General features: G+C 38.0%; 7 protein-coding genes and 2 long non-coding RNA genes across 16 annotated transcripts; 4 read left to right on the forward strand and 5 right to left on the reverse strand.

Annotated features, from left to right (window-relative positions):
- Positions 1-3,995: 3,995 nt before the first annotated feature.
- On the forward strand, positions 3,996-56,140 carry LOC116311885 (T-cell surface glycoprotein CD4-like). Of its 3 annotated transcripts, none has more exons than XM_039620612.1 (6): positions 3,996-4,063; positions 4,199-4,537; positions 4,629-4,850; positions 5,471-5,599; positions 54,844-54,908; positions 55,492-56,140. In XM_039620612.1, the coding sequence occupies exons 1-6, from the start codon at positions 4,021-4,023 to the stop codon at positions 55,615-55,617; spliced, it is 924 nt and encodes a 307-aa protein (XP_039476546.1). In that variant the 5' UTR covers positions 3,996-4,020; the 3' UTR covers positions 55,618-56,140. The 3 variants fall into 3 exon arrangements, 1 of the variants encoding a protein (XP_039476546.1); XR_005615083.1 differs by lacking the exons at positions 3,996-4,063; positions 4,199-4,537; positions 4,629-4,850; positions 5,471-5,599 and adding exons at positions 52,018-52,079; positions 52,192-52,530; positions 52,627-52,965; positions 53,318-53,427 and having other exon boundaries at positions 55,492-55,551; XR_005615082.1 differs by lacking the exons at positions 3,996-4,063; positions 4,199-4,537; positions 4,629-4,850; positions 5,471-5,599 and adding exons at positions 52,106-52,530; positions 52,627-52,965; positions 53,318-53,427 and having other exon boundaries at positions 55,492-55,551.
- A 14,292-nt stretch (positions 56,141-70,432) lies between these two features.
- LOC116333502 lies at positions 70,433-75,107 on the forward strand. The gene is made up of 6 exons (XM_039620618.1): positions 70,433-70,602; positions 70,763-71,107; positions 71,205-71,543; positions 72,964-73,074; positions 74,184-74,257; positions 74,737-75,107. Exons 1-6 carry the CDS (start codon positions 70,560-70,562, stop codon positions 74,848-74,850), a joined length of 1,026 nt encoding a protein of 341 aa, XP_039476552.1. The 5' UTR covers positions 70,433-70,559; the 3' UTR covers positions 74,851-75,107.
- Positions 75,108-75,219: 112 nt separating this feature from the next.
- On the reverse strand, positions 75,220-77,426 carry LOC116311888. Of its 3 annotated transcripts, none has more exons than XM_039620640.1 (6): positions 77,370-77,426; positions 77,085-77,213; positions 76,455-76,805; positions 76,253-76,369; positions 75,963-76,012; positions 75,220-75,861 (listed from the first exon to the last, which is right to left on the reverse strand). In XM_039620640.1, the coding sequence occupies exons 1-6, from the start codon at positions 77,410-77,412 to the stop codon at positions 75,760-75,762; spliced, it is 792 nt and encodes a 263-aa protein (XP_039476574.1). In that variant the 5' UTR covers positions 77,413-77,426; the 3' UTR covers positions 75,220-75,759. The 3 variants fall into 3 exon arrangements, with proteins under 3 accessions (XP_039476574.1, XP_039476572.1, XP_031584971.2); XM_039620638.1 differs by having other exon boundaries at positions 76,272-76,369; positions 76,890-77,213; XM_031729111.2 differs by having other exon boundaries at positions 76,890-77,213.
- A 12,133-nt stretch (positions 77,427-89,559) lies between these two features.
- Positions 89,560-91,385, reverse strand: LOC120443032 (signal-regulatory protein beta-2-like). Its single transcript, XM_039620628.1, has 6 exons — positions 91,312-91,385; positions 90,840-91,154; positions 90,397-90,756; positions 90,182-90,298; positions 89,837-89,886; positions 89,560-89,734 (listed from the first exon to the last, which is right to left on the reverse strand). Exons 1-6 carry the CDS (start codon positions 91,352-91,354, stop codon positions 89,630-89,632), a joined length of 990 nt encoding a protein of 329 aa, XP_039476562.1. The 5' UTR covers positions 91,355-91,385; the 3' UTR covers positions 89,560-89,629.
- An 11,487-nt stretch (positions 91,386-102,872) lies between these two features.
- Positions 102,873-106,971, forward strand: LOC120443038. 3 transcript variants are annotated; one of them, XM_039620645.1, is made up of 15 exons: positions 102,873-103,230; positions 103,397-103,536; positions 103,749-103,974; positions 104,087-104,162; positions 104,285-104,565; positions 104,648-104,683; positions 104,790-104,863; positions 104,963-105,040; positions 105,309-105,514; positions 105,596-105,695; positions 105,794-105,956; positions 106,058-106,164; positions 106,239-106,383; positions 106,521-106,646; positions 106,831-106,971. In XM_039620645.1, the coding sequence occupies exons 1-15, from the start codon at positions 103,183-103,185 to the stop codon at positions 106,900-106,902; spliced, it is 1,878 nt and encodes a 625-aa protein (XP_039476579.1). In that variant the 5' UTR covers positions 102,873-103,182; the 3' UTR covers positions 106,903-106,971. The 3 variants fall into 3 exon arrangements, with proteins under 3 accessions (XP_039476579.1, XP_039476584.1, XP_039476587.1); XM_039620653.1 differs by having other exon boundaries at positions 102,874-103,230; positions 103,473-103,536; XM_039620650.1 differs by lacking the exon at positions 103,397-103,536.
- On the reverse strand, positions 106,777-112,304 carry LOC120443043. 2 transcript variants are annotated; one of them, XM_039620663.1, is made up of 7 exons: positions 111,920-112,304; positions 111,377-111,422; positions 110,932-111,023; positions 110,740-110,850; positions 110,349-110,621; positions 110,057-110,072; positions 107,357-107,588 (listed from the first exon to the last, which is right to left on the reverse strand). In XM_039620663.1, exons 1-7 carry the CDS (start codon positions 112,219-112,221, stop codon positions 107,391-107,393), a joined length of 1,038 nt encoding a protein of 345 aa, XP_039476597.1. In that variant the 5' UTR covers positions 112,222-112,304; the 3' UTR covers positions 107,357-107,390. The 2 variants fall into 2 exon arrangements, with proteins under 2 accessions (XP_039476601.1, XP_039476597.1); XM_039620667.1 differs by lacking the exons at positions 107,357-107,588; positions 110,057-110,072 and adding an exon at positions 106,777-106,929.
- Positions 112,305-113,340: 1,036 nt separating this feature from the next.
- On the reverse strand, positions 113,341-121,188 carry LOC116311889 (the record flags this gene model as incomplete). Its single annotated transcript, XM_039598108.1, has 9 exons — positions 120,992-121,188; positions 120,555-120,914; positions 120,262-120,390; positions 120,134-120,177; positions 119,927-120,025; positions 119,804-119,807; positions 114,108-114,431; positions 113,672-114,022; positions 113,341-113,489 (listed from the first exon to the last, which is right to left on the reverse strand). Coding segments are annotated over exons 1-9 (1,527 nt in total), but the record flags the coding sequence as incomplete, so codon positions are not given.
- A 19,013-nt stretch (positions 121,189-140,201) lies between these two features.
- Positions 140,202-141,071, forward strand: LOC120432919. The gene is made up of 3 exons (XR_005608197.1): positions 140,202-140,242; positions 140,460-140,563; positions 140,957-141,071. It is a non-coding gene; the product is annotated as an uncharacterized LOC120432919 (long non-coding RNA).
- Positions 141,072-141,896: 825 nt separating this feature from the next.
- On the reverse strand, positions 141,897-144,131 carry LOC120432922. The gene is made up of 4 exons (XR_005608199.1): positions 144,075-144,131; positions 143,448-143,640; positions 143,251-143,363; positions 141,897-141,935 (listed from the first exon to the last, which is right to left on the reverse strand). It is a non-coding gene; the product is annotated as an uncharacterized LOC120432922 (long non-coding RNA).
- Between the last annotated feature and the right edge of the window lie 48 nt (positions 144,132-144,179).

Raw genomic sequence — 144,179 nt, forward strand, 5'->3', positions numbered from 1 at the left:
ATCTATCTATCTATCTATCTATCTATCTATATATATATATATATATATATATATATATATATATATATATATATATATATATATATATATATATATATATATATATATATATATATATATATATATATACAGTATGTATATATATCTATCTATCTATCTATCTATCTATCTATCTATCTATATATATATATATATATATATATATATATATACAGTATGTATATATATCTATCTATCTATCTATCTATATATATATATATATATATATAGATATATACAGTATGTATATATATATATCTATATAGATATATAGATATATGTATATATAGCAGCTGGATAGCGTAGTGGTTAGACTACATGCCTTTGGAACAAGAAGTCAGTCATCAGTGGGCAAGAGACGAAAACAGGGCGTTGTTGGAATGCTACTACATAAGTAACCCTGGCGGAAGGGGTTACATTAATAGGAGCACTAGGTGCGGTGACTCCCAAGCTAGGCAAGTGGCTCCAGTAGATCCCGGGAACAACATCGGAGATCTCTGACCCTCAAGCTCCCAGGCCTCTGGTAGAGGACCCGAGCTTGAAGGATAAACCGCCCGCAGGGGCGAGCTGGGTGTACATATATATATATATATATACTGATACTGTGCTGCCAGTACATATATATATGTATATATATATATATATATATCCATCCATTCGCTTCCGCTTATCCTTTCCAGGGTCGCTGGGGGTGCTGGAGCCTATCCCAGCTGTCATAGGGCGAGAGGCGGGTACACCCTGGACAGGTCGCCAGTCTGTCGTGAGGGCCAACACACAGGGACAGACAACCATTCACGCCACATTCACTCACACATTCACACCTAGTGACACATATATATATATATATATATATATATATATATATATATATGTTTTAAAAGTTGTAGTTGTATATTTTAAAGGTTATTTTTGTACAAATCTAGATTAATCATAGCAAAATGAGGCCACATTCAGGAAGGAAGGTCTAAAAACTATTGACAGCTTCAGCTAAAAATAATCTGCGGCAGCTTGTTTTGAACTAGTTACACGTCCTGTTGATGCCCAAATGCATATGCATTCTGAGCAAACAGGGTTGGTAGGGCGTTGAAAGCAGAAAAGTAGCCAGCCATAGCTTGCATCTTGCATGTGGCTTACATGTGGCTTTGCTTGTTCTTTCACAAGCACTGATACTGGGACATACCACAATACTGGAAAGTGAAAAAGCACAAGACTTTTGCTGATTCAGTCAAACTATTTGCCTCGTCACTGTTAGCTTGTAAAGGTCAGTGTTTCCACCTATAAACATACATAAGGTCTCAGAAGTTTTGGAGAATCTTGATTAAGCAATGAAAAAACAAACAAACAAAAAGAAAACACATGGAACAATAAGTGAATAAGCCCCAGGATTCAGTGATTTCCTTTATCTGTGCAAGAAGTTTTGTACTCCCAGAATTTCCCCTGTAAGGGTGTTAGCATGTATATGTGTAACTGCCTATTCCCCCCCTCCCGGTTTGGCATGTGAGTAACGGTGTTACATATCAATATACTAAAATATATTTTACTTTATTTTCTTTTTTCATTTTTATTATGTCCTCGTTAAACACTTTGGTCAGCACTTGCAGTTTTCAAATTGCTTTATAAATAAGGTGGTTGGCAGGATGACTGACTTACAAAATGATCAGTTTGTATAATTATAACTTTTACAAAATGATTTCAATATTTCTGGGGTTTCCACACTTTAATACAAGTATACCATTGCACCTGATTGCCACTGACTGCACACATGCTTACCTGCAGAAAAGTTCTTGACATGTCTCCATGTCTAGTCATTTGTGGCTTCCCTTCATGTCCTATCCACAGTATGTGCACCAGCTCAGACACAACCAGTAGTCTGTTATCCAGAGCACATCATATACGAAGCTGTAATTCACCACAGGGTTGATAAGAACTTTCTAAACTACAATAAAATCTCTTTATATAATTTAAATAATGAATGAACAACCATTTTGGGTTCTGTGGGTTGTCTATTGGGTTATGTGTGGGTTTGTTCCAATGCAGGATGCTTGAGTTTGAAGGCCAGATCAACATCTTGCACTTTGTATTGTGTTTCCTGAACCGTTTTTGTCGCATAGTGGGACTCCTCCAGATTCTCATGTTCCTACTTCCTGATATTTAGATTTAGACTCATTTCCAAGAGAAGTACCAAGGACTCTGAGAAGAGCTCAAGAAGATGTGGAGCGTGAAGATAACAGTGGTCTCAGTGGTAATCAGAGCACTAGGTGCAGTGACTCCCAAGCTAGGCCAGTGGCTCCAGCAGATCCCAGCAACAACATTGTAGATCTCTATCCAGAAGAGCGCAGTACTAGGAACAGCTAAGATACTGCGCAGGACCCTCAAGCTCCCAGGCCTCTGGTAGAGGACCTGAGCTTGAAGGACAAACCGCCTGAAGGGGCAACAGGGGATTTTTTTCTTCAAATACTAGGCTGCATACAGCATGCAGTGAACCAGTGTGCTTCTGTTTTGATGTCTTTTGAATTTTTCCTTCATCGTTTCACACCTCTGTGAAGAGTTTCATCTTCCCTGTCCTTTGAATGTAAAGTGAATGATTTATATGATTTTGTATTTAATCAGCATGTCAACAGTTTGCAAATTATACAAAAACCACATCAACAAAACAGACAGACAAACAGACAGACAGGACACCACAATAAAGACTCTTGTTCAGTATTTTTCAGTTCATTGCATGTTTGATTATGAATAGGTGTCTGCTAAGCTCTGATAAACAGAAAACTAATTCAGTGCATCGACACTGGCAGCACAGTATCAGTGCAGCCAGTAAAGGTGTAGTTGTAGAAACCAAAACTACTTTGTTGGCTTAGGCAACAGAAAAACTTGGTTATGGTTGAAAATGATCTTGGTTTATCTACTCAGATATGAAACAAATTATGTAACATGGAATTAACATTTTGTGTGCAGGGAGATAAAGTGTGTGGCAATGCTGGTTTCACTTAATGTTATGTAAGTTATGGAAAATGTGATTTATTTTTTAGGGTACAATAACTTGAAAAAGAAATAACATAAATAACAGATAATTAAAAAAATTGATGGATGGATCGATTTGTAGCACACTAAGCTGCACACAGTATACACTTCCTGCAGTCAGCTTTAATCAAAACAATGGGTGTACGTCTGTGGTGGCCTCTTTTCATATTTTCCCTCATTATTTCTCACCTCGCAGAGAATTACTCAATAAGCATCTTCTTCTACTGTAAGTACCTGCCTACAATATCATGTCATGACAAAGAAAAAAAAAAAAAAAACCTGTTTGTTGGTCATTCATGTTTCAAAGTGTCAGATTAATTTTTGGCACTTACATTTTTTTCAAACGGTTGGTAAAACCTTTAGTTTTTAAACTCTATTTTTTGTGTAAACAGAAAATAGAGTTCAGAACAAAGTTTACGTTATCACTGGCAAAATCACAACACACTTATTTAAGCAATTGTGAAAGTATTCAGCCACTGTTAAAAGTTGTATTATCACTCTGTAAAAGTAGAGCTAACAGGTGATCCATGTCAGCTTTGTCTATCATCCTTTATTTTTAACAGACTGACAAGGACCTAAATTAACTTCACTAATTTTTTTAATATTTACATTTACAAAACAATTAAATGTAACAATTTGAAGCTCAAAGGTCGATAAAGACTAGCAGATCAAGTAGAGTATAATAAAATTATGAAATTACATTACAATTCTCAAAAAAGCAAACGTGTAACACAACATAACTTATGTTAGCAAAAGCAGTGTTTTTTTGTTCTGTCACCAGCTTGCAATAATATGTTTGCTTCTATATATGTAAATGGTTTGCAAATCTTTACAGGAAGTGCGTTTTGTCCTTCAGCCAATCACTGTGATTTCCACTTTGTAAACCTTAATCAGCTCATGACTAAATCTTCCTTTGAGTGGAAAGATATTAGTTATGAAAGAGAAGGCTGAGTTACCACAATGGTTGGAAGACTGGTTTCTTTGATGCTTCTAAGTACACTGTGTAAGTTTATCGTTGTAAACAATGTAAAACAAAATATATGAGGTTTGGTAATATTTGGCATTACATGATGAATATACTTTTTGAATGTTTTTTTCTGTTGTGTTCTAACTATTACTGTTTGTCTCTTTTCTTCAGCTTTGATTGAAATGAATGAGGCTCCTCAGCAGATCTCTTTAACTGTGGCTAAACCCGGAGATAATGTGACACTGACATGTGCGCTCTCTGGAAGTGATCAAGGGTTGTTTTACTGGTATAAGCTGAATTTTGGATATATGGTTCAAACAGTTGCTGAAGGAAGTTTTGACAAAATATTATTTCAAATTAACAACTCAAGATTCAGTGCCACACAAATGGGTAATGTGCTTTCTCTTATCATAAGAAATGTAAGCAAAAAAGATGAAGCAATGTACTTCTGTCAAGCAGGATCATCATTCAGTATGACATTTAAAAATGGCACAATTTTGGCAGTGAAAGGTATGTTAATTTCATTGTTTATATCATATCTGTGGCTAAACCCAAACAATTATAGTTCATGCTATTTTCTGTCTCTATGTGATTCCCACAGATCCTAAAACGCAAAATGCATTTGTAACCATGAAACAAACTCCAGAAGTGGGGCCAGTCCATCTGGGTAATGCAGTGACTATGCAGTGTTCGCTCCACTCCAAGAACAAAACTGAGACAGATCAGTGTCCATATGGTGAAACATCTGATAGTGGGACGTACTACTGTACTGTGGTAACATGTGGACAAATCCTGTTTGATGAAGGAGCTAAAGTGGAGACCAGTATGTTTGTAAAGTCTTATTTACGTCTTTAGTTATTTTGCTTGTTATTGCTGTCTTGGTTTCCAGGAATATATACTAGAGGGCTTCGCATGGTAGTTTGAGCCCTCTAAAATTGATGTGAGTTAGATGTGTGAGATAATTAGGTGATCATTGTGTTGATATGCAATATGATGTATCATTAGCTGCTGACAGCTCAAAATACTTTATATAAACGTTATAATGTTCTTATGTCTCACAGTCCACAGTGGTTGGAAATCTATAAACAAGATTTGCAGTTTAAAGCTTACAAGACTTATTGTAAGCTTTACAATGAAGCTGCTACTTTTGCTTTTTGTTCTTTCTCTCTGCATAAAAAATCATAAATGTATGAACTAACTTTTATGACAATTTATTACTGAGACACTGCACATCTTGGAAGTGGCTGCAGTCCTGAATGTTTTTTGTTTTTAGCTTTTTCTAAAAAAACGTCTTACTTCTGAAACTCAAAATTCATGCAGTGAATGAAAACTATTTATATGAAACTTTAATACTGTGACCGCGGTCACAGTGAGATATGTACATTATTATGCCATTACATAATTAGGATGTTAATTGTCTGCTGTGATGTTTTCTTATTCCAGAGGAGTTCCCGCTCGTTACTGTGCTTGGCGTACTGCTGGCCTGCTCTGTGTTTGTGAATTTTGCACTGATTCTCACCAAAAAGACAAAGGAAAGAAAAAAGAAAAAACAACCTCGTGAGCACTGCAAAGGTAAGTTAATCACATTTAATATAACGTAGCGTGCGTATATATGTATATGTATATGTATATCTATATATATCTCTCTCTATATATAGATATATATATATATATATATATATATATATATATATCTATACACATATATATGTATATATATGTACACAATGCTGGAAAAATTCCCAGGCAACTGACTTATTTTCGTTGCTCAAGAGTTGGGAGTTCGCCTTGTAATCGGAAGGTTGCCGGTTCGAGCCCCGGCTTGGACAGTCTCGGTCGTTGTGTCCTTGGGCAAGACACTTCACCCGTTGCCTACTGGTGGTGGTCAGAGGGCTCGGTGGCGCCAGTGTCCGGCAACCTCGCCTCTGTCAGTGCGCCCCAGGGTGGCTGTGGCTACAATGTAGCTTGCCATCACCAGTGTGTGAATGGGTGGATGACTGGATATGTAAAGCGCTTTGGGGTCCTTAGGGACTATTAAAAAGCGCTATATAAATACAGGCCATTTACTATTTACTGAACTGTAACCTCAGTTTGAAGTTCTTAGCTGACAGGAGTCGTACCCGGTGTGGTTGATATATGTGAAAAGGTTCCATTAGCTATTTATTTATGTATTTATAGTGTAGCCAAAGGGCAAAAGTTAAAAAGTCAATAAAATGCATGACCAATGAGATTAAAACATGTTAAAATATTAAAAGCTAATACTAATATCAATCATTATTTATACAAGAAACTATCTTGTAGGTTTCTTATGACATTTATAACTAGTAGTAGTGACGAAGTCCTTTTCTATCCTGATTGTTATTTGTACAGCTCAGAGCTTTTCATTTAATTTGTTGTTTTTATTTATTATGATATACACTTTTAATTAAGTCAGGGCATTTGTTTTTCTACCCTTTTAGTGCTATTTTTCTCAAAACTTTAAATAAATAATTCTCAATTGTGGCTCATGACTTGTCCCATATATATGTTCAACCTTTAAATTAAGCTCTTAAACAACTCTATTATAACTTTAAAATCATCAAATTGATATTTATTTGAACTTTTGCATTAATAAAATTTATGCAAATTTAAATTGTGCTCACCACAGCCATGAAAGTCATGAAATATTTTATTGGTTCTGATTAGAGAGGCCTTTCAGCTCACAGAACATCACCAGAGCAAAAGAAAGACTACAATCACCAGTTGCAGTATGTGACAAAGTTGGAGTCTGCTGAACTAAAAGATAAGAATTTAACAACAGCAGTCCGCGAAAGCAACCTGATGAGCCTACCTGTGGGGGAATGTAAGGGAAAGTCATGACTATAGTAAATCCACTGCACTGTTCTCTCAGATGAATGAAAAAAAGCTCAGTCTGTCTGACGATGTATTTATTGATAATTTGCATCTTTGAATATTTTTATAATTTATTGTATTTTACTGTATAAATACATTTGCCAGTTAAGTTGATTGTACACCAGATTGGCAGAGGATAGTTAACTTCTTCAGTTTTGGAAAAAGGGCCAACGATTATTTTAAAGCAATCAGTCATGTTTAACAAAATTAGTGAATTTTCAACATATTTCAGCACTTTCTGTGTGATATTTCTGTTCGGCTCTACTCAGTAGAGTGAACTGTCAAACTTCACAACTGCCAGAAATTTGAATTTTAAATTAATTCCTCGTGGTTCATGCAAGTTTTCTATAAAGCCATCTTTTTCTAAAACTATTATCAACATTTCCAGTACAATAGTGTATATAAGTGAACACAAACAAAAACTATTCCTACTTTACTAAAATTCAAATAGTTACTCAATAGATGAAGTCACAATTGTAGATAGTTAAACAGAAGTTGTTTCAAACGGATTTCATGAACATAAAAATGACTCCACCAGACTCAAGCAGCTGTTCCAGTAGTCAGATTTTAATCAATCAAAGTGGTAAAACAGGAGGTTAATGGTTTGAATTTGCAGGTGCTAAAATGTGCTTCTATCATCATGTATATAACTGAAGCTGCTGTGAGAGTAAATGGAGGCTCTGTACAGCATTACTATAGCTTTAAACAGTTTATTCTGGATTCTGACCTGACAAGGTGAAAAATAATTTTTTTTCACTGCTAATATCTTCTTTAATGAACAGGAAAAGTAGAAGTGTTTACTGATGTTGAACAGGAAAAATCATCTGGGGATCAAATGAGCAATGAGGTAAACACACACACACCATCTATAGCTATCCAAATATCCATATAATATCTATCTAATAATGAAATATAGGACTAGACTTTGATCATAATATTGGATAGGCACTGCACTTGATAGGTACTATCATTGACAAATTAAATACTGAATTTTTAAGGTTGAAACACACAGAACGAGTCAGATAAACATTCTGTAAAAGAAACAGGAAGCAGTTGGATGTTGTGAGATACAAGAAAGTGCAGACAGCAAAGGTAAAAAAAATATTTTTGATCTGAAGCTGAGGTGTCAAATGACAGTCTAGTAATGAATCACATCTGACATCCCACCAACAAGTCCTTTAAAGTGAACGATGACATTTTGGTTAGGTCACACTTTACTGTAATATGTCTACTTTAGATATGTGTTTTTATGATCGTAACTAGCAAATATGAAACACCTGCAGTTACCATTGCACGGAAACATGAAGTCATCTCATGTCAAATAAGCCTATCGTTTGAAGAGAAACAAACAGACAAGGCTTTGTGTTGTTCTCTGTGTTGTTTGTGTTTATGTGTCCTATGTGTTTAAAAATATTTTCAAATGTTTGTTCATTTCTGTTGATAATTTACAGGAGGGTGAAGAAGTAGGACTAAACTATGTGGCTCTGGATTTCCCCTCAAGAAGATCTTCAAGATGGAAGAGTAAGAAGGAGTCACCAGAGTGCACCATATACTCTGGCATCAGAGAGGGCCAGTAAAAGGCTGTCCCCATGAAAAATGCAGATTCCTCTGGCGTATAGTTGTGACCAAAAAGAAAATTACAATGAGGAGGGATTGTTTTCTTTTCTTCTGTTTCTTTTTTTTTTTTGGTTTGCTGAGAGAGGCTCTTTTTATTACCTTTATGAAGATTTTTTGCCAGGATTCCTGTTTTTGATTAAGGAGGTGGAGTAGTTAATATATATGCTGTGTATGTTTATTGCAAGGCTACGGAGCCCCACAAGGGACATGGGAGAAAAAAATTGCAGATGAACTTTTGCGAGATCTTGCAAAAATAGGCAGCATGCTTCAGAGGCCGCTAGCTCGAAGCTGACCGGGTGGTTGAGGCACGATGTGCTGGGAGTGCAGTATTCTCGCTGGCTCTTGTGGGTCTCAACAACCCAGTCAGCTTCAAACTGGTGGGTAACAAACGTCTCCTAAAACGTGAGAGCACTTTTGCAAATATTTGATGTGTTGATAAACTGAGCAGATATTTGAAGTTTACACAGCTACATTCTCGCCTGAAAAGATCTTAAAAGTTTATTTTGTGACCCAGAAAGCGTAATATTAAAACTAAGTAATATTGCTGCCGCAATTGTTGGAAACTGGAGTTGGCTGGGCCCGCGCTATTAAATTTGGGATAGGTTGGGACACAAAGGACGCATTTGGAGCAGCCTTCGAATTGGGACAGCCTTCGTCGTCTGGCTTGTCAGCTTCGAGCTGGTGGCCTCCGGAGGATGCGGCCTATTTTGCGACATCTCGCAAAAGTTCATCTTCATTTTTTTTTTCTCCCATGTCCCTTGCGGGGCTCCGTACAAGGCAGATTGGTAGCTGTGCAAAAAGATATACATTTTTTTAAGTAAAAGTCTTATGGGCAACAATTTATTTGCTGCTTATGTTCTTGTAACTTTTTAGTTTTTATATTCAAAGTTAAATAGCATCTTGCCTATCTGCCCACTGTAGTATCTGGGAATACTTTTATAAAAGATACTGGAAATAAACAATACTATTGCATCCATTGTTGGGGTTGTTATTCAAAAAAGTACCTCATTAACATACTAGTTTTTTTTTCTTAAAAGTGTAGAATGTACTCCACACACACAGATTATGCTCAGAGCTTCAACAACACTCCTCTCTCTTCTCCCGCCTCACTAAAAAGGGAAGAAAAGACCGTCATCAGTCCAAACGCCACCAGCCGTGTTCTCACCTGCCTCCCTGGCACCGCCCTATTGAGCTCACTGCACCATTCCTCCCCTGCAGCTGAGCCAGGGACCATGCCTCTGGCACAAAAAGTAATCCAGTAGTTAGATGTTCACACCATGAAACTGAAAGGTATGGTCACATAAATATTATTATTAACTACATAAACCACAAACTAAAGAACCACACACTGAAACAAATCTGTACTGTAATGAGGACTTGCATATTGATTTATTGATTGATGAAGCCTTTATTTGTCACTTGCAGTTGCCTGCAGCGAAATTGGACCTCTGCTAACCATACATACATTACACAAACATCACATTGGGGAGACAGGTCAGAACAGGGAGTGTAAAGAGAAACAATGAAATGTACAACACAATACGGCATTGGAAGAGAAAAAAGAGAACTCTGTTTAGGCTGAGCTAGAGGTAGGGGATGAGAATGAAAACAGAAAAGAAAAACTCTTCAGCACAAAAGCACATAAATCTTCACATCGTAACACCATGGAAACACATGACAAGGAACAGGGGTGGGTGAGTAGGGTTGGAGTAAGCCAATTTAGAAAGCAGCATCGGTTCGCGGCATCTCTGTGCAGTCCAGCTGATCCGCCGTCTGCATCGGATGGGGGACAAGCATCGGGGGGGAGCATGTGTCAGTGTACATGCGTATGTGTACGTGTGTGTGTGCATCCTGTGTTCAACTTAAGACAGTGTCCTGTCACCCAGTTAAGCAACAGTCCTTCAGCCAATGCAGGTGTCCTTGAAGGATTTTCTTTCTTTCTCTCTGCCTGGCTTGTGGCTAACCGAAGAACCCTTGTAATGCATTTCACTAGCTGGGCCCACATCCTCATTTTAGGTTTGACAGCGTTTTAGTAGATAAAAGCGAATGCTTTGACATGAATTGAGCTGCAGTTTGGGGAAGCCCTCGAAGGGGACTGGCGATGGCTCCCGGGCCTGGCAGATCCCCATGCACTAAATAGAAATGAAGAAGTTAAAGAACTGAGAACAAGGAGGGAGGGATGGTGGGGCACGTAAACGAGAATGAACAGCTTGCAGAACTGGGGGAACCTATGTAGATGACAACCGGAAGGAGCGTGTTTGGAGGCGTGGTCCTGCTCCTGAAATTCCGATACATAATCTCCAAGTGATGAGCTAATTCTAACTGCAAGACGATTACTGAATTCAGTAGATTAACTTGTTTCATTACTCAATTGCTGAAAACAATGATTTTATGACAATTGAACCCTACTCACTTGAGCTGGTTAGACAGTGGAAATCTTTATGATGATTTATGTGTCACCTAAGGGTGTTCAGCTTGTAGTTGGAGGTGAATGTGTCTTGTGAATATGTCCTTGTTTCCATTCTGTGAAATAAATGCACAAGGTCTAATATGACTGCGTCATTATACTGTTCTCAGCTGAGGCTATCAACTAACTATAAATACACCCAAATGTGTATTTCCTAAGCCTAAAAGAAGGACAAATGACAGAAACTGCATACATTACAGAAAACAGAATTTGTAACAGGATGTAAGGTTTGTTTTAAATTCAGGCCATGTTCAACACTGTCATTAGCATCAGTATTTTACTCCTCAACATTTACCACAGGTGGCCAAGTCCAAGTATCAGAGCAGCTGACATTCTTAGAGAGGCAATAAAAACATATTTTCTTGAGCTACTGCTCATTTCCTTTTCTTTACTAAGAAAATGGGAAAAAGGTGTGGTGATTTACTAAAATGTGGAAACATACAGAAACAAGCATACAGTATATAAGGGAAAGGGATTCTTCAACACAAAACAGCACAAAGTCAAGATTTCTTGTAATTTTTCAACTTGTCTTTCTCTGTCAAGATGATCCCATTCTGTTTCAACACTCTGGAGGCCAGTCTTATGACTAATAGTGTTGAACATGCTACCTTCACTGTTCATCTGGTATAGACAAGTCTTTTTTTAGGCCTGACATTACTTTGTTCTCCACTAGTCCAGTTTGCTGGGTTTTTTTAAAAAAAAAAAGAAAAAAGAAAGAAGATTTACTTAAAATGTTCTTAAAAAAACAAACAAACTCAAAGCGCTTTATACACCATGCCTTGCTCACCATTCATACTCATTCACACTCTGCTGGATGCATCATAGGGCAACTTGAGGTTAGTACTGTAGCTGTGTCCCAAAACGTAGGCTGCATCCTCCGGAGGCCGCATTTGAAGGCCGATTACGTCACAGCCAGGCGACGAAGGCTGTCCCAATTCGATGACTCCTTCAAATGCGGCTGACAAATGCGTCCTTCATTTCCCCGAATTTGAAGGATGAGTCGGGTGTGTCCTTCGTGGCCCACCATATCCCACAATTCAGAGCGTGGCCCAGCCAATTCCAGTTTCCAACAATGGTGGCCGCTACATTTCGAGAGGCATCAGATGAGTTGTTGTGAACTAGATTCATATCCTGTTGATGCCCACATACATATGCATTCTGAGTTAACAGGCTTGTTGGGGTGTGGGAAACACTGAAGTAGCCAGTTACAGCTTGCATCTTGCACTCCACTTGTGGCTTTGTTTGTTTTTCACAAGCACTGATACTGGCATTAGTTTTATGTTTACTTTCTATATCGTGCAATAACAAATATCTCATTAATTGTGCATTATTCTCTTAATTATAACAACAACAAAAACAAGAACAACAATGATAATAATAATAATAATAACTATTATTATTATTGTTATTATAAAATCATAAATCTAAAATACATTTAGAAAGAGGACACCACATACTCTAACTTATATCTTGTGTAAAAGAGTCAGAAAGCATAATTTCATTGGTTATTTTATTTTAATGTATGCAGTCTAGTCACTTTGATGAGTGATAAAACGCTACGTCCAGATGAACAGAGTCGACTTTTGGAAATGTACTTAACTGGATGATTGACAATGCATCAAAAGATGCAGTGTAGTCTACTTCAGATATAGTTATGAAACATATAGGCAATGTCTTATGTCAGTTCCTGAAATCAGAGGATTACAAGCCTACTCTGAAATGGTAAGGCCCACCAAGTGTGCTTACAGTGCAATGTTGTAGGCGTGTGAACAGGGTTGATTTCACCTGCATTTCATGTAGATTATGGAAAATGTATTTTAGGGTGCAATATTTGGCTAAATATAGAGTTGTATCATACTCAGCTGCATAAAACATGCAGTCAGTTTTTATCAGGAGTATCAGTAAACCACTGTGCTTCTGTTTTAACGTCTTTTGATTTTTTTCCCCTAATCATTTCTCACTTCCATGAAGCATTTCATTTTCTCTGTCTGTTGGATATAAATTGATTGAATTCTAAAATGACAATTTTGTATTTAGTCAACATGTCAACAATTTACAAATTACATAAAACAAAATCAGGGTAATAGCTTACAAAAGAAAGACAAATAAGAACAAACTCATCGTACAGACAAAAAGTTACAGATACAATATGGAAAGTGTGCCAGAGATAACAGACTTCAAGTCTATTTTGCAAATGAACTGAATGAAAAGCAAACTACTTTGATACTAAATCAAACACTCATCAGTCTAGAAGCAAAAGCACAAACAGATCGATAGACAAACAAAGAATACCACAATAAAACCCATGTCTCAGTTCACATATTTTCTGAAATACTTTCATATTCATTTAATTCAGTTTGATTGTGAGTAGGTGTCTGTTAGCTGTAGCCACCAAAACTATTCAGTTGGCTTGGGCACCAAAACTACCTGTTTAGGGTTAGAAGAATCATAGATCATAGTTTGTCTCCTCAGAGGAGGCTCAAGAAACATAGTTAGGCATCAACATTCATCTAAATGATATACATTTAGATTAAAGGTCATTTGAAGTGCAATGGAATATAAAGTACATGAAACCAGGCCACCAGAGAAACAAACAAACCAAAAACGATCAGATAAACTTTGCTTACACTCATTTTGATCTCATTGGAAACAAAAGTGTAAAGCAGATTTGTTGTACTGCATTGCTTTGTGAGAGGAAGGCTGATTTTTTCTATTACACAGAGAAAACCCGGGCTTTACTGTCAGAATTACACAATTTCAGCTATACATAGAAAAAAAATCTATAAATAAAATCAACTAAATACAAAGTTAATCCTCAGTTGGGAAACAAACTGTGTAACAAGGATTAAACATTTTGTTTGCAGGGATATAAAGTGTATTGCGGCTATGTGTGTCATAAACTGTGCGTGGAGCAGGCAGGATTGGCCCTAAATGCAGACTCATCAGGCAGGACTTAACACAAATACACAGCTTTATTGCTGGAATGAAAAGGAAATACAAACCAACTAAACTGGAAGATAATGAAACCTAAACTAAACCTAAAGGAAGATCATGACACAGGACCAAGGGAAACACTGAAATAAATAAATTTATTTCATAAACACACAGATGAATAACGAGGGAAGTGAAAACACACGGGGAACACCATACCTTCACAATAAAACAGGAAACATGACACAGGAGTGGAGGGGAGGCAGACAAACTGGGAGCGAGGGAACATGAAGGAGCACAAGGGAGAGAGAGACATGACAGACTGGGGAAACATGGATAAACATGACAAGCAGGGGGAAACAGAATGAAAAACGAAGGGGGAAAAAAAGACAAGAACTCACACCAAATATATAAACACAGACTTGCAGAGGACAAAGACACACAAGAGAATCTAATGTGAGGAACTTTGGAGTCATTTTTGACCAGGAGATGTCCTTCAACGCACATATTAAACAAATATGTAAGACTGCTTTCTAGGGCTGTGCGATATGACCAAAATCTCATATCCCGATATTAAGACATCTATCGTCCGATAACGATATAAATCACAAAAATGTAACATTTTCTGTAAATTCTGTGAATGTCGGGCAGCTCGACTTGCGTGAAGTGTTTCCAGCTGGGCGTCGCGTACCTGGAGTCGAGTGTTTTAACTGATGCATGAAACGATACATTTTTAGACATAGGTTGCCGCCGTTTTCTTTGTGAGTATTTATTACACAGCGTGCTGCGGGGAAAAGCCTGTTCTAATGTTTGAGTCTGAGGTTTATTTTTTAGCACCTGACGGCTCTTTTTTGCTTGTCATCCATAAATACTCTGCATCTTTCATGTGATTCAGTTTATTTTGAAAAGTCTCAACAGGATCTTGAGCTTTATTGTGAAAGGTTTATGTGGAAAATAAACAAGCGGACACGAGGTGGTTTTACCGTCGTTGTTGCTAACGACAACGCATAAAAACAAGCGCTTGTCCGTCTGTAGTGTGGTTATATTAAATATAAGAGAAAGAGAGAACTTTAGAAATTAATATAGCCACTACAGTGACCATCAAAATAATGAAAAATATTGCCGTAAACAGTTTATTTTGCGACACCACAAGTAAATAAACGATAGCGTAAAATGAAACGATAGAGCGTTTTTCTATCGTCATCCGATATATATCGTTATATCGAACAGCCCTACTGCTTTCTTCCATTTGCGCAACATCTCTAAAATTAGAAATATCCTGTCTCAGAGTGATGCTGAAAAACTAGTTCATGCATTTATTACTTCCAGGCTGGACTACTGTAATTCATTATTATCAGGAAGTCCTAAAAACTCGCTGAAAAGTCTTCAGCTGATCCAAAATGCTGCAGCAAGGGTACTGACAGGGACTAGAAAGAGAGAGCATATTTTTCCTGTTTTGGCTTCCCTTCATTGGCTTCCTGTTAAATCCAGAATTGAATTCAAAATCCTGCTCCTCACATACAAGGTCTTAAATAATCAGGCCCCATCTTATCTTAATGACCTTGTGGTACCATATCACCCTATTAGAGCACTTCGCTCTCGCTCTGCAGGCCTACTTGTTGTTCCTAGAGTATTTAAAAGTAGAATGGGAGGGAGAGCCTTCAGTTTTCAGGCCCCTCTTCTGTGGAACCAGCTTCCAGTTTGGATTCGGGAGACAGACACTATCTCTACTTTCAAGATTAGGCTTAAAACTTTCCTTTTGCTAAAGCATATAGTTAGGGCTGGACCAGGTGACCCTGAATCCTCCCTTAGTTATGCTGCAATAGACGTAGGCTGCTGGGGATTCCCATGATGCATTGAGTTTTTCCTTTCCAGTCACCTTTCTCACTCACTATGTGTTAATAGACCTCTCTGCATCGAATCATATCTGTTATTAATCTCTGTCTCTCTTCCACAGCATGTCTTTATCCTGTTTTCCTTCTTTCACCCCAACCGGTCGCAGCAGATGGCCGCCCCTCCTGAGCCTAGTTCTGCCGGAGGTTTCTTCCTGTTAAAGGGAGTTTTTCCTTCCCACTGTCGCCAAAGTGCTTGCTCATAGGGGGTCATATGATTGTTGGGTTTTTCTCTGTATGTATTATTGTGCGATCTCCAGTACAATATAAAGCGCCTTGAGGCGACTTCTGTTGTGATTTGGCGCTATATAAATAAAATTGAATTGAATTGAATTGAATAATCCTTTGTGCGTCACAGAACAACTAAATGAAGTCTAAGGAGCTTAGAAAGAAAAGTGTCTGGACTTCTTTAAGTTGATTGAAGACAATTCACCTCTTATCCAACGTTGAAATGTCTTCAAGCAACTTAAAGAAGTCCAGACGCTTTTCTTTCTAAGCTCCTTAGACTACGATGACATGGATGACTGAGAACCTTCACAGACTCTAACTAATAAACTTTAGCAGAAACCATAATACAAAATGACATGAAAATACAAGAACACAAAACACTGGCTCAAATGACCCAGGACCATGACAATGTGAATGGGGCTGGTTTTACTTGAATGTCTTATAAAGTATGGAAATTATGATGTGCATTTTAGGGTTCAATAACTAGAAAAATATATAGCACCAATTAAAAGAAATCTGATTTGTCATTAAGAAAAGTGGCCTTGACCACAAAGACAAATTATAGGCCTATCTCTGAATTACCTTTAATGGCAAAAATTTTAGAAAAAGTAGTTCATCAGCAATTACAGGCCTATTTAAATGCTAATCGCAGTAGCGACATATTTCAGTCTGGGATTAAACCATGTCATAGTACTGAAACGGCTCTGCTGAGAGTTTTTAATGACCTTCTTTTAATTGCGGATTCAGGGCGCCCTGTGATCTTGGTTTTACAGGATTTGTCTTCAGCCTTTGATGTGGTGGACCACAGCATTCTGCTAACAAGACTAGAATATTTAGTAGGCATTAAAGGGAACGCCCTTGAATGGTTTAAATTGTATCTTTTGGAAAGGTCCTTTTCTGTTACCTTTTCATTGTGGTGTGCCCCAGGGGTCTGTTCTTGGCCCTATGTTGTTCTAATTGTACATGCTACCCTTGGGCTCTATATTTGACAACATTTCTTTTCATTTTTATGCTGATGGTATTCAAATCTATTTTTCTCTGACTGACGATACCCCATCTTCACTACAATGCTTTCTTGATTGTGTGAGGGAGGTCAAAGGCGGCCTACATGGATGAAGTGAAGAATCTGGCATCATGGTGCCAGGACAACCATCTCCAGCTGAACGTTGGCAAGACCAAGGAGCTGGTGGTGGACTTCAGAAGGAGTCAGCACAGAGACTACAAGCCTATTATCATCATGGCGCTCCGGTGGAGAGGGTGCAGTCCTTCAAGTATCTCGGTGTCAAGATCTCCTCAGACCTGACATGGTCTGCACACATTCTGACCAAATGTGTGTGTGACAAAGTGGGTGAGAACACCGTTTGTCTATATTCTTAGTTAACATTCTTGTTTTGATTTAACCATATTTCACATGTAATCTGCAATAGGCAAACATCTACTATCCCGGGTTTGTTTATGTTTTACACTTTTACAGATTATATAATATAACATCTTGGTTTATGTCAATTCCTACAAGTTTGTTAAGTTAACATGTTATTTACTTCAACTGTTAATTTGTATTGTTTAGAACTTACCTTACCTACCTGTCTTCTAGCAACAAAAGGAGGAAATGTAGTTTTACTTCCTGCTTTATACCTTCTGGGTTCATCTGAGGTCACAGGAAGAGACCAAGTGCAGGAGGGGAAGAACTCTTGTAATTTAATAAACTTGATTTTAGAGGGTTTAGGAAGAAATAGATTTATTGTTGTAATATGTATTGATTACACCATAGAGTTTATGTTGCCAGTAAAGAGTAGTAGAGGTTTGAATATAATTATGTTCATCTTACCTACCTACGGAATGGAATAGTCCAGAGGAGAAATTGTTTGGTTAAGTGGACTATTTAAACAGAAGAACTCAGGTGTATGAGAAGAAAGGTTCAGGTCAGTGTAGCTGTGTGCAGTTTGACCTTAATTTCCGTTGATTTAAGTTCAGTTATGTTTATTTGAACGGAGTTAATTTGGAGTTGAGTTTCTTATTTGTTTCTTTGTAAATATTGTTTGGGTCACACAATGGTGAATAAATCGCTTGCTACACTGGACAGCATCAGTCTCCTGCACTTCTTTGACCGCTTAAGTCAAGTCCTACCACATTTGGTGGCAGCAGCAGTGGGTTTCCAGGCCAATTAAGGAGTGGAGAAGATGTCTACCCGAGCAAAGAGAGGGCTTGTTCCAGAATGTGAAGCAGATGATTTACAAGATTGCAGCGACCAACAAGAGGCAATAAGTGGCCATATTGCTGGACAAGAAAATGTGGCTGAATTGTCCAAACTTTTGCAAACTCTGATGCAACAGCAGGCTGAACGAGATGCTAAACTGGAGCAAGAGCACAAGCGCCAGGAGGAAAGATGGAGGCAAATCCGGCATCAGTTTGCCCAGCTTCAACAGCAGGTGCAGCATGGCAATCAAGAGCACCAGTTACTTGAAGTACAAGCATCTACATCGGCTTCTTCGAGAGCACCTACTCCAGAACCATCTCCCAGCACACAAGAATCAAATAGGCTTGACTTGGAGCCAGTACATCAACCCAGTGAAGCACAGCTTTCAACACTGGTGAGACAATCAGGCTGGAAGGGGCCAAAAATGCAACCTTACAATGAAGGTGAGGACATTGAACATTATTTAATCACCTTTGAAAGAATTGCTCATGCTTGCCAGTGGCCACAAAATGAGTGGGCTCTTCACCTAGCACCACTGCTAGCTGGTAAAGCACGTTCCGCTTATGCAGCCATGGATATTGATGACACGATGGACTATGCAAAAGTAAAGTGTGCTGTCTTGCAGAAATATGAAAGTGTTGACACATATCGAATGAGGTTTTGTTCTAGTACCTTTGGAGCAGAGGAAACACCAAGGGAGCTGCAGGTCCGTCTAAAGGAGTTGTACATCAAGTGGATGAATCCTGAAACAAAGACAAAGGATCAAATCAGAGACGCCATCATCATGGAACAGTTTCTCAAGGTTCTGAATCCTGATCTTCGGATGTGGGTTAAGGAACGTAACCCAAAGACTTCCAAGGAAGCAGCAGAACTGGCTGAAGCTTTCTTAGCAGCTCGTCGACCATCAAAAGATTTCACACAAGCTAAGTCAAATTCCAACATGCCATTGAGCAAGTTAGGTGGTGGCCCTGACTTGAAAGTTAAGCACACAAGACAGAACTGGTATAACTCAGATCCTGCCAGATCTGAGACAAAGAATAAAACCAATAAAGCATGTCATTTGTGTGGTCAACTAGGTCATCTTAGAGCTCAGTGTACAAAGATGTCTGTTAGTAAAAATTACATGTGTTCTACTAGACAAACTGAAGTCAGTGAGAATCACAAAAATGAATTTGAATGCCAGCAACATGAGCCATCAATTGGGGTATTTGTTGCAGACAAACCCTGTGTAGCTCTGTTAGATTCAGGAAGTAATCGCTCTCTGGTTAGACAAGACAGTCTTCCTAGGGATGTGATCTTTTCAGGAGCAACAGTGGATGTATGCTGTATTCATGGTGATAAGGTATCGTACCCAGTTGCTGAAGTTGCAATTGAAGTAGAAGGCCAGTGTTACTCTCTTTCAGTGGGAGTGCTGCAAACTTTGCCTTATCAAGTGGTGTTGGGCCGTGATCTCCCAATACTCACAGAGCTAATAACCAAGCATTCCTGTCAGGCTGAAGCCGTTGAAAGTTTGTTAGCGGTCACAAGGTCAAAAGCTAAGGAGCAGCAGGTTAATGCTTCGGGTTGGGATGAATTGCCTTTTCGCAAATGAGGTTGCACCATTGGACGAGTCTAGCACTGTTCTAAACCAAAAAGAGCAAGAGACAGAGGAGACATGAAAAGGTGAAGGAACAAGAGTAGCTGAACACATTTTAGATCCTTTAAAGACTGAGTCTCTCCCCAGTGCTAGTCAGGTTGCTAGGCTTCAGAAAGAGGATCTAACACTTAAACCATTGTTCTCTAAATGTGTTCTAGAGTCAACTAACGTTGAGGGAAGGCAGGAAGTGTTTGTGGTTAAGGGAGATTTGTTGTATCGCCGTAGCAAGATTGGTGACCCCCCAGAGTTTGAGATCTACCATTTTGAAAATGAGTCATTCCATTCCCTGGGCAGGACATTTGGGACAATCTAAAACATTTTCTAGAATGATTCCCAGATTTTACTGGCCCCAACAGTTCAGTGATACGGTACAATACTGTAAAGCTTGCCCACAGTGCCAGTTAACAGCTCCAGGCAGGAAAGCAGATAGAGCTCCGCTTATCAGTATGCCTATCATTGATACACCCTTTTCACGCATTGCCATGGACATTGTTGGCCCACTAGAACAGAGTAAAGCAGGTCATAAGTACATACTTGTAGTTTGTGACTATGCCACAAAATATCCTGAAGCCTTCCCCCTGAAGAAAATAAAGGCTCGTCAGATTGTTAACTGCCTGATTCAGTTGTTTTCCAGAGTAGGTATCCCAAAAGAAATCATCACAGATCAGGGTACCAATTTCACTTCCAAGATGCTCAAAGAAGTATACAGTTTGTTAGGGATCCAGGGTGTCAAGACCAGTCCCTATCACCCACAGACCGATGGCCTTGTGGAGCGATTTAACAAGACCTTAAAATCAATGCTCAGGAAGTTTGTGAATGAAACAGGGTCAGATTGGGACCAATGGCTCCCACTTTTGTTATTTGCCTACCGAGAGGTTCCACAAAGTTCTACTGGGTTTTCACCATTCCAGCTACTTTATGGGCATCCTGTCAGAGGTCCAATGGATGTTCTGAAAGAAGCTTGGGAGAGTTCGATGTCAGAGCAGAGGTTTAGTGAACTCTCATATGTCCTCAAAATGAGAGCCAAGCTGGAACATTTCCAAGAACTTGCTAATAACAATCTGGCCCATGCGCAACAGCAGCAGAAACAAAGATATGATAAAGTGTCAAGAAGAAGAGTCTTCCGTGAGGGACAGAAAGTTCTTCTACTGTTGCCAACTTCTGAGAGCAGTCTTCTTGCAAAGTGGCAGGGGCCATATGAAATCACAAAGAAGACAGGCCCTGTCACATATGAGCTTCATCTACCAGACCGTCGAGAGAATCATCAAGTGTTCCACGTCAATCTTTTGAAAGAGTGGACTGCCCAGCCACAGGACTCAACATCCATGTGGGCATGTACAGTTGTGGATGAGGAAGAGCCTCAGGAGCAGTACTTCCCTTCTTCAGCTGTCAAAACTGTGTTTCCAGATTTACACCATTTGCCTTTGGAAAGACATCAGGAGGTGCAATCGCTTATGACCAAAGAACTCTTCAGTCTAAAGCCAGGTCGTACACACCTCATTGAACACAAAATCACTTTGCATTCTCCAGACCAACAGCCAATTAGAGATACCACTTGTCGTATCCCAGCTAAGCTATTGCCTGAGTTGAAAAGTGAGCTGGAGGAGATGCTGGTCTGTAGGAATCATTGAGCCATCGCACAGTGAGTGGTGTAGCCCTGTTGTGCTTGTACCAAAGAAAGATGATCCTAAGCTTAGATTTTGTGTAAACTTCTCTAAGTTAAATTCTGTGTCTGCTTTTGATCCTTATCCAATGCCGAGGGTTGATGAACTAATTGATCGTTTGGGAAATGCTAAATTTCTGACTACCCTTGACCTCTGTAAAGGTTATTGGCAGGTTCCCTTGACAGACTCATCTAAGGACTTAACAACATTCAGAGTGCCAAGTGGACTGTTTAGATTCACAGTGATGCCCTTTGGTTTGCATGGAGTGCCAGCTACATTCCAGAGGTTGGTGGATCGAGTGTTGAGGGGTGCAGAACAATATGCAGCTGCATACACTGATGACATTGTTGTTTTCAGTGGTACATGGGAAGATCATCTGAAACATCTTGCTGATGTGTTTCAACGTATCACAAATGCTGGCCTTGTCATAAACGCCAAGAAATGTCACATTGCTAAGCCCGAGGTGCAGTACCTGGGTTATGTAATAGGGGGTGGAGGCATTCGCCCTCAGGTGGGAAAGGTGGATGCAGTTGCTGCAGCACCCTTGCCAAACACAAAGAAAAGGTTGAGATCATTTTTGGGATTAGTGGGTTGGTACCGTCGACTAATTCCAAATTTTTCATCAAGAGCGGCTTTATTGACTGACATGACAAGAAAATCTAGTCCTACAAAGATCAGGTGGACGAAAGATGCTGAGAATGCATTTAATGATTTGAAAGACTGTTTATGTCAGAAACCTGTTTTGCAGTGTCCAGATTTTAACCTTCCCTTTACAGTACAAACAGATGCTTCTGAGGTGGGTCTGGGAGCTGTTTTACTGCAAGGAGAGGAAGGTCAGCAGTTGCCTGTCCAGTACATTAGTCGAAAACTTTTTCCAAGAGAAATGAGCTTCCAATCTGCCCTTCTTCATAAACTACAACTCGTCCAAAATGCAGTGGCACGCTTTTTAACTGGTACTAGAAGGTTTGATTCTATTACCCCGTAAATAATATTGCGCCTTGCTATTTAACTGAACCTCTCAGCCTGTATACTCCTAGGAGAGCACTTCGATCATTGAGTTAAATGCTCTTAGTGCAACATAGGTCCCGGCTGAAAACCAGAGGTAATTGTGCCTTAGCCATTGCTGCACCTAACCTCTGAAACAGTCTTCCAGCTGATATTCGCGCATCGGAATCTGTTCAATCTTTTAAAACAAGACTGAAAACTTATTTATTTGATTTTACATTTTCGATTCGTTAGTGATTTATCGGATGTACACTATGTACTTTTATTGCATTTATATGTAATTTTAACCTATTGTTTTACTGGGTTTTTCCAGTTGATATTTCTGTGTTGATTTTACCCAACGTTTACACTAAGAGTGAAATATTTCTTTTAACATATTGCTCCCAGGTTAATTAGTGCTTTGTTTTGTCTGGAAATGTATTTGTATTCTACTATCATAACCATATGTAGTTAATTTTATTTCATATTTTACTATTGAGAAGCACTTTGGTGTACCTCTGGTCTTTAAATGTGCTATATGAATAAAGTATTGATTGTAGGACACTAAGCTGCACACAGCATACACTTCCTGCATTCAGTTTTTATCAGAACAATCAGCAGCATGTCTGTTGTGGCCTCTTTTCATATGTTCCCTCATTATTTCTCATCTCACAGAGAGTTAATCAAAAAACTGCATCTTCTTCTGTATCTTCTTCTGCTGTTTGTACTTGGCTTCAATGTCATGACACGAAAAAAAACAAACAAACAACCAAAAACATTCCTTTTTGGTCACTTATGTTTGAGAGTGAGGGTAAATTTTGTCACTTTTTGGTTTTAAACAACAGTGAATTTGGTTTGAGTCTAGATGAGTGACTTTGACCAGAAGATGGCCAGTGTAAACAGAAAATATATTTAGAGTGTTCTTTCATTGCAAGCAAAATCACAACATGCTTCTTTTAGTGATTGTGAAGTATTCAAGTCACTCATAAATGTTTTTTTTTACTCTGTAAAAGTACAGCTAACAAGTGATGCATGTCGGTCTTGTGCATGATTATGTAATTTTTTTAACTGGTGGACAAAGACCTAATTTTAACTTCACTCATTTTCTTTTCATATTTAAATTTACAAAACAATCAAATGCAATAAATGGAAGCTAAAAGGTAGATAGAAATGAGCAGATCAAATTGTAGAATTGCATTACATTTTGCAATGAAATGTAGCTGAGCAACATAACAACATAGTTATTTTAGTAAATTAATGCTAGTAAAAGCCATGTGCTGAGAAATGTTCTTTGCTCTATCACCAGCTTTTAGTATTAAAAAAGTGTTTCTATAATGATATGAGCTAATTATTGGTTTACCTTAATGATACAAGATTAATAATAACAACAACAGCTAATGACTATTTGACTTTTTCCTTTTTGAGTTGTGCTAACCATAAAGCATATTAAGCATCATGTGCTTAAAATGACAAATTGGACATTAGAAACGAACAAAATTTGTTTTCAAATGTAAAGTTAGTTGTATTTATGTGTAATTGTCTACCTGTATTTCCATGCTTATATTAGGTTTTTGTTCCTGCAAAATCATCAATAGAAACTGATGTTTAGCATCTAGATTCACTGTAAATGGTTTGGTAAATTTTACAGGAAGTGCTTTTTCTTTTCTTCAGCCAATCGCTACAGTGTCGACTTTGTAAACCTCTGTCAGCTTGCCAGAAAATCTTCTTTTGAGTGGGAAGACATCAGTTGTGCAAGAGAAGGCTGAGGTATCACAATGATCGGAAGATTGATTTCTTTGATTCTTCTAAGTACATTGTGTGAGTTTACTTCTTCTACACTGTCAGATGTATCACTTTAAACAATATAAAACAAAATATATGAGGCTTTGTAATATTCTACATTACACTACAAAAAGGTTTTTCTCTTGTGTTGTAACTTTTACTGTTTGTCTCTTTTCCTTAGCTGTGACTGAAATGAACGAGGTTCCTCAGCAGATCTCTTTAACTGTGGTTAAACTTGGAGATAATGTGACTCTGACATGTGCACTGTCTGGAAGTGATACAAAGTTGTTTTACTGGTTTAAGCTGAATTTTGGATATATGATTCAAACAGTTACTAGTGGAACTTCAGTAACTGTTTCCCTCAATGGACAATTACACAACTCAAGATTCAGTGCCACAAAAGTGGGTAATGTGCTTTCTCTTACCATAAGAAATGTAAGCAAAGAAGATGAAGCAACATACTTCTGTCAAGCAGGATCATCACACAATATTAGCTTTACTAATGGCACAATTGTGGCAGTGAATGGTAAAGCATATTCATTTGACCGTTTATATCATAACTGTGTCTAAACCCAAACAATTACAATTAATACCATTAAATGTCTTTTTGTGAATCACACAGAACCTAAAACCCCACAGAAATCTATCACCGTGAAACAAACTCCAGATGTGGAATCAGTCCATCTGAGTGAGCCAAAGACTCTACAATGTTCCCTCTTGTCTAAGGACAAAAATGGCAAACATCAGTCCCCAAATGAAGAACAAGTGCACTGGTTTAAAGGTGTAGCAGAATCCCATCCTGGCATCATTTACCACGGTAGTATCAAAAATAAAGAGGATGGGAGATGTGACTACAGTTTGTCCAAAACTATAACAAATTCACCTGATGCTTGGATGGACTACTGTGCTCTGGTCACATGTGGAGAGATCCTGTTTGGTAAAAGAACTAAAGTGGAGATAGGTATGTTTTTAAAATATTATTAACATCTTTATTTATAATTTATAATTCCCGTGAGTTTGTTCATGAATGAACAAGAGATAATCTCAGGCCTCTAAAATGAATTTGAGTTAGATTGACTAGATGCACTAACAGCTCAAAATACTTTAACATAAGATAACCTGATACTGAGTGGGTTATATAGCCAGGTTCATAATAAACTCACTTTAAGGTTAACATACCTTGCCAACCCATTAATCTTATTTCATTCTTGTGTGTAAAGAATAAAAAGTGCATTTGAGGTTGCTGAGAATAAATGTTGTCTGCACCCATTTTGCCATTAACGCAGTTTTTAAAAATTACATATCACAAGTTCAATGGTAAACTATTGCTGGATGCATAAAAAATGATAAACATCTATTTTAATTTATGATAATTTATCATTAAAGTACCATATAATTAGGAAATTAAGTCAAGTAGCTGCAGTCTTAGATGCTTTGTTTTTAGCTTTTCCTGACACAAGACTTAGCTTCTTAAATACAGAGATGTTAAGTGTCTGCTGCGATGTTTTCTCATTCCAGAGTTCCCAGTCGTTACTGTGCTTGGGGCACTGTTGACCTGCTCTGTGCTTGTGAATTTTGCCATATTCACAAGGTTAATTCTGTCTGGTGAAAATCAGTGCAAAGGTAATTCACACACACACACTTGAACATATATTTATTTAGCAAAGGCATTCACTTAATACTGAAAACATTCCCCGGCAATTTACTTATTTTACTATTTACTGAGCCGTAATGTCAGTTTCCTGTTCTTAGCTGACAGGAGTGGTACCCAGTATACAGTATAAATACATTTTTATGTACTTATAAAAAAAAAAAGCTATACCCATATAAACAAATATGCCATGTAGGAGAGAAAAAGGTTTGGACACAGCTTTTCATTTAATGGTTGTTATTTATTTTTATGACTATTTACTTTGTAGATTCTCACTGAAGGCATCAAAACTATAAATAACTATGAATCAACATGGAATTATATAGTAAACAAAAAATAATAGTGTGAAATAAGTCAAAACATGTTTTATATTTTAGATTCTTCCAAATAGCCGCCCTTTGCTTTGAGTACTGCTTTGGACACTCTTTGCATTCTTTCAGTGAGCTTTGTGAGGTAGTTACTTGAAATGGTTTTCTAACAGTCTTGAAGGAGTTCCCAGACATGCTGTTTTTAATTTTGAATAAATCCCCAACAATGACAAAGCAGCCCTCACAACATCACACCTCCTCTTCCATGCTTCATGGTGGAAGCCATGCATGTAGAGACTCTCCGTTCACCTTTTCTGCACTGCACAAAGACACAGCAGGTGGAACCAGATCTCAAATTTGGAATCATCAGGCCAAAGCACAGATTTTCCACTTGTCTAATGTCCATTCCCTGTGTTTCTTGGCCCAAACAAATCTCTCCGCTTGTTGCCTTTCCTTAGAAGTGGTTTGTTAGCAGCTATTTGACCATAAAGGCCTGATTCGCACACTCTTGGTCTGGGGCAGTCCTCATGAGCCAATTTCGTCATAGCGTTTGATGGTTTTTGCGACTGCATTTGAGGAGACATTTAAAGTTTTAGCAGTTTTCTAGACTGACTGACCTTCAGTTCCTAAAGTAATGATGGACTGTTGTTTCTCTTTTTTTCCCCCATATTTAACACATATGTCCGGAGTTTTGGGGTCAAATTTGTTTAATAATGTTGGGGTGATATATGTTCTCATTAGCCATTTATACTGAATTAGTTTAAATTGGGTGTTCAGGGCTCTAGACTAACTTTTTGCCATGGGCGCACCGGTACGCCTAACTTTAAAAATTTAGGCGTACCGGCACAAAAGTTAGGTGCACTCAAATTTTTCAACCGCATCGCTTAACACCGCAGTTTTACATGTGCACTTTCTTTGGGGGGAAGTCCATACAGATAATATTCATTTCTAAATTATTAACTAACAATCTTGTGCTTAAATTGCTTTGTCAATATTGTAGAAAATGTTAAACTTAATCATCATCTTGGCTCCTCTGACGACCTGTTTGCTGCTGCCTGCTGCTGAAAGGCAGTGGGGAGAGGGGACACTTGGGCAGTGCATTTATTGCAGCATATAATGTGTTTCCTGGATACACTGTGCTTTTTCAGCATTCAAAGATTGATGGCACCGTGTCAGAGCACTGGCTATGAATTTCAGACGGATCAGTCCTTAACTTAACACAAAAGTTATCAATAGTTCTTTTCATCTTTTCTTATTACCCACAGCTACATCCACTTCTGTCAGGCCTAGGCTGCTCACTAGGGCTGGGTATCATCACTGATTTCTATAATCCATTCGATTCCGGTTCTCAAAGTCCTGATTCGATTCAATTTAGCCTCAGACAGTCAGAAATATTATAATTCTGATCATTTATCAGTACTGATACATGTGAGACTTCATCAGAATTGTGAACATCACAGCAGATGCCTTTGTGTGAAAGTAACTGAGAATAAAACACAGAAAAACATGAAGGAGATTTTTCTGGTCTGGCGTTTTATAGCAGATAACCTTAAAAATATTCTGCAATTTTGCATAATTTTAAGAAGTTTAAATTGCTTCAGTATTGAACAGCAGAAATTAGGCTTTCTTGTCCGAGGTCATTTAAGTGAAAACAAAGAAAAAGAAAAGAAGAAGAAAAGAAAAAGACAGCAGCCGACAGCGCTGTAAACAACGGTAGACTGGTGGGTAATAAGTGAATGGAAAACAGAGATTTGAGACGGGAAACTGTTCTTGAAGTACAGAGAGAGAGAGAGAGAGAGGGGGAGCTGTGCATGAAGTGTGATTTTTATCGTGGTGGAAGCAAAACAGCAAAAGTCAGAGGGAATTCATGACGACATTGATCAAATGTGAAGCGTAGTTTGCTGCTTCTTTTGCTGCTGGCTCGGCGAATTTTGGTTGGAGAGACAAAACCTGCAGCTCAGAATCAGCGCAAAAAAGACGGAAACACAGCGCGGACCCGACGCATCAGAATCGCTAAGCTCCGACAGCGTGTTCGAGCCGTGGGGTGAGAAAGCCGAGAAAGACAAAGCTGATTCTGATGCGTTGGGTCCGCTCTGTGTTTACGTCTTTGTGTGGAATCCGTTAATGAATTGATATCGCTTTATTCAAGCTACTCACCTCCCTCTTCCACCTGCACTTTCAACTGGACCACGGCCAATCAGAGAGGTCCCGCCCCTGACTATCTCTGATTGGTTTAGTCCACGATAGGGGCATAATGTGGGTCTGTTGTTGAGAGTTGCAGAGATTTTTTTTTTTTTTTGTTACCCGAAAATATTTGGTCGCACCGGTGCGACCAAATATTTTTTTTTAGTCGCACCACAGAAAAATTTGGTCGCATTTGCGACCAAATTGGTCGCACTCTAGAGCCCTGGTGTTTATAGATTGTGTTTGGGCTTTCAAGCAGGCTTTTTGCCATTCCTCTGTAGTTATTCTACACATTAAGTCTTGACACCATGCGAGTCTTTCTTTTTCTGAGGATGTTTGAGAGCCATCTCTGAGGTTGCTGTAAAATGGGATATTAAAGCCTTCTTCAGCTGATGATTTATTGCTATGTCCTCTAATGAGTTTAAAGTGGGCAGTCTTAGGGATTTTTAAGTTTTTGAAATGAAGCTTCTGATTTGAAGAAATTTGAAGAAATGTTTGGTTGGAATGCCAAATTTCTGTGTCAAGCCATTAAAACACAATAGGGTGTCCTTGTCAAATAGGTCTGCAACTTTGCACAGACATACACATTTTAAAACCCTAATCTTTCCAACAGGGTTTAAAGGCCCTATTGCCCCAGATAGGTGAGAATTGGGATAGTGCTGGTGTTTCATTTTTAAACTTGAGTGCATCGAACCAGACACGGATGGTATTTTTAACAAAGAGGTTCGATGTATCTTTCATCAGATCTTTATACTTTGCAGAGTACAGGTAAGTGCTGAGCGGTAAGGAGGTAGTGCTTGTCCTTTCTAAATTTACCCAGGGTAAGGTTGTCGTTGAAAACCAGCATGAGGCTGCAGAAAGCTGGGCAGCCCAGTAGTACCATTTGAGGTTTGGAACACACAAACCTCCCCTGTCATACGGGAGATATAGTAGCGAAAAGGCGCAGTCTGGCTCGTCTATTATTCCAGATTAATTTAATGAATATTGTTTTTGCCTTTGTGAAGAAGTCATCTGGAGGGCTGAGAGGAATGACTTGGAAGAGATATAGAAATTTTGGGAGAATGTTCATCTTGAGAATATTTACGCGTCCAATCAGAGAGATTGGCAGCATAGACCATCTATTGATTAAGTCAACAACAGAGTTGATTGTTGGAGAGTAATCTGCATGTACCAAATCATTGATTTTTGGAGTGATTTTTATACCTAGATAGGTAAGACTGTCTCTGGCAACTTGAAACATTGTTTGAATAGGTGGTTTAATTCTTTCAGAATGTTTAAAGAAGAGGATGGCCGACTTGGATTCATTAATTTTATAACCGGAGATGTTGCCAAAGGAGTTAATTGTTTTGAGTAGCTGGGGAATTGAGCTCTTTAATTTGGACAGCATTAAGATAATGTCGTCCGTGAATAATCCAATTTTGGACTCAATATTATTTGTTCTGATGCCAGAGATATTTTGGTTGCTCCTTATCGCAATAGCCAATGGTTCAATTGCTAGGATGAAGAGAAGAGGCAAAAGAGGACAGCCTTGGCGTGTACCTCTACCTAGATGGAATGGTCTAGATATGATGTTGCTAGTTCTAACTGAGGCTATAGGTTTATTATATAATATTTTGACCCAGGTCATGAAGTAACTGCCAAAGCCAAACTGAGACAGTACCTTATAGAGATAGTTATGTTCGACCCTATCGAAAGCTTTTTCTGCATCCAAGGAGAGCAGAGCCATGTCTGGATGTTCTGAATTTAAGTAAAATACATTCAATACTCTGCGAATACCATGCTGCGCTTGCCGGCCTTTTACAAAACCATTCTGGTCAGTATCAGCAAGAAGATGAAGGTACCGTTCGAGTCTATTTGCCAGTACTTTACTTATTATCTTGGCGTCAGAGTTTATTAATGAGATTGGTCTATAAGGTTCACATCTTGTAGGCGGTTTCCCAGGCTTAGGGAATACCGATGGACTGTTGTTTCTCTTTACTTAGCTCATTGGTTTTCACCATAATATGAATTCTAACAGCTGTCAAATACGGCTGTGTACCAACCTGACTTCTGCACAACACAATTGATGGTCCCATCCCCATTAAGAAGGGAAGTAATTAGGGTGGATGAGGTTCGCCCTGAGTTCCATGAAAGCTTTGGATGTTGTAGAGCTCTTTTGGTTGACACGCCTCTACAATGTTGTGTGGATATCAGGGGTGGTACTTCTGATGCCTCCTGGGCGCCTCCTGGGTAAGGTGTTCCGGGCAAGGAGCAGACCCAGGACATGCTGGAGAGATTATATCTCTCAGCTGACCTTCGAACGCCTGGGTGTTCCCCCTGACAAACTGGAGAAGGTGGCTGGGGAGAGGGAGGTCTGGGCTTCTCTGCTTAAGCTGCTGCCCCTACGACTCAGCTTCAGATAAGTGGAAGAAGATGGATGGATGGAAGTTTTTTACTTCTGGAAAAAAGACCAATGATATTTTAAACCAATGAGTCATGTTAAACAAAATGTGTGGTTTTTCAGCATATTTCTGTATGATGTTTCAGTTCGACTCTATTGTGTGGGGTGAAAAAGTTAAAATTCACCACTGTCAGAAATTTAAATTTTAAATCAATTCCTAGCAGTTCATGGAAATTTTCCGGACTAATTTTCTTTTTCTAAAACTATTGTTAGCATTTTCACCACAATTCTGCATAGAAATAAACAAAAACAAAAATTGGCAGTGGGAAATGCTCAAACAATTGGTTCTTGATTTTGACGTGACAAGCACTTAAAATAATCCTTAAAAAAACATTTTCAATGTCTTCTTTCTATGAATAGGAAAAGCACCAGTCTTTAATGATGTTGGACAAGAAAGATCATCTGCCAACCAAATAAGCGATGAGGTACACACACACACACACACACACACACACGCACACACACACACACACACAGAGTCCTATAGCAATCTATCTATAATGAAATGCATGACTTGACTTTGATCATAATATTGGATAGGTTGAAACACACAGAACGAGGAACCTAAAGATTTCATACAAGAAATAGAAAGCAGTTTGATGTTGTGAAATACAAGGGCAAAAAAAGATAGAAAAACTAGGTTTGATCTGAAAAGTAGGTGTCAAATGATGGTCTAGTAATCAATCACATCTGACATCCCACCTAGAAGTCCTTTAAAGTAAACAATGACATGTTTACTTTAGTGTAATATCTGTACTTGAGATATACGTTTTCATGATCGCAACTAGAGAATGGTTATGAAACAGCTGCAGTGACCATTGCATGGAAACATGAAGTCATGTCAAACAAGACTGTTACCTAAAGACAAACAATAAAAATAAAAAAAATGTCTGTGCATTGTTCTCTGTGTTATTTGTGTTTATGTGTTCTGAGTGTTTAAAAATATTTTCAAAAGTTTGTTAATTTCTTTTAATAATTTACAGGAGGGTGAAGAAGTAGAATTAAACTACGTGGCTCTGGATTTCCCCTCAAGAAAATCTTCAAGATGGAAGAGTAAGGAGTCACCAGAGTGCACCATATACTCTGGCATCAGAGAAGGCCTGTAAAAGGCTGTCCCCATTAAAAAGGCAGAGTGGGGTTTTTTTTCGTTGTGTTATTGCCGTAAGTCAAATTATTTTAATTGCCTTTATGAAGATTTTTTGCCAAGATTCTTGTTCATGTACTCTAGACTGATTAAATAGGTAGAGTTGTTACCATATATATGCAATGTATGTTTATTGTGTGGCAGACTGGTAGCTGTGCAAAAAGATGTTTTTTAGTCTTTATATAGCATGTTTGTACTTTATGGTCTTGTAACCTCTTACTCTTTTGCTTGTTATACCTAAAGCTAAATAGCATCATGCTTATCTGCTCACTGTGGAAATACATTTATAAAAAATAATAGAAATAAAACATATTGATTGTATCCACCATTGGGTTTGTTATTCAAAAAAGTGATGCATTACACATTACTGGTTATTTTTCTTAAACGTAATGTAGTATATTACTTATTTACAACTTGAAACTGAATGGCATGGTCAGATAAATACAAAATATTTAACTACATAAAAAAGGTTTTGATGCATGCTCAATTATTCAGGTAAGTAAATCTCCAAAAGTTGATTCTGTTTATCTGGACGTAGCGTTTTCAGTGGAAGAAACGTTTCATCACTCATCCAAGTGACTTATTCAGTCTCAGCTGACTGCAGGTTTCCCCAATCTTATAAACAGCACGTTTGCATAATGACTGAAACCAGCCCACTGAAGGAACAATGGGCTGGGAGGTCAGTTGCTTCATCAGAATTATGCAAATTCTCATGACCATTCATCAACAGCCACTGATCAAAGACCACTGATTAATGGCCATGAGTACTATTCTGCACAGACATTTTTATTTTTTATTTTTAGTACTATTCTGCCCTTTCACTTAACTAGGCAGATAGATAACCATCATCTCATGTAGAAAAAAACACAGTGTTGTTCCTTTCTGGCAGATTTATTCAATTGGATGCATAGCATGGCTTTTTGAAATACATGAAAGGATGAATGGCAAAACTGTAAACAAAACACAAAATATCCCGTGTGAGCAGGATATTTTTTACAACCAGAAGATGATATGACCCGTTACTATGCAAAGCAAAGCAGAACTAAACAAGCTAACAAAGTTAACATTTGCAGTTAGATAGTGCTACTTAGCGTCTAGCCTAATATCAAATGAAGCACATCATTAGGTGAATTCACTTGCTCAAACTATCACAAGCAACTCACAGCAGTTAGTGCCAAACACACACTGGTAAAACACAACATTACTGCCAATTTACAGACTGTGATGGCTTAAGAGGTAGCATAGGCAGGTACAGGAGTAGCTAACTGTCCTTCTCCCGTTAGACAGGAAGTAGTGAGAGATAGCCCTTTTCGAAGGATGTCAAAATAAAATGAACAGTGGCCCAGAAACAAATAAAGATTGCATGAACTCATATAACACCACATAACATGTGGGGCGACTCTTAAGGAGCCAGAACAAGTACCATTCACAGAGAGCTGGGGAATGGCTGCAATCACAGCATTGTAAGATGGTGAAAGATGTACCCTTAGACCCCCTCCTTGATTCAGAGATGGTCTTTCCCTTTTCACGTAAATGGCCTCCTTGACTCCGCGCTCCTCCCTGTCCAGGATGTGTACATCCTCATCACTGAAAGAGTGTCCACTGGCCTGTAGGTGTAAATAGACTGCAGAGTCCTGGCCTGATGAGGTAGCTCTTCTGTGTTGTGCCATCTGCTTCGCCAGAGGTTGTTTGGTTTCCCCGATGTATAAATCCTGGCAATCCTCCTGGCACTTAACAGCGTACACTATGTTACTCTGTTTATGTTGGGGGACACGATCCTTGGGGTGGACCAATTTTTGGCGCAGTGTCTTTTGGCGTTTAAAAGCCACAGAGACGCGGTGTTTAGAAAAAATGTGTTTCAACTGTTCCGATACTCCTGACCCATACGGGATCACTACAGGTTTTTGCTTTGTCAGCAGTTGTCCTTCTCTCTTGAATCGGCTGGAACTTTCTTTTGGCACCTTCCCAGCTTTGACAAAAGTCCAGCTGGGATAACCACATTTACTCAGGGGCTTCTTGATTTGATGTTCTTCTGCTTCCCTGTCCGCTGTGTCTGTGGGGATGGTGTTCGCTCTGTGTTGTAATGTCAACTCTCTGTGAATTGTACTCATGGCCATTGATCAGTGGTTGTTGATCAATGTTCATGAGAGTTTGCATAATTATGATGAAGGAACTGACCTCCCAACCCATTGTTCCTTCAGTGGGCTGGTTTCAGTCTGTATGCAAATGTGCTGTTTATAAGACAGTGACCTGCAGTCAGCTGAGACTGAAGAAGTCACTTGGATGAGTGACGAAACGTTTCTCCCACTGAAAACCCTACGTCCAGATGAACAGAATCAACTTTTGGGGATACATAAAAAAGGTCAAATTTGATCTTGAAAAAAAATGTCAAAACATCATATTGTGTAATATCTCATATCAAAAGGCATGGAAAGAACTGTACAACACACTTTTTTATTTATCAATACCTAACAATCTCACAATGATGCCAAAAAGTTTAACATAATCACACACTTCTTGAATAGATCTTAAATTGAGAGATTAAGCTAAGATGGGGCCTGATCAACTTTCTTTGTTAGGAGCAGGATTTTAAATTCTATTCAGGATTAGTTATAGCACTTTCAGAAAGTGTGTGCTTTGGTGTTTGAAAGCCACAGACGTGGTGTTTTGAGAAAATGCGTCTCAGCTGTTCCGTTATGGCTGGATATCGTCACTGATTTCTATAACTGACTTGATTCTGATTCACAAGGTCTAGATTCGATTTATCAAATTTTTACTCAGACAGTCAGAAACAATATAATTCTGATAATTTATCAGTACATATCTATATTTTTAACTCCCTTAAAATATTCTGCAGTAGATCAAAAACTGAAAAAAAAAAAAACATTAATCAGAATATGAACATTGATGCTGATGAAGTGAAGCAGAGCAAATTTCCAGACTTTTATTCGAGACACAGCTAAGCATTTTGCAATTTGGCATATGTTGTAAAAGTTTAAATTTCTTCTATATTGAAAAGCAGAAACTAGGCTTTCTTGACACAACGGTAGACTGGTGTGTAATAAACAAGCAAATGACGCTATAGATAGATGGAAAAATCTGGATAGATCTATCTATCTACCTACCAAACAGGCTAGGACTGCTCCTGCCTCCCTTTGTTTATGTGTGTGTCTCTTGCCCCTCTGTATGTCTTGTCTCCATATTTGTATTCTCTCTGTGTACCTTTCTCTCTCCCTCTGCCCTTTTAGCAGTGTCTCTGTGATTCATCTTTTGACTCCGTTTACCCCTGAGGCGTCAAGTCTATGTGTCACAGCGTCTCTGTGTTTCCTGTTTTATTTTGACAGTCTTGTGTTCCGTGTTAAATGTGTTTGCTTTTTCTTCCCTTGGTCTCCTCACCCTTAATTTGTCCCAGCTATTTCCATATGTGTTTCCACTTTTCTGATCACCTCCTTTCTGTGAGTTTTCCCCTGATGTGTCTGTGTTCTTCCCGTGCTCCTCCTGAGATTCCTTGTTTCCACGGTTTTCTAGTGATCTGGGTTTTGTGTATATTTATTAGTTCTTCCCAGTTTAGGTGTTTCTCAGTTTAGTTTTGTTATCTTGGCTTTTTCCAGTTTGTAAATTTCCCTTAATAAACGGCATGCCCTCAGTTAATCTCACTTTGTCTCCTGTGGTCTGTGCTTGTTTTCTCACATAAAAAGTAAAACAAATGAGCTGCCTCCACAAATCATGACACTTTCCCTTTATTTTCAGTGTTGCCTCTTTCTAATGATACAGTCAGAATTCTATGTCTGCTTTAACAATTCTCACGTTATCTTTAGAATAGTGATAAACAGAATTCTCACTGTGACCTCAGAATTCTGATTTTCTTGTCAGAATTCTCACCTTGTTCTCATTCTATTCAAGGCTTTACCTCAGAAGTTTCACTTTTTTGGTGGTATTTTGCATTTAGAATTCTGTCTGTCTCATCAGAATACTGATGAGGTAATAATGAGAGGACCATAATCTCTGATAAGGAAATGTTTCAAGTTCCTGAGATATGACAGAATGTATTAAAAGTCAGGGACCAAAATGGCCACAGTGCACATGGAAAGGACTAGCTGGGGCCCGGTAGCTAATCACGTTGGCTCAGTTCAACTTTAACAAAGATGTATTCAGTAAAAGACTAGCCATGGCGTATATTAGCAGGGGAGAATTTCATTAGTTACAAGATAAGATTTGAGTGTTTGTCATCACTTGTAGAATATGTTGGGCCAACATATTCTCCTATAAGACAACAGCAAATGAACATAACCAATATTCCTTTTATGGATCCACTTTAATTTTTACAGTAGTGTTTTTAGTCCTATTAATTGTGAAAAAATTCAGCAATGTGTTTGTGCAATCCAAATGAGATGTCAATTTTTTAGTTTCTGTGTGGGGTGCTAACATTTCGAACCCACAGTCTAGGTTTTTTTTGTTTTAACACTAGCAGATATCAGAAATAGTGTGCATACAATTCACTTCTGAAATAAAAGTTGGTCTATGAGAATTTTCTTTTAGCAATGTGGTTTCCTTTATTGTTTCTAAAAAGAAAGAAATGTGATTGCGCTATCCTCCACATTGTGGTATTTTCTTACAATAATCTGGGTTAAAAGCCTCTCTTTTAAAAAGAAGTTTTTTGCTTATCAAAGTCAAGAGTCTAAGGACCTCAAGGCCGTTTGTGGTAAGTTTACATTGCCATCACTCACTTGGTTTAACTTAAATTGTGTGTAGAAATCAAAGGTTGTACAGTTTAACCATCTGTGTGGTTGTTAGGTTTGAATATTGTTTTTTAGTCCCCCACACTCACCTTATAGGAAACCAGACAACATTCATCTTGGTTTCTAATACTTGACATGTCTTTTTTCTTAGCTCCTCAGTCACACAAGTTAAATATCTGGTGGTCTGAAACCTCATTCAGAGAAAGTGACAGTAAGATTAAATCACTCAAATCTAAATATAACATATTTAACCTCATGAATCATAAAAACTTTCCCTCAACAGAATTATTTTTAACTTTGAAAGAGTTGTAGTTGTGTGCCTAAAGAGTTGTTTTTGTACAATGTTATATTAATTGAAACAAAATGAGGCCATATTCAGGAAGGAAGGTCTAAAAACTATCGACAGCTTCAGCTAAAAATAGCCTGTGGCAAGTTCTTGTGAACTAGATTCATGTCCTGTTGATGCCCAGATACATATGCATTCTGAGTGAATAGGCTTATTGGGGTGTGGGAAGCACAGAAGTAGCCAGTCACAGCTTGCATCTTGCAGTTCATATGTGGCTTTGCTTGTTTTTTCACAAACACTGATACCGACATATACCGCAATACTTGAAAATGAAAAAGTACAGGACTCTTGCTGATTCAGTCAAACTATTTTTACACAGCTGCCTGTGCACCACCAATGTGTAATAGCTTATAATGATCACTGCTTCCACACATAAACATACATAAAGTCTTAGTAGGTCAGGTCATGATCAGATTGCACTGTTACAATATTTATTAAATGTTTTCAATATTTCTGGGCTTTTTATGTATCATTTTTTTAAAAACACACTTTAATACTAGAATACTTTGGCACCTGCATGCCAATAATTGGACACAGGATTACATGCAGGAAAGATTTTGGCATGTCTCCATGTCCCTTGTGCTGCCTGCAAAGTATTATCGCCATCTCGCATAAGAAGCAGATCGCATTCTCCTGGCTACCAGGATCTTCGGCATCTGGACGATAGTTCCCGACTCACCGATGGTATCTCCCGCGCCCCCACCAATTCTCCCAGGAACCTCCGATTCATCGATGGTGGCTGGGATAGCGGCACCGCAGTGTTTTTACCATCAGCATGACAGCGCCGTGGTGCCTTTGCAGTTTTAAGACCCAGGGAAATGAACCCACCGGCGCTCTGTAGTGGCCGTGACCGCTGGCGATAAGGAAAGGCTGCTCTTCATGGAGGACTCACGCTCGGGGAGATGTTTTCTGGTCTACTCCGGCTCCCAGAAGAGCCTTGGGAACTCTTGTGTCGTATTTGCATACCTCCCCAATGTTATTTAATCTTTAAAAAAAAATTGGAGATTTCCCATGTACCACCAAAGAGAGCCCAAGTACTACTAGTGGTACGCGTACCACCGTTTGAGAAAGACTGGATTAGATTATATAAAACTTTATTAAACCTTCCTCCAGGGTTTTCTTTTTTTCTTTTTTCTTTTTTTTTTTCCGCCTGTCCCGTTTTGTTCTTTTGCCATCAGAATTATTGTCTAAAGGCAAAGAAAGATGCCCAACGGATTTACTTTACCAAGTGGACCGTCCCAGCCTTGCCGTATTGGTCTATTTGATTCACCTTTGTTTTTATTGTTTATTCTATTTTATGCGGGTCCCCCCGCAGAGGGAGGAAGGTGGTTGGGGTCGCGAGATCCCCCCGAGGGGATGGGAGAGAGATAGAGGGAGGAGGGAAGAGGCGGGAGTCACGAAATCCCCCCTCGGGGAGGGGATGGGAGGAGAGGAATATGCGGGGTTGCAAAATCCCCCCAAGGGGATGGGAGACAGAGAAGAGAGAGAGAGAGAGAGAGAGAGATAGGCGGAGGGGGTCGAGAAACACGCCGGCGAAAGAAAGCACAGCGTGTCGTGCGCCGAGATGATAAGAGCGTGGATGGCGTGTACTAAGCGTGTCGGGGTTTGGCTACAGAGGCGGTGTCCCAGCGCGCGCCGTACAACAACAACAAGGTGCCACCAAGAAAGAAGAAGACAAAGACAATGTCACGCACTAGACTGTGGGAGCCAAAGAGCACTAAGGTCGGTACTGGTGGATCGCTTTCGCCGGCGGTGTCATCGTCGTCCTCCTCCTCCTGCTCACCATCACCATCACCGTCACCATCGCGTTTGGCGTACGCGGGGTTGGCTCCAGTCGCTTCGTTGTTGCAACCATCCACGTTTCGCTATCGAGGGCTAGGGGTCGAGGAAGACCAAGAACAACAACACCAACAACAACAAGAGGAGAACTCGGAGGAGGAGGAGGAGCAGGAGGAACAGACCGAGGAAGAAGAGCAAGAGGCCGAGGGGGATAACGACTCGACAGCCCGAACGCTCGCAGACGAGGAGCGCTACTCGGAGAATCAGGAGGACGACAACGACGAGGTGGCGGACCATGGGTATGTGGCCGCAGAGAATCACGGCTACGAAATGCCGTTGCAACTTTGCCAGGACAGCGGCTCGCAAGGGTTGAACCGCCGAGAGTAAGAGGAAGAAGCAGGCGCTGAACTGGGACGGGGGGGCTTCGGAGCTTTGGCAAGAGGACGCCGGTCGTGCTGCAGGTGGCGTTGATGATCTTGGGCTCGATAGCGGGCATGGCGATGTCAGTGAAACTCACGACGCAGATGTAGCCGATGATTATGACGACAATGATGATGAAGAAGAAGACGAAGACTATGAAGACAAAGACTATGAAGAAGAAGAGGAAGAGGAAGAAGAAGAAGGAGAGGAAGAAGACGACGACGACGACAACGACGACAACGATGACCTCGACCCACAAGGACGAGGCCCCACTGAAGAGGCTGTGGCGGCGGCGCGCGACCAGGCCTCCTCATTTATGGCCTACTTCCCGCCAGAGATAGAGGACTCGGTGATTGCCATGACCAACCTGGAAGCGGACAGGTGCAGGCCCGCCATCGACGGATGGAAGCCCATGGGCCGCGTCGAGTTCCGAGCCTACGTGGGGCTGCTCGTGCTCGCCGGCATGTACAGGTCCCGGGGAGAGGCCTGCGAGAGCCTGTGGGACACCGAGAGTGGCAGGTCCGTGTTCAGAGCCACGGTGCTGCTCAAGACCTTTCGAGCCGACTCGAGCGCGCTGTGGTTCGACGACAAAGAGACCAGACGAGCCAGGCGAGGCGAGGGTGGCCACGACAAACTGCCCCCCATCAGAGCCGTGTGGGACGAGTGGTGCGCGAGGTTGCCTGCCATGTACCGACCGGGACCGGAGGTCAGCGTCGACGAGAGACTGGTGCCATTCAGAGGTACGTAGTCTGCAACGTGTGTGTTATGTGCGTGCATGACTGTGGGATGAGAGGAGGAAGAGGAGGAACGACAACAACGCTAGCTTTGGTGTATTGTTGTTGGGTTCTGCGTTTGTGCTTTCGCATGACTTTATCTTCCATGCTTGCACATGTGCTCTCTGTCAAACTCACATCTCTTCGTCCGTTTCTGCCCCAGTCTCTCCCACTTTCCCACACCTCTCTATCTATCTCCCTCTATGTCTCTCTCTCGCCATCAGGAAGGTGTCCGTTCAGACAGTACATGCCCAGCAAACCGGCCAGGTACGGGATCAAGATATCGGTGGCTTGCGACGTGCGTTCCAGCTACGCGTGGAAGATCTACACCGGCCAGCCCGACAAGTGCGGCCCTCCCGAAAAGCACCTGGCCACTCGAGTGGTCATGGACCTCATGGCAGGGGCGGATCTAGAGAAATTTTCTTAGGGTGGCATGAGGGTGGCAAAGAAATCAAATGGGGTGGCAAAATCAAAGCCTTTTTTTTTTCAAACACATATGCAGGTGGTTACATATGGTTAAAATGATTCAAATGCAGTAAGTATACATGTTTTTCTTATAAATAGTCTATAACTTAATTATTGTCTGTAGCCCACATAATTACACACTTTAGTTACATAAAACATGTGAATTTTGATCTTATGTACTGTATAGCCTGTATAATAAATAAATATGTAGCCCAATAAGTATAAAATCCAGAAAGCTACACAACATGGAGCAGTTCATTTATAAACACAAGTCTAACTTAAGTTTCACACTGTTTTTTCTTAGAAAACAATCACATTGTTACATGCTTAAATTACAGAAAACGTCAGAAACCTGCGCTGTCATGAACAAAAATTTAAACCTAATATTTTATGATTTGTTGGATTAACCCTCCGAGGGCCAAGATATAACCGGCCATTTTTGACTCCTTTTGAGTTTACATTTGTATTTCACCCTCAAATTGTTTCATTTTATTTTTTCCCCTTGCCTTGTTTGGGATCATTCGTTTCAGCTCAACTGAATGTAGTTGTTTTTTACTGACATACAGCATTAGCATTACTGATCTGAAATCACACAAAGAACTTAAAATCCTAGTAGTTTTTTTTTACTGTAAAAAAAACGCTAAAAAAAAAAAAAACTAAAATGAGAGAACAATCAGGTGTTGCCATAAGATGCCCCACAAATTAGGTGTGCCAGTAAAAACATTGTTGGTCCACCAAAAGACAGAGGAGAACACCATAATAAACCTGCAGGCCTGACAACAGGAGGTGTATCACTCCGCTGGTTATCTACTTCGTGACAGTGTTTATATTGCAAATGTGCCTTTGTGACATTCATTAGTGCCCTCACTGACACACAAAACAAAACAACGACTACACAACAGAACAACTACACGAGACAACACAACACACTAACTATACACTCCACACTAAACGTCACAAATCTCCCACATCTAAAAACTCGCGCTCTCTCTCTCTCTCTCAGTCGCTCTGTCTCGCTGCCGTCACTCCCAAAACTTTTCCTAAACAACCAAATCCCACGTGTCAACTTTTTTTTTTAATTGGTCGACATGCTACATTTTTCCACCAATAGGAAAGAGGTGGCTTTTTCTTTCTTTACTGTTTTCACGCTGTCCTTAGAAAACGCTTAAAAAGAAAACACACACACACACAAAACAAAAAACAAAAACGTGATGACAGTATTTAGAAAAAAGCATGGCTTATATATATTATCATAACTGTGGATTTACTGGTCTGTAATTAAAATTTAGAACTTTCAATAATGGCTGAAATAGAGACTCGGCGTGGCTGCAGCTTGTTGCTGCGTCAGCTTAAATCTATCATGTGATTTGGAGATGCAGCGTGTCCGTGGACCACAGAGGGTTAATAACACTCACCTTCATTCCATTTCCAGAGCGTAACATCCACCCACCTGTGTAAAATCCGAAATTCCCATGGTGTTGTTCAAAATGTGCTCTGGCACAATCATAAGCATCGCTTGCTACTGAAAACAAGAAAAAAGCCGGTCAGGGCTATGGGCTGAACCATTTGTTAATGGTGGAGGGGGGGAACACTATGCAATATATTCAGTTTGAGCATTTATATTCACTGTTGACTGTAACTATATACGCTCAAACTGTTAATGCTATCTTATTTTAATAAACAACACTGTCATATGCAAAACTGGGGTGGCACTTGGGGTGGCAAGGGATCATTTTAGGGTGGCACTTGCCACCCCATGCCACCCTTCTAGATCCGCCCCTGCCTCACGGAGGGATTGAAGCTGGGACGCAACGTCACCTGCGACAACTTTTTCACCTCGCGCGAGCTCGCCGACAGGCTCTTTCGTGAAAGAGGCCACACCGTGCTGGGCACTCTGCGATCAAACAGACCCAAGGTCCCCAGAGAGCTGCACTGCATCAAGGGCAGGGCCGTGGGCTCCATCGAATCCGTAGTACTTGGCGGCTCCGCGGGACCAAGAAGAGGAGGAGGACGAGGAGGTGGCGGAAGAGGGCCCGACATGATCATCCTCTCCTACGTGGCCAAAAAGAACAAGAACGTGCTGCTCCTCACCACCGCTCCTCGTTACCATCACCACCGCTCCGGCCCCGAGCCCCGGCCTAGCCGCCGCAGTAGCGACGGCGGCAGCAGTGGAAAACCTCCCTTGGTACTGCATTACAACCGCACCAAGGGAGGCGTCGAAAACCTGGACAAGGTCGTGAGCACGTACAGCTGCAGGAGAAAGACCTGCAGATGGCCCGTGGTGGCCCTTTTCCACAACATGGTCGACATCGCGGCCTACAACGCGTTCGTGCTCTGGAGGGAAATTCACCCCGACTGGATGGCGGGCAAGCTCGACAAACGAAGGCTCTTCCTCGAGCGACTGGGCAAAGCGCTCGCGCGCCCCATGCTCGAAGCCAGGGCGTTAGCGCGAGGAGGAGGAGGCCGAGTCGCGGCCCGAGGTACTACTACCACTGAGGCCGATGATGCTGATGCTGATGCAGATGCTCGTACTACTCGTACCACCAACGTTACGCCACGCGACTCCTCTCCGGTCAAGAGGCGAAGGTGCCGCGCCGCTTCCCGCACCACTGCTTCCCAGACGCCACCGACATCGTAGTAGCACAAGCGCCCCTTGGGGGTCCGAACGACCCCCCACCCTATCATCGTCATAACACATATGCCCCTCGGGGGTCACTACGAGCCCCACCCTATCACCGTCATAACACATATGCCCCTCGGGGTTCACTATGAACCCCCCCATCACCACCATCATCATCATCAACATCATCATCAACATCATAATAACACACACGCCCCTCGGGGGGTCACCACGACCCACGCCCCGAGAACAGGCAGGCGCACAAGGGTTAAACAGAAGTGTGAGATGGTCAAGAATTTACGCCAGCGTCCGCTTATATTGTAGATAGCAAGGAGCAGACGGCTGAGTTTCACTCCACCAAGAGAGTTCGTGATGTAATTCTGAAGGCTCGACAGTTCAGTTTCACAGTTGCCCGAAAATCTCCTGAAGCAACCATTCTCCCGAATTTTCCACCCAGACAACAAAATTAAAAACCCATATCCCAGATTGGCCCAGCCGATTCCAGTTTCCAACAATGGCTACTACTACTGCAGCTACCTAGTTTTAATATTACTCTTAAAACTAGGGGGAGGGGGAAGGAGAGAAAGGAGGGAAAAAAAAAATAAAAAAAAATTGTCACTGTAAATGAGATATATACTTTGTTGCCTGATTTGGGAAGAAGAAATAGGGAAGGGAAAAAAACAAAAAAAACCAAAAAAAAAAAACCAACTTCACATCTCTGTAATGAGATCAACAACGTTCCATGATAGATAAAATTTATTTTCTTTGGCCGAAGCAAGTATTCAGTGCATGTGTTTTCTAAAACATATGCGTTACACAGCATTTGTTTCCTGAACTGAACAGCCAGGCTGTGGTTTTTTTTTTCTTCTTCTTTTTTTTTTTTTTTTGCAGGGTGTTTGTTTCTAGGATATAAAGCTTTGTTAAACAATGCAAACAGTTATTTCCATTCCACATTTTTGTGACAAAATGAATATTGTTGGATGAAACTATGCCTTTAATGTAAATCCCAGCTTGATATGTCTGAAATGTATAGCGTGGCAATGTAAATAAACTTGAAAAAAAAAAAATTACTCTTATTACTTTTTCTGGGTCACAAAAAAAACATATTTTCAGGCGATAATGTAGCTGTGTAAACTTCATATATCTGAGCCTGGGAAAATAGCAAACTCCCAGCACATCGTTTTCAAACCCCCGCGGTCTTTCGCTACTCAGGTTAAACATGATATACAAGTCACTTAAATAACTTAAAAATGTTATTGTTTGGCCTTTTTCGGTGTTTTATTTGTTCGTGAGTAAATCGGTTTGGCTGAGATTAAAGTTATTAGTTTAGATTAAATAAAACTTTATCAATCCCTCAGGAGGATTCCTCCGGGGTTTTCACACAGCTGAATAAACTTTAACCAGAAAACTGATTAAACAGAAGTGCGAGATGGTCAAAAATTTATGCCAGCATCTGGTTATATTTTAGATAGCAAGGAGCAGACGGGAGAGTTTCACTCCACCGAGAGAGCTCGTGGCGTAATTCTGAAAGCTAGACTGTCCAATTTCACAGTCACTCATTTCCGGCCTACCTGGCTTTCGGAGGACCCGTGCAACTTAGACCGCGAAAACCGGGTCTTCAGGTGGATGCAGCCTCTGAATTTGGGCAGCCTCGCTGTTTCCGGCCGAACAATAATAACAGTGACATTTAAATTATTTTATCCGATAAATAAATACTGTAAAATTCAAGTTTTTTGTATATATATGTATATGTACACCACCCCCCAACAACCGCTTTGAACGTCTACCCTAATTCTGAGGTCTCAAGTTTGGCAAGTATGCCTCAGTCGGGTGGGAGAGGTATGTGACAGAGGCCCTTTCTCAATTCTCAAGTACGCCAGTCCGTACTCGCCGAGAACGCGAGCACGGACTCGCGATTTGTAAAATTGGAACACCAGCATACTTCATGATGTCACAGGTCCGGAGCTTTTACTGCCATCCCCTCTTAATTTAACTGTGATTAATATGTTATGAAGCTTAACTTTAATCTCAGCCAAACTGATTTACTCAGGAACAAATAAAACACTGAAATAAACCAAACATGAACATTTAAATATGATCTAAGTTACTTATATATCATGTTTAACCTCAGTAGCGAAATCTCTATTAATAAAAATAGTGTACATGTATATCTTAATAAAAACAAACAGGTGATGTTAGATGTTAGAACGCTTTTATTTTTATTTTAGTGGACACTCAAAAATTACAATAGACAGCTGCTGGGATTTGGAAGAGAACTGAACAAATATTTAAAATATAATCTGATCATTTTGAAGCAGCCTTCAGAATCTCCATGTATTAACATGCTGTTTTCGTTCCCGGTGAAAATGTTTCCTCCTGATTTGAAATATATCTCAGCCAAATCGATTTACTCAGGAACAAATAAAACACTGAAATAAACCAGACATTAACATTTCGAAGTTATCTAAGAGACTTCTATATCATGCTTAACCTGAGTAGCGAAAAGACCGCGGGGGGGGCGGTTGAACACGATGCGCCGGGAGTCCGCTGTTCTCGCCGGCTCTAGTGATCCTCGACCTCCTGGTCTGCTATGGAGCTGGTGGGTAACAGGCATCTCTGAAAACGTCGGAGCACATTTGCAAATATATGATATCTTGATAAATCGAGCAGATATTTGAAGCTTACACAGCTACATTCTCGCTTGAAAATAACTTAAAAGTTTATTTTGTGACCCAGAAAGAGTAATATTTAAAAGTTTTTAGCCGCGCTCCTCCGCCATTGCCGCTTTTGGGTTTTGGACGAAATGCATTCTGGGATATTTAGCTGTACGAATTACACACAAGTCACCACCGATGCATGATCGATAAAACGGGCAGAGGCAGAACACATCCGGGAATTTTTCATGTTCTCGGCTTGATGTGTACCTTGAATTGGAACCGTACTTGGTCTCCAACTGATGACGTATCACGAGTACACAAGAACGCAAATACACACAAGTACAGGCCCAGAGTGTGGTCTGTGGTTCCACTGCGCAGGAGGAGTGATGGAGGTACTATTTTTAATGTTGCTCTTAATGATCTGCTACTGAGTATTATTCACAAGTTTGTGCTCACTTGTTTGCGCTGAATGTAGTAACTTGATATAATGTTTTTTAATGTTTATGTTATTACTGTTTTATTTTTATTTTTAACTTTTGCTGCCCTATTGGCCAGGCCTCTCTTGGAAATAAGATTTTTTTTATTATTCTTTATTTATCCAGGTGAAAAGTCTCATTGAAATTTAAAAGTAATACTATGGTTGATGAGTATATATGTATTTAAAGAAGAACTACAGTTTTGTGTGTAAATGGAATTAATTCATATCATTGATGCCTGATGGAAATTCTCTTCAAGATCTATACATTATACATTAGTTTTATGTTTATTTTCTACATCAACAACTATACCTTTAATTGTTCTTTATTCTCTTTGTTATTATCATTATTGTTTATATTATTTTTTTACTATCATTATTATTATCCTCATATATTTAGAAAGTGGATACCACATCCTCATATTTATCTTGTAAAAAATAAGAACTAACTCATCTTACAGACAAAAATACCTAAGTTACAACAGAGGTCTTGAAAATATGGAAAGTGTACCAGAGATAAAAGGCTCTGCAGGCAACTTTGAGTCATGAACATTCATCCAAATTACATACATTTTGATGAAAAGTCATTTCAAGAGCAATGGAATATAAATCACTATTTCATGTTTTACATGAAACAAGGCCACCAGAGAAATAAAAGTATATAAAAAAAAGTATGAGTTAATTATTGGTTTACCTTAATTATACAAGATTACTAAAAAAACAACTACAGCTAAAGGCTATTTGACTTTTTTTATATACTGATGGAGTTGTGCGAAACATGAACCATATTTAGCATCATGTGCTTAAAATGACAAATTTGACATTACAAATAAGCTAAAATTGTTTGATGACCCTACTCCCTTCAAACAGCGCCCAAGACCAATCCATCCTCAAGATCTGGATGCTGTGCGCCAACACCTGAAGGAGCTGGTTGACTCTGGGGTCATCAGAGAGTCAGACTCACCCTTTGCGTCACCCATTGTCGTGGTGCGAAAGAAGAATGGGAGTGTGCGGCTCTGCATTGATTACCGGAAACTAAATCTGCAGACCATCAAAGATGCATATGCATTGCCAAAGTTGGAGGATACCTTTACAGCTCTCTCTGGATCAGAATGGTTTTCAGTCCTTGACCTTAAATCTGGTTATTATCAGATTGAAATGGAAGAGGCAGATAAGAGCAAAACAGCATTCGTATGTCCACTTGGATTCTATGAGTTCAACAGAATGCCCCAGGGAGTCACAAACGCACCCAGTACCTTCCAACGACTAATGGAAAAGTGCGTGGGAGAAATGAACTTGAAAGAAGTCTTGGTCTTCATTGACGACTTGATTATTTTTGCACCAACACTTGAAGAGCATGAGAGGAGACTACTGAAAGTCCTACACCGTCTGAAGGAATTTGGACTCAAGCTCTCAGTTGAAAAGTGCATGTTCTTCCAGAAATCCGTAAAATACCTGGGGCATGTTGTGTCAAAAGACGGTGTGCAGACAGATCCAGATAAAATCGAGACCCTTAAGTCCTGGCCGGTTCCGAAGACTCTTAAAGAACTCCGCTCTTTCCTGGGTTTCGCAGGATATTACCGCAGGTTCATCCAAGGCTACTCCAACATCGTCAAACCTTTGCATGACCTTACTGCTGGATATCCTCCATCACAGCGGAAACTCAGAGCCACCATCAAGCGAGACCAATATTTGGATCCTAAGGAACCACTTGCCAGTCGCTGGACTCCTGCATGTCAACAAGCCTTTGACACCATTATCAAAAAACTCACCACAACACCAGTACTTGCTTTCGCCGATCCCCAGAAGCCTTACCTTCTCCATACAGATGCCAGTTCTGCTGGGCTAGGAGCTATTCTGTACCAGGAGCAACAAGGACAAAACCAGGTGATTGCCTACGCAAGTCGCGGTCTGTCAAGGTGTGAGTCAAAATATCCAGCTCACAAACTGGAATTTCTGGCTCTCAAGTGGGCTGTTACGGAGAAGTTTCACGACTATCTCTATGGCACCAACTTCACTGTCATTACTGACAGCAACCCACTCACCTACCTACTTACCTCTGCTAAATTAGATGCCACCAGTTACCGTTGGCTCTCTGCTCTTTCCACTTTTCATTTAAAATCATGTACAGATCTGGTAAGCAAAATCTAGATGCTGATGCTCTCTCTCCCGCCACATGGAGAACTCACCAATGACCAAATGTCCCAAAAGAGAGGGAGAGAATTCTTCGATTTGCCCAACACCATCTGGATCAGTCTACCTCAATTTCCATCGATCAGCACACGGTCAAAGCCATTTGTGACCGTCAGCTTGTTTATAGCATGGCTGAAGAGACGTCCACCACCGCACTCATCCAGTCACTAACTGCCCATACCGACAGTTTGCCTGACAGCTTCGTCAACGACACCCAGTTTGCATCTCCTGTTGTTTCTCAGCTGACAACCGCTGAAATCGCTGAGAGACAGAGGGAAGACCAGACCCTGAGGCATGTCATATTGCTGCTAGAGACTGGGGAAAGTCCACCTCCCATCTTGCGGGATGAACTCCCAGAACTGCCCCTTCTACTCCGAGACCAACATCGCATGGAGCTCCAAAATGGCATTCTCGTGAGAAGGAGGCAAGTTGGGGACCAGCTCTATTACCAGCTAGTGTTACCTGAGAAATTCCGGGCTGAAGTACTGTCAGAACTGCATGACAAGATGGGTCATTTGGGCATCGAACGTACTCTTGACCTCGTGACGTCGAAGATTCTACTGGCGAAAATGGCCAATGATATGTGGAATAAAGTGAAGACATGTGAGATGCACCAAACGGAAAGCCTTACCTGAAAGAGCAGCACCCTGGTGAGCATTAGAACTTATCGACCTCTGGAACTGGTTTGCATGGACTTTTTATCACTGGAACCTGACAGGAGCAGAACCAAAGACATCCTTGTAATAACAGATCACTTTACCAAGCACGCTGTCGCTGTCCCCACTCCAAACCAAAAAGCAAAGACCGTCGCCAAATGTCTCTGGGACAATTTCCTGGTTCATTATGGTATCCCAGAAAAGCTCCATAGTGATCAAGGACCAGATTTTGAGTCACGCACAATAAAGGAACTGTGCAAAATGGCTGGGATTCACAAAATCAGAACTACACCATACCATCCACGGGTAATCCAGTCGAGCGCTTTAACAGAACACTCCTGAATATGCTCGGAACACTCACCACTGAAGAGAAAACTCACTGGAAAGATTTTGTTAAGCCCTGGTCCACGCATACAACTGCACCGGAGTGATGTTACTGGCTACTCACCCTATGAGCTCATGTTTGGTCGACAACCTCGCCTCCCGATTGACTTGGTCTTTGGACTGCCTGTGGACGACAATCAACCCACTCATTCACAGTATGTCCAGAACCTAAAGTCAAATCTAGAAAAGAGCTACAAAATTGCCATTGGAAATGCGGAGAAGCTCATGGAAGAAACAAGAGCCGTTTCGACCAACATATCACCCCTCTGAACTGGACGTTGGTGACAGGGTGCTGGTGCGTAACGTGAAACTCCGAGGCAAACACAAAATCGCAGACAAATGGGAACCAGACATCTATGTGGTGGTAAAAGAGCAGACAATATTCCAGTGTACACTCTCCGACCAGAGAACAAACCCAAACCGATTCAGTACTCTGCACAGAGATCTCCTCCTGCCATGTGGATTCTTGCGGATTCCACTGAAACCAACCGAACAACTGTAAAACCAACCAGGAAGCGGTCACTCAACCTTTCTGATGAGGACTGTGCACAACCTCAGTCAGGAGATGAGGATGACATAATATCGCATCTATGGTATGATCCTGTCTCAGAGCCTTTGCAATTCACCACTGTCCACAATCTGCCAGAACCTTCATCCACCGTTCCAGCCACTGAAACTTTACCACCTGATATGCCATTCTGTGAACCTGCTACGCTCCCGTTGCCTCCTCTTGAGCCAGCAGAGAGCGAAACCCCTGACTCAGAAACCCCTGTCGAGGAGGAAGCTCCTGATCCTGTGGAATCAGAGGACAGTCTGTCCCCTGCTGAACATACCAATGATGAATTGCCGACTGAGCCCAGTATGTCCTCTGCTGCTGATCTACCGTCTAGCTCTGACACCTCCAGCTCTGAACTAGAACCTGTGAGGACATCAACTCGGACCAGGAAACCACCAGACCGGTTACAGTACTCTAAGCTTGGTCAGCCCATCTTGAAGAGCATTCAGGCACTTGTCCATGGCTTAACCACCGCCTTCACTCATGCACTGGAGGATGAAGAGGACCATCTACTTACTGTCACTGAGCAACGTGTCATCCGGAACCAGCCACCATGTACGGGGACGTACATGAGATCGAGGGGGGAACCTGTAACCCATGTCAACTACTCCCTGTCAAATGACTCAAGCCAGCTGATTTGAGGCCCCTCTCCTGATTGGCTCCTTCCACGTCGCGGCAACTATGAATACGGCCGTGGAGGGATTCTTCCGGGTTCGACTCCTGCTGTGGCTGTAAGCTTATGTCGTGTGGAACCGCGTTGGAAAACAAAGCGTTTTCTCCCCTAAATTCGTCTATAAAGTTGTATCACCTCAGCGGTAAGTGTTCTTAACATCTACTAATAACAACCTTCTAGTCGTCAGTAACCAGCCGGCCGTTTTCGCGATTAACAAATGACTTTGTTCGGCGGCGTTCCCACCGCGAGCAGAACTCCGGTTCAAAAACCGCTGTTTTTGAACACCTTTATTTCCTTAAGCACTTTAATGGGCTTACTTTGAAACAAAGTGCAATTAGATGATTATTGTTATGTGTTGCCTTGAATTCGGCTATGCTGTCTGTTAGACAGTTGTTTTCCTTTATTGTTATTTTCATATTTGTTTGTAGCGAACGCTACTGGAATATATAGATTAAGCTACGTAGCCAAGATGATTACTAAGTTAACTGTTGTACATTTGTGATTGATGATGAGGATGATTTGCATTGTTATATAGACTTGCCGAAAAATGTATTTGTTTACCGGTAAACTGAATTGATTTTGATTTACTAATGGATATTTTTCTGGCCTACAGGTCAGGTTTTTTTTCCCTTTAAATTGATCTTCTTCATATTGAAGTGGCGAGCCGGTAGGACCATTCTTTGTTTTTTCCCCCGCTTTGCCGTCTATGGAATAAGGACATATTTTTTCCCCATTGTATGAAACTGGACCCTAAGGAGGAATACCTTAAAAAGTGAACTTTAAAAAGAAAAGGACCGAAAAGGACTCTTAACAAAAGGACTGTTGCACAGGAAATCACAGCAATTGATTTATTATTTATTACACAATTATTTGATTGTGGGCATTTATTTATGTTGTGTGTTGTATTGATTATTTTGGTCCATTTCCCCTTTTCCCCATTTATTCAATATATTTTTGGTACAAGATACTACAGTCTTTGGTCTCATCATTCACACCATCTAGGCTCCATAAAGAACCATTTCTTCTGCGCGTCAGTCAATAAACTCGTCCATTGCAATAACACTAGCCCTTAAATAACTTTGCGTTACAATTAGCATCTAGACTCACTGTAAATGGTTTGGTAAATTTTACAGGAAGTGCATTTTTTTGTGTCAGCCAATCACAATGTTGACTTTGTAAACCATAATCAGCTTGTCACAAAATCTTCCTTTGAGTGGGTAGACATCAGTTGTGCAAGAGAAGGCTGAGGTACCACAATGATCGGAAGACTGGTTTCTTTGATTCTTCTAAGTACACTGTGTGAGTTTACTTCTTCTACACTGTCAGATGTATCATTGTAAAAAATATAAAACAAAATATGGCTTTGTAATATTCTACAGTCTAACTATTACTGTTTGTCTCTTTTCTTTAGCTGTGACTGAAATGAATGAGGTTCCTCAGCAGATCTCTTTAACTGTGGTTAAACTTGGAGATAATGTGACTCTGACATGTGCGCTCTCTGAAACTGATCGAGGGTTGTTTTACTGGTATAAGCTGAATTTTGGATATATGGTTCAAACAGTTACTGAAGGAAGTTTTGACAAAATATCGTTTCAAATTAACAACTCAAGATTCAGTGCCACAAAAGTGGGTACTGTGCTTTCTCTTAACATAAGAAATGTAAGCAAAGAAGATGAAGCAACATACTTCTGTCAAGCAGGATCATCATTCAGTATTAATTTTATTAATGGCACAATTTTGGCAGTGAATGGTAAAGTATATTCATTTGGTTGTCTTTGATAAGGGTGGGTCAAAACCTAAACAACTACAATGGATACAATTTCACGTCTTTTTCTAATTCCTACAGATCCTAAAACCCAGCATAAATTTTTCACAGTAAAACAAACTCCAGATGTGAATTCAGTCCATCTGGGTGATACAATGACTCTGCAGTGTTCACTCCTCTCTGAGAAAAAAAATGACACAGATCAGTGTCCAGATGAAGAACAAGCGCACTGGTTTAAAGGTGCATCAGAATCCCATCCAGGCATCATTTACCACGGCAGTATCAGAAATAAAGAGGACGGGAGATGTGACTACAGTCTGTCCAAAACTATAACAAACTCATCTGATGCTGGGACGTACTACTGTGCTGTGGTGACATGTGGAGAAATCCTGTTTGGTAAAGGAACTAAAGTGGAGATAGGTATGTTTTTAAAGTATTATTAACATCTTGATTTATCTGTAGTACTTTTTCCTGCATTAATTCCTAATAATTTGTGCATGAATAAGCAAGAGATATTCTCAGGCCTTTAGTTACCAATGGTAGCCAATGGTCAAAGTATTAAACTGTTACTGGATGCATAAAAAATACAAACTAACTTTTATGACTTTTTTTTTTTTTTTTACTGAGATACTGCATACCTTGAAGATGGAGTTAATTTAAACCATCTATATGAAATGTTATTACTGTGAATTAACTGAGTGAGTAATGTACAGTATTATACTATTATAGAATTAGAATGTTAAATGTCTGCTGGGATGTTTTCTCATTCCAGAGGAGTTCCCTCTCATTGCTGTGCTTGGGGCACTGCTGACCTGCTCTGTGCTTATGAATTTTGCACTGATTCTCACCAGAAAAAAATCCAACCTCGTGAACACCGCAAAGGTAAATTAATCACATTTATAACATACTGTGTACATATAATTAATATTAATAATGAATATACATATTAATAATTTATAATTTTTAATAATAGCTAATTATTAATAATTAATATGAATACAAAGTTTCCTTATTTTACTTTTTACTAAACTGTAACCTTAGTTTCCTCTTCTTAGCTGACAGGAGTGGTACTCAGTATGGTCATTTATATAGCTCTTTTCGAGACACTCAAAGCACTTTAAAATTCCACTATTCATTCACTCTCACATTCACACACTGGTGGAGGCAAGCTACAGTTGTAGCCACAGCTGCCCTGGGGCAGACTGACAGAAGCGCCATATCGCGCCTTCTGCCCCTCTGGCCAACACCAGTAGGTGAAGTGGTCCTAACCAAGGACACAACGACTAAGACAGACAGAGCAGGGGATCGAACTGGTAACCTTCCCCCAACCCCCTGAACCACGGTCGCCCCAACTGTTACAACTGTTGCATTAGCTATTGATTCATCTGCTCACATGTGGCCAGAAGACAATAGTAAAAAAAGTCAATTAAATGCAGAACCAATAACAAGGTAAAACATTAAAAGTGAATACAAATACCAGGAATTATTTATACAAAAGAATATCTTCAAATATTGTTAAAATGGTGCCTTGTTGGATAGCTACCTGGCAGGAATGATGATATCGCCTTTTTCCCTGACTGCCATTTAGCTCAGAGCTTGTCATTTATTTGCGTTTTCATTTCACAAAATTTGTGAATCATACCCATAAAAACAAAGCTGTCATCCCAGTCTTTTAAAATATTTGGGTTTAATTTATTATTGCCGTGTTTTTTTGTTTGGTTTTTTTACACTGGTAAATATTTGCTAACTTATTTTACTATATAAACAGATTTGACAAGTAGATTTGACAAATAGATTTTTTGATAAATGATTATTTATTATCTTAAAGCGATCTGTCATTTTTAACAAAATTAACAAACATTTTTTTAGCATTTCCATCACAGTTGTGATAGAAATTAATATACAGAAATAAACAAAAACAAAAATTGGCAGAGGCAAAATGCTCACCAATTATACATGAAGTGATGCATTTCAGTTACTTCTGAGGCATGAAAAGGGTCAGGATTATTTGCTAAGTACACGGATCTATCTATCGTTCGTAGCACATAATTATATCCCTGCTTTACTACAGCTCAAATTGCTACTAAATAGATGAAGTGACAAATGCAGACAGTGAAGCAGAAGTGGTTTCAAACTGGTTTCAGTAGACAGATTTTAATCTAATAGATTTGCGAGAGCAAATGGAGGCCTTATAAAGTATTTCCATAATCTCAAACGAGATTGGTTCTTGATTCTGACCAGACAAGCACTTAAAATAAATATTTTTTTTCACTGTTAATGTCTTCTTTTTATAAACAGGAAAAGTAGAAGTCTTTACTGATGTTGAACAGGACAAATCATCCAGGGATCAAATGAGCAACGAGGTACACACACACACACACACACACATTATATTTATAGCTATCTATCTATTATAAAATACATGACTAGACTTTCATCATAATATTGATATTCTGCACTGTTGATGACACAGTGACTTCTTATTTTTAAGGTTGAAACACACAAAACGAGTAAGCTAAACATTTTGTATAAGAAACAGGAAGCATTTTGATGTTGTGAAATACAAGAAAGTGCAGACAGCAAAGATCAAAAAACTACATTTGCCCTGAAACCTAGATGTCAAATGTAATCAGTAATCAGTAGTAATCAGTTGCATCTGACATCCTCCTAGAAGTCCTTTATTGTAAATGATGACATGTTTGATTAGGTCACACTTTAGTGTAATATGTGTACATTAGATATGTGTTTTCATGATGGTAATTTGTGACTCGCTTTGAAACACTTACAGTTGCCATTACGCTGAAACATGAAGTCATCTTATGTTAGACTGCCATCTGAGGAGAAACAAACAAACAATGGCTATGCGATGTTCTCTGTGTGTGTGTTTATGTGCTGTATGTGTATTTATTATTTTCAAGTTTTTATATTTTTGTTAATAATTTACAGGAAGGTGAAGATGTAGGACTAAACTATGTGGCTCTGGATTTCCCCTCAAGAAAATCTTCAAGATGGAAGAGTAAGAAGGAGTCACCAGAGAGCACCATATACTCTGGCATCAGAGAGGGCCAGTAAAAGGCAGATTTAAGGTTGATGCAGATGCCATTCCTCTGTGTAGATGAAAAAGGAAATTACAATGACAAAGACAGATTCTTTTGTAAGACCGATTCTTTTAATCACCTTAATGAAGATATTCTGTCAGGATTAGAGAGGTAAAATGGGGCACAACCATTAAGATACTTAAAGACAAATGGATTCGTAAATGAACTGGAAGCCAGTGAAAGGGAAGCTAAAACTGGAGTAAAGTCCTCTTGCTTGCTCGCACCAGATAAATATTGTATATAAAAGCATGTGTTCATGTTTCAAGGTTGTGTTTGGCCTGAATAGTTACACAGTTGCCTCAGTTAGAAAAAGCAGGGTTAGGACTTAAACAAATGGAGAGCTTATGAGGATGAGGATATCATGGTCCACAGTATCAAAAGCAGCTGTTAAGTCTAAAAGCACGCAGTCACAGAATCAACTGCTAAAAATATGTCGTTACAAACCACAAAAGAATGGACTCTGTACTGTTGTGAGTTTTGAACAATGTGAGTATACAAACATGGCAGTTTGTCTTGAAACAACAATTGTTTTTCACCTTTCTTTTCAAAATAGTATTTAAAATTTTTTCTTAAAATAGATTTTCGACTTTAATCTCAAAATTTCATATTTATTCTTAAAATGGGGTTTTTATTCAAAAAGTAATGCATTACTCTTTTTAATTCTTAAAAGTAATCCAGTATATTACTTAATTATGCCCCAGAGAAACTGATATGGGACACTCCATAACGTGAGCTGAACTACATTGTCACACGAATACGATTTAACTACGTAAACTGTAGGCTACAGAGCCACACACTGACACAAATCTATGTCTCTATGTCCGTCATGAGAACATGCGTACTGTTTGATCTCTCTTTTAATGTTTGAGCATAAACACAAAACCAACAATACAAAGTTTTTTTTAAATTTCTTGTGGATAAATGAAGAAACCTGGGTTATTGACAAGCCAGAGAAAATAAACACAAACAAAAAAAAATACCCACACATCAGAAAAACTTTGCAAAACCTGGAGAACAACATGCTCATAAAAGGACATGAAAGTCTGGCTTCTTGGAAGCAAAATATAAAGAAATGAGGGGTGACTGAAGACAGTACTGTGAACAAAACTAAGCTGCCATGATAGAGGCATTGTGGCTTGTGCTGTTGTGCAACGAGTGACGTCTATTGACAACCACATTTCAGTCTTCAGAGGAAAACACAACCTCAGGAGGATGCAGTGTTGCACATATCTTATACATACATATTTCAGTATCAACATTATGCTCCACATGCTGTAGTGACCTTCACTCACTGAATTGCAATCCTGATATTTGTTTCCTAAATTTAAAATAAACATCATTGAGGAAAATGCTCCATCTATTGAATTTATGGGCATAGAGGTGCCTCACTGTTTACCTTTTCTTGTAATTTTCTGTACATTTCAATTTCTTGGCTCAAAGATTCTTAATATAAGCTGTTTTTTTTTCTCAATGTCTAACTAATTGATGCATTTCCAAAGTGATTGAACTCCCCCTAGTGGTTCAAAACACAATCTTGCACAGGAGCCCTAAAAAGCTAGAAACAGTGAGTCATAGATAACTGTGGGTGAGCTAGAATCAGTGGTGATATGGTTATAATCACATTAAGTAAAATAGAGCTTTAGTCTTTTTATTCCACACTCTGTCTATGTGAATATCTCCTAGAAACAAAAAGTTAAACCTGCAGTAAGTAATTCTTTATTTAAGTTTTGCTCACTAAAATACCTCAATCATGTATGTTTGCCCCTGCCTGAAGTATCACATGGACTTATGGCCTCCTGGAAGAGTACATGAGAGGAAATATCACCTTAACCCAATATTCATTCTGAACTTAAGGCTAGAATAAAGATGCCCCCCTTCAGTACTCCACCTGAAGGTCAAGATCCAGCAGAGGGCAGCATATCTGTATATGCTTCAGTGAGGCCTGAAAAACTCATAACAACATGGGTCATTTAGTATTGTTTTACCAATTAAAACGAGCTGTTGGAAATTTTTCTATTTTCTTTCCTTTATTCAAAGGAATGCCTTCTATTCCCCAAATTCTGTTCATCTGGACGTAGCATTTTCAGTGGGAGAAACGTTTCGTCACTCATACAAGTGTCAGCTGACTGCAGGTTTCCCCAACCTTATAAACAGTACATTTGCGTAATGAAACTAGACCCACTGAAGGAACAATGGGCTGGGAGGCCAGTTCCTTGATCATTAATATGCAAACTCTCATGACCATTGATCAACAACCACTGATTAAAGCTCATTGATCAAAGACCACTGATCAATGGCCATGAGTACCATTCACAGAGAGTTGGGGAATGGCTGCAATCACAGCATTGTAAGATGGTGAAAGATGTACCCCCAGCATCCAACATCAGCATGGAGGAGAGGAAGGCACTCACATCACTTAGCAATGACGACAACATTATCATCCTTCCGGGTAAGTGCACAAGGGTAGGTGCACAGTTTTGCTTACTGCAACTGCTGCATGCACTTTTCATGATTTGGAGAAGCAAAGCATGAAATGGACATAGTGGACCGGTGTGTCTGTTACATGTTTTGCCGTGATACTAGGTTGAAAGTAAACATTAGTATAAACACTAGTTCCACCAAACATAGCGCTGTTACTTCCGAAAGGGCACACCCAGTTTTTATTGTAAAAACAACAGGAGCTAAATAAAGGAGAAAAAAAGGACATTTCACAGAGCAGAGAACTCAACAATACACAATATACTTGCAAGGTAAGTATTCCAGACTCAAGCTCAGTAGCATTATCTTGCTAATATACCACAGTAGTTTTACCACTCGGAGTCCTCCATGTTGGTTTCCTGTGTGCAACCTGTATTGGGCAGACCACTGTTTCTTTGAAATTATGGACTCATGTACCAGTGTGAAATGAGTGGTACTGCACATTTGAACCTGGGTGGGCAGCCCTGTACTGTACTGGCATGAAATGTGGGTCACATGGATACCAGTAGGCAACCCGAGATCTACATTGTGGGCATCCTGTGGGTATGATGCCGGCATGTGGTGATGCCAATTCTGGGCCCACACCATACCACAAAATGGTCAAAATCTAGGTGTGGGCTGCCCTACTGACTTGTGTGGATGGCCCCATGTGGGCCCACAGTAGACGAGTGGGACATGTTGGTCTGCCCGCAGCGCCTAGATATGAGCACAAAGGGGGCATATTTCCTGGGTAATAGGTTCAGTAGACATGCTTTATTGGATTTAGGCACATTTAGGGACTATGTGCCTAAATATGCACTCACAGGCTTTATCTCGTGCTCAGCAGACTCAATATATGCCTTGCAGGTGTATAACAGTGTTTTAAATGAATGGATTGAGTTTGCAACATAAGCATGTTAAGGATATTTAAATATTACACTTGTCATAGCTGTGGCGTTTCTGTGAAAACCCTAAAAGGTTATTTAAACATCATCAAGGCCTATACAAAATGAGGCACATTACCAAAGTGCATGTTGTTACAATGTTACAAGTCTGTTACAAGTTTTTTTTTTTTTTCAGGGATCATTTATAGAGCAACGTGATTTTTTTGTATTTAACTAGCAAGTAACTACCAGGTTGCTTGTTGTCAGTCTTTCCCTGATTAAAAAAAAATGTGTTAACCTGCTCTTTTCTATCTGCATGGTATTGGGCTATGAACACAGCTCATATTAATAGATGCTGGAATCTCATGCCAAGCCCATGCAGCCTGTTTCTTACAATTTGGCCAAAAATGTACACATGTGATCTGCTGGAGGTCATTTTATGTGACTGGCAGTGTTTGTGATGTTTTTTCTTGCGCAAAGAGGCAAATACTCATGCAGATACTGATCCTGTGGCCGGGATGATGTCCTTCTACAGCCCTCTCCTCCTGTCCTTCTGTAACAGTTTATTGCCTACTTTGAGAGTCTGCTGAGAGATACAGGAAGCCTTCTGGCAATGGCACATCTCATGTTATCAGTAGTGACAAAAACAGTAGCAAAGAGCAAAACTAGAACAACAGGAGGGATAAACAGAGAAGAATGGTCTTTGACCACCTTTCCTTGAGGTCGGGCATTATACCTCGAACCTCAGCTGCACCTATAGTCAGCTGAATATGTATTGAAATGCAATTACCCAAATATAATAATAGACAGATTTTTCTGTATTTTGATTATGAAAAATTTCAGTAATATTTAGGTGACGGTAAATTTCAGTTGTTTTAAGCTACCTGGCAACCCAGCTACTATAAATTTTCCCACTTGAATTTCATTTGAGGAGGATGAGAAACAAACGTCATGACAAAAATCTTAAATGTTCACAATTTTATTAACAGAACTTAGAATAAGCAAACAATAAATACCTTAAATTCTCTAAATGTCAAACACAAGCATTTTAGGATTTATATCAACAACCAAAAATTTTCGTCATTCAATTAAATTGATAAACTGACAAATGAATATTTGTATGGCATTTCATGCAATATTTGTAACATTTATACAAAACGTAGTGTAGTAGCATTTTTTTTCTTAAATAATCATTAGAAAAGGGCATTAGAAAAGAATTTCACAACTCACCAGCAGGTGACAGCAGAGCATCTGCCGCCACTCATTCAACATTTTGGGCCTACAATTCTTCTTCTTAATGCATCGGAAGTTAAATGATTTCAGTTTACTTCCATAAGACAATAAGACTGAAATTGTAGCAACAGTTTTTGTAGTAATAGCAGGACTACATGTGGCCTTACTTTGTGTTTGACTTTTTACTCTGGAATCTAGTCATGAAAGGGACTTGACCTTAGTAACGTCAACCATTTACAACAAGAGAAAAATGTGCAATTAGTGTTCATTTTAAAAATATACATAGTGGGGAACTGGTGGGCTCATGCAGCACAGCATCACATTCACTTTGTGATCATCAAACAAAATTTTTAATGATCAGAGTTTCAATGATCTACCTGAGTGTTGGTGTTGCGCTCTAAAAGCAGTTATAAAATGTACATTTTTCTGAATCATTGGGAAAATCTTTAAAGACTATTCTTATTTATTTGTGTTTTATTTTTGGACACATTTCTAGTTAGTTTTTGTAGTTCACTAGCTCCAGGAGGTCAGAGTTCAGACGTGTGATGTCATCTGTAAGCGCAGAAAAAAAGGAAAAAAACAGTGTCTGAGACGTGAGAGCAATGTTTTGCTGATGATATGCTATGCTGCCTGTAAACTTACCAAAAGGAGAATGGAGTCATGTCTCTCTGAGGGTGCAATATTTGCACTGAGTTGATTTAATTTACGCAAAACTTAAAAATAAGTAACTTGTAAATGATTCATTTATACATGGTTCTTTGGTTGTGGTTGATGTTTCACATGCAGCATGAACAATGAATGGAAAATTAAGCAGTGATGTGGTTGTGTGGTGTGAATCCACAGAAGGTTTTTTTTCTTGTTTTTTATTTTTAGTTTCTGAACTTTTCCCGCTTTGTTTTTTTAACGGCAGCAGTTCATATACATAGTATACATAGTATTTAGAATTTCTATTGCAGAAATGTGGTTATCATGATTTTTTGTTTTGAAAAGAAAATGTGCTGCTTAGTCACCTGGTACATTTTAATGTTTGTTCAAAGTGAAAGTGGCAGAGACAGCTGATCTTCACCTCACATGCCTCTTTTTCTGACCTTTATGCATTGCGCCACTAAATAGTTAGCTTATAGTGAACTTATCACTTATCACTCATCCCCAGACTATCCAAATAAGTATCACTTTTTCGAAGCTACTAATGTGGCTAATTGACATACAATGTGTCCCTTGACGTAGTTGCTCTAATGAATATTTGTCATGCCATAACTGAGAGGTCAGTCATACGTATATTAATGTAGTTCCTAAACCAAACTGAGTAGAAATGAAGATGAAAAGGGAGAAGAAAAAAGTGAAAAACACAAACTTCTAGGTCACCACACCTGAATCAAATGATTAGTTCATTACCAGGCCTCGGGAGAACTTCAAGAAATGTTGAGAAGGTAATTTAGTCATTTAAACCAGCTGTGATGGATCAATGACACATCTAACTGACTCTCGAGGCCTGGAGTTAGCCACTCCTGTCCAAATTGAACCAGTCCTGACTACCACCCCTCTAGCCTTCTAACGAGGACTCTACAGGTTTGTTAAATGTGGGAGTTGTCAGGGGCCAGCATATCTCTGATAGGAGAGTCAATGTACTAGCACTGAAAGACATGCAACAGGGATACAGCAAATAATGCTGACAAAGCAGCATTACACAATGTGGACTGGGTGTTATGTGATGGGTCTTAAGATTGTTTTTTAGTCCCCCATACCTACCTCATAAGAAACCAGACAATAGTCATCCTCATTTCTAATATATGTCTTTTCTTTTTTCCTCTCTCCACCATTTTACGCAAGGTCTGAAAACCTCATTAAATAATGAAAGAGTTTAACTCTCAGACATTCACTGAAATTATTTTTTTTAACTTAAGCACACTTGCAGTTGTTCAGGTTTAGAGTAATTAGTTTTGGCCTTATAATAATCAAGGCCATATCCAGGAAGGCTGAAAACTGAAATCTGTCTAACGGTTTAAGCTAAAAATAGCCTGCGGAGGCTTCTTGTCAACGAGCTACATATCCTGTCGATACCAAATATCATGTACATTCTGAGTAAACAGGATTGGCGGGGTGTCGGCAGCAGAGAAGTAGCCAGCCACAACTTGCATCTCATAGTTCGCCTGCCACATGTGGCTTTGCTTGTTCTTTCACAGCCACTGACGAATACGTACCAACATTCTTTGAAAGAAAAACGTGCAAAACTTTTGTTGTGATTTGGCACAGGTGCAGGTGCACTGGTGCTAAAACATGCATCTAATGAGTTCAATGTTCATTGTTTCCATACATAAATATTTCTGGTTTTGGCCCTGTTCCACCAAAATCTTTCAGTTATCAGAAGTATGCAGCAATACTTTTGAGAATTTCTCTGTAAAGGTATTAGAATGTGCATAAATATTAATTTAACTGTCTAGTAAAGCCTATTAAATTGTAATAATAATACTTTCCTCTGCAGCAATCTCGTGTTGCATCTGTCCCCTCAATTTTAATAGTGCTTAGTTTTCACACAGTCACTCTCACTATTTACCCCTAATACACTGAGCTGCACCCATACACGCATCCAACAGACCACTTTTCACACAGATAAGTAGGGAGGGGGGCTGGCGGATTTTTTTACACCTCAATTTCCTGGGGTGGGGCTGGGGCTGGGGTGGGGCTGGGGTCATACATGCCAACCCTCCCGATTTTTCCGGGAGAATCACGAATTTCAGTGCCCCTCCCGAAAATCTCCCGGAGCCACCATTCTTCCAGATTTCTCCCGATTTTCTACCCAGACAACAAAATTGAAAAACCATATCCCAGAATTCATAGCGCGGCTCAGCCAATTCCAGTTTCCGACAATGGCGGCAGCTACTTCGTTTTAATATTGCTCTTATTGCTCTTTCTGGGTCACAAAATAAACTTTTAGCAGATTTTCAGGCGAGAATGTACCTGTGTAAACTTCAAATATCTGAGCCGGCGAGAACAGCGAACTCCCGGCACATCATTTTCAAACCCCCGCGGTCTTTCGCTACTCAGGTTAAACATGATATATAAGTCACTTAGATAACCTAAAATGTGATTGTTTGACTTTTTTCCGTGTTTTATTTGTTCCTGAGTAAATCGGTTTGGCTGAGATCAAAGTTATGAGATCAGATTAGATTAAATAAAACTTTATTAATCCCTCGGGAGGGTTTTCACACAGCTGAATAAACGTCAAACAGAAAACTGATTAAACAGAAGTGTGAGATGGTCGAGAATTTACGCCAGCGTCCAGTTATATTTAGATAGCAAGGAGCAGGCGGCAGAGTTTCCCTCCACCGAGAGAGCTCGTGATGTACAATCACTCACTTCCGGCCTACCCAGCTTTCGGAGGACCTAGTCCAGTTAGACCATGAAGTCCGGGTCCTCAGGTGGATGCAGCATCTGAATTTCGACAGCCCCGGCTGGGGGACAGTAACAACGGTGGCATTTTACTTACTTTAAATAAATAATTTTAAATAATTAAACACTGTGAAATTGAATTTTTTTTTTGTATATGTATATCTGAATGTCCCCCTAATTCTGAGGTGTCAAGGTTGGCAAGTATGGCTGGGGTTGGCTGTTGATTTGGAGGGATTTTAACTACATCCCGATGACACTGCTGGCTCTAGGGGACACCAATCCGTCAGTACTTCAGAGGGTGGCGTAGTTTGTGTGTGTGTGTGTGTGTGTGTGTGTGTGGCTAGGCCTGGTTCTGGGGTTTACTGAGCCTTAGTCCCTCTGGGACATTGTAAGAGTACTCCCCTCCCTGCTGCTCCTCACTGGTTGTTGCCCCCCACTGCCTGTGCTAACATCTCTTTCACATGGACGGACACACACACACACGCGCACACACACACACACACACACACACACACACACACACACACACACACACACACACACACACACACACACACACACACACACACACACACACACACACACACACACACACACACACACACACACACACAAAGAGCAAATGCAATGTTCATTTGTGTACCTCCCTTTGTCTTGACCCAGCATATCTACCTGTTTCATCGCACCCCCTTTTTTTCTTTATTCCTTTCTGTCCCTTTCCTTTCTTGTCCTCTGCTTTGTTCTCATGCTGTTCACCCCCTGTCTGTGTCATCATAAAAGCCACACAGATAATAATATGAATAATAAAATCAAAGATATAAAGTTGATCCTACAGAGAGTCCAAGGCGCTCCTCTTAGGAAAGAAAATGCGTTTGGCACAGCAAAGCATTCAGACCGTGATACTGCAGGACAGGAAAAAGAAACAACGAAAAAAAACCCCCAAAAAACATTAAAACCAAAACTGTCTGATGCCCAGGGAGGGAAATGAGACAGACATAGAGACAGTAAAGATAATTTAGTTATCTGGCAGAGTGTAGTGTTAACCTGCTTATTTGCTTTTGAACCGTAAACATGCTTTCCTAATCAGCAAATAGCTAGTTTTAACATCAATTAAAGTACAGCGGCATTAGCATTACATTAGGCAATTGTAGCTGTAACAGGTACTTTTTTAGTATCTACTCCACTGGGGTTTCAAGCAATTCGATAATGTGACGTCCACAGACTGCATTCAATTGACTGGCAGATCACTCAGTGTCACTCAATGAGTTGTGACAATCAGCCGCTTTTTTTTTTTAAAACCTGGCAACGAGGAGAAAGGCTACAAAAAACTCCAAGCTTGAAAAAAAACCACAGACCAAGCAGCAGGTATATCACTGACTTCACATCCTCCTTTGTTGTGGGGTTTTTGTAGCATACTAATTACATTATGGGCCGCCTGGCGCTATTGCTATCCGGTCTTTAAGTCTGATGTCATTAGCTGGGTCCAGGGCTGGACTGGGACAAAAAATCGGCCCGGGCATTTTAACTAGAGACCGGCCCACCAGGCCACCCATCAAGCTTAAACGTGCTGCTGTTGTTTAGCCGGTTTCCCCGTTCTGGCGCAAATTGGGCGATAAACAAACAAGAGAGAAAAGCTGATCAGCTCATCATTAATCAGTTTCATGATTGAAGTAGCAACAGGAGAGGGAGGGGAGAGAATGAGAGAAGAAGAAGCAGTTGTGCAGCAAAGACAGAATAACTCCAGCTTTGTGTCTTTTTCATTGTAGCTGAAGTCCGGGACAAACTGTGTTCCTTTTCACCTCAATAATATATTAATAATATTTTCTCTGAATACGAGATGATTCCGTTTTTTATGGGACGGTTGGAAACTCTAATAACTAACCTTATGAATAAAATAAAGTTCACTATCAATAAAATCATAACACCCGCCCAGCAGTATATAAATTCCGTCATGCTAGCTAGTACGCAGTACGAGTTATTGTAACTGACTGTAAAAAGTCAGCATAACGAAAATAAACTCCACCTAAACTTGGTTTATATCTGACCCAGACAGACTGCAGGTCATAACTTCTTACCTGAAGTTCATCTGCTGGCCTCCACCACTTGCTAATGTTACTGAATCTGTGGAAGCTCCGCAATAGCCACCACTAAACAATTGAGTTATTTTTACACATCTCCCAGCATCTGGCCAATCCACCACCTTTCAGTGTTTATACCGTTACTGGAAAAAACCGGACCCCCCCCCCCACATTGGCCCATAAAAACAAAAAATCACTATCGAGCCGATGGCCAGTCCAGCTAAACACTGCGGCATCAGTGAGAGTTTAAAAACTGTCTAAATTATTTCATCGTTAATAAAATGATCAGTGTGGCTGCTCTACGATTAAGTTTAACATCCAGGCATCCATGAAAAACAGGATTTCTGAAATTTAATGAAGTTATCTCACTAATTGTGCAGTATTATCCTAATATATTAATATTAGGATTAGGGAATCCTAATATTCCCTAATTAGGGAATCCTAATCCTAACATTTATCTTATTTTACATTATGTTGCTTTGATAATGTAAAAGAGTCAGGAGGAATAATGTTGTTGTATATTTTGTTTTGGTTTACATAACAATACATACAACAACAAATAAAGTGTTTAGCCCAGCTCTGTTTGCATAGCACACAGGGAAAGTGTCATATCACAGTTCATGAGATAAGAGGATTACAAGTCTGCTCTGAAGTGGCAAAGCTCACCAACCAGCAAACGTACAGTGAACTTTAATCATCAAAGCACCTGATCTGCTTTTTGCACCAAGGAAGAACTATTGTATCATATGGTAATTGTGTTGATCTGTTGATTTTGTATTTAGTCACTATGTGGTGCAGCTTTTGAATGATCAGATTACAAATTACAGACTACACAAAATTAACACATAGCTTGCAAGAGAGAAAAGAATTTGAAATATTTTATATATATATATATGGTGAAAAACCCCCAAACAAAAATACAAACGAAAATATTTAACTACACTTTACTACACAATTTAAAATCTTACCATTTCCTGAAATTTAGGTACAAAAAACAAAACAAACAAAACAAAAACTTAGTTTAATGGGAGAAAATGACCACTAATCTCTTTTTTCCTGTTTTAATTTTTTAATTATATTTTTAGTGTTAAAAAAGCATGCAAGTTAAAACAGAAGTCTTGAAAATACTGAAGGTGTACTAATACAAATATGCACCACAACAAAGACTCTTGTTCAGTAGGTTTCAGTTCACTACATAGTTATTTGTGAGTGGGAGTTGAGTAAACTATGCACGAGACAGCTAATTTAGTGCATCTGCACTGACAATAGTCTCAAGATAGTTACTGTTAATTCTGTAAAAACATTCTTTGGACAGTTGAAACCACAATCAGCTACCAGAATGTTGGTAAGGAAAAAGTATGGATAAGGCTGATCCAGAAGAATGATCTAAAGCATAGCACATCATTTATACATAGCTTGAGCGTGCAAGGCTCCCAGGATTGAGGATGAGACACAGGGCAGAAGCAGCCAAATGAATTCTGAGGTGTTCAGAGCTGTAACAGCTTCAGTTCTTTCAGGAAGGGTTTTCACAAGGTTTCAGAATGTGTTTATGGGAATTTTTGACCATTCTTCCATATGTTACGTTAGACTCTGCCCTCTATCCTAAAGTTACTCCATGACGTTGAAGTCAGGACTCTTTGCAGGCCAGTCAACGTCTTTCACACCAAACTCACTCATCTGTCTTTATGGACCTTGCTCTGTCATATAGGAGCAGGAAAGGGGCCATACCCAAACTGTTCTCACAAAGTTGGCAGCATGACATTGTCCAAAATGTCTTTTTATGCTGAAGTATTAAGAATTTCTTCCACTGGAACTAAAGGGCCGGGCTCACTTCCTGAAAAATAATGCCATACCATAACTCCCCCTTACATGGCCTACCACTTCATGGTGGAGTTGCTGTCATTCCTATTTGCTTCCTCTTTGTTATAACACCACTCACAGTTGACTGTGAACCATTTAGTAACAAATGTGACGTCCTCTCATGATACCACGCTGGAGTTCACTGAGCTGTTCAAAGCAAGCTGTTCTTTTATAAATGCTTGTAGAAGCAATGTTTATTTGTTTGTTTGTTTGTTTATTTGTTTTTGACCAAAAGAACAAAATTCAGTAATTATACATACACTGTAAAATATAAGCTTTAGAAATACTGCCATTGTTTTAAGGATATCTTTCTGTCTTTTAACCACCAATTGGATTTTACCATTTACAATTCAGAGATATGTGTGTAAAACAAATAATGTGATGGCAGAAAATAACCAATATATTTAAAAAACAATTTCAAGTCATTCTTTACAGTGTACATAATTGCAACTAAGTTAAAACAGAAGCCTTGAAAATACTGAAAGTATGTCATAACAGAATCCCCCACCGCAACAAAGACTCCTGTTCAGCAGGTTTCAGTTCACTACATATTTGTTAGTGGGAGTCCAGTAAACTTTGGTTGCACAAGACAGCAAATTTAGTGCATCTGAACTGACAACAGCTTCAAGATAGTTACTGTAAAACAAATTTGAATCCAGTGATACATGTTTTTCCAGTTTTTAAAAGAGAAATATTCCATAGTTTGGAGGGGTGGTAGAGATGTAATTCATTCAGAAACAGCAGTTAAACTTAACTATGGAGACACCATGCAATGCCTTTTTATACTACTTTTATACTTATTTTTTTCGTGAGTTTTTGGGTGGGTTTATGCAAGAATAACCTAACCCTATAACTTGCTAGTATTATAGAAAGATCATAACTTGTGATATATGAGAAGTCTTGTCTGTTCTTGAGACTTAAGCTAAGTAAAAGTCATTCTAACTTGAGAGAAATAAAAGGACAATTTATGTCCATGTAAATATACAGATAAACTGCTATTTCATGGTTTGCCATTAGACTAAGGCAGCATGGAGGGAAATAAAACCTGGGTTTGCTAGAACATAAAAGATTAATAATTCACACATATAGGGGACACACTAAACTAGGCTGGACCATGTGAAAAAGACACATAGTTGCAGGAAGCATCCAGTAGATCTACAAAGATAAGTTCAGAAAGTGCTTACATACATTTTTGATCCCAAAAGAAACAAAAGTAACCATTAAAAAGACGTTTTACTGCATTGCTGTATAAAAGGAGTACTGATATTCTTCTGTTTCAGAGTGACAGCTCATGTTTGGCTGTTTCAAGTATGCATGTAAAACATTTCAATAGAAAAAGACTAAAAACAAAGTTATTCTTCAACTGGGGAAGAAACTGTCTAATAAAGAGCTACTTTAATGTTGTGTGCAAATATGTGTAGTATTTTGTTTACCTCAGAGAGCAGCTATCCAGATGAGTGGATAGCTGCTTTTCTGCTTTTTTGGGCAATGACCAATGAACACACTATTATTAACTCTGTTTGAATATATTTTTATTCATTATCTATTTGTTTTGTGTAATGTTCTTCAGATTATTATTTTAAAGTGACAACACCAAATTTAAGTACATGCATTGTAGCTATGTGAAATGGGGATCGCTTTGCTTGTATTGTGGAAAATATGAGTTGCATCATGCACTTGCTGCAGTCAAGTACTTGTGTGGTGGCCTCTTTTAAACTTTCCCCCCCATCATTTCTCACCTCTCAGAGAATTGCTCAATGTGCTGTGGCTTCTTCAACTGTAAGTACTTTCTTATTATATCATGTCAGATTAAAAAAAACATTTTTGGTCCCTGATGTTTAAGGGTGTCAGGATAATTCTAGCCTCTGAAATAATTGTTCACAGTATTGATATAATTTGTTGTACAGTTTTACTTTCACACTTTCACTTTGACCAGAAATAGAATCAGAATAGAGTTTTTGTTGTTGTTGTTGCGGTTTTGTTTTTAGAATCATGAGCAAGATTTTTAACATTGATCAGAATGCTTTCATGCTTTTAGCGATGTTGAAAGTATTCTGATCCCATTTGAAATTTTACCACACTGTAAAAGTATGATTGTTTTTTTTTAAACTCACACATTCTTTAATAACTGAAGATAACCGGAAAAACCCAACAAATCAAACACGCATTGATCTGTGCATTGCATTGAAAATAATTATTTAAAACCTTTTCCGAAAATGTTGGGATGTAGATGCATAAAGTATTATTCTGTAACTGACTGTATCAGTAAAATCCTGATAGAAGTGCAATCCCGAGAAATTCTGTTTTGCTTTTTTTGACTTTCATTTTCTTCTCTCCAGTACCTTTACTCCCCAGGCTCTCTTCCACCTCCTCCGTACCTTCACGGCAAATAATGTTTAAATATCACAGTCTATGGAGACTCCTGCCTGATTTTATCTGTCCACCTGTCAATCAACCATTAAAAACAAGAAAGGGCTAAGAGCTGATCCCTGTTGTATTAAAATGTGCTTTGATCTAGCTATCTTTGTTTGTAACGATTTTCTTCTAAATATCGGAATGTTTTTCTTCCAAATTCCTTGCTAGCTTGATTACGACTTTGACTGGAAAAAAAAGACACAAATCAGTTTGTGTGCAGTCAAAACAAAACTGCAGCACTTGAGTCATGCACCACTGGATTCTGCTGGCCATCACATAAATAAGTGTGTAGTTTGTGAGCACTGAAAACTTTATTTTTTTAATTTATACTTTGACCTATGCTGCCTGGTTATAACTGTAGGAATTAGTTGTTATTGTTATGCTTCAGTTATACCAGATTATTTCCTGCAGAATCATCAGCAACAACAAACTGTACAGTGTAGATTCATTGTAAATGGTTTGAATTTTACAGGAAGTGCATTTTCTGTGCTTCAGCCAATCACTGTGATTTCCACTTGGTAAACCTTGATCAGCTTGTGACTAAATCTTCCTTTGAGTGGGAAGACATCAGTTGTGCGAGAGAAGGCTAAGGTACCACAATGATCAGAAGACTGCTTTCTTTGATTCTTCTAAGTACATTGTGTGAGTTGACTTCTTCTGCACTGAAACATGTGACACTGTAAACAATATAAAACAAAATCTGTAAGGTTGAGTAATGTTTATATATAGATGAGACCTTTTTAAGATGCTTTGTCCTGTCATGTTCTAACCAAAACCGTGTTTTGTGTTGTTTTGTTTTTAGCTTTGACCGAAGGGAATGAGGGTCCTTTCCAGACTTCTATAACTGTGACTAAACTTGGAGATAATGTGACTCTGACATGTAGTATCCCTAGGGATGATGTTGGGTTGTCTTACTGGTATAAGCTGAATTTTGGATACATGATTGAAACAATTGCCTCAGGAAGTTTTGACAAAATATCACGTAAGGGACAATTTAACAACTCAAAATTCAGTGCCACAAAAGTGGGTAATATCTATTCTCTTACCATAAGAAATGCAAGCAAAGAAGATGAAGCAACATACTTATGCCAAGGAGGAACGGCATACGTAATGGAATTTTTTAATAGCACGCTTTTAGTAGTGAATGGTAATGTATTTTAATTTGACTGTTTTTTGTCATATCTGCTTCTAAACCCAAACAATTACAGTTAATGCTATTTTGTGTCTTTTTGTGATTCACACAGATACAAAAACGCAGCAGAAATCTTTCACCGTGAAACAAACTTCAGACGTGGAGTCAGTACATTTGGGAGATACAATGACTCTGCAGTGTTCACTCCTCTCTGAGAACAAAGATGACACAGATCAGTGTCCAGGTGAAGACAAAGTGCACTGGTTTAAAGGTGCATCAGAATCCCATCCAGGCAGCATTTACCACGGCAGTATCAGAAATAAAGAGGACGGGAAATGTGATTACAGTCTGTCCAAAACTATAACAAACTCATCTGATGCTGGGACGTACTACTGTGCTGTGGTGACATGTGGACAGATCCTGTTTGGTAAAGGAACAGAAGTGAAGATAGGTATGTTTTTGAAGTATTATTTTAATATTTGCTTATCTGTATCAGTTGTTGCTGCACTGATTTTGTGAACATGTAGGAGAGCAATTTAAGTCTGCTCAATCTTATATAAACATTATAATGTTCTTAAGCCTCACTGGTTTCTTTGACCTATGAAGTAGTTTTTCAGTTTACAGCCCACATGAGTTGATAAATTCACAGGTGGCATGTGGCTGCCTCTGTGACCTTTGCTTTTTTTTCTCTGTACTTTTCTGTGTATGTGTTTTCTCCCCATTTCCTGCAGTGTTCTCTTTGTCACATAAAGGCCCCTCTGTTTCAGCTGCTCATGTTGTCTTGTGTAGTTTATATGATGATTTATGTTGTGATCAGTGTTGTTAATATGAACAATTAAAATACACTACAATCCAATAGGAAAATTGTATAATAAGAATATGTCACATGAAGCGTACAGAATTAGTTTAGTTTTTTTTTTTAGTTCTTTTCAACTGTGTTTAAACTTTGCCAAATATGAATGTGCTGATGTTTAGCAGAAGGGTGCACTATGACACATGTTCAACATAGCTGGGCTTTCTTTGTGACAAAATCTAAAATGCAGTAAGAGATGATTGGTCTCATTATCATCTTTCGCTGCAGAAAATCATTAATCTTATGATTTGATCATGACAAGCCCACAAAAAAATTAAGGGAACACTTGAACAGTTATTCATAATAAAAAAGGCTACAATCGTATTTGTGAACTCTGTCTGCACCACTCTCTTTTCTATTCCGTATATGGACAAATTTCCCAGATTATCCCAGATTCTTTTTTATATCTTTAGATTTAGAATTATTTTTTATTAATATTGTACAATCCAATGGTGAGTAAATGCAATGAATGAATAAATGAATGCATTCAACACGAGGTGCCTCATTCATTTTGCCAGATTGAAAGAGAGCCACCTTTGTGAAAGTGAAAATAGAACTAAGCTAAACATAGTTTAGCCCCTTAATCTTGCTTTGTTGTACAGCTGTTACTGTGTAATGCAGGGAACGAAAAGTGCTGTTGAGATTGAGGAGAAAAAGGTTGTCTGCAGGCATTTTGTCATGAACTTCAGGGTGGGGCAAGTTTTTTTAATATAACTGTTCTGAAGTAATGCTAAGTAAAATTTGAACATATACATAAAAAATCATGAGTGAATGCCCGAACTAACTTTTATGCTAATTTATTACTGAGGTATTGCAGATGTAGGAAAATGAGTCAGTGAAGTGGTTGCAGTCCAGAATGTTTTTTGTTTCTAGCTTTCTGTGAAAAGAGTCTTAAAGTCCTAAATATGAAAATAATCATTATATGTACTTTATATAGAACTGCTCTGTATGTAGACGTGCACTGTTACACAGACTTGTAAATGAGATGTTAAATGTCTGGGATGTTTTCTCATTCCAGAGGGGTTCCCGCTGGTTACTGTGCTTGTGATACTGCTGACCTGCTCTGTGGTTGGGAATATTGCACTGATTCTCATCAGAAAACAAAAACCAGATTGGAAACACAGCAGAGGTAAGTTACTGACACACATGCATACACATATGTACACATGTGCACACACACACACCCACACACACACACACACACACACACACACTCACGAGTAGCATCAGGTGTTGCCTTCTGCTGCTGTTGATCACCTGCTTCAACGTTCTACTCAAAATTCAGAGATTCTCTTCTGGATCCCTTGATTATAATGAGTGGTTATTTGAGTTACTGTTTTCACTGCTGTTTGGTCATGCTCATGATTGGCCATGTCTACAAAATTACATCTTTCAGCACTTTGCGTGAAAGGTTTCAGTTTGGGGGTTTTTAGTGGATGGTCCTCTGAGGGAAAAAAAAGAAGAAGAAAAAAGTTGCCAGTTCCTGAACTGCAAAGTTTCTGAACTGGTAGAAATTCAAATGTCGTATCAGGTACTATTAGTTCAAGTTTTCTTGACAGTATACCCCAAACATGTTGTTTGTATTTTCACCACCATAGTTTTTTGCGAATTATGAATGTCAGAAATGAACTATGTCCCAACTTCCCACATAGAGTATATAAGCAGAAGAGCTTCTGCTGAGCCATTTATCAAGCAATGACAAAAATTTGAGGTGACATTGGGGAAATCCTCACTAATAATGCATGATGTGATAGATTTCAGTCAGAATTAGACATAAACACTATAGATCTATCAAATCTGTCTTGTGCATTTTCAAACACCAAACCTCAGATGCCTACTTCCTGGATGAGTCACAGATACAGAAAGCGAAGCAGAAGTCGTATCACGTTTCGTTCTTATGACCATGATAGTGACTCCATAGACTAATGCAGCCATTGTGGTAGACGGATTTTATTTCTTGATGTAAAAGAACAGGATGTTCACAGTGTGAATCTTCTGGTAACAGTTAGAGTAGACTAAACTATGAAATGAATGTATCCATCATAATATTTATAGTAAAAAGAACTGAAGCTAACATGACAGCTAACTGAGTCCCTATGCAGTATTAATTTAGTCTTGATGATTAGATTATTGGTTCTGACCTGGGAAACATTTACACCTAATAGCATATGTTTTTAACACTGTTAACATCTCATTGTATGTCTTCTGACAATGGTAATGTCTTCTTTTTATTAACAGGAAAAGTTACAGCCTCCAATCAATCTCCAGTCAGTCAACAGGAGAGATCGACTGTGGCTCAACTGAATAATGTGGTATATAAAATATTAGATTTTCAGACAAACACAGAACCAGTAAGCTTAAAATTTACTTTAAGAAAAACAGAACACTTTTATCATGTGAAATGCATGCAAATTGTCAAATGAATCTGAAGCTGAAGTGTAAAATTACAGTGTAGTAATCAACCACAACCAGCATCCCAACAAGAGCTGTAAGTGAGGGTGCTGGATTGGACTGATGAGTCAACAAGAATTGAACTTTGACACAGAGAGACACTCGTTAATTTTCAATTTTCAACTATGCTCTTTGTTTGTTTTCATTTTTCAATTTAACACTAAAAAAGTACTTTGGTTATGGTTATTATTTTATATGGTTATTCTTATAGGAAGCAGAGTTTGTGAGGAATTTGCAGTTAATTGTGACTATGTTCTGTGTGTTTTTAACTGTATAATGTAAATCCTAACCAGGTTTTATATTGGTTGTTCAATTACAGTTTGCTCTTACTAATTTGCAGGAGGGTGAAGAAGTGGGAGTGAACTATGCGGCACTTGATTTTCCCTCAAGAACAGCTAAAAGATGGAAGAATAACAGGGAGCTACCGGATGACACACCATGTACTCTGGAATGAGAGACTACTAGTAAATCTCTCTCCCCTTTGAAGAATGAATATATATATATATATATATATATATATACATATATGTGTGTGTGTGTGTGTGTGTGTGTGTGTGTGTGTGTGTGTGTGTGTGTGTGTGTATATATATATATATATATATATATATATATATATATATATATATATATATATATATATATATATATATATATATATATATATATTGCATATTTACTGTGTTAATATTATATGCATGCAATATTGATTAACCACTCAAATGGAGAAATACCAATAAATAATCTGCTGTCATTAAAACTCTTATTCCCCTCTATGTTATATGTACCTCATGTATTCATGATTCATGTATTTGACAAAGACAAGTCACAGTTTATTGTCTTTATTCCTTATTTCAACTTCACAGAAAGTATGCTTCAGAGTAAAACAAAGCTTATGCTTCCTGAACCTATACCTTTAAATTTAAGTTTGAAATGTTCTCTATTAGAATTGCAGTTTTGTTGCAACATGGAAACTAACTACTAATAATAACTTACTAATCTGTGGCAAAGAAGGTTGTTTAAAACAATAGCAACATTTATATTCTGCAGACTGTTGATTACACAGTTTTCATTAGTTATATTTTCATCAGTTAATATTTTGGAAGGATTCTACTGATCTACTTGAGGGATATTGTTACTAATATCATAATATATAATAACATAAATAAGCAACTCAATTACAGAACAAAACATATGAATTTACCAATACACAGGTGTCTATGTCGCAAATCATATTACTAATTACATAACTTTATTTAGAAAAAAACACAGAAAGCAGTCACAGGCATGGGATCTGTAACATAATGTGAGGTTTATTTAAAATTCAGGACATGCTCAACATTGTCTTTAGCATTCAACTCAACATTTAAGAGAACACATTGTCCTCAGCAAACTCTGCCTTTCTTACTCTTGTTTCTCTAGCAGAAAAATTCAGTGCAGCATAGTTTATATCATCATCAGCTTCAGTCTGTGTAGTAACAAAAAGCATATAAAAAAGTAGTTTAGATGAAGATATGAAACTCTTTAGACATATTTAAACTAAATCATTGCATCACTTTCATTACTTACTGGTTGGTGGAAGTTGTCAGTTTGTACTTCCGATATAGCATTTCGTATTCCTGAAATAAAAAAAAATCTTATCATGATAAATATATGATAGTGAAATACACTTAATGAGACATTTCCTTCTGAATTTACTGCAGTTACTGAAGTTCCACAAAGATATGATACCCACTCTGGAGCATAATCCATTAAAAAAATATCATCAGTCTGTTCAATAATATTTCCTTATGTTTTTATAGTTGAATTAGTTTTATGTTTTTAAAATACATGAATGTTAAACCACTGATAGCACTTACCTTTACATTTTTTACATACCCTTCGGTTGCAGATGAAGAAAACGTTTCCAATAACAGAAACGGCCAAACAGGCTATTAATATTGTCATTTGAAAAAATACTGGTTGTGTTGTTTGCTCTACAAAACAAACAAAAAAATCAGTTCTTAAAAACATGTTTTGAGTATAACTTCCAGTACGGGAGACAAAATCAGGTACAGGTACCTTGAATATTAAGTATAGTTCCATTTCCAGATATTATTTCCCCACATGCGGCCACAGCACAGTAGTAAGTCCCAGCATCAGAGGAGCTGACGTTCTTAGAGAAGCGATAAACACATCTTTTCTGAGGGTGATATCTGTTCTCATATTCATTATCTCTTTTTCTATCAGTGTAGATGATGTTTGGATGAGATCCAGCTCTGAACCAGAAAACATTATGATCTCCTGGACACGTCTTGTTCTCAGAATCAGAGAAGACTGAACACTCGAGAGTCGCTGTGTCTCCTGAATAAACTGGATTTGATTCCATCTGCTTTTGGACAACGATATAGTTTGATGACCTCTGAGTGTTTCCTGTGTAATACAAAACACAAAGACGTTCTTCAAAACAAGCTCAGAGAATTTTAAAATCTTTGTAAAAGTAGAACAGTTGAATACCTTTTACTAACAAATACATCCCTCTCCATTCACTACTAACACTACTGCCTTGCTCACAGTGATAGTAGCCCTCATCTTCTTGGACTGTCTTCACAATAGTCAGGTTGCCAAAATTTTTATCAATTTTTGCCTCAAATCTTGACTCAGGAAACTCTGGAGTATACACAGGTTTTGTAGTTCCATAAAATGTAACACCTAATTTAAGAGTATCTCCGACACTCTGCTTGTACCACTGGACTCTACTGCTGATCTCTTTAGTAGTTCTAGCACACGTTAAAGTTGCTGTTTCACCAAGATGAGCGGTTTTCACTGGAACCAGAGAATCTGAGTGAAAACAAAACAGAAAAAAATAATCATGAGGGGAAAATATTCCAATATTCCAATGTGTGTTATTACACACACACACACACACAAATCTATTCAACATAAATAATTATATTTCAGACATGTGATCAGAGTAAAAAATAAAAAAGCCCTTACAGCCTTCATGAAGAAAAACCAATACCATCCATAATATGACCATCTTGACACTGCTCCTTGTTGAGGCATTTCAGTAGGTTTAAGAGGTGACATGTGCTTGTTTGTTAGACCATCTGATTGGTTGAAGCATCTGATTGGTTAAAACAGAACAGACTTAAAAGTACACTTCCTGTCACACTGATCTTAACATTTTTTGTCTGTTTTTCATCTTCTTCTGCCATGTTTCAGATGTCTGTCTGATAGTAGTTCATGTTCTCAGATGTTAAGCACAGGAAAAGCAAATGGCAATTCTACTCCGGGTTGTAATACGTGCTGCAAGCAATATCTCAAATACATGAAACTCTGCACTACAGAGGAAATTTACTATCTGTATGTTTCATTGGTGCAGGGCAATGACATTTTGTTCATCAAAAGATCTGAAGAGCAGGATGAACAAATACTATATGGTTTAGCTTCTTCAAAAAACACAGTTAACACAGTGCAATTTGTGGATGAATTTACATGAAAAGCAGCAGCAGATGTTTTGGTTAATATCATATAAATTATCCCCATGGTGGAGCTATAGGTAAAGCCAGAATCATGCCGAGTGCAAGATCTCAACCATCACATGCCTGTACAACAGGAACACCCATGTGAGGATGCTCTCCCTTTAATACAGTATTGCCACACAGACTGGTTTCAAAGCAGAGCAACCTGGGCCTCAGCAGCTCGCTTTGCACTAGGATACCAGACCTCTTTAACAATAGACCCTAGAACATCAGTATGTTCTGGGGTCAGTAGAGATGAAATTAAGTTTTCTATTGTTTCTGTGCAAATTTTCTGTTAAGTAAGTAACTGACATGCAATTCAATATTATCATAATTTTTTTTAACCTCATTAACTCCAGCATTTACAAGGTTAATACTGAGGTGGCAAAATATGCATACAGGCTAAAATTCAATTCAATTCAGTCCAAATGAATGCTATTTATGTAGCACCAACTGACAGCAACAGTCCAAAAAAGAGAAAATATCAGTGACAAGTGGTTCTGTGGAGGAAATGACTGACTTGGCTCTACCTAAAGCAAGTTCCACTTGCTTTAGGATTTTTATGTAGCGCTTATTAAGTGCTTAATTGATCATTTATAAAGCTGTACTCATCTTTAGTATATAATGTATAACTACAGATATAAATGTTTATTTTTGTTTAACAACCCCATATATAATGAGTTCATAGTATCATTTATAAAGTCTAAATAAGTGATGTATTTATAAGGACATTTATCTATATAATGATTAAGATATAACCTCATTGCTTGTGAGTGTGTTAATAGAGGTTTTATTAATACTTATTTCATAGGGTAAATTATGGTTATTTCAGTCAGTTACTAATTGTTAGTTAAGTATTTTGTGTGAGTTCATATAAAGTGAGGACTGTTTTTCCCTCATAAAGCATTTATTAATGAAAACAAAAGTATCTCAAATACCAGCTATCTTTACAGCAGAAAAATGATGCAGACAAAGCACACAGAGATACAGAACATACTAATATTTATTGCCAGATAAACAAACAAACAAACATAAACCACCTGAGTTTTACAGAATACTAACTTTGTAAGTGGGGTTTAAACAAGTTCACTTATCGAGTTCACTTAATTTTCCTCTTTCCTTTCACTCTTTAACATTTTTAGCTTCTTTATTACACTTTTTGAACTGGTTACATACTGTTTGGTTTACTGCTTTCTCACATCGATTATGTCTATTTTTCAGAGTAGATGATGCTTGGCTGACATTTATTTGACATCAGTTTTCAGGTATGAAAAAAAGAACACATTACACTAACCTCAACATGAATTGTTGTGAGAGTTAAAGTGTCTCATGGGAAGAGTGGATTTGATTCTATTGGCTGCTGGAAAGTGTAGTTTGTTGTGCACTTTTTCGTTATACTTTCTGTCATATTGGTCTCATCCTGAGCTTTTTCTGAGCTTTTTCTGAGTCTGTGTCCAAGTGCGCAATTGTATATGTAACCATTGTTACATATATAATCACAATTCCGGAGTTGGGAAGCAGTGATAAATATAGATAGAAACAAATGCAAATATTTGCATATCTCATAATCCCATGTTAAGGTGACAATAAAACAAAGAAAACACAACAGTTGTGCCATTTTAAGATAAACTTAAGTTTCATACATGTTTAATTTGATGTCAGCAACACATCTCAAAAAAGTTGGGACAACAGAAGGATAAAAAACTAAATGGTACTATAAAAAAACAGCTGGAGCAACATTTTGCCACTAATTACCTTAAATGGCATCAGGGCGACCACACAGTGAATATAAAAAAGTATATCAGAGAGGTAGAGCTTCTCAGAAGTAAAGATGGGCAGAGGTTCAATAAGCGAAAAAGAAGTAAACAGTACATAAGTGTAGAAGCGAGTGCAAGCAAGGTGGAGTGAGTGGAGTGGAGTGGAATTGCTACAGAAGGATTGCAGCAAAAGTAAAAGTCAAGGTTTATATGACTGGCGATGAGCCCTGCTTTAATGTATGGTTTGAGACTTAGTAAGGGAGGCAAACTGATTCACTTGTGGAGAGCAGGGACTGTGCATGTTGTGAAGGAGAGTGTGTAGCAGGTTGGTGTGACAAAGGAGGATGCTAAGAATGGGGTGAGATAGAGGCAGATGATCACAATCACAAGGTCTTTTTTATTCATTTTAATTAGTGACAACTGACAGACTGACAAATGAACATTTTTATGTGATATTTATACAAAATTTGTAGAAAGATTTAAGTAAAAAGAAGTTTTTCATTTAGGCAAAATATATAATAATAATAATAATAATAATAATGATAATACATCATATTATAATTGTAACTTTTTTCTTTAATAATCACTGGGGAATTACATTTAAAGCATTTAACAACTCATCAGCAGGTGGCAACAGAGTATTTGTCATCATATCATTAACATGTGGGGCCTGCAAGTTCCTGCTCCTCCTATCAGTGCATCTGAAACTAAATGACTTAATCTCAGGCAATAAGACCAGTCATCATTACTTTTATGAATTTTAACTTTAGCACTTCAACAGTTTTTGTAGTACTTGTGTGACTAACTGTGGTGTTACTTTGTGTTTCACCACTCACTAGAAGATTGTGCAAATTAAATTAGATTTTGTACGTGTTGTCTGTTGACCTTAATAACGTCGACCATTCATAATGAAACAAAGGGCTAAACAGTTTTGCCTCATGCGTTCTGCTGTCACATCCACTCTCTGATCAGCTTCTTGTAAAAACTCTTTGGTTCATGTTTCACAAGCAGTGAGAAACGAATGAATGCATGGAAAATTCAGCTGTGGTTATCTGGTGTGAATCCACAGGGGGGATTTTTTTTTCTCTCTTGCTTTTTTATTTTTAGTTTCTGTGCAGGGGGCTAATGTTTTTCTATCCTTTTTCACAAGACATATCAGATAAAAATAAGAAAGTTTTAAACAATAACAGTTTGCAGCATATCAAGCAACCACTTGATAAGAACTGTTGTTCAATGAGAATTTCCATTTCAACAATGTGGTTTCCTTAATTAGTCACTGCTCTCACCTTAATGTTTGTAGAAAGTCTCAGGGGCTGAAACAGCTGATCTTCCCCTCACGCATCTCTTTTTCTGACCTTAATGCAGTCTGTGACTCAAAATAGTAAGCTCAACACAAGTATGCTTAAGAAAACAAAACAGCATCTGTTGATATTTGGATTTCAACAAAACTACACTGATACAATGCAATGCTTCCAGTGTTGCATTTGTAGCTGAATTGTGCCTACCCTAATTAGTTTTTTTTTTTCAGAAAGGAAGCCATCAGAGGTGCAAACAGCCACAGGCAGGATAGCCTCTTAGCCATCTTGTCAGAGCATTCTTTAATGCACCTTATTCCCCATCCTCGGGGTGCTATTTAGTACTATTGTGCCACAGATGCTGGTGTGGCTAATTTATGTACAACAGGGGTGGCCATCTCTGGGCCTCAAGAGCTGGTGCCCTGCAGGTTTTAGATATCACCCTGGGTCAACACACCTGAATCAAATGATGAGCTCATTACCAGGCCTCTGGAGAACTTCAAGACATGTTTAGGAGGTAATTTATCCATTTAAATCAGCTGTGTTGGATCAAGAACACATCTAAAACCTGCAGGACACCGACTCTCGAGGCCTGGAGTTGGCCCCTGATGTACAAAGTGTCTGTTGGTAATTCTGCTGCATTAACAAGTAAGAGAGGTCAGTCAAACATGGTTTCATCCAAACTACAATCTTTCCCTAACATCAGCTTAAACATATGTAGTGCCGAATGTACATATAGTAACACAAATTCCTAATGGGACCAAGCCTAACCACCACCACTCCAGGGTTTGTATGAGGACTTTGTACTAACTTGGAACCTATTTCAGGTGGAAAGGGTAGCTTAACCTTTGCACACTTTCGATCAAGACAAATTGATTTAAAGACTTTTGTAAGAAGATCAAAATCAAGAGTCTAAGGAGAGGGAGTATGTTTTGCATAATGAAGCCTGGTGTGGTAAATTGGGTTAACTTGAACTATATATAAATACCAGAGATTATTCAGCTTAATTAAATATGCAATTGGTAGGTCTGAAGAACAATTTTTTCAGTTCCCTAAATGCACCTCATAAGAAACTAGACATCATTTATTGTGGCTTCTAATATCTGTCATGTCTTTCTTTTCAGTCACATGCAAATCAGCTGGTGGTCTGCAAACTTCTTTCTGAGATACTGATGAGATTTAATTTGACCTACATATTAAACATCATGAGAGCATGAAAGATTTTACCTGACGAAAGTCGACTATTACATTTTAAAATGTAAGCACAGGTGAGTGGCGTTTGTGTGATTGAAAATAATTACTTTTGTTCAACTCTGCATAAAATTGAACGAAACATGGCCATGACCAGAAAGACAGATCAGAAAATGATCTTGTTAATGGTTTAAGTTTTAAAAAAGCCAGTGAAGGCTTCTTGTGAACCAGCTGCATATTCTGTTGATAACAAAATTCATGAACATTCTGAGTAAACAGGTTTGACGGGATGTCGGAAACAGAGAAGTGGCCAGCCACAGCCTCCATTTCACAGTTCAGCTGCCACATGTGGCTTTGCTTGTTCTTTTACAGACACCGTCACCGTACACATACCACAATTCTTTGAAATAAAAGAATACAAGACCCTTGTTGATCCAGCCAAACTATTTTTGCGCTGTTGCATGCTCGCTAGCCAGTGTTAACTAGTTTACATGCACCTAACTAGTGCAACGCTTATTGTTTTCCACGCATAAACAGCTCTTGTTTGTGCAGCTGTCGTGGAAATTTGTCAACTCTTAGAAGTCCTTTACAGTCTTGATTAAGCAATGATAACGCAAATGGAACAATAGATCCAGATCTGAGTGACTTCCTTTGTCTGTGCAACTGGTTTAGTATTCTTCTAAATGCCATAGTCTGTGTGTGTAGGGGGTGTTTGTCATGAGCTTTCTGGTTGTTAGCTACAGCTAGTTTTTGTTTCTTTGGTCTTTCATTGCGACCTCTGTTATTATTGTTTTTCTGTTTAAAGTTCACTGATGTTTTGGTATTAAGTGGCCTAGTCGCCGTCCTGTTTTCTTTAGTTTTCCTAACTGTGTCCCATTCCCCTGATTGGACTTCAAGGAATTTAACTTCTGTCTCTCCTGTTCTTCTGTCAATTTTTTTTTGTGGTTTTTTTTTTCAAGGTGCAGCATTACCCACTCCTCAGCCAGCTCCTTCAGCTCACACAGAGGCATTCTCAATCCAGTCAAAAAAGTCTTTCCAGCATGTTTGAGAGTGGGGCATCCTCCAGGAATATCTCATCAGGAAGGTGCCCAGAGAGCAGTCACATGAGATGCATGAACCATGTCACATGCCTCCTTTCGACATTAAACAGTAGCGGCTTTAATCCCGAATGACTGAACTCATTACCCAATGTCGAGGGGGAGCCAGCCACCCTTGAAGTGCTGCTTGTATCTTTGATCTCTTTCTTTTGATCACTACCAACAACTTGTGACCACATTTAAGCGTAGGATTATAGATCAACAAGTAAATTGACAGCTTCTTTTTCCACATTCAGCTCTCTCTCAAACTCAGCAGACAGGAACAATGTCTGCATTGGCCTCAATCCATTTTTGACCATGTCTACAAATTCTGTCCATCAAAATTATAAACAGAATCATTAACAAAGGGGGGAATCCAGCACCCACCAGGAATACCTTTGACTTTTTTCCTGGAAGGAACAACAAGCTGTGTTTGTGGGTTTACAAGGACAGAATGGCTCATAGAAATGGGGCAGAGACCCCATTCTCGCACCACCCATAGGATTCATAGAGGCACACTGTTGAAAGCCTTCTTCAAGCCTTCTCTCTCTGTAAAGTACAGGTTGACAGACATCTGTGGAATTCTATTTATTCTAAAGGGCACTCACAAGGAAAAACACAATCACAAGTAAATAATTTAATTTCTTACGCATCGCCAATCAGGCAATTAGATTCTTCAAACATAAATTCAATAACCCTTGCAAATAAAAATGAGCAGTCATGTGTACAAAGAAGCCATAAGACACACTACGGCAGATTCATGCTTTTGGGTAACTCTGCTTTCAAAGCAGTGAAAACACAGCAAAACTCCTTAAAAAATGGAAGGATTCTAAGGGAAATTGAATGGAAGCCTGTTTCTGCCACTAAAAAAAGAAAAAAAAGTATCCATAATTCAAAATTTGGAGTTATCTTTCTCCAAATTTTGAGTTATTTCTCGAAATTTCGACTTATTAACTCAAAATTTTAAGAAAAATAACTCGAAATTTCGAGTTAGCACTGCCAATCAGTAATCTACGTGAATGATGTCATTTCCTTGTTACCCAGAAGCTGAAGCCCTCAGCTACAAATGCTACAGCTAAGCTACCAGTATTACAGTCAGTCTTGAATGCACAAATTGCTGAGTATTTTCAGTTTTTCAACAGTCTTTCTGAAAATTCACACATAGCTTACAAGAGAAAAAGATAACTTAATTAAAAGCATCTAAGTCAGTGGTCTGAAACTCAAATGAGCCATGGGCCACTGCTGGCACTGTCATCTCATTGGTGGGCCACTTTAGGGTTAACAAACCGAAAAACACCCACTAAAATATAGTATTTTCTTTGTTTTTTTAATAAAATTTCAAATATTGTATAATAAGACAAAACTGCAAAGATGAATGCATTTTTTTCTCTCATTCTTAACTAACTAAAGGCTTTCAATAAACACATTGGTACTCTCTTTCTGGCCAGACACATGGCAGCTCTCCTGCTATAATTTTGTTCGTATTTAACAAAATAAAAATGCAGACATAAGTGTACACATTAGTTTTTGACTCCTAGTCAAAATTGTTTTCTTTCCAAAATAAATCTCTCATTGAACTAACACAGCCAATCCCTCAACATGTTTGTACTCTCTTGTTACCTGGGCGATGTCCGCAGCTCTGTCCGTGGTAACAGGAACCCTGACTAATACTGCGGTTTCCGTGTCTGGCTCGTAGCCGGTAAATAGCTTTACTGTCTGGGTCAACTTTGCTAGCGAGAGACAGAGAGAGGCGTTGAAAGGCTGCTCTAACTGAACTTTATTGTTTCGGAGGCGCCGAACACAGTGTACAGTCGAGTCTTAACAGCTTACTTACAACTGGGCTGGTCAGACCCTCTTTTTGGCTGCAGTGGTTATTATTATATTTACATGCTTTCATCTTCTGTTTCTTGTTAGTAGCAACTCGTACTTTTTGAATCTCCTTTTTCTCCCTCCCTCCCGCTCTCACACACACACATACAACGGGAGGGGCAGTCCCACACATTTTCCCTGCAGCACAGAATACACTGCCCATGAGGCTATATTCTTAAAGGGCTAAGCCAGTAGCAGTCTGCTCATTTGGCTTAATATTAAATCAATTTATGTTAATATTAATTTTAAAAAATATTTCTTCACATCAATATGTGCGCCACAAGTAGAGGTGACGTGGGCCATAAGTGGCCCGTGGGCCGCGAGTTTGAGACCCCCGATCTAAGTTAAAACAGATGTCTCAAAAATACTGAAAGTGTGCTAAAACAATGCCCCCACCACAACAAAGACTCTTGTTCAGTAGGTTTCAGTTCACTACGTATTTGTTTGTGAGTGGGAGCCTACTAAGCTTTGATTGCGCAACATGTTTGATTTAGTACGTCTGGAGTGACGACACAATCTCGAGACTAGTAGTGCAAAACAAAGTTTAATCCAATGCTTTTTGTTCCCTTTTTTGTGAACATAAACTTTAACATATTAATTTGTGTCAGTGCACATATTTGTATCCACTACATTTTTTTTTCTATCCAGCTGATAGCATGGCTAATAAATTACATAAAGAAGGGACACAAAAAGCTGGGCTTGGCTGTGTGAGACACAGAGTTTCAGGAAGCCACGAGTAGCCGAAAAGGTCAAATGAGCTGTTCTTACACTCATTTTGATCCCCGAAGAAACAAAAGTAAAGCATTACAGAGCTGTTTTACTACTACTGTTTTACTCCATGAGATGAGTGCTGATGTTTTTTTTGTTTTTTTTTTAAATTACAGAGGGACAGCTCAGGCTTTAATTCTGATTCATTGTGATTCACAAACTCAACTGTATAGGTGTTTTCTGATATAGGCATGAGTTTGTGAATGACAATGAATCAGAATCCTTTATTAATCCAAGTGGAAATGATGTGGTCACAGTTGCTCCAAGACAGTAGCTCATAAAGAACTACAGATTTATGAGGTCAAGACTATCTGCATGTATGCACGCATCAACACACTAACATTGTTAATATAATTCATATATTCACCATGTATCTAACTATTATTGTTTCTGCAATTTATCCTGACAACAAATTTAAGTATGATAAGTCTAAGTATGTGACATGAAGTGGGATTTGCTTGCATAAAACATAAATTATGGAAAATGTGATTCCAATTTGGGGTGCAAGAATTGCAAAACATACAACTAAAAGAAAACAAAAAACTAACATGTATCATAGTTTCAGACTGCACCACCCATTTGCTGCATTCAGATTTTTTATCAAGCCAGTCAGCATATGTCTGTTGTGGCCATTGTTTACAATTTCCCACATTATATCTCACCTCTCAGACAATTTCTCAATAAAACAATGAAATGTGATAATAATGAAAAGTTAGATAGAAGTGAAAACCATGCATAGCATTCAGATCTTACTGAAATGTAGCTCAGTAGAAGTATAAGTGTAAGTCAGATAAAGTTTTCTTCCAAGTACCGTTCTAGCTCTATTATCAGTTTGATTGGCATGAATTAAAGGACACAGTTTCAACACACTCAGAATCAAACTACAACAACTGACTCATGCACCACTAGATTGTAATGTCAACTACATTATCGTCTAAACATGACTCTTCTGAGCACTAAAAGTTTTAATCTTATATTTTACACATATCCTTCAGATGGCTTAACTACTTTAGTGCAGGACTAACTTACTACAAGTTACCGGTTTGTCTTAATGATTAATAAAGGTAACAGCTCCAGATAGATAGACAGAGCTAACAGCTCAGTTGTGCAAGAGAAGGTTGAGGTACCACAACGATTCGTTTCTTTGATGTTTCAAAGAACATTGTGTGAGTGTTCTTCTTCCGCACTGTAGGATGTACAATTGTATACAATGAAAACAGAATATTACGATGTTATGTAATATTTTAGACTGCGTGATGATTATACCTCTTTAAATTGCTTTGTCTTCAATTCAGTTTAATTCAGTTGAATTTTCTTTATACAGCACCAAATCACACCAACAGTTACCTCAAGGCACTTTATTGGCTTTATTTTTTTCAGCTCTGAGCAAAATGAATGAGGTTCTGTGTTAAATGTCTTCGACTGAGGCTAACCTTAGAGATGGTGTGACTCTATCATGTAATATCTTTAGGGATGATGTGCTGCTTATTGGTATAAATTGAATCTTGGATATATTACTCAAATAATCATCTGAGGAAAGTTTGACTAAATATCACTTCAGGGAAGGTTTAAAAAAAGAAAAAGCTTCAAAGCCACAAAGGTGGGTAAGGTGTATTCTCTTACTATAAGAGATGTAAGCAAAGAAGTTGTTTTCTTGTTGTTTTAATGCCACAGTAAATTACACCCAGATCATTCAAGTTAGATTGATCTTATATAAACTGCTTTCAATTTTTAGCCTCCATGAGTTGATGATTTCACAGGTGGCATTTGGCTGTGTCTGTGACATTTGCCCTCTTTGTTCTTTCTCTGTATTTCTGTGTCTTTTCTTCTCATTTCCTGTGGTGTTCTCTGTTACATAAAGGCACCTGCGTTTCAGCTGCTCACGTTGTCTTATGCAGGTTACATGCTGATTTTTGTTGTGAGGTTGATGGGGAAACATGCCGACTGCAGGCTTTTTGTCATAAGCTGCAGTATGTAGCACAGTTTTTTAAATTGCTTTGAAGTTGTGCTAAGTAAAATATTCATGGATCCATAAAAAAATGCCAAACTTTATCACAAAGATACTGCACATCTAGGAGATGGAGTCAGTGAAGTTGTTGCAGTCCTGAATGTTTTTGATTTGCGCTTTTCTGAAAAGAGTCCTTACTTCCTAAGAACAAAGTTAAAATAGCTTATGTATGCTGAAAACTATCAACATATATGACACTGACCTGGTCTGTGCTGGTCAGGCAGAAAAAGTACTTTGGTTAATGTTAGGGAAAAAATGTTAGGGGTTAGTGTAAGGCAGTAGTAACTGACAGGTGATGAATCGTGTCAAAGTGAATGCTTACTTGCCATCGAGACGGAACCGGTGACAGGAGAGCGGTGGAACGAGTGTCCAGGTGAGGGTGGCAGAACCACAGTGGAAAAATACACCACACACAGGATGCTCATGGACCATGACAGCACAAGCCACTTTATGTATATAGGTGTTTGATAATTAATCCACAAGACACAATTTAATGTTTTGATTATTTCAGCTTCACAAATTGTATACTTTAGAATAAAACCAAAACTAGCTACATGGTGTGAATTGTAAGAACTTGTAGGGTGTTACTTGTGGGATTCTCCAGTATGATAATGACAGATGTTTCATGTTCTGGTTTCCACTGTTCTTTTTACTGTCTTGAGTTTCTGAACCTTTCTACTTTGACAGTGATTTTGAAGTGCTATTAAATTTAACTCTAAAGTATCCTTAAAATGATTTGGAGCTTTGTCACAACATGGAAAAATGGTAACATATTAAGATTTTGTGCTTAGTCTGGTGCAAAGAAGGTTTCAAAACACAAGCAAAATTCCGATTCTGCAGAGTGATTTTATTTAGGCAGGATTCTCATTTTCAGTCTCTCTTCTGATTAATAGATAGTGTTATATGCACATGCAGTGCATGTTTGTTACACAATCTGTTTAGCAATGCACAAAGATATATATTTTATCACTACAGAACTTATTACGTTTTTCTATTTGTAGTCACTAGAGGTAAATATCTTCTTCTGTCTACAGCTAATATCTTGCAGTTCAAGATATTATAAAAAATAAAATAAAAAATAAACTGAATTGAACAACAGGTGAATCCTATACATTCAAACTGCCTGGATTGTTATGATGATTTGGAGGACAAAGTTTTGGATAAAAGTTTTATTCTAGTCTCTGTGGCGGTATGGTAATGTTTCTTTTTCAACATTGCAAGAATGACTGTTTCAGTCTTAAAATAATACAACACAGCAGAACCAGAAAAAAACTAAGTTTCTTATAAAAAGAAGTCCTTGGGTCTCTCTTTATGTTTACATTTGCAACTGATCTGCGGAGTGACATTACTTGGTAAAAATGTAGGATTAGATATCACTCTGCAGATTTGTTTGTCTGAAACAAGTCCCTGTTGTAATTGAGACACTGAGTCTCAATAGGACTACCTGTATAAAAAAAGGTTAAATTATAGTTAAAAATTGAAAATGCACTTACATTAAGACAATTTCAAAGCAAAATAACTAACATGTTTTCCTTTCCTTTCCTGCACTCTCATACAAATAAACACTAGATCCAATTCCAGTTAAAATTTTTTTGTTTTTCTTGGAGTGGGGGGCTGTGTGGATTAGTTTTTAACAAAGACGGAAAAATAAGAAAAGAAATAAGAAAACAAAGAGTGACAAACAAAAGGCCCATAACTTAATTTAAGGTTTATTTTAATATTAAGGAGGTGCTCAACAATGTCACATTCATCAGCATTTAACTCAACATTTATGAGAAAACAGTGTCCTCGGTATACTCTCTTGTCCTTCTTCCTCTTGTTTTTCTTTCAGAGAAACTGAGTGCAGCGTAGTTTATTTCATCATCAGCTTCAGTCTGTGTAGTAACAGAAAGAGTATACAGTACACAAACATGTAGGAGATGATGTGGAACTGTGCATACATATTTAACCTGAACAAAATCTGTTTGATTACTTACTGGTTGGTACAAGTTGTCAGTTTGTACTTCTGTTGTATCACTTTTTATTTCTAAGATAAACAAAATAATAACAATAAATATATGATAGTGAAATGCACTTAATGTGAAATTTCTGCTCTTTTTATTTTTTGCTACAAAAATCTTACTTAGATAACTGTTTCATTCAAATGAAATGATAAGTTAAGTTAATGAGAAGTTAAATTGTTTAATGAGGTACACAAAGAAATAACAACCATTATGGAGAGCTTAAACATTAACAGTTTGTACAATGTTTGCCTCCTTACAGTTTTACAGCAAACTAAAACTACTTACTACTACTACTTTAAAGCTACTGACAACACTTACCTTTACATTTTTTGCATACTCTTCGGTTGCAGATGAAAAAAAGATTTCCAATGATCGAAATGGCGAAACAGGTTATTAATATTACAATTTCAATAAATACCAGTCGTGTTGGTTTCTCTACAAAACAAACAAAAAAGGTCTTATTGCTGATCTTGATATGAGCATGTTTTAAGTACAAACTGAAAAGTAGTTTAGACAAAATCAGGCACAGATACCTTGAACATCCAATTTAGTTCCATTTCCAAAAAATATCTCCCCACATGTGGCCACAGCACAGTAGTAAGTCCCAGCATCAGATGAGCTGATGTTCTTAGAGAAGTGATAAACACATCCATCCTGAACGTCAGTTCTTTTCTCACATTGATCAGTTCTATTTCCATCAGTGTAGATGATGTTTGGAAGAGATTTTTTAGATCCAGCTCTGAACCAGAAAACATTATGATGTCCTGAACATGTGTTTTTCTCAGAATTTGTCAGAACTGAACACTGAAGAGTTGCTGTGTCTCCTGGACGGAGTGGATTTGATTCTATCGGCTGCTGTACAACAATATAGTTTGATGTCCTTTCAGTGTTTCCTGTGTAATACAAAATGTAATACAAATAAATTATTCAAAACATACTCATTTAAAAATTTTGTAAAAGTTGGTCAGTTCATTACCTTTTACTAACAAATATGTCCCACTCCATTCAAGTTTAATCCAGGTGTCTACTCCACAGTGATACATTCCCTCATCCTCTTGGACTACATTCCAAATGGTCAGGTTGCTAAAATCTTTGCTATTATGTGCAGAAAATCTTGACTCAAGAAACTCTGAAGAAGGTTTTCCATAAAGTGACACTATTAATTGAAGAGTATCCCCGACTCTCTGCTTGTACCACTGAACCTTTCTGCTGCCGAGCTCTTCATTTGATAAATCACATGTAAATGTCGCTGTTTCACCAACATGAACTGTTTTCACTGGAACCAGAGAATCTGCGGTAAAAGAAAATGTTCAATTTTTATGTTATTATATCTCTTATTATCTCTATGTCTATCTATATATGAATCTATTCAACATAAATAATACGTTCTGTTTGGTCAGATAGCCAGATCAAACAAAAAAAACAAACAAAAAACAAATCCCCCTTACTTCCTTGGTGAAGAAAAAGCAATGTAATCCATAAGACGACCATCTTGACAATGCGCTTTGGGGTTTTTCAGTAAGTTAACACGGGGAAATGAGCACACTGGGTTAGACCATAAAATGCGTCCGATTGGTTAACACAGAAAAGACTTAAAATACACTTCCTGTCACATTGGTCTCTCTTCAGCATTTTCTAACACGTATTATCTCTGTTTAATCTCCCGTTGCAATTTTTCTCATTATTTACTGTTAATTTTTGACTATTTCTGGCTGATTATAATTCATGTTCTCAAGTTTTCAGAACAGAAAACATAAAAGGCATGACTTCTACGACTGGTTGTGGTGTGTACTGCAAGAAATACCTAAAATACATCAAACTCAGCACTTCAAAAGAAATTTGCAAGCTGTATGTTTCATTGGTGAGGCGCCATGACATTTTGTTCTTCAGAAGAGCTGAAGAGCAGACTGAACAATGATGCATGGTTTAGCTTCTTGAAAAAACAAAACTAATGTGTAATTTGTGGAGCAAAACCGAATACATTTCTCAAAAAAAAAAAAAAATCATCCCAAAAAGATTTTTTTTAACACTTTCGATTGTCTTATTTAAAATAAACAGGATATTTGATCACTTGGTTCTGATAGCATCAATATATGGACTCACAAATGTTAGCTGATTCCCTGGAGAAGATTGCCAAAATAATCAAAATGGACGTGAGGAACAGTTTGCCTGTGAAATACAAAGAATCAAAACCAAAACCAAAAAACTGTTTACAACATTGAGTGGGGACCCAGGAGAAACAGAAGTCCATACATTTGATTTGTTACTGTCAGCTGAGATGGAGGTCACTGCTTTATGATGCCAGGAGGACCACATTATCCGCAAAAAAAAAGGATAATGATAGATATAATATCATGAATGAGGGAAGCATTGTTGGAGCTCCCAAAATACCAACCAACTTTGATGCAGAAATATAAATGATAGTTAACGCTCATTCCACCACCCAAAGGTTTAGAGAAGTATCACCTGTAAAAAATGGCAATAAACAGGCAGGCATGGGAGTATAGGCACAATTGCTTGCCCCCTCTCATGGTAGGCAAATCCAATGTGGTAAACAGTTCAGTCCATCTCCAGGAAGTCATGCAATGAGGTGAGTAAGATTGGTAAGGGAATAGCCTTTAACTTGATTCTTTCAAACCACAAATTCAAATGGATTTAGTGATCTATAATTGGTTTTGCAGTGCTCTGTTTTGAAGCCTTAACCTTGGCATTTTGTCCTCCACCATGGCAGTCTTCTGGAGCCAGAAGTGACCTACAGTGCTACAGTAAGTATAGCATACCAAACAGATACTGGATGGATTTAGTCTACTCAAAGATTGCAATTTTCATATTTCTGTCTTGGTTTCTTTTTTTTTTTTTTTTTTTAGCCCACTTGACCTAAACATGACTGATTTGATACTTTTATCTACTATTATCTGCAGAACCAATAGTCTAATCAGTTTTCCTTCTTTCTCTCTTCTTTCTCTTTTTTTAATATCAGCAGTATATAAAGAACTTTAAAGCAAATTAGGACAAATTCCTAAAGCACATTTGGTATTTCTGCATCATGAACTGAATACATCTAGGTTTCCATGGCAATTCAAGATGTACATTTTACACATTATACAACATTTTGTGTGTAACTGCATAGGATCATCTTTATTTACTAATGGAAAACACTTTTAAGCTAATAGCATAATAAAGGTAAGGTAATAGCATAATACACTACAGTCACTGCTCATATTATCAGTTGCACCTGTTAAATTCAAGTTATTGTTAGCGTTTTATATGCGTGCGTGCATGTATGTGCATGTGTAGCTCCTTAACCGAAGTATCTAGTCAGGAAATCATTGATTAGATACTTTGATTTGAGTATTTCAGGAGCTACTGATTGTTAAGACCCGGCTCTGCTATGGGACAGGGGAGCCCCACACAAGGAGACATGAAGGAGACCAGTTAAGGCACAGTTTTATTCACAGAAAAAGAACTTAGAACAAATAACCAATACAAAAATAACAGGTGTCATGGTCTGCGGTGGGTGGCTGGAATTTCCATAAGGCTCCTGAACTTACCTGGGATCCGCCCCTGGGCAGGGTCAACTCCTCCAGCTCCTGCACACCTGGAGCCTATTGCAGGCAATCAAGCCAGAGGGATTTAAGCCACAAGTTGATGTTCATTCACTGCCAGTTCGTCATCAACTCATGTTGGTAACAGGCCTTATGCTTCAAGTTCTTGCTGTGATTTATCTTACTAACAAGACTTTCTTGTGCTGCAGTTGCTGGATTCACTTGGCTCACGCTCTACCTCTGGACTCAGGATACCAAGCAAACATTTTGAAAATCAGTCTGTGCCTCACGTGCCTGCCCTCCTGCCATCACACTGAAGACCCCGGATCTCAGGTCAGCCTTGTCATGCCACTCAGCCCCCCTGGATTCTCATCACCCCCCTCTCAACACTCTGTGTCCCCAACTGCAAGTAAGAATTGCTACTCTTACAACTCACCACTTCAGAGCTACCTCCATTACCTCCCTAACTCCACTGTCTTCTCTCTTCAGTGTGACTGTTCCCTGCTCAGCTCCACTCTGCATCTCAGGCCCTGTTCCCTCGCCCTAGCCACGTTTCCCAGGCCACGCCACGTCAAACTCCACGTCTTATTGTTTTTTTTGTCCTTGCTACGTTTCTTGCACTTAAGCCTAATAAATTATTGTTACATCATCTGCTCTCTCTGCTCTGGGTTTCTGCACCTGAGTCCTGTTCTGTACAGACCACTCGGTCCCGTGACAACAGGTTCACGTACGAATAGAAAATAAAACTAGCCTCACGGGCAGTAGAACTAAACGCTATTCAAACAAATTTCACACCTCAAACAGAGTTTCACAAGAAAGTCTCACAGACAGAAGCCTGCGAGGTAAACTGCATTCAGTTCAAAGCAGCCCCCGAATAAATGTTCAACAGCCATTTGTAGAGCACAGGTGAGTACAATCAGTGGCTGATTGGTCCCTTTTCCCCCGGAGGTGCCACCCACGGGTCCCCAGCCAGCCAATCGTCTGTGGGTCCTGGCACGCTTGGATTTCCTTGAAGGAAGGTCAGCTCACTTCCTCCAAGGTCAGGGGCTGTAACACTGATCGACTTGGAGTTTTCCAGTTTAACCATCTCAACCATGATAATATACATGTAGAAATGTTAGGTGGTCATACATAATTTAATTCAAATCAATTTTATTTATACAGCGCCAAACAACAACAACAGCTGCCTCAAGGCGCTTGTTGAATTTAAAAGCAGTATTTATGATTTTAAAATGAAAAGTAACTTATAGGTGTACTCCATATGATGCTTGTCTCTAGCCACATACTTAAAACGTGATTAGGAGGAGTGGCAAAGGCCATCTCGGCCATTGTATTCATGATGGGGGGCAACATGGCGGTTTCCAGAAATCACAAACACCAAGTAGGCGACTGAGAAATAATTTAAATTTTCTTCCAAACAACATGGACTTACTGCAAACTGTGGAACTGTAAATTATAAGCAGCAGACAATGATTTCTCATGGTAATCTATACAGTCTGTCAGATTAAATTAACAGCTTTGCAAGACAGCTAATTTCACTCTTCAACACAGCAGTCCAGTAAAGTATATGACTCTACTCCAGTCTTCCACATACTTGTGAGCAAACAAAGTGAACACAATCTCAGAATCTCTACCAGAATGCCTTTCTGTTCTTTAAAGAATTTCATATAGCCTGTTTGCAACCTTTCTGTATATTACTGACATCTTTTGGTGACAGCTGCCTATTGTCTTTGAAAGTCAGTTTGGCCCCAAGCCACTGGAATCTATATTTTCTGTAATTTTAATGGGGATTTCCATGTCTCATTACCAAAGGTTAGAGCTTGGTAAGCTGACAGGCGTTTGCACATACATTTTTGATAACACTGTGCATTTTGACAGGCGAATGACAAAAGATTCGAGTGGTAGTAAAACTACCTTTTGTCATAAAACAGCTGTGTGCAGGCAGGATAGGACCAAAACTGTGATGCTCCTAGGTTGGTGACCAAGTGTTTTTTGTACTTTTAATTTTTGATTTCATCATGGTTGATCACGATAGTGTTTTGGTTTCTTTATCAGTATGTCTAGCTCCTTAGCTCATTAGCATTTCCTGAGTTCTAGTTTTAGGTTTTGTTATGTGGCTTCCCTGTGTTCTGTGTTTACTGTTTTACTTTGAAGGTCCATGTCTTGTATTTTGTTTTGTTTCCTCGCTGTCTCGTCATGTTTAATTAGGTTCAGCCGTGTCTCCCTTCTTATGCAGTTTCCTCGTTTCCCTCTGTCTACTTAGTGTAAAGTTCTCCTGTGCTCGTCATTGGTCCATCTGCGTTTCCCTGCTTATCATCCCATTTTCCACACGGCTTGCCTCGAAACCGTGACAAAAACACCGACTCACTGAGGTGAAACAAAAACTAAAAAACCCCCCGAAACCCAGAGCTTTATTTGCTGAACAAATTAACAGTTCAAAACTAAACTTGGAAATCTAAAGAACTGAACACACTAGGAAACACATGAAGAATCACACAGGGAGATCACGACACGGGAGGGAGATGCTGACATAAATACACAGAAAGATGACGATGAAATGAGAACACATGAGGAGCACAGCTGACATGAATAATCATAATGAGACAGGGGGAGCAAAACTGAACAGAACAAACATGGAAACACGAGACCTTCACAGGAAAAAGGAACAAACAGGAAACAGAGGAACATGATGCACAAGTGGAGGAGAGGCAGATGAGAGGGAGTACGAGGGAGAGAGCAGACATGACGGGCTGGGGAAACATGCATCAACATGATGAAATAAAACACGGGGAGGTGAAACAAGGCACAAGAACTCATACAACTGTAAACACAGACACACAGCGGGAGACAGACGGTAAGGACACAAGGGGAAATCTAATAAACAAATCTAAACAGACCAACCCAGGTCTTATAGAATAAACCCCAAACTAACACAGCAAAAGACACAAGAAAACTCAAAACACTGGGTAAACTGAGCCAGGACTATGACACCCCGGCTCTGAAAGAGATGACAACGGACTGTTGAACAGCTAAAATCCTGTATCAGACAAACAAGGCCTACATTTTTAAGGCCAGATGTTTACAAACTTAAAAGAACAGGGGATGCTACTCAGTGGTGTACTCATGGCCCTGGGTTTATGAGGTTTGGAAAGCATTGCATGAAGTGTTATTTACATGTTATTTACTTTTTACAAAGTGTCCCAATTTTTTCAGAACTGGAAAGACTTTAAGTTTGGAGTTATATTTTGTCCACACATGTGAGTAAATGAATGATTCAAAATGAGGGATCAAAATTGTCCCCGTACACATGGAGAGGAGTGACTGGGACCTGGTGGTTTATCAGACTTCCTGGGTCAAGTCAAATTCTGCAAACATGAACTGATGTGTACCAGTAGTGGAAGATTTGATCAATTTAATGGGAAAGTGCCGGGTGATATCAAATCAAATAGTTACTTCTTAGCTTAAAATAAGCTAAGAACTATTTTCAGAAGCTTAAAATAAGTCAAGTGAAGTTTCTGTCCATGTCATGGGCAATATCCTGTAGTATAAAAATGCATTTTCATACTACATAAAGAAACACATGAAACAGTTGTGGTACCAAAAGGCTAAAATTTAATCCCATTCAAAACCAGCCCAGAAGATGCACTGAAAGTAAAGGACAACAGCAATTGGCGAAGTTTCTATTTCATTACCATTAACATAAGATAAGATAATACAAGTTAAAAACAACAACAACAAAATATCAAGATAAAAACCCTAAATTGACACATTTTTGCTAACATACCTGTGAATAAATAAACAGTAAAGGGAATCTTTTAGCCCAAAACGTCTTCATTTCATTCATTTGTTTAACTGACAGATTGACTCGTGAATATTGGTATGGACTTTTTATAGGATATTTGGACAACGTAGAAAGATTAGGTAAAAAATAACTTTTTCAATTTATGCACAGTATAGTAGCATTTTTTTCTTAAATATTCACTAGGGAATTACATTACTTTACCAGCAGGTGGCAACAGAGCCTTTGCCACCACATTCAAACTGTATGGCCTCCAATGCTCCTGCTCCTCTTCTCACTGCAGCTGAAACTAAATGACATAACTCAGTTATGCTGTGAAACAGCACCAAATAACCACATTCATCATTACTTTAATGTATCCATTTTAATTGTAGAACCAGTTTTTATGGTAATAGCAGGGTTAAGTGTGGGCTCACTATGTGGTTCAGTTTTGACTCTAGAAGACAGACAACAAACATACAAAACCTAACATAGTTTATTTAATAACTTTATAACTTTGACTATTTATAATGTAAACAAGTGCTAAACAAATTAGCGTTCAATTACACTTTGTAGGGGATTAGTGGGCTGACATTTCTGACAAATACTGTGCCACATCCACTGTCTGATCAGCTACCTGTAAAAAAGGGGAAAAACAGAGTTTTAATTATCTACTTTTCTGTTTACCTTGATTCATTAAATGTAATATCATAAATAAGTAACTAATAAACAAGTAATTTATACGTGATGTTTCACAAGCAGTGAGAAACAAACAATGCATGGAAAATTCAGCTGTGATGTGGTTTTCTGGTGTGAATCCATGGGGGGTATTTTTTTTCTCTCTCTGATAATTTTTAGTTCCGTTCATGGGGGCTTTGCAAACCTTTTCTTGCAAGGAAAGTCAGATGAAAATAAACACTTTTTAAATACTATATGCTTGCAGTGTGTCATGCAAATGCATGCTCTTTGAAACGACAGTTGTTCTATGAGATTTTCCACTGCGGCATTGTGGTTTCCTTTATTATTTGTTTAGGGAAGGAAAGGTGTTGCTTAGTTACTGGTCTCATCTTGAATTGTGTAAGGGACTGGAACAGCTAATCTGCCCCTCACACACCTCTTTTTCTGATATTTATGCACACTGTAACTTAATATGGTAAGCTTAACACAACTGCTGAAAACATTAGTACACTTTGAGAAAAAAACACTATCTTTTGATATCAGGATTAAAAAAAAATCTAAATTGATACAAAGTAATGCTTACATATTCATAACTGAATTGTGCCTGTCCTCATTAATGGTTATAATATGTTATCAGAGAGGAAACCATCAGTAGAAGAGCCATCAGACAGGATAGTTTATTCATCCTGTCTAAACATTCCTTTAATACATCTTATTCTTATCCCTAGGATGCCATATCATTTTGTCAAAGCTACTGGTGTAGATAAGTTGCATACAAAGTGTCTGTGTGTGCTGTGTGTGGCATGTGATACACATTTGTAAGGCAAAATTCAGTATCTTCTAACCCAAAATACTGCACAATCTTTTCTTATTGTCAGCCTGGCTGCAGGTAGTGCCTACACTTATTCAACAAGTCGAAATAAAACATAGTCCTGACAGGGGAAGGCTTCTTGTGAAGAAGCTACATATCCTGTTGATGGCAAAATTCATGTGCGTACTGAGTAAACAGGTTTTGCAGGCCATTGCAAGTAGACAAGTATCCAGCCACAGTCTGTATCTCACAATTCAGCGGCCACATGTGGCTTTGCTTGTTCTTTCACAGTACAAGATAATTTGGGTAAACTATGATTGCACAGTTCATGCGCATCTTATGCACCTAACAAGTGCAATATTTTCTTTTCCCCACAGAAACAGTTCTCAAATATATGCAGATGTCAAAATTTATGAATTGTTAGAATTCTTGTAGAGTCTTGATTAAGCAATCCTTGGGTGTCTTGAAAGGTGCCCAGTGACCTGGGCTAGATGCATATACAATTTAAGGAGTGCCTTTCTATGATAGTGCTCTATAACTGTTTAACTATTATATATTTAACATAGGTAGCATTGTAGATAGATCAATTCCTTTTGTTTGTAGTATTATTCACTCAGTTTTATTCATTTTTCTTCTTTCACCTTTCTCACCAAGCACTCCATTTCACACACAGCCCACACTGGATTAATCTTAATAAACCAAACCAGTTTGTCTTGTGTCTGTAATAACTGTGTGTCCAAGACACAATTATTGCTATTGTTGATCTATAAGTTAAAATTAAGTCATGAATGTTGAAATGAATGACACGTGCTGTACTTGATTATTACGTACAGTTTGTCCACAAGTTTAACAAACTCAGACAGGTCTTGTTTGGTGAAAAAACTAAAGTTGATATTGTTTGTTTTTCTTTCCTTCTTCCTTTTTCTTCTTCAAAGTCACACAGTACTGAACAAAAGCATCACAGGTGCTGAAAAACTATAAAGTCGTTCTTCAGCTTACATATGTTGGTCACCGCACAGGTGTCATTTGTCAGCTTTGCTCTGTTTTTTCTTTCCTTTTCTTTTTTCCTCTGTGTTTTCTTCTCATTTCCTGTGGTGCAGTCTGTCACATAGAGGCCCCTGCTTTTCATAGCTGCTCATGTTGTCTTGCACAGCTCAGATGGTGATTTTTCTTGCACCTATATCAGAGATACTGTGTGGTTGATAGATGTTATCAGTTATCAAGTAAATTCCTATCACAATGTGGTTTATACAGTTTGTGCTACTGCAACTTTACGGCTGGGCTTCAGTCAGTAGTGTTAGTGAGGTACAGCTTAATAAGTCACACATTTAAAACATATTCCTTCTGTAGATAATATATCTGGTGCTTAAAGGTTACTGTATATAAAAATAAATCATAAATGAATAAATAAACCCTTAATATTACTGCTGACCATGTAATCCATTCAGTATGAGTTATCTTGTTGATTTAGCCATGTTAGAGGAGAGCCGCCTTTGTGACGCTGAAAAGTCTGACTTTAAGTTCAACACATCTTATAACAGAACCCATTAATCTTTATTTACAGTTAACCACACGTTTTCTTCATTACACAACCGAGGGGCAGAGGCTGATGACAAAAAATGCTGTTTGCAGCCATTTCACCATAAGCTGTAGTGTGAGGCAGATTTTCTAATTGTTCTGGAAGTGGTGGAAAGTTAAATTTTAATAGATGCAAAAAATTATGAATGTCTTGAATGATTTTTTCCATCCTGGAAAGTTGAACCTCAGGAATGAACCAAAGAGACATTTTCCATTTATTATGATAATGGTGTTTACACTTGTTTGTGAAGCTCTGTGAAATATTCACTGTGATTTTGTGATAACCTTATTTATATTTTATTTTAAATGAAGACGCTTTAGTATACAGTACTAATAATATTCACTATATTACTGTATGTGTTACTATACTGATTTAACCCACCTTAAAAACTCTGGTTTACACTCTGTTCATTCTGCAAACCTCAGGTGGGTTATTTTTGCATCTGCCAATAAATATTTGTAACTGCCTGAATTAACAATTAATTACAAAATGAAATAAGCTCATATCTTAATCACCATATACATAAATGTGCATAAAATACTTTTTTAATTGCTCATTTAGACTTTATAATGGTACCGCAACCTTATTATATATTAACTCATTAAGAATTAGTGTTTATTTTTACATTTATAAATTACATTTTAAGGCAGGTTAATGCTTGTTCAATGATGAGATTTAATGGATATGAATTTCAGATTTCTCTGTGCCATGGGCCATCTGTCCACTCTAACCTCCTCCGGGTGCTCCTGATATGATCTTAAGTCCTTCAGTATAAGGGCCATTGAAGAGTAATCCTAGATAGTAAAGGATGAAGCTGTATGATTAAAAAGTTCCATTTCTGGATGTAATCAGTGATTACTGTTGGCCCAGATGAAATATCCATGAATACACAGTGTGCTCCAACCAACTCATGGCTGTCTTTAATCTGTCTCAAGCACATGCTTCTCTCTTGTGTATTCAACCATGTTGCGCCAACAGGTAGAAACAAGCAACTGAACTGAAAAACAGGTGAATCCCATAAACATAAAACTGAAAACCATCACAATTTTAAATTCAAGTTTAGACTGAAAGTGAGATGAAAAGAGGCTGCACGGTTTTTAATTGTACTGAATGTTTCTCATTCCATTCTGGATTGAAGTCTTAGCTGAATATGAATTTATTTGACAGACTGGTGGACCCGATGAGCAGGTTCATCAGCTGCAGGTAACTAACTAAACAATCAGCTGGAGAGCTCTGTCACCACTAATGAGCAACAACAAACATGCACACAGATAGGATGGAGAAGCAATATGTCAAGTCAAGCAATGTTTATTTAAGATTAAAATTAAAAAAACAGATGATCTGTTGATAGATGACTGTCTGAAGAACTTACAAAGGGGTCAAGTTTGGTTAACAGGTTTCATCATGCAAGAAAAATAAAAATGCTCTTCTATTATGCAACAAGGATAAACAGTGCCAGACAGTCAGATTTGTGTTCATAAATTTCAGCATTAATGACATATGTGCCTTGAGGTGACTGTTGTGATTTGGAATGGAATTTCTTTTTCACAGATATTTCACAGATTATTATTATAGTCATTAAACTTTGCAGTTTCTTACAGAGTATTTATATTATTATAATTATGATTATATTATTATTAATACTTTTTATATTATTATTATAAATATATGGAGGTATTAAGCGTCTAAAGAATAAATATCTTCTCTTAAAATTGTTCTGCATTGCTTCTTTAGGCCGCTGTGGGCATCTATCTGGTCACATCCATTGTGTGATTTCAGTAATGGCCATTTTCAACATAATTACTTTGATGTGTTTAGAACATAGAAGATATTTTTGTTTTTCTTGTGGTTTTTATGTCTCTTTTGTCTCTTTTAAAGCCAAGACATAAAAATAAGAAATAAGATTTAAAAAATGCAAAATTCATTCAGAAATACAGCAATGTTGCAGTTCAGCCCTGATCTACATGGATATGCAAATTTACATACAACAAAACTAAAATCTTATTAACTCTAAGCAGTCATGCTTTTGATCACCTATTCAAGGCCAAAGGCCTTCACAGCTTTGTAGAGCTTCTCCACCACCTTTGACTCTTTCATTTCACATCTGTCAGCTTCCATCATGGTAAAGACAACAGCAGAAAACATCCATGTGTCCTTATTCTGGGAAATCGGGAAAGAAAAAAATATATTGGAAAGATCAAAACTTAACCATAAAAGAATCATATTTCTGAGAATATTGCTGTCATTAAGTACTTTACCTGCTGTGTTTTCTGACCACAAAAGTTTTTCTGCTGGACAAGTGCTTGATTGCAGAATAGACAGATGACAATAAATACAAATATAAGATTTTTTAACTTTCGATCTATTGCGAACTGTGATTAACTTTTACCTTTGTGATGACCATTGTTGTTTCTTTTGAATGTGTAAATGAGGACAGCTATAACTATGGCGTTATTTCAGTGCCACTATTCTGAGCGCACGTAAAAAAATATTGAGCGCACGTAAAAAAAGATTGCAAGTGCAAGTGTTGCATTTTGAAGAGAAATTTATTTTGAGCGTACAAAAGCTGAATTTGAGTGAACAAAATTCATTGCTGCGTGCAAAAAATGTATTTCAGTGTTTGCGCTTATCCATATACACACACACAATAGCACCCCCTCTCGCTCAGTTTTTTCATTTGCGCTTGCTCGCAATGTGTTGCTTGCGCTCACAACATTCTCTGCTGCGAGCGCTCAACTCTCTGTACACCGTTATAAGTGTGCCACAAAACCAACCAATCACAGACTTGGTTTCAAAAATTCTGATTGGCTCTTACGGTCTCCAATCAGCTCGCTAGCTGCTGCATTCCGGACACCGGAAACACTGTCCACTCAGCCTCGCTTCTTGCAGATAGAGGGAGTTTTGATTTACTCTGCAGCCAAAGAAGAGATGGCAGAATCAAATAATGGCTCCAATAATACTACACCACAGTATCAGGTGAGTTTAATTTTTTTTGTGTGAATTTAGTAATTTGCTGTCCTTTCTGTTTAATATGCCGTGAAATTGTAGTTACAGATGCAGCTGTAGAGTTTAAGCTAGCCTAATGGGTAATTACCAGCGTAGTTGTCTTACTGAGGCAGTGTATCCCAATCATGCTTTTTAGGGTAATGGTGCAGTTGAGTCAGCAGTAAGAAATCTGGTGTCTTTGCTGCTTAACAACATATCCACAAATCCTTCAGGGAGGCCAACAGAGAGTGGGCAGCCGGAGCCTAGAACTCTGACTATCCAGCAAGAGATGACAAGGTGTTAGCTTTTTTTGTGTGTGTGTTTTTTTTTTCTAAACGTTTTGCAATCTTTTCTGTTACAGTTATTTGGTTTATCGATTTATCAACATTGATTTCTAAATTAAAATGTGCTATTAAGGACTGGTGTCATATTTAATAACTTTATTAAACAATAACCCTTATGTTATGCAACACTGCATTTTTTTAAACTCATGCATTTTCATCCCACAGATCATTTCCAGGACATTTCAAATCAAACTTGAGCCGTGGTAAAAAGAGATGTTTAACATCTACTAAACAGCTTGTCAAGGCAGGCAGTAAGACCACAGGCCTCAGTTTTTATTTGCTGTCAAAAAACACATCCTACACTCCTTTGCCAGCTGAGGAGCTTGAACTCCTACAAGCTGGCATGGGGAGACAAACCGTGTCTCTTCCAGAAGATGGTGACCATGCAGAGGTAAGGTTGTATAGTCAGTATTAAAATAAGTCATTGGCAGACGCATTTAGCCTGAATCATATGCCACAGTCCATTTAGTGTTTCATTCTGCTTAACTGTGTTTTTAACTAAGATTTCAAGACTTCTGGAAGAAACCTTTCCAAAAATGGAATATCTTTGTGGAGGATGGCTCTTGCATAAGGCAACAGGTTTGTTGTTAATTCAGTTTTTATGTGTGTTTTGGGCATTCTTGCGTGCTCATACTGCATTAGAATTATGTAGTTGATACTTTTGCTGCTTGATTGTTTGTGCTATCTTTCTGTCAATAAAGGTGGGAGTGGTCGACGAAAGCTCACTGTAATTCCACCTGAAACAGAAGGATATTCTGTCAAAACACTGAAAGCTGTGTCAGGAGGTGGCAAATCCACTTTTTACATTGTACCTCTTCAGGAAACATTAGACACATCTCCTCTACCTCCCGACTCACAGCACTTTTCAAAGATGCCAAAGAAGTTATGTTACCAGTGTAATGAAGTTATGCCTCTGCAGATGCTTGCAGTACACATCAATACGTGCAAAGGAAAATTCTCTCCTGATGAGACTGATGATGAGGTGAGACAATTTTGATGAAGTCAAAATGAGCAATTTTAATTAAATAATATAGTATCACAATTACTGTTTTTTAATTCTGCAGGAATCTGAGTTATGCATTGTGAAAAGCAAATGCAAGGTAAACCTAACAAATTACTAAAACCATAGTAACTACAATAAATTTTGTATCGGTAATGATCTTTTTCCCACTATGCATAACATGTACCCCCTTTTTGAAATTGTAGGTTATTTGTCCAATATGCACTAAGGACTTTCCTGAAGATGAGATCACAGTCCACGCAAGTCTGTGTGGGGATAGGTAATCTTTTTTCAGCCGTTTATGAAAAAATGTTAATCAGTAACAGTCCACGCAAGCATATGTATTTTTTTTTTTTTTTTTACTTTGTTTCGTCAACAGCTTTCAATGCATGGTGCCTGAAGAAAATGACCAAACTACATGCACACCAACTCAAACTTCAGTATGCACAACAGACAGGTAATCTTTGCTCTATTATAGTTCATATACACACTATTATGCAGAACCATTTGTTAAAATTATGTGTAAGATCTTTTAAACAATAGCTGGGTTTTAATTTCATATAAAACATTTTATGATCACACTACTTTAAATTATGGTTAAAGATTGTTGCACAGAACATGCTGCGATAAGTTCTAATCAAGTTTAATGTGGTAGCCTCTTTTAATCTAAAGATGATTATTTTTCTTTGAGAACTTAGGATGTTTTCTACCCTGTTTTTGTTAAGCGTGGAAGATGTATTGCGTTGCCTTGAACAACAAGTCGACACCACAACAGAATTTAAGTTGTGTGTGGACAGAGAAGACCTTCCAGACAGAGGCATTCTCCAGTGGCAGAGAAAAAAATCTGCATCTCCCACCAGTGTTCTTAGGGTGGTTTTCATTGGAGAGGCAGGCGTGGATACAGGAGCACTTAGGAAAGAGTTTTTGAGTGGTGAGTTGCCTATTACCTGTTTTGTCCTAGTGTCAAAAAATAATGGATAACTTAAAAATGCGGATATTTTTTGTATGAAAGACATGATTTCAGGTATTGAAAGCAGATTCTTTGAAGGACCTGAGAACAAGGGCAAAAACCCCAAGTATTCTCTGACCGATCTTGATAATGAAAACTTCAGGTTGGTTACATACTGAGCTTTGTGTATTACATTTAATACGCATCCGATATTTTTGTAAATGTTACCTGAAAATGAATTATAATCATTTGTCTACACAGAACTGTTGGTGAAATAATTGCAGTCAGCCTCGCCCAAGGAGGCCCATCTCCTGCCTTTTTCAAAGAATGGTGCTACAATTTCCTCTGCTCAGGAGAGGTTGATTTCAGCTGTCTGTCTAAGGAGGATGTTGCAGATGTGGAATCTTCCCTGCTCATCAGCAAAGTGAGCACCTGGTTTAGCTCTGGCACATGATATATTATGAGTATGGTGTTTTAAACACTTTTAACCTTCTGTATTTCCTCTTTCACATTATACATTTCCAGGTTGAAGATGCAGCAGACATACAGTCTCTGATGTTGTGGGCTGATGAAATTGTCACCTGTGGATACACAAACCAGATAAAGATGGATAGTAAGGAAAGCATGATACGGTGGCGAGAAAAAAGTCAGAGAGATCATTAACCCATCCCCAACTAGTTTTTCATTTTGTTTTGTTTTCTTTAAGTGCCATTGTCTTACACTCTACAACAAGACTGATTCCAATGCTACAGCAGCTCAGAAAGGGCATGGAACTGTATGGTCTTGTGAACCTGATGGCTGTAAATCCTGAAGCTTGCCACAGTTTGTTTGTGCCTGGGAAAATCCTCAAAGTAAGTATTAACATAGCAGCTTCAGTCTGATCCGAAGACAGTCCACTTATCTGTACTGTAGTTATCCTGTATTTATTTATTAGTTTTGAATGAACAATATATCTATAATATAATCTACTTTATTTCCTTATTTACAGCCAGACGCTGATTTCATTATGATGAGCTGCCAACCACATTTCAGTGAAAAGGGGACATCTAGGGAGAGAACTGAGAGGAAGATCATAAATTTTTGCAAGATTTCTTGCAGGAGATTGAAGCATCAGGTACTATATAGTATTAGCTGTATATACCTATAGTATTGTGTATATATACCGTATGCATCTGTTAAATATTTTTGCTTTAACATACAGGGCACTAGGAAGTATTCTTAGTTGTTAATTTAAAACATTGTAATCCAGATTGCTTTTTATTTAGAAAAGACTTCAGAAACATTTTCAAACATCACAGATGGAAACACAGGCGGTGCAGGTGGTGAAAAATCAGAGTCTCTTGCTGTCCAGCATGTGCTCCAGTGGATGACCGGCCAGTCCCATGTTCCCATCCTTCCTGATGAAAAGAGACATTTCAAAATAACATGCAAGTTTGACCACGAATGTAAGGAGCGGCTGGGAGATCACTCAATTTGTTACCCAGTTGTGAGTGCATGCACTTGTACTGTGACTTTTCCAGTGCAGCATCTGGACACTTACACAATGTTTAAAACCATAATGAGTGCAGCAGTTAGATATGGTGGTGGATTCCACAGAGTTTAACACATTGTTGTCTTGTAATTTGGAAACTAAATGAGTAAAAATGTTTCTAAACATTAGCTGTTAAGATGTTCGTAGCTGTTTCATGAAAATGATAAGACTTCAAAACTTTGTGTAGGGTCCTACGTTGATAGATAATAAGCAAGTGCTTTGTTTGATTGTCTACTTGTAATCTGAATTGTAATCTGTAATCTTTCAACAAAGAAACAAAGAAATCCAGTATTTGAGAACAAAAGAGCGTTGACTTTCACGTCCATCTTAAGTGTCACTGTTGGTTTGACACCAGTAGCAAGAATTGTATATACAGGTCACGACCGTAAGATTCTGAATGTCCCAAGGGATTAATTGTTCTCTGAAGTCCCTCCAGGGTTTCCTCATCCAGTGGGCATTCAATTTCAGGAACCACAACTGTGCTGTTAGATTCTTCTTGCAGTACAGCACTCTCCCAGTCAATACCAGGGTTCGTACGGGTGCTTGAAATCCTTGAAAATGCTTGAATTTTAATGTTGTCTTTTCAAGGTTGGGAAAATGCTTGAATTTCAGATGTGGTGCTTGAAAGTGCTTGAAAATGTAACTGTATTTCATTCACCACAAATAACTATCTGATTAAATAGTTTTCTTATCAGATAGAGAAATAAAAATGAGTCGCAAAATGTAAAAGCAAAATTTCCCTGCCTGGGCTTCCTTGCGTCTGTTTCAACGTGTGTCCCGCCCTCCCTCGGCCAGTCGGGGATGAGTGCGCTAACATACCTGTAGGTTGCTGTTTAAATGAGTGTATGATGGAAAACGACAGTGGCGGAGTTTGCGCTCTCCAGTCGCATGATAGGTGAGTGCTAGTAAATAATTTTCCAGTAAGTGTACGTTACGCATGCAATTTTTTAAAATTATGATTATTATTTTGCTAGCTATCAAACTCGCTGGAGAAATGATTGAAATGCACTGAGTGTGATGCAGTATGGTGGCGCTATTATGGAACATGCTGTGAACTTAGCTAACATTACTTAGCAGTGATATGAGTTAATTTACTCAAGTGAAAGCTTTAAACATTAGCCCGATACATAATTAGCCAACTTAAGGCTTTCTGATTAACCCTCTGGGGTCGACCCAGAGTCTCCATTTCAACTTGGGTCGAACGTGCGGACTTCAAGCTATATACCAGTGTTTAAACTGTGTTGATAGGCCACGTAAAACCGGTGTTTTTTGTTTTAATAAAACAGTGGCGTTTACTCGGGAAGAAGCGGTAAAAAGCGGCGTTTTCTATGGAGAGCGCTAGCAAAGACGCTTTGCTTGTGAGTGAAAAAGAAAAAGAAAAACACTCCTTCCCTATTGGTGGAAAAATGTACCATGTCGACCAATCAAAAAATGATATGGCAACATGTGCAATTTGGTCGTTTGGGAAGAGGGGAAGTTTTAGGAGTGACGGCGAAAGAGAGAGAGGGGCGAGTGGCGAAAAGAGAGAGAGAGAGTTTTGATACGTGAGAGATTTGTGACGTTTGCCGTGTTTGGAGTCTCAAGTTAGTGTGTTGTCTTGTGTAGTTAGTGTGTAGTTTTTGTTTTGTGTGTCAGTTCTACTAGTGAATGTCACAGTTGCTGCAAAAAAGCCACCAAAGGCAGATTGCAGTGTAAAGCGCTGAGTGACACACCTGCCGTCAAACCTGCAGGTTTATCCCTGTGCTGTTCTCATCTGTGTTATAGTGGACACAAACTATTTTTTGAGTTGCATAAATAATTTGTGTGCCTTATTTGATGCAACACACCTGATTGTTCTGTAAATAGTTTTGAATGGTTATATAAAAACTTCTGAGCCTTGGCTGCATTTTTAGGTAAATAGTACTATATAACTTTGTTGTTTGCAAAACTTGTTCATATTTTTTAAAAATGTCCAATTTCTATTTGCATTTCAAGTTATGAAAATGATTCCTTAAACATGCTTGTGGTTTTACAGTCAAAATATCACTTTCTACTTGTATTTTAAATTTTGTCTGAATTTAGATAAATTGTGCTGACACATTATGTCAAAATGAGATAATAACAGATTGGCAAGATAAACAGTTTTTAATGGTGAAATATAGAGGCCAAATCAAAAGTAGGTAAAAGCGGCCAATTATATCCTGGACCCCAGAGGGTTAACGGCTAAAAAGCAAAGTTGTTACCAAGTACTGTTTATATTTGTGTGTATTGCTGCAGCTTTTTGCGTATTAATTTGGTGCCTTTGGGTGAAATAATGGTAATATGAGGGATCCATATGGTCACAAAGAATAGCCACTTGTTTCTGTGCTACCAAGGTTCCCGGCTTTCATTCAAAATGTGTTTATCGCCACCTACACATTAAACTACTTAAACAGTCAGTGCTGTTCTCCATGCCTGCCTGACTTGATGTTATTAGCACAAACACTTTAAAGGTGATCATTTAGGACTTCAGGAATAATACAGACAGCAATGTAGTTAGCAATAAAACAGTTTTGTTGGGAAATAACTTAAAAACAAACAAACATCTGTCTCCTATTTTTTTTTTGTCACACAGGAAAGAAGCATCAATATCTAGACTTATTTCTTTATTTTCGTTTTCTTTTTTCAACAGGAGAAGAATATCTCTAACAAGTTGATTTGTTCACATTTGCACATCTTAATTTTTAAGTGAAATGTGCATTTTGAGTTTATACACTAAGTATATAAGGTGACCGTTCCTTTTGCAGTATTTTTGTGTGGTGCGTTTTCTATGTCCTAACAAAGGGAGCTAAGGTGTTTTTCACATGGTCTTACTGAGGTGATGCAAATTGAAACATGCATTCTCTTTTTTTTTTCTTTTTTTTTGGCGGGGCAGTGCGGCTGGGGGGTACTGGAAAAGCTTAAAAACGGATCTTGAAAGTGCTTAAAAAGTGCTTGAATTTGACCCTGAAAAAAGCGTACGAACCCTGCAATACCTGGATCCTGAAGCTCCTTCAAATCCACAAACATATATAATAGTCATTATTCCAGAATAGGTACTTTTGGGAGTAATGTTATTTTGTGTAAGCGTTTTTTCCAATAAATACAACAATTTAAAAAGAATGCCTTTGTTTTCATGTTCTTCTTACTGTGATTTACATTAGTGGTAATTGATAGGCAAGAATGTATAAAATCACCAGAAGCATCTCGCAGATGTGCCACAAGTGTTTAATATGTTAATTTCAGAAGAGCAGAGTTTCAGAAGAGCAAAAAACTATGATCTGGTACCTCAAGTCTCTCGCCGTCGTCCAGCTCTTGTAGATGTCCCATACACCAGAGCTGTTCAGGAGTGAGACCACCTTCTGTCCTGAGGGGATGATTATTCCATCCTCCAACAAAGGTGACAAGATCTGCTCGAGTCGAGGGACAAAGATGTAGTGGACATCAAAGAGATGAATGACATCTGAAATGTCAAGCAGGCCATCCTCCTCAAGTGAGTGAAGAACATCATGGTACTTGCTAGTGACTGCAATCCAGACATCACGCCAAAGTCGTTCTACTCTGTAAATACATTTGAATTTGGATTTATGGTATTATATGCTTTAAATCAATATCAGAACTGCTACAACAATCTACCCATGCAGTCAATAATAATATAAAAAAACATCAAAAGACTAAACTCTGATTGTGGACACTCTTTCCAGATATGAAACTCGCTCTCCCTGTTCCTCTTGTGGCAAACATGAAATGTGCAATGTCCAGGTTTTCTACTCCTTGATCTGCCCTAACCCTATGATAAAAATACATTTTTAAGGAAGTTGTCTTTAATGAAACTTGTTGCTAGCATATAAATTTGATCAGGGCATTAAACCTTGATGGCAAGCCGTGAAGCTGGGCTGATCTCAGGAAAAATGAGAATGCAGTTTTTGCCCTGTTGTTAGTTGCTGCATCCAAGTACAGGACCTGCAGTAAAACAAATGGAAAATTAAAGATCTGGTTTCAGATCATGTATAGTTTTCAGTTAATAATGCAGTTCCATAATAAGTGTTCAAGGAACATTATGCGGTTCTATGTTCAAAACCATAATTCAAAGCTTGAGTAGTCTATATATCAATATTGGTAGTACTTATCAAAAAATAAAAATGGCCTTTTAGTTGAACCTTTTTTTTGTAAAGAACTGATTATAATTTTTTTTTTTAAATTGCAAATCGTCCACTATGTTGGCTTGCTGAATAATTGATGTTCATAAAAAAATAACCTAATACAGCTCTCATTTCAAAACTACCAAATATTCTACATAACAGTTTAAATTTTACCTTCCTTGAGTAGCCATCCACTCCACCAAAGATCACAACATTGTACCTGTTTCAGAGGGAAAACAATCTCACTAAGGCTTGATTTGCAGAACATGTAAGACATTGAAAATACATTTTTCAGTAACCAAACTTGCCACTGATTTAAACTGGACACTTGTCAGGTGTGCTGAAAATAATACCAACATTTTTATATGTGAAAGTGGATAAGTTCAATGAGACTAAATATTTTAGTTCCCTTGTCATGATTTTTTTTTAAGTTTTCAGTAGCACTTACCATATTATGTGTTGATAGGCTTGTTATCATGGAAAATATCGATATACAAAGTGTAAATAATTGCTCAAGAAAATTTACAATTAACAATATTACTGCTTTTGTTACACATCCTGTAATCCTTTTACTTAATATTACAATATGAAGTGCTTTTTAAAATATTATAAACACACTGAAAGACCTATCAGATAAGGTTGATTAAAACAGATTTAAAGTATAACGTGCATCTTTCTGCCCAACTTTTATTAGAGCTATATAAGTGGGTATTTTACCTTATTAGCTTGTGATTTGTGTCTATGTGGACAAGGGAGAGAGGGCCTCGCACCGAGTAGCTTCTTCGCACAACACAGCCTAGTTCTGTAATCCGTGTGAAGATCCCAACAGCATCAACTCGATGCATGGAGGCCATCATTCTCCACCACTGAACACGGAGACCCATAGAAACCAAATGTCCTTGAACCATTCGATAGCCAGCATTTGGCATCTGATTTTTGATAGTCGATATGATGTTGTCCAGCTCTTGGTCATTCATTGTGCTGTATGTTCCTCTCACAGACAAGTCAAATTCTTGCATCCTCCTGAAGATTGTTCTTCTTGAAACACCAAGACATTTAGCGATGCAGCTGACTGGCAGCTGAGTGTCCAACAAGTTCTTCAGTTTTTTCTCTCTCTAGTACGATTTTGGGGTGGCCAGGTCCCAGACCAACTTCTGTTTCAGTTCAATAATTCCCACAGAGGTGATGTTAATTTCACACTGAACCAGATGATGAACATTTTGTAGAGCCTCTGTAATCTCTGACAGACCACCTATTTGCTGAGAGAAAGATTCAAACAGAACAAGCTCATGACGAGTCAAGAACTCCAAATAATCCAGATTTAGTGGTTGTTGGTTTAAAGCAGCTTCCAGTTTAGAGAGGAGTCTATGCATCATTTGCTGTCTCAGTATGTCCTGTTAAAAGCAGCAAACATGGACAAGTAGTTAGAAAAATACAATGAAATGACGTATCTCAGACAAAAATAAACAACCCATAAAACGAACTACATGAGGTACATCATTTTTCAAGTTTGCATAGTTTGCAAATTAGCTAACGTCAGTTATCAAGCGAATAATAATGTACAAAATGATTTTATATTACTTACATGTGGCCGGGACATGTTGTTTTCGTGCTGCTGTTCAGTATTCGACGACATAAAAGAGAGCTACTCAAATATAATTTGGAGAGTCAGTTGGCATGGTTGTATAATGCAACTACATTATACTACACCAACGATAGTCTTAACAAATAATATATTTTAAAATAAAATAATTAAAGATATTATCCGCAAATTGGGGTTAAATTGAGTTTAGCTGGATTTAGCTACATTTCGGACTGTTTCCGGAATGCAGCAGCTAGCGAGCTGATTGGAGACTGTAAGAGCCAATCAGAATTTTTGAAACCAAGTCTGTGATTGGTTGGTTTTGTGGCACACTTATAACGGTGTACAGAGAGTTGAGCGCTTGCAGCAGAGAATGTTGTGAGCGCAAGCAACACATTGCGAGCAAGCGCAAATGAAAAAACTGAGCGAGAGGGGGTGCTATTGTGTGTGTGTATATGGATAAGCGCAAACACTGAAATACATTTTTTGCACGCAGCAATGAATTTTGTTCACTCAAATTCAGCTTTTGTACGCTCAAAATAAATTTCTCCTCAAAATGCAACACTTGCACTTGCAATATTTTTTTACGTGCGCTCAGAATAGTGGCACTGAAATAACGCCATATTATAACAATCAGAATTATACCCATAACAGCACACAGCAGAAAAATAACTGTACTTCCTGGCTGTGACGACGGAGTGTCTCCTGAAACAATATTAAAAGTTACAACAAAAAAAAGTTAGAGGTTGCTAAAATAAAAAGATGTTTGATGTTACCTCAAAGTGATAAAAATTGTATTAATTAATTGTCACTGTACATACTGGCACTTAAATATTATATAATTTACATATTATATGGATTAATTTAAAAATCAATGGGGCAGGCACCTTGAATATCAAGTATAGTTCCATTTCCAGATATTATTTCCCCACATGCGGCCACAGCACAGTAGTAAGTTCCAGCATCAGAGGAGCTGACGTTCTTAGAAAAGCGATAAACACATCTTTTCTGAGGGTGATATCTGTTCTCATATTCATTATCTCTTTTTCTATCAGTGTAGATGATGTTTGGATGAGATCCAGCTCTGAACCAGAAAACATTATGATCTCCTGGACACGTCTTGTTCTCAGAATCAGAGAAGACTGAACACTCGAGAGTCGCTGTGTCTCCTGAATAGACTGGATTTGATTCCATCTGCTTTTGGACAACGATATAGTTTGATGACCTCTGAGTGTTTCCTGTATAATAAAAAACACAATGACATTATTCAAAACATGCTGTTTTGTTTTACAAAATGTTTGTAAAAGTAGATTAGTTGAATACCTTTTACTAACAAATACATCCCTCTCCATTCACTACTAACACTACTGCCTTGCTCACAGTGATAGTAGCCCTCATCTTCTTGGACTGTCTTCACAATAGTCAGGTTGCCAAAATTTTTATCAATTTTTGCCTCAAATCTTGATTCAGGAAACTCTGGAGTATACACAGGTTTTGTAGTTCCATAAAATGTAACAACTAATTTAAGAGTATCTCCGACACTCTGCTTGTACCACTGGACTCTACTGCTGATCTCTTTAGTAGTTCTAGCACATGTTAAAGTTGCTGCTTCACCAAGATGAGCGGTTTTCACTGGAACCAGAGAATCTGAGTGAAAACAAAACATAGGAAAAAAATTCATGCGGTGAAAAAAATTGAAAATTGAAAAATACTCGTTATTGTATATACACATACAAATCTATTCAACAAAAGTAATTATATTTCAGATATATAATCAGAATAAAAAAGCGCTTACAGCCTTGATGGAGAAAAAGCAATGCCGCCCATAATATGACCATCTTGACACTGCTCTCTGTTGTGGTGTTTCAGCAGGTCTAAGAGGAGAACTGTACATGTTGGGTTAGACTATAAAATGTATTTGATTGGTTAACACGGAACAGACTTAAAAGCACACTTCCTGTCACTCTGAACTTTAGAGAAAATTTGCAACCTGCATGTTTCATTGGTGCGGGGCCATGACATGTTGTTCTTCAGAAGAGCAGGATGAACAAATAGTTTAGCTTCTTCAAAGACAGAACTAATGTGTAAGTTGTAGAGCACAGAAAAAGTAATAACGTTCCATCCATCCACTTTGGTTATCTCAGCTTTATTAAGAAGAAATGCCAGACATCTTTATCGATAATCTGCAGCATTTCCAGCATTAATACTAAGGTGTGTTTCGCACGTTCAACTCATGCTTCAGTGAGAAATCTATGACAACATAACCTGAAGTGCACCTGCCAAAAAATGTAACTACAGGTCAATGCAATGTGCAGCTGGACTGTTCACCCCTGTTGATTCTTTCTGTGCATTTCCAGCTAGTTTTTCACTTCATTCTGTGGATTGATTAGTGAAAAAATAACAATCATTCCATCAATACTTGGAATTATAATCATAGCATTAATATAAGGAAAAGGAGGACTAGGACAAATGTCAGCAGACTCCTGAAAGAAGATTGTTGAAATTTTTTGTACCCATAGAGGAAAATTTTAGCAGTTTGATGGCAGAGTGTCAGGTCAAATCACTTTCTTTATAACAGTCTTAAAATATTAAGTAATAATAATAGTAATAAGTGACGTTTCTGTCCATGTCTTATCCTGCAGTGTAAAAATGCATTTACATAGTACTTAAAGAAACACATGAAACAGGTGGTAGAAACAGCTGTGGTGCCAAAATATGAAAATTTATCCTCACTCAAAACTGGCCCAGAGTTTCTTTTTCATTACCATCCAATATAAGATATGATAAATTATGACAACTGCTGCAAGTACACAAACAAGTACATAAACATCTAGAATAAAACCCTAAATTGGCACAATTTTGCTGACAGATCTTAGAATGAATAAACAGTACATAGAATCTGTAAAATCAAAATGTCTTCATTTATTATTCATTCATTTGTTTAACTGATAGAGTGACACATTTGTATGGATGTATATTGTACAATGACTTTAACTCACTTATGAGACAGCACCAAATAAGAGCATTCATCATTTCTTTTATGTATCCATTTTATTTGTAGAACCAGTTTTTGTTGTAGTAGCAGGAGTAATGTTAGTGAGGTAAAATCATAAACAAGTAACTTATACAAAAGTAATTTATGGCTGATTCCTTGCTTTTTGTTTCACAAGCTGTGCGAAACAAATGATGCATGGAAAATTCAGCAGTGATGTGGTTACCTGGTTTGAATCCATACAGGATTTTTTTTTTCTCTTTTTCTTTCGTATTCATAACTGAACTGTACCTGCCCTAATTTATTGGTTTGAGAATATATCAGAGAGGAAGCATTAGTAGAACAGGCATATAAGGTGTCTCATACCTAGGGTGCCATTTAATATCATATTCTAAAAGCTACTGGTGCATACTTTGCATACAAAGTGTCCTTGTATGCTATGTGTGGCATGTTGCATGTGTGCTGTGACACACATTTGTTAAGGCATACGTGAGAGAGGACTGTCCACGTCTTTTGAGTTAAACTATTGTATTTGATCTTTTTGTAACCGTAACCTAGCTGTGGGTAGTGCCTGCACCTAATCAGCAAGTCGAAATGAAAGTCCTAACACTGTGAACAGGCCACACATCCTGTTGATAATATAATACTTGTGTTCGGAGTAAACAGGTTTGCAGAGAAGTAGCTAGCCACAGCCTGTATCTCACAGTTCAGCTGCCACATGTGGCTTTGCTTGTTCTTTCACAGGCACTAACAGTCAAATACCACAGCACTTTGAAATGAAAAAGGATACATTGATTCGGTTAAACTAAATTTGCACAGTTGTATGTGCACTGGCCATTCTTAGCTTTTTGATGTGCTCCTAACAAGTGCAACATTTTTGTTTTCATACATAAACAGCTCTTGTACATGCAGCAGTCATGTCGAAATTTCTCTGTTTCTGCAGAAAACGTGTTACTGCTTCTTTCTAAAAAGTACTTACTGGTTTAGCTTGTAAATAAGGCTGTTATATTATTATTCAAATTATCTGGTTGAATCAGTCTTCAGTTGATTCAAAATGATGCAGCAAGATTACTGACAGAGACTTGAGAGCGTTAGCATATTTCTCCTATATTGACTTCTTTTCATCGGCTGCTTGTTAAATCCAGAATCAAATTTAAATTCCTGCTCCTCACATACAAGGTCATGAATAATGACCTTATAGTATCATATCACCCCTATCAGACTGCAGGCTTCTTATGGCTTCTAGAGTATTTAAAAGTAGAATGGGCAGCAGAGCCTTCAGTTTTCAAACCCCTCTTCTGTGGAACCAGCTTCCAGTTTGGATTCAGGTGACAGACACTATCTCTACTTTCAAGATTAGACTTAAAACTTTCTTTTTTTAAATAAAGGATATAGTTAGGGCTGGACCAGACATATGACATTTGGTGCTCTCTGTTTTCTTTGTATTATCATAGGGTCTTTACATTAAAATATAAAGTGCATTTAGGCAACTGTTGTTGTGATTTGACACTATATTAACAAATCTGAATTGAATTGAATTGAATTGAATCAAATTGAATTGAGGCAACCAGATGTGCCTGTCTTTCAGCTATCTCCTCCTAAGTCCTTTGGGTTATTCAATGGTTTATTTGTGGCTTGTTCCAGTGCATCCTGTGAACGCTTGAGTCTGAAGGCTGGGCAAAATGTCGTACTCTATCTGAGCTGTCTGGAGTTTTTGTGGCATGAGACGGGTTTTGTTCTTAGGTGAGTTTGCCATGAGAGGTTTGCTTGTGCTTCAAAAGTGTTTAGTTTGCTGATACGTATCACTGTAACATTTACACAAATGCCAGGACCTGGTTTCAATGTCAGTGGTTTTGATGTTACAGTTAATGAGCGTAAAATCTTTTACCATTTCCTTTCATCATTTTTCACCTCTCAGGAAATTGCTTAGTAAGCTAAGGCTTCTTCTAATGCACGTACTTAACTACAATATCATGTCAGATGAAAACAAAAACAAAAAACAAAACTGTCAATTCTGAAATTAGTGTCAGACTAATTTCAGCCTTTTTAAATCTTGTAAACAGGTAAACAAAAAACACCTGAGGACAAAAGAGGGATAAAAACCACTTTAAAATTATTATTATTGTTGTTGTTATTTATCTTATTTTATGCAGACACTGAAGATTTTTCTTGCTTTTTTGTTTTCTTCGCTTTAGAGCATCCAGGAATTTGGGAACAGAATATCAAAGAATACCTTGTAAAGACCAATCAAGGGCTGTTTTACTGACTTTATAATAGTCATTGTGAAATTATTCCCTTTCATACTAATATTGACTTTTTCATTAATGGAAAATCCACGTCTGAGCATAACACATCCTCTGGATGACTCATTTTTTGCAGAGCTCACAAGATGTAGCTGTGAGACTGACAGAAGAACATCCGGCTCTCTGCAACATACAATTTGACAAGTTGACTATAATATTTTGTTTTCATATAACCATTGTGTCATATTGTCAGTGTATTAAGTTGTTGTATGTTATATTCTGTGCCATAAAAATATGTATATGCCTGTAAACTCTATATGAAGTATAAAAGTCTATTATCAGACATTACTGTTACCTTTATAGTTGTATTTATTGTTATTGTGTCTATTATTATTGTATATAATATATTAGACAGACAGATGTTAACATGACAATGTGACAAATGTGGAACAGGTGATACCCTGTGAAAACTTCTTGAATGCCGTATATATAATTATTACCACATACAATTAACACAGGCATAGACAGAGGTGCGAGAAGCATCACTGTCTGTCTTTACTGTTATTATTTATAATAGATTAGACAAACTATGTAGTGCTATGAATCCTTGCCCTGCTTATTGGGGGTGATCACTACGGGGAGACTGGGTTGTGTCCCTCTCCTCCCCCCTGCAACCCCAATTTTAACAACAACAGGTAACTAACTGAACATCCCAGAAGCACAACCGGCCAAAAAGACAGCTTTGTGAGCACCAATAATGAGCAACAATTTATAACAATAAAATATTTCAGAACACTGATGGGATGGAGGACCAATATGGGCTTTGTACACCTTTTAATTAAAAGACAAAAAAGAACTGTTAGAACTCAGAGCAGTGTTGGATGAAGTTAAAAAGTTTTAGCATGCAAGAAAAAGGAAAATGCTTGTCTCTCATCTATCAAGGATATGCAGTGTAACACAATCAGATTTTCTTCCAGCAATTTTTATTTCCACATAAACACTGATTACAATACAGAAAGGTTGACTTTAACACAGACACCATGACAAAACTTTACCATTTCATTAATAGTTTTATATTATTACAATCTCTATGCAGGTATTTTAATGTTGTTGTTTTTTCAACAGTGGAAGACTAAATGTGTTTCAATCTCAAAATACCTTTTCTACATAATATTCAAATTCTGTATCCATTGAAGTGTTAACAGATTTCTTCTTTAGGCTGTAAGTTATATGTTTAAACACTTGTTTGATTTCAGAAATTTCACACCAGTTGTTATGTGCCAAAAGATGAAACATTTTTATGCAAATCAGAGATAGTCAAGCAGAAAAGGTTAAAAAAATGAGCTGATCTGAGTCAAATTTGAGGGGTGAATCAGAATCAGAATGAGAATACTTTATAAATCCCTAAGGAAATTGTGTAGGCTACTGGCTAAAAATCTTTCTGGGTTATGAATATCACCCTGAAAATGTAATAATATTTACATTAATACTTTACAACAACCTTTCAGTAAATTATAAAAATGTTAATTAAAAAGAAAATAAAACACTTAGTAATGGGAAATGTGAGGTAAGAAAGCAGGGGAATGATGTTGGCACCTATTTAATCACACCCATGGTGAAATTATGTCAATTTTTAACATAATTGCTTTGATGTGTTTAGAAGATTTATTTATTTATGTATTTATTTATTCGGGCTTCATTAAAGACAGCACATAAGATTGTACATAAGACAAAGAAAAGCAACTGACATTCTTGATAAGACTACACTAGGAATTTATTTGTACAGAACTACAGCAGAATTTCAACATATGAACACGTATTATCTATAAGATGAAAAACTCCCATACTGTAGATTGTTTCATACCCAGCAACAGTAAGTAGATCTAATCCAGCCCAAAAGCGTTGACAGCTGTGTAGATCTGCTGCTTCTCTGCTGCCTTTTTGTTGCAAATATCAGCTTTCATCACGGCAAAGACAACAGCAGAAAACATCTGTGTGTCCTTAATCTGGGAAATGTAAATGGAAAATATTCAAAAATGTCAAAATGCTTAAACTTTAATATTCATTTTTAATTTCCATATTTGTGAGAATAATCGTAGCATTTAATACTTTACCTGTTGTCTTTTCTGATCACTAAGGTTTTTCTGCAGGACAGGAGCTTGATCATAGTACAGAAAGACAACAAGTTAATATCAATTTAACAATGTTTTATTTTGTTTATAGTGAACTGTGAGTAACTTACCTTTGTGATCACTGTTGTTGTTTTTTTTGGTTAAGTAAATGAGGACAGCAGTAACAATGAGATTTATACCCATGACAGCGCAGAGCAGAAAAATAATTGTACTGGCTGTCTGTGATGACGCACTGCTTTCTGGAACAATATTAAAAGTGAGAAAACAAAGTTAGAGTTGCCTAATAGTAAGATTACAGTAGTTGAAATAAAAATTTGTATTAATTACTGGTTCTTAAATATAAATATTATCTGATTTATATATATGTTATATGCCTTGATTTAAAAATCAGTGGCACAGATACCTTGAATATGCAATTTAGTTCCGTTTCCAAATAATATCTCCCCACATGTGGCCACAGCACAGTAGTAAGTCCCAGCATCAGATGAGCTGACCTTCTTAGAGAAGCGATAAACACATCCATCCTGAACGTCAGTTCTTTTCTCACATTGATCAGTTCTGTTTCCATCAGTGTAGATGATGTTTGGAAGAGATTTTTTAGATCCATCTCTGAACCAGAAAACATTATGATGTCCTGAACATCTGTTTTTCTCAGAATTTGTCAGAACTGAACACTGAAGAGTTGCTGTGTCTCCTGGACGGAGTGGATTTGATTCTATCGGCTGCTGTACAACAATATAGTTTGATGTCCTTTCAGTGTTTCCTGTGTAATACAAATAAATTATTCAAAACATTCTCAGAGGCGTTTAAAATTTCTGTAAAAGTTGGTCAGTTCATTACCTTTTACTAACAAATATGTCCCACTCCATTCAAGTTTAATCCAGTTGTCTATTACACAATGATACATTCCCTCATCCTCTTGGACTACATTCCAAATGGTCAGGTTGCTAAAATCTTTGCTATTATGTGCAGAAAATCTTGACTGAGGAAACTCTGAAGAAGGTTTTCCATAAAGTGACACTATTAATTGAAGAGTATCCCCGACTCTCTGCTTGTACCACTGAACCTTTCTGCTGCTGAGCTCTTCATTTGATAAATCACATGTAAATGTTGCTGTTTCACCAACATGAACTGTTTTCACTGGAACCAGAGAATCTGCGGTAAAAGAAAACGTTTAGTTTTTATGTTATTATCTCTCTTATTATCTCTATGTCTATCTATATATGAATCTATTCAACATAAATAATATGTTCACTTTGGTCAGATAGCAGATAAAACAAAAAAAACAAACAAAAAACAAATCCCCCTTACTTCCTTGGTGAAGAAAAAGCAATGTAATCCATAAGACGACCATCTTGACAATGCGCTTTGGGGTTTTTCAGTAAGTTAACACGGGGAAATGAGCACACTGGGTTAGACCATAAAATGCGTCCGATTGGTTAACACAGAAAAGACTTAAAATACACTTCCTGTCACATTGGTCTCTCTTCAGCATTTTCTAACACATATTATCTCTGTTTAATCTCCCGTTGCAATTTTTCTCATTATTTACTGTTAATTTTTGACTATTTCTGGCTGATTATAATTCATGTTCTCAAGTTTTCAGAACAGAAAACATAAAAGGCATGACTTCTACGACTGGTTGTGGTGTGTACTGCAAGAAATACCTAAAATACATCAAACTCAGCACTTCAAAAGAAATTTGCAAGCTGTATGTTTCATTGGTGAGGCGCCATGACATTTTGTTCTTCAGAAGAGCTGAAGAGCAGACTGAACAATGATGCATGGTTTAGCTTCTTGAAAAAACAAAACTAATGTGTAATTTGTGGAGCAAAACCGAATACATTTCTCAAAAAAAAAAATCATCCCAAAAAGATATTTTTTAACACTTTTGATTGTCTTATTTAAAATAAACAGGATATTTGATCGCTTGGTTCTGATAGCATCAATATATGGACTCACAAATGTTAGCTGATTCCCTGGAGAAGATTGCCAAAATAATCAAAATGGACGTGAGGAACAGTTTGCCTGTGAAATACAAAGAATCAAAACCAAAACCAAAAAACTGTTTACAACATTGAGTGGGGACCCAGGAGAAACAGAAGTCCATACATTTGATTTGTTACTGTCAGCTGAGATGGAGGTCAGTGCTTTATGATGCCAGGAGGACCACATTATCGGCAAAAAAAAAGAAAAAATTGGGGAACAAAATTAGGTATAATATCATGAATGAGGGAAGCATTGTTGGAGCTCCCAAAATACCAACCAACTTTGATGCAGAAATATAAATGATATTTAACGCTCATTCCACCACCCAAAGGTTTAGAGAAGTATCACCTGTAAAAAATGGCAATAAACAGGGAGGCATGGAAGTATAGGCACAATTGCTTGCCCCCTCTCATGGTAGGCAAATCCAATGTGGCAAACAATTCAGTCCATCTCCAGGAAGTCATGCAATGAGGTGAGTAAGATTGGTAAGGGAATAGCCTTTAACTTGATTCTTTCAAACCACAAATTCAAATGGATTTAGTGATCTATAATTGGTTTTGCAGTGCTCTGTTTTGAAGCCTTAACCTCTTCTGGAGCCAGAAGTGACCACATTTGGATGAAAGGCTGGATTGCTATAGTAAGTATAGCATACCAAACAGATACTGGATGGATTTAGTCTACTCAAAGATTGCAATTTTCATATTTCTGTCTTGGTTTCTTTGTTTTTTTTAGCCCACTTGACCTAAACATGACTGATTTGATACTTTTATCTACTATTATCTGCAGAACCAATAGTCTAATCAGTTTTCCTTCTTTCTCTCTTCTTTCTCTTTTTTTAATATCAGCAGTATAAAAAGAACTTTAAAGCAAATTAGGACAAATTCCTAAAGCACATTTGGTATTTCTGCATCATGAACTGAATACATCTAGGTTTCCATGGCAATTCAAGATGTACATTTTACACATTATACAACATTTTGTGTGTAACTGCATAGGATCATCTTTATTTACTAATGGAAAACACTTTTAAGCTAATAGCATAATAAAGGTAAGGTAATAGCATAATACACTACAGTCACTGCTCATATTATCAGTTGCACCTGTTAAATTCAAGTTATTGTTAGCGTTTTATATGCGTGTGTGCGTGTATGCGCATGTGTAGCTCCTTAACCGAAGTATCTAGTCAGGAAATCATTGATTAGATACTTTGATTTGAGTATTTCAGGAGCTACTGATTGTTAAGACCCGGCTCTGCTATGGGACAGGGGAGCCCCACAGAAGGAGACACGAAGGAGACCAGTTAAGGCACAGTTTTATTCACAGAAAAAGAACTTACAACAAATAACCAATACAAAAATAACAGGTTCACGTACCAATAGAAAATAAAACTAGCCTCACAGGCAGTAGAACTAAACGCTATTCAAACAAATTCCACACCTCAAACAGAGTTTCACAAGAAAGTCTCACAGACAGAAGCATGCGAGGTAAACTGCACATTCAGTTCAAAGCAGCCCCCGAATAAATGTTCAACAGCCATTTGTAGAGCACAGGTGAGTACAATCAGTGGCTGATTCATCCCTTTCCCCGGAGGTGCCACCCACGGGTCCCCAGCCAGCCAATCATCTGTGGGTCCTGGCACGCTTGGATTTCCTTGAAGGAAGGCCAGCTCACTTCCTCCGAGGCCAGGGGCTGTAACACTGATCAACTTGGAGTTTTCCAGTTTAACCATCTCAACCATGATAATATACATGTACAAATGTTAGGTGGCATACATAATTTAATTCAAATCAATTTTATTTATACAGCGCCAAATAACAACAACAGCTGCCTCAAGGCGCTTGTTGAATTTAAAAGCAGTATTTATGATTTTAAAATGAAAAGTAACTTATAGGTGTACTCCATATGATGCTTGTCTCTAGCCACATACTTAAAACGTGATTAGGAGGAGTGGCAAAGGCCATCTCGGCCATTGTATTCATGATGGGGGGCAACATGGCGGTTTCCAGAAATCAACACCCAGTCCTATGGATTTTTAATGTATTCATTCTTAGTTTATAAGAATACAATTTGTTGGAAGACATAATTACACACTGATCAATGTATATTCATAATATGATATTCTTTTATTCTTTAAATAACCTAAAACAAATTTGCTTCCTGTACTTTTAAGACAGGTTCTGTGCAAACACCAAGTAGGCGACTGAGAAAGAATTTAAATTTTCTTCCAAACATCATGGACTTACTGCAAAATGTGGAACTGTAAATTATAAGCAGCAGACAATGATTTCTCATGATAATCTATCTATACAGTCTGTCAGATTAAATTAACAGCTTTGCAAGACAGCTAATTTCACTCTTCAACACAGCAGTCCAGTAAAGTATACGACTCTACTCCAGTCCATTTGTTACTCTCTCCTCCAGTCTTCCACATACTTGTGAGCAAACAAAGTGAACATAATCTCAGAATCTGTTCTTTAAAGAATTTCATATAGCCTGTTTGCAACCTTTCTGTATATTACTGACATCTTTTGGTGACAGCTGCCTATTGTCTTTGAAAGTCAGTTTGGCCCCAAGCCACTGGAATCTATATTTTCTGTAATTTTAATGGGGATTTCCATGTCTCATTACCAAAGGTTAGAGCTTGGTAAGCTGACAGGCGTTTGCACATACATTTTTGATAACACTGTGCATTTTGACAGGTGAATGACATAAGATTCGAGTGGTAGTAAAACTACCTTTTGTCATAAAACAGCTGTGTGCAGGCAGGATAGGACCAAAACTGTGATGCTCCTAGGTTGGTGACCAAGTGTTTTTTGTACTTTTAGTTTTTGATTCCATCATGGTTGATCACGATAGTGTTTTGGTTTCTTTATCAGTATGTCTAGCTCCTTAGCTCATTAGCATTTCCTGAGTTCTAGTTTTAGGTTTTGTTATGTGGCTTCCCTGTGTTCTGTGTTTACTGTTTTACTTTGAAGGTCCATGTCTTGTATTTTGTTTTGTTTCCTCGCTGTCTCGTCATGTTTAATTAGGGTTCAGCCGTGTCTCCCTTCTTGTGCAGTTTCCTCGTTTCCCTCTGTCTACTAAGGCTACGTTTACACTGCAGGCGAAAGCGCATCAAATCCGATTTTTTCGCCCCTATGCGACCCGTATCCGATCTTGGTATGACAGTGTGAACGGCACAAATCCGATATTTTCAAATCCGATCTGGGTCACTTTCGTATGTGGTACTGAATCCGATACGTATCCGATGTTTTAGAAAGCGACTGCTGTGTGAACGGTGAAGTCGCATTAAATCCGTCTTTTACGTCACTGACACAAGACAGACGCCAATTATCAGCGCCGGAGAAGCGCCCGATAGGACATCGCGAACGATTTCCTACCATCCGGTGAAACTGTTAGGAAGACCACGTTGGAGAAATGTGAACATTTTATTTTTACTGTATTTTCTGCAGATTCTGAAAGAAATCTGCAACTATCCTTTGAAGCACCGCTCCTCTAAAACAGCAAAAAGGATCATTATTAGGTTATCTACATTATTATGTAAATAACAAAATAACTTAAAGCAAAAATCTGGAAACATAAAGTCCGAAGTCTTTATATTAAGGGCAATCAGTCAAACAATATTGTTTGCTCTGGGTCTAAACAGAGCGAGTTGTGTGTGACATCTTCTTTTGCGCATGCGGGCCGCTTTGAGCGTTCACACTAGAGCACGTTTGATGTCGCATTTTATGTGTAGTGTGAACAAGCAGACAAAAAAATCGGATTTGGTCAAAAAATCGGAATTGAGCATTAAGACCTGCAGTGTGAACGTAGCCTTAGTGTGAAGTTCTCCTGTGCTCGTCATTGGTCCGTCTGCGTTTCCCTGCTTATCATCCCATTTTCCACACGGCTTGCCTCGAAACCGTGACAAAACACAGACTCACTGAGGTGAAACAAAAACAAAAAACCCCCCCCAAAACCCACAGCTTTATTTGCTGAACAAATTAACAGTTCAAAACTAAACTTGGAAATCTAAAGAACTGAACACACTAGGAAACACACGAAGAATCACACAGGGAGATCACAACACGGGAGGGAGATGCTGACATAAATACACAGAAAGATGACGAGGAAATGAGAATACACGAGGAGCACAGCTGACATGAAAAATCATAATGAGACAGGGGGAGCAAAACTGAACAGAACAAACATGGAAACACGAGACCTTCACAGGAAAAAGGATAAAACAGGAAACAGAGGAACATGATGCACGAGTGGAGGAGAGGCAGACGAGAGGGAGTGAGGGAGTACGAGGGAGAGAGCAGACATGACGGGCTGGGGAAACATACATCAACATGATGGAATAAAACACGGGGAGGTGAAACAAGGCACAAGAACTCATACAACTGTAAACACAGACACACAGCGGGAGACAGGGGGTAAGGACACAAGGGGAAATCTAATAAACAAATCTAAACAGACCAACCCAGGTCTTATAGAATAAACCCCAGACTAACACAGCGGACCTAAACATAAAAAGTAATACAAAATGACAAAAGACACAAGAAAACTCAAAACACTGGGTAAACTGAGCCAGGACTATGACACCTTTGGCTCTGAAAGAGATGACAACGGACTGTTGAACTGCTAAAATCCTATATTGGACAAACAAAGGCAAACATTTTTAAGGCCAGATGTTTACAAACTTAAAAGAACAGGGGATGCTACTCAGTGGTGTAGCATGGCCTTGGGTTTATGAGGTTTGGAAAGCATTGCATGAAGTGTTATTTACATGTTATTTACTTTTTACACAGTTACTTCTGAGCTTAAAATGAGCTAAGAACTATTTTAAGAAGCTTAAAATAAGTCAAGTGAAGTTTCTGTCTATGTCATGGGCAATATCCTGCAGTATAAAAATGCATTTTTATACAACATAAAGAAAAACGTGAAATGGGTGACAGAAACAGTTGTGGTACCAAAAGGCTAAAATTTAATCCCAGTCAAAACCAGCCCAGAAAATGCACTGTTAAAAACAAGTTAAAAACAACAACAACAAAATATCAAGAAAAAAAACACTAAATTGACACATTTTTGCTAACATACCTGTGAATAAATAAACAGTAAAGGGAATCTTTTAGCCCAAAACGTCTTGATTTCATTCATTTGTTTAACTGACAGATTGACTCATGAATATTGGTATGGACTTTTTATAGGATATTTGTACAACGTAGAAAGATTAGGTAAAAAATAACTTTTTCAATTTATGCAAAATATATGCAATTTATGCACAGTATAGTAGCATTTTTTTCTTAAATATTCACTAGGGAATTAGATTACTTTACCAGCAGGTGGCAACAGAGCCTTTGCCACCACATTCAAACTGTATGGCCTCCAATGCTCCTGCTCCTCTTCTCACTGCAGCTGGAACTAGATGACATAACTCAGTTATGCTGTGAAACAGCACCAAATAACCACATTCATCATTACTTTAATGTATCCATTTTAATTGTAGAACCAGTTTTAATAGCAGGTAATAGCAGGGTTAAGTGTGGGCTCACTATGTGGTTCAGTTTTGACTCTAGAAGACAGACAACAAACATACAAAACCTAACATAGTTTATCTAATAACTTTATAACTTTGACTATTTACAATGTAAACAAGTGCTAAACAAATTAGCGTACAATTACACATTGTAGGGGATTAGTGGGCTGACATTTCTGACAAATACTGCGCTACATCCACTGTCTGATCAGCTACCTGTAAAAAAAAAAAAGGTAAAAACAGAGTTTTAATTATCTACTTCTTTGTTTACATTAACTCATTAAATGTAATATCATAAGTAACTAATAGACAAGTAATTTATATGTGATGTTTCACAAGCAGTGAGAAACAAACAATGCATGGAAAATTCAGCTGTGATGTGGTTTTCTGGTGTGAATCCATAGGGGGTATTTTTTTCTCTCTCTGATAATTTTTAGTTCCGTGCATGGGGGCTTTGCAAACCTTTTCTTGCAAGGAAAGTCAGATGAAAATAAACACTTTAAATACTATACACTTTCAGTGTATCATGCAAATGCATGCTCTTTGATACGAAAGTTGTTCTATGAGATTTTCCACTGCGGCATTGTGGTTTCCTTTATTATTTGTTTAGGGAAGGAAAGGTGTTGCTTAGTTACTGGTCTCATCTTAAAAGGTATAAAGGACTGAAACAGCTAATCTGGCCCTCACATCATCTTTTTATTTCAGGATTTAAAAAAAAATCTAAATTGATACAAAGTAATGCTTCCACATTCATAACTGAATTGTGCCTGTCCTCATTAATGGTTATAATATGTTATCAGAGAAGAAACCATCGGTAGAAGAGCCATCAGACAGGATAGTTTATTCATCCTGTCTAAACATTCCTTTAATACATCTTATTCTTATCCCTAGGATGCCATATCATTTTGTCAAAGCTACTGGTGTAGATACAAGTTGCATACATTGCTGTGTGTGGCATGTGATACACATTTGTAAGGCATAATTCAGTATTTTTTAACCGAAACTACTGCACAATCCTTTCTTATCGTCAGCCTGGCTGCAGGTAGTGCCTACACTTATTCAACAAGTCGAAATAAAACATAGTCCTGACAAGGGAAGGCTTCTTGTGAAAAAGCTACAGATCCTGTTAATTACAAAATTTGTGTGTGTACTGAGTAAACAGGTTTGGCAGGCCATTGCAAGCAGACAAGTATCCAGCCACGGTCTGTATCTCACAATTCAGCGGCCACATGTGGCTTTGCTTGTTCTTTCACAGTACAAGTTAATTTGGGTAAACTATGATTGCACAGCTCATGTCATCTTGTGCACCTAACAAGTGCAATATATGCAGATGTGAAAATTTGTGAATTGTTAGAATTCTTGTAGAGTCTTGTAGAGTCTTGATTAAGCAATATATTATTATTATTATTATTATTATTATTATTATTATTATATCAACATTATCTAGTTGTTTCAGTGTATCCATCCCTCCATCCACCCATTTGTCCTGTAAATTACACACCAATGTAGATAGAATATTTAATTAGCTAGTGTTTCCTTCTGACTTTATAAATGGTGCACAATTCTTATACTTCTAAACCTTAAAAAAGACGTAATGCATTTAAGGCGTCCTCTCACAGTGACATGTTTTCCGCACTTGCCAGGGACCTGGGCTTGATGCATAAGCACTTTTAGGAGAGCCTTTCTAGGATAGTGCTGTATAACTGTTTAACTGTTATATTGTGGCATGCAGAGGAATCTTAGCAAAGAAGCTCTACAGAAATTTGGAGCTTGCTGTTCAACCCCAAGCTGGTAGGGGGAGGTCTTTATTAAACACTTGCTTGTGCTACAATGTGCTTCAAGGGTCAATAACAGCATATAGAACTGCATTCTTTCTATAAAACAATAACTGTCAGTGACCGTAGTATAAACACAATGTTAAAGATAACAGTTAAAAGTAACGTAACCATAAACAATAAAACAAGAACATCTAAACAGCAGCACATGCAGGCATGATGGGAGAGAACTAGCTGCTCCCCCACCACACCACAATATATTTAACATAGGTAGCACTGTAGATAGATCAATTCCTGTTGTTTGTATTATTATTCACTCAGTTTTATTCATTTTTCTTCTTTCACCTTTCTAACCAAGCACTCCATCTCACACACAACCCGCACTGGATTAATCCTAATAAACCAAACCAGTTTGTCTTGTGTCTGTAATAACTGTGTGTCCAAGACACAGTTATTACTATTGTTGTTCTATAAGTTAAAATTAAGTCATGAATGTTGAAAGGAATGACACGTGCTGTACTTGATTATTATGTACACTTTGTCCACAAGTTTAACAAACTCAGACAGGTCTTGTTTGGTGAAAAAACTAAAGTTGATATTGTTTGTTTTTCTTTCTTTCTTTCTTTCTTTCTTTCTTTTTCTTCTTCAAAGTCACACAGTACTGAACAAAAGCATCACAGGTGTTGAAAACCTATACAGTCGTTCTTCAGCTTACATATGTTGGTCACCTCACAGGTGTCATTTTGATGCCTTTGTCAGCTTTGCTCTGTTTTATCTTTCCTTTTCTTTTTTCCCTGTGTGTTTTCTTCTCATTTCCTGTGGTGCAGTCTGTCACATAGAGGCCCCTGCTTTTCATAGCTGCTCATGTTGTCTTGCACAGCTGAGATGGTGATTTTTCTTGCACCTATACCAGAGATAGTGTGTGGTTGATAGATGTTATCAGTTATCAAGTAAATTCCTATCACAATGTGGCTTATACAGTTTGTGCTACTGAAACTCTGTAGTGTTAGTGAGGTACAGCTTAAGAAGTCACACATTTAAAACATATTCCTTCTGTAGATAATATGTCTGGTGCTTAAAGGTTACTGTATAAAAAATAAATCATAAATTGATAAATAAATCCTTAATATTAGTGCTGACTATGTAATGCATTTAGTATGAGTTATCTTGTTGATTTAGCCATTTGAAAGGAGAGTTGCCTTTGTGACGCTGAAAAGTCTAAATTTAAGTTCAACATGTCTTAAAACAGAACCCATTAGTCTTTATTCACAGTGTGCCCATCAGTTGTGTAATGAAGAAAACGTGTGGTTGAGGTTGATGACACAAAATGCTGTTTGCAGCCATTTCACCATAAGCTGTAGTGTGAGGCAGATTTTCTAATTGTTTTGGAAGTGGTGGAAAGTCAAATTTTAATAGATGCAAAAAATTACGAATGTCTTGAATGATTTTTTCCATCCTGGAAAGTTGAACCTCAGGAATGAAGTAAAGAAATTGTTAGGGTTCAATGTCGAGAGAGGAATCCATAAATAACCACAGATCCGGTCCAGTGTGCAATTAGACGACATTTTAATGAATTACACATGTGTGAGTTCAACAACCCAATCAGTATTGAACTGCTTTACCATATTCAGACAACGGTTTTATAGGGTTAAGATAGTACAGCCCCCTCTTTTGCAAAAACAGACAAAGTACAGCTTACGTCAACTTAAGAATACAAAAACATTCAAAAACCTTTAAAATTATATTTTCAACTCAACAGTTTAAAGTGGTTCTTCTTGGACCTGTAATAAAGACTAATATAATACCCATATATTTGAACATCTGAATGCCTCTGAATGCAACATCACTATTAACATGAAATGGTAATGATGATTATAAAAATAGCAGCAAATAATAGCAGTAAAATATTTCTATTCTCAATACTATCCCAGAGACATTTTCCATTTATTATGATAATGGTGTTTACACTTCTTTGTGAAGCTCTGTGAAATATTCACTGTGATTTTGTGATAACCTTATTTATATTTCATTTTAAATGAAGATGCTTTAGTATACAGTACTAATAATATTCACTATATTACTGTATGTTTTACTGTACTGATTTAACCCACCTTAAAAACTTTAGACTCTGTTCATTCTGCAAACCTCAGGTGGGTTATGTTTGCATCTGCCAATAAATATTTGTAACAGCCTGAATTACCAGTTAATTACAACATGAAATAACCTCATATCTTAACCACCATATACATAAACATGCATAAAAATATTTTAATTGCTTATTTAGACTTTATAAATGGTACCGCAATCTTTATATATTAGCTAATTAAGGATAAATGTTTATTTTTACATTTATAAATTACATTTTAAGGCAGGTTCATTGTTCAATGATGAGGTTTAATGGATATGAATTTCAGATTTCTCTGTGGCATGGGCCATCTGTCCACTCTAACCTCCTCTGGGTGCTCCTGATATGATCTTAAGCTGTCCTTCATGAGAAGGGCCATTCAAGAGTAATCCTAGAGAGGATCCTAGATAGTGTAGGATGAAGCTGTTTGATTAAAAAGTTCCATTTCTGGATTTAATCAGTGATTACTGTTGGCCCAGATGAAATATCCATGAATACACTTAAAGTTTGCTCCAACCAACTCATGGCTGTCACTCTGTCTCAAGCACATGCTTCCCTCTTGTGTATTCAACAGTTATGCTCGAACAGGTAGAAACAAGCAACTGAACTTAAAAACAGGTGAATCCCATACACATAAAATTGAAAACCATCACAATTTTACATTCAAGTTTAGACTGAAAGTGAGATGAAAAGAAGCTGCTCGGTTTTTAATTGTACTGAATGTTTCTCATTCCATTCTGGATTGAAGTCTTAGCTGAATATGAATTTATTTGACAGACTGGTGGACCCGATGAGCAGGTTCATCAGCTGCAGGTAACTAACTAAACAATCAGCTGGAGAGCTCTGTCACCACTAATGAGCAACAACATACATAGATATGCACACAGATAGGATGGAGAAGCAATATGTCAAGTCAAGCAATGTTATTTAAGATTAAAATTACAGGACCAGAAGATCTGTTGATAGATGACTGTCTGAAGAACTTACAAAGGGGTCAAGTTTAGTTAACAGGTTTTATCATGCAAGAAAAATAAAAATGCTCTTCTATTGTCAGGGCTCTGTGTGCAGGTGGATGGAGAGGTGGATCCAATCGCAGGACTCAGACACTGAATTGTAACTTAAAACCTCAGCTTTATTGCTGGTATGAAAACGAAACATGAAGTGAACACTGAACACGGAAAACCAAAACACACAGGCATCATCTGAGGGTACGACGCGACACTGGGTTGAGGAAAACACAGGGCTTAAATACACAGGGTAGTAATGAGGGAACGGGCAACAGAAGGGAGACACAGCTGGGAGAGATCAGGGCTGACGAGACAGGGGAACCAAGCTGCACACACTAACATAAGACAAAGACTTTCACAATAAAACAGGAAACATGAACCCAACACAAAGACGCAGACTCGACACTGAGAGATAGACAGAAAATGACACCTGGCACTAAACCCACACAAAACATGAGAACACAAATCCTAATCACAAATAAACAGAAACATGAACTAAGTAATCATCATCATCACCACCACCACCATAATCAGCAATACAAGAGAATAAGAAAACAATCCATCATTCAAAAATAAACCAAAACATAATAAACCCAAAATACTGGGTCCGACGGACCCAGAACCGTGACATCTATTATGCAACAAGGACAAACAGTGCCAGACAGTCAGATTTGTGTTCATAAATTTTAATAATTTCAGCATTAATGACATATGTGCCTTGAGGTGACTGTTGTGATTTGTCCCAAAATAAATTAAATGTAATTAAATTGAATAAAGACTGATTACAGTACACATGGAATTTCTTTTTCACAGATTATTAGTATTATAGTCATTAAACTTTGCAATTTCTTACATAGTATTTATATTATTATAATTATAATTATATTATAATAAATACTTTTTATATTATTATTATTATAAATATATGCATGTATTAAGGATCTAAAGAATAAATATCTTCTTTTAAAATTGTTCTGCATTGCTTCTTTAGGCCGCTGTGGGCATCTATCTGGTCACATCCATTGTGTGATTTCAGTAATGGCCATTTTCAACATAATTACTTTGATGTGTTTAGAACGTAGGGGATATTTTTGTTTTTCGTGGGCTTCATTAAGGCCAAGACATAAAAATAAGAAATAAGATTTAAAAAATGCAATATTCAGTCAGAAATACAGCAATGTTGAAGTTCAGTTCTGATATACATGGATATGCAAATTTACATACACAACTACAACAAAACTAAAATCTTATTAACTCTAAGCAGTCATGCTTTTGATCACCTATTCAAGGCCAAAGGCCTTCACAGCTTTACAGACCTCATGCTTCTCCACCACCTTTGACTCTTTCATTTCACATCTGTCAGCTTCCATCATGGTAAAGACAACAGCAGAAAACATCCATGTGTCCTTATTCTGGGAAATAGGGAGAGAAAAAAAAATATTGGAAAGATCAAAACTTAACCATAAAAAATCATATTTCTGAGAATATTGCTGTCATTAAGTACTTTACCTGCTGTGTTTTCTGACCACAAAAGTTTTTCTGCTGGACAAGTGCTTGATTACAGAATAGACAGATGACAATAAATACAAATGTAAGATTTTTTAACTTGTGATCTACAGCGAACTGTGAATAACTTTTACCTTTGTGATGACCATTATTGTTTCTTTTGAATGTGTAAATGAGGACAGCTATAACAATCAGAATTATACCCATAACAGCACACAGCAGAAAAATAACTGTACTTCCTGGCTGTGACGATGGAGTGTCTCCTGAAACAATATTAAAAGTTACAAAAGTTATGTAGCAGACTTCTAACTTCTGCTACATAACTTTGCACTTTTCAGAATCAGAATCAGAATCGTGTTTATTAGCCAAGTATTTGTGCAGACAAATACAAGGAATTTGGTTCCGGTAGATGGTGGCTCTCGAGTACAGCAATGTAAATCACACACACACCACCCACACACACACGTATCTATATATACGTTACACATGCATACACATAGCTGTGTAAACCAACTATAAATAACTAATCTAAACGTATATACATAAAATACAGAAATGAAATGAAGTGGAATGAATACTACAGAATGTACATAAGGCGCAGTTGCAGTCTGGCAGTGGGAGCAGTGTGACAGTTCAACTGTTTAGAAGGGAGATGGCGAGGGGAAAGAAACTGTTCCTGTGTCGGGTGGTCCTGGTCTGCAGGCTTCTGTACCGTCTGCCCGAGGGCAGCAGATCAAAAGTCTGTGTCCAGGGTGTGAGGGGTCTGTGATGATTTTCCTGCCCGTTTCCTGGTTCTTGAGAGGTACAGATCCTGGATGGAGGGCAGGGGGCGCCGATGATCCTTTCTGCTGCCCGTACACTCCGCTGCAGTCTGCACCTGTCCTGTTTAGTGGCTGAAATTTTTTTTCTGAGTCACCAAAAGCGCAGAAAATGAACAGAAACAAGAAAAGTGCGAGAGAGCGCAGTACTGAGGCTGCCATCCGCGGCGCCATCTTCACAAAAAAAAAAAAAAATTTTGTTTGCTGTAACAAAACAAATTTCCCACCTGTGGGACTAATAAAGGCCATCTTATCTTATCTTAAAAAAAAAGTTAGAGGATGCTAAAATAAAAAGATGTTTGATGTTACCTCAAAGTTATAAAAATTGTATGAATTAATTGTCACTGTACATACTGGCACTTAAATGTGATATAATTTACATATTATATGGATTAATTTAAAAATCAATGGGGCAGGCACCTTGATTATCAAGTATAGTTCCATTTCCAGATATTATTTCCCCACATGTGGCCACAGCACAGTAGTAAGTCCCAGCATCAGAGGAGCTGACGTTCTTAGAAAAGCGATAAACACATCTTTTCTGAGGGTTAGATCTGTTCTCATATTCATTATGTCTTTTCTATCAGTGTAGATGATGTTTGGATAAGATCCAGCTCTGAACCAGAAAACATTATGATCTTCTGGACAAGTCTTGTTTTCTGACTCAGATTAGACTGAACACTCGAGAGTCGCTGTGTCTCCTGAATAGACTGGATTTGATTCCATCTGCTTTTGGACAACGATATAGTTTGATGACCTCTGAGTGTTTCCTGTATAATAAAAAACACAATGACATTATTCAAAACATGCTGTTTTGTTTTACAAAATGTTTGTAAAAGTAGATTAGTTGAATACCTTTTACTAACAAATACATCCCTCTCCATTCACTACTAACACTACTGCCTTGCTCACAGTGATAGTAGCCCTCATCTTCTTGGACTGTCTTCACAATAGTCAGGTTGCCAAAGTTTTTATCAAGTTTTGCCTCAAATTTTGATTCAGAAAACTCTGAAGTATAAACAGGTTGTGTAGTTCCATAAAATGTAACAACTAATTTAAGAGTATCTCCGACACTCTGCTTGTACCACTGGACTCTGATGCTGATCTCTTTAGTAGTTCTAGCACATGTTAAAGTTGCTGCCAGAGAATCTGAGTTGAAACAAAAAAAAAAAAAAAAATCATGAGGTGAAAAAAATTGAAAATTGAAAAATACTCTTGTTATCGTATATAAACACAAATCTGTTCAACATAAATAATTATATTTCAGACATATAATCAGTGGCGGAGCGGGGGGGTGGCTTGCTGGGCTTAAGCCCGGGTTGTTTTTTCAGAAGCCCGGGGTGTTTTGGAGTGTAATTTTTTCATAGTTAGATGCCTGGCTGACAACTGTATAAAACAAAAAACTACACACAATATTCGAAGCACATAGTGCACACTGTGGGAATTTACGACTGCGTGAATCCCCCCTAATATTGGTATGATCCGAGCTCAGGCACTAAGCGACTGAGCGAGGGGGCGGGGGAGCTGCTGCCTGTTAGAGAAACGCAGCGAGGCAGACAGAGAAGAACGTTACCAGGTACCAAAGCAAATCATTCATACTGTACAAATGATGTAAATATGACGGTGTATCACGCAAGATTGATATCAAACTGATCACGTGACCCATATTACGTTACTTGCTCTTCAAGTGAATCAACAAATGGCGAAATGAAAAGCCGAACAACAACAATGCTGTTTCTTTAGAGAGTCTTAGCTTACATGTATGTTTATTTCATATTTTCAGTTGTTTCCCTCCACAGCTAAATAAATCGGTTTCAGTAATGTACTGATATACAAGAATGGACATAAGGAGCTTCTTTCAAAGAAAAAACTCTGGTAGATGTTATTTTATATATTATGCTTTGTATGTTGTTCAGTATATTTCTATGCAAAACGAGAAATTTCAATACACAGCAGTATATTCACAGTTTAAACCAGATATTTACATACACTTTATGGAAAACACAAGAACATTTCTTTTTACTGTACAACATCAATTTAGAGTAAACTTGTTTTGTTTTGGATAAATAAATATTGAAATATCTTTTGAATTAGTTAAATGTCAGAATAAAGAGAGACAGAGATGTCTATTTTTTATTACTTTCAACAAATTTAGGAGTACATGTACACTAAGTTTATTGTACATTAATAAGAAAACTCCAGATGATTCCATTCTGAGCTGAAGAAGCTTCTGATTGGTTCGTAGAGTCCATGTGAGTAAATTGGTGGCACACCTGTGGATGCATATAAGGCAAAACACAGAGCCTGTTTCTTTGACATGGGAAAATCAGGAGATGTCAACCAAAACACCAGGAAAAGAATTGTGGAGCTCCATAAGTGTGGCTCAATTCTGAATACAATTTGGTGCCATTTACAATTAAGAAATACAGATAGTTTCTCTCTTTACTCTTAAAGTTAACAAATATGTTTTTATATTTATCAATCTAAAAAAAATAAACATTTAGTCTGATTTGATGTTACAATTAATAAAGTGTTTGTGTTTTGATCTGAAGAGTGTGTAAATATCTGGTTTCAACTGTATATTTGATGATTGTCAGCACAAAGAGGGAGAGAGAGGAACAGAGAGGGAGAGAGAGGAGCAGAGAGGGAGAACGAGGAACAGAGGTGGAACAAGAGCAGGTGAGACACACATGTTAGTCAAATGGTTGTTTACCAAAAGTATCACCGTATCATAGGTAGTCATGTATCTCGTACCTAGTGTTTCTTTTTAGGTTTGTTATTTTTCAATTTCTATTTTTTATTAAGTTATGCAGGCTTGTTTGCACAACAAGGCTAAATAATTATATAAACTTTTCTAAATAGTGTACTTTGGTAGAATTAAAAAATAAGTGTAGTGCAGGTCTATGATGATTTTTAGTGCTACTATCATCTAGTTTTGATTCTGGTTCTGTCTTGGTTAAGTCCTAAGTAGAGATGGCACGATACCACTTTTTTATGTCCGATACCGATATCATAAATTTGGATATCTGCCGATACCGATATGAATCCGATATAGTGTGTTTTTAATCAATAAAACTGTTTTTTTTAATATCTTGCTGCATTTTGTATAAGTTCATACTCAAGTTTAAATAAACAACAACACTAAAGCTATTCTGTTATACCTGTATGTAAAAATACACTGCACCCAAAATATTTCATAGTTCAGCAACACTGATCAATCTAATAAACTTAAACCTACTCCATCCTCCCTATTCTGGTATTTTAAAGAGTACTTAGCAGAAATATTAAGCAACCTAACTAATAGGGTTGCAAACTCTCAACAAAAAAAAATAGGAACCACCCCCACCCCCTCATGATGCTTAATCGATGTAATCAACTTTAATTTGATGCAGGGTGAAAAAAAAATGCACAGAAATAAATTATTTTTCAATAATAATTAAATAGATTCAACATCTTTCTTGAACAGAATTGCAGAATTCACAGATGGTATCTTCCCAAAGGAAAAAGTACTATAGCTTACTAGGGTATATTAGACTTAACAGTTACTATATACAGTAATGGACTTCTATACATTTTACATCAGATTAAAACTTTGGGTGTAAGATTCAGATAATTATTTATTAAAAGCTAGACATTTTAAATGAGAGTAAGAAAGAAAAGTATGTCTTTGTGCCCCCTTTTCCCTGTTAATGCCCTATCGGCCCCCCTGGCTAAACTTTGCTAGATCCGCCCCTGCACAGTTACCACCCGTCAGCTACGTAGAAAAGGATCCTGGTGTAGAAAGTAATATTAAATAAATTCTAACAACAGCTTATCAAGGTTAAAGGTGCTGCTGTTGTTCAGCCGCTGGTTTCCTCTTTCTGGTGCAAAGTGGGCCAAAAACAAAGAAGAGAGACGGACTCGCGACAGAAAAGCTGATCAGCTGATCATTAATCAGTTTCACGATTGAAGTAGCAGCAGCAGAGGGAGGGAGAGAGAGGCAGTCGCTCCATATATCGGTTGTTAAGCTTAACATGGGAACGCTTTACAAACATTCAGAGGTGAACTTACACACTTGCTTTACTTCTCTCTGGGATAACTTCCTCGAGATGAAATGCTGGTTTGCTAGCGAGGCTACAAATACACACAGCCACTCTATCACGTGACGCACACTGCTCCGACATGCTACGGTTATGAGCCGAGTTACGCCGTGTCGCAAGTTTTGTGAGGTGTTTTTTTTGATATTTAATGGATCGGATTACATTTTTTATTTCTCGCCGATATCCGATCCAGTAATTTAGGTCAGTATCGGACCGATACCGATACGTAATATCGGATCGGTCCATCTCTAGTCCTAAGTAGTCCTGATTTTGAACTGTTGTAGTCCTGTTTTAATTCTGGATCAGTTTTGGGTCTGGTTGACCCCCCCCAATCCCACATGCATACTACCCTTTAGGGCTAAGCCCCGGGTGTTTCAAATGTCTGCCTCCGCCTCTGCATATAATCAGAATAAAAAAGCGCTTACAGCCTTGATGGAGAAAAAGCAATGGCACCCATAATATGACCATCGTGACACTGCTCTGTGTTGTGGTGTTTCAGCAGGTCTCAGAGTTGAACTATGCATGTTGGGTTAGACCAGACAGGGGGGTGCGGAATGAAAAGGAGGGGGGGAAACAAAACGCTTGGACACTGCTAGCATGCAGGCGCCCACAGAAAGCATAAAGCAGGAGATGAAGCATCGCTGAATATGTTTCCAAACCAACTTCATTCTAAGCCAAAGACTAGAAAATATGGTGAAGCATATCTTCCCTTTGGCTTCACCTGCACAGGTGCCAAGGTAGGTCTCCCCTGCAGAATTGGTTTTCCCTGCATCGGTATCATGCGCTGGGCTCTCCAATACGGTGGCCCCTAGAGACAAAGCACGTACAAAATCCAAAACACATGCAAACTCCAAAACACGTACAAAATCCAAAACACATGCAAAATACAAAACACGTACAAACTCCAAAACACATGCAAAATCCAAAACACGTACAAAATACAAAACACATGCGAACTCCAAAACACATGCAAAATCCAAAACACATGCAAAATACAAAACACGTACAAAATACAAAACACATGCAAAATCCAAAACACATGCAAAATCCAAAACACATGCAAACTCCAAAACACATGCAAACTCCAAAACATGTACAAAATACAAAACACGTGCAAAATCCAAAACACATGCAAACTCCAAAACACATGCAAACTCCAAAGCACAAGGAAGTGCTCCAGGACGCTAGGGGCAGTGTTGAGTTTTTGTTACCTAGTGGCTACATAAGCCAGGAAGTTCCTAATGACCGGATTTGGTGTGTGGCAGTAAAAGGTAAATTAACCTTTTTTAAATTATTTAAATATATATTAGTGTTTGTCTTCAATTGTGTAATTTAAGTTATCTAGGTAGTTGTGTTTTGGAAGTTAAGTTTTACGCTAGCAACGTAGCTGTTGTGTTGGAAATGCGTCTGTGTATATACACTTTAGCTTAGGTCTGCCCTTTGCCGTTTTAATATTCCATTTTAAAATAAAAATGCTGTTTGTTTCAGGGTAAGAATGTTTTGTCCATATTGTGGCCATAACGTGGGAGAAGTTGTCAAGTTCTGCGGTTCATGTGGCAAACATATTGAGTTTTTGGCGTTTGTCGACAACAGTAAGTATTTAACAAATAACATATTAAAAAAAGGTTGTCTCAACCAGTTCACAAAGCTGCCATTTGGCTGTTTACAGTTTATTTACCGTTGAATGCAGTCCTTATTTACTATATTATTTTTATGTCATATAAATTGCATACACGTTATTTTGCAGTCATTTAAACCAGTAAGGTAATATATCTGTGAAGATTCTTATTCATCCAGGTTAGGGTTATAGTTGTAGACCTTATTTGTCTTGAATTTACTGAGGCCCAAAGAAGCAACATATCAATTTAGTTTAATAATGAGACAATACATTGGTTTTAAAATGTCATTGTTATTTAAAACTGCACATTTCTTGTCTGATGATCTATTTTACCATTTCCCATCTTTTTTATTTTTTCGTTTATCAGGATCAATTCAAGAAAACATTTCCATCGAAGACCTCATTCAGAAATATTTCAGAGACGGTTACTCCTATAATGAAACTTTGGACATTTTGGCCTCAAAACATAAACAGAAGATCAGTCTGACCACACTTAAATGTAGAATAAGAAGTTTATCACTGTCCCGCAAAAAACATTACTCACCTCAGGCCTTGATTCGTGCTGCAATAATAGAAGAGCTGAAGGGACCTGGTCAACATTATGGCAGACACTGCATCAGAAACACCATCTTTCTGTGAAAAGGCATGATGTCATGTTGATGATGGCAGAGCTCGACCCATCTGGAGTCCAAAAGCGCTCAAGGAAAAAGTTTGTACGAAGAGTTTACGATTCACCTGGACCAAACCACACTTGGCATGTTGATGGATATGACAAATTAAAGCCATATGGTTTGGCTATCAGTGGTTGTATTGATGGCTATTCATGGAAGGTATTATGGTTGGTTTGCGGCGCAACTAACAGCAACCCAGAAGTCATAGCTCAACACTACGTTCAGTGTGCTTCAGCACAAATTAAATATATTTAAAAATTGGGGCAAAATCATGTCACTCTCTGATTAACATTTTTTTTTTTTTTAAATCTTGAATTATTTTTAATATTTAAAATTTATGATTGTCACTGCATTATCAGAATCACCAGTATTTAAGAAGTCATCATGGTTACAAATGTAGAGAGTTATTCTTTGATAGGCCTTCCCTATGGCATCCTTGTATTTTTGGATGGTGAAAGGGGTGTTGGTTCCAGGAATTGTGCTAACTTCCCTTGCATCAGGGTATAGCAGTACATAGGGTCCATTGGCCATGTCCTGGTTAAAGTCCTTATGTTTTTTCACGCTGGCAGACAAGACTTGCTCAGTTGACCAGTGAGAATGAACATCAACCGGAAGTGACTTTCCTCAAACAGGTCTTATACCATCACTGGTCCTTGTCATGATGCCAATCTGTATCTAGAAATGAGATTAACAATAATACGTTTTTACATCTTTGCTCCTACATGGTCTTCCCTGTCTTCCATTTTATTTCTGATCTTTAGTTGTGCTCCAGCTGTGCTGTGACTCAAGAGACAACATTATCGACTAAATCTAGTTTTAACAGGGGGCATAATGTTGACCAAAGGCTGATGTGGAATTAAAAGAAATTGTTTTACTGCTACAATATATCTTATAGCATTAGCATTGCATTAATAACATCACATATAGCTTTAAGATAGTAGGGAGACATTTAACACACTGACACCATAGTAACTTTTATTACAGGTGCAGTTATAACCATTTCTTTTGTTGTTATATCTTTATACACAATGCATATTTGTGCTTGTTTAGAGTTGATGTTCCATCCAAAAGGTTTTAAGCTTCACTGGTGAGAGTGTCCAGATGATACATGTTGGAGGGAGATGAGAACATAGTAGGTTAATTGCATACATGCTTACAACACACATATATATCACATATAACCTAGACACAGATCTGAGTAGAGGCCTGAATGTATTTAGCAAACCTGTAGCACTAGACTCTGCTTAACAACAGGTGACAAGAAGAAGAAGACCAGCCCATGGCGACCCAGAGGCCAAAGACCATCGCCTTATTTGCCAGAAAGAGGAACCTCTGTGTTTGCATGTATTTCTTAGAATAGATTATTGTCTGTACAAGTTGCAAATAATGTTCTTAGGAAGCAAATTATGTGCTTGTAAACGCATGAGGGGGCGTTATAATACCCTGACAGTATAAAAGCATTCTGAAATGTATTTTGGGTGAAGATCCTTGCTGATGTGTGCAGTAATCATCTTCCCGCGCGTGTGCAAATAAATCATTGTTTTGACCATCCTTCTGGACTGTCTTGGTTTTGTACTCTTCACTCAATTTTGGACCCGTAACACTGACAATTAAGAAATTCAGATCAGGTTAAAAATTGTAAGCCTTGTATCAGTGATGAACTACAATCCCCAAGAGCGGCAACTAGATCATTTCTAGTTTCTTCAACGTTCCCCGAGCAACACTAATGTCCAAGGTTGTGATTAACTGAACACACCAATATACAGGTAATGAACAGCAATCAGCCTCAAAGTAAATTAAACAGAGAGAGTACGGGGTGGGGGGGAGGTCCATAGCTGTAGAGGACATAGTTGGCCACCCTTGCAATATATTCAGTTCCTTTCATATGCATATGGAAATTTACAGTGATGCCTTGGCAGTGCTACAGGTAATTTGGATTTTGTATTAGCAACAAAAGTGAACAACTTCCACGTTCAAGTTCATGACATACCTTCACTGGTTTATGTTCCTTCTGTTCCTGGTGTTTCTTTGAAAAAAAGGCCTTTCTCTCCCTTTCTTTAACATCCCTAAATTTTCTAAATGACTCCACTAATGATTTCCCAGCTATAAACAGAAAAAAATTAAGTTATTATCATTTTAGGGAAGGGACAGTTAAGAAGATTTATTTAATACAAATATGTGTTTTACCCTGTGTAGACTGTATAGTTGTGCCAGTCAGGATGCTGGAACTGGTAGATGGAAGAGCTGCTGCCTCTTCACCAAGGGCAGGATTTCTCGACACAGTGCTGGTGATGTCCTTTAAAAACTTTATGTTTTTACCACATAGACTACAAAAGGCAGGACTGTCTGCCAAGAGGTGTCCACAGAAGGGACAGTACATCTGTAAAAATGACCCCATAAAATGTTTTACAAAATTAAGATTCACCACAACCCACAGAAAATTCAAGTATTTCACATCTTACATTAAGACTCCTGAATGCACAGACATATATGCGCAACTCCCAAAAACATTACACTTAGATTTTTATAACCCTCTCTTGCAAATACTTGTTTGACTATGAGAATGTTTTTCAATCAATTACTCAGAGGAAAATATTAAAATAAGATTACATATTTTATCTTAACTTTCATTATATATATGTATATGAACTACATTGCATGCTACTTTTGATGTTTAGCAAAGGACAGAAATCGCTAAAACATTACGTTTTCATACTTTTATCCATTTTTATAAACCAGTTCTCTCTGAGCAAAGCATAAACCAAGCGTTCATAGTCATAAAAAAAATCAAACTAACAACAGTTTGCACATTACCTTTATTATGAGGCGTGGTTGCTCTATCCTTGCCGGTGTTTTCCGCTGGTATCCAACTCCGTGTGTTTGCAACAAACTTGCCGTTTATTTTGCAAATTGAGCTCA

Source organism: Oreochromis aureus, linkage group 2 (assembly GCF_013358895.1).
Source record: "Oreochromis aureus strain Israel breed Guangdong linkage group 2, ZZ_aureus, whole genome shotgun sequence".
In the NCBI taxonomy this organism is placed as follows: domain Eukaryota; kingdom Metazoa; phylum Chordata; class Actinopteri; order Cichliformes; family Cichlidae; genus Oreochromis; species Oreochromis aureus.

Coding starts and splice junctions, on each gene's coding strand:
- LOC120443043 (XM_039620663.1), bottom strand. CDS start 112,221: ATGCAAGAATTTGACTTGTCTGTGAGAGGAACATACAGCACAATGAAT. Junction 111,423..111,919: donor ACAAATCACAAGCTAATAAG/GTAAAATACCCA, acceptor CCTCTGAAACAG/GTACAATGTTGTGATCTTTG. Junction 111,024..111,376: donor TGGATGGCTACTCAAGGAAG/GTAAAATTTAAA, acceptor GTTTTACTGCAG/GTCCTGTACTTGGATGCAGC.
- LOC120443038 (XM_039620645.1), top strand. CDS start 103,183: ATGGCAGAATCAAATAATGGCTCCAATAATACTACACCACAGTATCAG. Junction 104,566..104,647: donor CTGATGAGACTGATGATGAG/GTGAGACAATTT, acceptor TTAATTCTGCAG/GAATCTGAGTTATGCATTGT. Junction 105,696..105,793: donor CTTGATAATGAAAACTTCAG/GTTGGTTACATA, acceptor TTGTCTACACAG/AACTGTTGGTGAAATAATTG.
- LOC120443032 (XM_039620628.1), bottom strand. CDS start 91,354: ATGGTCGTCTTATGGATTACATTGCTTTTTCTTCACCAAGGAA. Junction 90,757..90,839: donor GACATATTTGTTAGTAAAAG/GTAATGAACTGA, acceptor TGTATTACACAG/GAAACACTGAAAGGACATCA. Junction 89,887..90,181: donor AGTATGCAAAAAATGTAAAG/GTAAGTGTTGTC, acceptor TGTTTATCTTAG/AAATAAAAAGTGATACAACA.
- LOC116333502 (XM_039620618.1), top strand. CDS start 70,560: ATGATCAGAAGACTGCTTTCTTTGATTCTTCTAAGTACATTGT. Junction 70,603..70,762: donor GATTCTTCTAAGTACATTGT/GTGAGTTGACTT, acceptor TTTTGTTTTTAG/CTTTGACCGAAGGGAATGAG. Junction 74,258..74,736: donor TGGCTCAACTGAATAATGTG/GTATATAAAATA, acceptor ACTAATTTGCAG/GAGGGTGAAGAAGTGGGAGT.
- LOC116311885 (XM_039620612.1), top strand. CDS start 4,021: ATGGTTGGAAGACTGGTTTCTTTGATGCTTCTAAGTACACTGT. Junction 4,064..4,198: donor GATGCTTCTAAGTACACTGT/GTAAGTTTATCG, acceptor TCTTTTCTTCAG/CTTTGATTGAAATGAATGAG. Junction 4,851..5,470: donor AGGAGCTAAAGTGGAGACCA/GTATGTTTGTAA, acceptor TTCTTATTCCAG/AGGAGTTCCCGCTCGTTACT.
- LOC116311888 (XM_031729111.2), bottom strand. CDS start 77,412: ATGGTCATATTATGGATGGTATTGGTTTTTCTTCATGAAGGCT. Junction 76,013..76,252: donor GGTATGTAAAAAATGTAAAG/GTAAGTGCTATC, acceptor TTTTTATTTCAG/GAATACGAAATGCTATATCG. Junction 75,862..75,962: donor CTGACAACTTCCACCAACCA/GTAAGTAATGAA, acceptor GTTACTACACAG/ACTGAAGCTGATGATGATAT.